Source organism: Phocoena phocoena, chromosome 2 (genome assembly GCF_963924675.1).
Source record: "Phocoena phocoena chromosome 2, mPhoPho1.1, whole genome shotgun sequence".
Classification (NCBI taxonomy): Eukaryota; Metazoa; Chordata; class Mammalia; order Artiodactyla; family Phocoenidae; genus Phocoena; species Phocoena phocoena.
In genome coordinates, this window is record NC_089220.1 from 140,604,016 (window position 1) to 140,748,194 (window position 144,179).

General features: G+C 44.0%; 1 protein-coding gene across 2 annotated transcripts; it reads left to right on the forward strand.

Moving 5' to 3' along the window:
- Positions 1 to 19,698: 19,698 nt before the first annotated feature.
- On the forward strand, positions 19,699 to 120,567 carry PDE8A (phosphodiesterase 8A). Of its 2 annotated transcripts, XM_065872234.1 has the most exons (22): positions 19,699 to 19,908; positions 45,632 to 45,688; positions 47,278 to 47,468; positions 55,980 to 56,036; positions 56,730 to 56,784; positions 64,910 to 64,998; positions 68,983 to 69,061; positions 70,703 to 70,840; positions 76,193 to 76,281; positions 77,907 to 77,958; positions 78,059 to 78,101; positions 83,153 to 83,230; positions 87,864 to 87,934; positions 88,209 to 88,373; positions 89,802 to 89,850; positions 90,095 to 90,230; positions 91,811 to 92,009; positions 95,217 to 95,434; positions 96,957 to 97,089; positions 99,707 to 99,874; positions 119,249 to 119,378; positions 120,461 to 120,567. In XM_065872234.1, exons 1-22 carry the CDS (start codon positions 19,699 to 19,701, stop codon positions 120,565 to 120,567), a joined length of 2,514 nt encoding a protein of 837 aa, XP_065728306.1. The 2 variants fall into 2 exon arrangements, with proteins under 2 accessions (XP_065728306.1, XP_065728307.1); XM_065872235.1 differs by lacking the exon at positions 70,703 to 70,840.
- Positions 120,568 to 144,179: the final 23,612 nt, after the last annotated feature.

Below are 144,179 nucleotides of genomic sequence, written 5' to 3' on the forward strand. Positions count from 1 at the left end.
ATGTCTAAGTTCTGCTTGGCTCGTTGCTGCCACGTCTGTGATGTTTCTCCAAATACTTGAAAACCCAAGCAGGGTCCGAATGGATGTTATCCTAGTTTGACTTCTGAGTTCCCTGGAATTACAGCTGAGATAACTATTTTTTAACATTCTTCTTTTTTCTACCTTTAAACAATAATTTCTCTCTGGATTGAATGACAGCTTCATTGAAGGGTAAATTTGGACATTTTATTTGTCTTCTACCAAAGTGAACAGAGCATAGTTCATATGCTTTCTTTTCCCATGTTTTATTTCAGCAACTTCTCTAAAGTTTGCCTTTTCATCAAGAAAATATATGGAATAAATGTACACATTGCAGAAGACATTTGGTTTATATAGCTGGATATTATCTCTATATTATATAGGCCTTCTTTATTTCTTGAGTTGAAATGTTCCAAGCCCTTTTGAAATTTGAACAGTTTATCAAATTTGTTGATTTTATAGCACCTCCATCTTGAAAAAGAATGCCACATGGTGTTCCTGAAAGAACATTTTGAGAAAATTATATGATATTCAATAAGGCAGTTGAAAATAACCTGTTAAGTATTTAGGAATTGTTCAAGAAACTAACTTGCACAGCCAGAAGCCGTTAGCTCAGTGCACAGACACCTCATACTGCTGTGGTGACAAACGTGAACCTGAAGGTCCAACCCGGCTCATTCAGAGTATGGAGAACAGCAGAGGGCTGACGACCTCTTCATTAGAACTGCCCTCCTTTGCTTATTCAAAAAAGATTTGAGGTAAAGAATACTTACTGTAGGATTAAAAAGGAAGCAGATAAAGAGAATTGGGGCCAGGGGCACACAGGGGTAGACTTATCAGTTGAGTCAGGTGTCAGGTCGTATGTGGCAATGCATGCCACAGAGACTTGCATGGTTGCCAGGGGCTTGGGTCACACATTTGGCTCTGAGCTTCTACAGCCTCAACAGATAGGAAAGCAGTCCCAGAGTTCCTGAGATTTAACAGAAGCCAGTGACTCAGGAGAAGTGTAGTTTCTGAGCCTAGGCCTGAAGAAATCACTCTCCCTTTTTAAGGGTCAAGGCTGTCAACAATGTTCCCATAATAAATATGGTGGTGAGTGTCCCTCGTTGCAAGCTGAGGGCGTGATACTTGTGGGCTCCAGGTCAGGCCAGAGCAAGTGGACCCAGCACCCTGCTAATTGGATTCAAGAATTAAAATTTAGTCTGTCTGGGAGAATGTGACATTATCAATTTTTAATCTTGGCCAATTTTATTTACATTTATTTGATTAGAAGTGAAGATCAGTCTTTTTCCAAATGTTTATCAGCGATTTGTAATTTCTCTTTTGTGTATTGTCTGTTACTTTGGCGATTTCCTATTGGAGAACTAGAGGGGTTTTTTTCAATTTGTATGTAATTTTTTTTAAAGTTACGAATATTATTAGTCCATTCGCCACTTATGGTTAATAACTTTTTTTTTTCCTAGTTTGCCTTTTAAATTTGCTTATGGAAGATGTTCCTAGGATTGCTTACTGAAATGGGATAAGCAGTTGTGCTGGGAGTGGGAGGATGGGGTTAGGGAAGCTGGCCTGAGAAGGGGGAACATTTGGAATAGCCTCTCTAAGGAGGGGAGAAGGTGTGGTCGGGGGCGTGGAGAAAGCGCCCTGGGCAGCGCGTGGCACCCAGCTGCCTTTGGGCATCACGCATTGACATTCCATTCTGCAAGGTCGTGTTACTCTCCAGCAGGGCTCTGCCACTCGTGTACGTGGGCATGAGCAGGACAGTTGGGCTGACCTGGAATTGGAGTTTTGCATTTCTCAGAATGTCCACTAGCTATTGACAAGGCACACAAGAGAGCAAGAGTACGGGCTGTGAGTTTGGGTTTGACAGAAGTAGCTGACCCAAGAAGAAGTCTGGGAGTTTAGGATAACGGGTGAGCTAAGGCCTGGTAGTCTCAGTGAAAGGCACACAAGCCTCGTGCTCAGCACAGCGCCTGCTGTGTAGAACCGCTCAGTACCACTAAGTCTCCCAGCAGCGTGCGCTGGCGGTGAGCAGTGAGGACGACAGAAGAGGCCAGCCACAGGGGCCCAAAGACGGGTAAAGAAATCCTGCTGTCGGAGGGCACAGGGTGGCACTGGAAGGGGGGCCCGAGGAGCTTCCAGTATGCTGGTAGTGTTGCTTCTCCATCTGGGTGCTGGTTATACAGGGGTGTTCAGTTTGTGAAAATTCATCTGTTTGTACACTTGTGATATATGTACTTTTCTCTGTGTTCAATAAAAGGTAAAGAAATGAAAGAGAGAGCGAGTGCACACTTCGGTGCCAGACCACCTGTTTTCAAATCCCAGCTCTTTATAGCCACTTTATAGCTGTGGGACCTTGGGAAAAGTATTGAACCTCTCTGTGCCTCAGACTTCAAATCATGTAAAATGAGGATAATAATAGCACTTAGACCCTAGGCGTGCTGTGAGGATTAAATGACTCAATACATGTCAAGCGCTCTGAATAGTGCCTAGCAAATAGTAAACACTGCCTATTCTTAGTTATTTTGGTTAATAATGGTTATTGCTATTATAAAGCGAAGAGGTATGAGAGAGAACTGATGAACTGGGAAGTTGTGGTCAGAGAAAGCTAGTGGACATTCTGTCAGATGATGTCCTGAGTGTGGCCATTGCAGTGGTGCCTGAGTGGGGTTGGGTGGACCGGACCGGGGGTCAGTCAGAACTAAACGGAAGGAACTGTCGTGGGGTGGCGTCGCCACGTGAACCTTGACCTTGCCTAGGACATGAGGTGGAGAAGACTGATGTCGAGTCCCAAGGCCCCTAGTGAGTGTGAGTAGCCTGTGGCCTCGCAGGGTAATTTGAGTCTCAGAGGGTCAGAGCTGGGGTGGCTGTCTGGGAGTGACAGTGGGGGCATCAGGAGCAGCGTACCTCTGACAGAGTGGTCTGGAGGAGGGCAGCTGTGGGCTTTGCGGAGTTTTATTCCAGGGCTTTCCCAGCAGTCTCTCTGTTGCATAGTTAGTGGCACAGAGAGGTGTCAGAAGCCAGGTGACATTTGCTGTGTTGTGACAGTGAAATATAGGTTAATTACATCTGCTCCAGTGTATTTTCCGAATTCCGTTCTCAGTCGACTGGTACTTGTGATGGTCTGCCTGGCTCTCTGTCACTGCCTTTCTCCTTGGACCTTGGCTAGATTTGTTTTGCCCCACCAGACAGACCCTTCCTCCTCACCGTGTAACTCCCCCCACCCCCCACCACCAATTTAGTTGCAGGAAATTAAAGTCATCCTAGTTCCACGCTCTGGGACAGTCTCATTTCTAGTAACTGGCCCTTGTTGCTGCGGACACACTGCCATCTTTAATTCCACTGCCGGGTATGGGTCTTGCTCTTACATTCTATCCCAGTTGCCTGCCAGTGCCTGGGCTTCCCCACAGCTGAGGCCTCCTTTGCATTTGGCCATCCCCCTTTTTTGACTGTAGGCCCCAAGGATGAGGTCCTACCACCTGACCGTGACTCTCTGTCCTCACTTGACTGTCTGCCCGAATCCGTGGTTGGGGAACTAGATGCCGCATGCATGCCGCAGCTAAAAAAAAAGATCCCGCATGTTGCAACTAAGACCCGGCGCAGCCTAAATAAATAAATAACATAAAATATTAAATTAAACAAATAAGATAAAAATGTTTTCAGTTAGCATTTTTGACTTAGTGGGTGACACAAAGTAGAGTCAATAATGATCCAGCTACCTTAATCTTTATCCTCTGACAGATTAGGTATACTTCCACATTTAAATAGATGTTTGTTTTTTATAATTCAAGTTGCAAAGTTACATTTACATACGTTTTGTGATTGCAGTCCATTAAGAGTCATTTAATTTCATAACAGAGTTGATTTTTATCACATCGAAAATGAAAAAAACTGCATTATTTCATTGCAAGGTTGGAAGCATAGTATGCTAAACATTATATGGTTGTAAACCACTAAGACTCTGAGTTTGCCTGTCACTGCAGCATCACGTAACGAAAGCTGACTAATACAGCAGCAGCCTAAGGGGGTCCGAGTACCCCAGGACGATGTTGGGTAAGGGAAGCTCCAACCAGGGAACGTCACCAGGTAAGACTGGCAGATGACAGAGCCAGGAGGTGTGTGAGATTGACAACAGCAGTACCTGTGACAGTAAGAGACGTGCCCTTCCTCACGCAGAAGAGGCCAGATGATTTGTTGAGATATTAACGTTGTATCCCTCCCTCCCCTGGCTCTTTCAAGCAGGGAGCCAGTCTCTTGGTATTTGCTTGCTTTGGGTATTTTGGGTGGTCAGAGCACAGAAGCTTCCGGAAGTCGATGGCTCTCTTTGGTAATAACCTTGGGTCTGTGGAGATTCTGTGACACATCCTAGAAGAGGAAGAAAGGGTGGGCTTTTAAGAGCTAAAAGGAGGGAGAGAGAGAGATTTCTCCCCAAGTCGGGAAAGGGGCAGTGTGTGATTAGGGCAGGGGAGGGTAGGGAGAGTCCCCACGCCCTGACTCCAGGCAGTGTGAGGAGGTGGCAAGGCCTTGGAGGGAAAGAAAGGCTGCCAGGTACACTCAGGGAGGGTCCGCTAGACGCAGAGTGCACACCTCTTGCCTGCAATTCCCACACCCCGCGGGGCACCCCAGATCAGCTGAGTCCCCACGCCTGAGGGGATACAAGGGCTGAGATAGGGGACAGTCCTGCAGCCACTGGTATGACCAGAGGGGTCACCCCAAGGCTTTGGTACTGTCTTAAGGTGCCGGCACCTTGACAAACATTGGAGTTGGGGGAGGGAAGCTCAATGATATGCCTGAGATTGAATTTCTTAGCAGCTCAGTGGGATAGTGACTTAGAGTCAGCTTTAAATTGAATTAGAAGAAATAAAGAAGCATGCCAGACCGCTGCAGCTTTGCAGTCCCTCAGGCAGTCCCGAACCCCACCGCTCGCTCCCATGCCCACCAGCAAGCAAGTGGCTACCGGACGGGAAGCTCCTTACAACCCTCCCCCCAGGAGTGGAGGCTGACCAATTGCATGTCCCTGGGCGAGGGGCCCCCAAATTCTCCATCCTGAGGTCCTGCTAGAATGGGCTGTCAGAACATTTCCTGACCAGAGGGAGGTGGGGAAGCAGGGCCCAGGTCTGGGAGCATGGGAGAGGCTAAACCACCCAATGGCGGGCATGGGGCACAGGGTGGGACATCTGTCACCCCACAGTGTGGCAGTGGGCAGGGCTGGCTCATCTTCAGCTCTGGCCCGACCAGGCAGGATACCTTCCTAGGGGTCCAGCTACACTCTTGTCTTCTACTATCAGCCACTGCCCACCAGGCCAGTTCATGATGGGATTGACCCAGGACAAGCCCTGGATGACAGCTGAGAGTACAAGGGCAACTGGGTGGTTAAGAGGCAGGTGGCCCAGGTGGTCCTTTCAGGCAAAGTGCCAACTTCTCATCATGGCTCATGAGGACGGTTGTGATGCAGCCCCTGATGACCGCCCTCATTTCATCTCTAGCCACTTCCCAGCACAGCCCCTCCCTTCTCCTAGTTCCAACCTCCCTGAGCTGCTTCCTTGAAGGGACCACATTCTCTCCTGCCTTGTGGCTTTTCTACAGGCTGCTTCATGTACTGGAACACTCCCTTCTCCCACTTAGCTCATTCTACTCATCCGTCAGGACTCAGCCCCTACTTGTCCCTCAGGACCAAATTTGGTCTTCTGTTCTAGGAAACCCTCCGAACCCCCAAATCTGGATTGGGGATCTGTTCTAGGCACCGCACAGCACTGGTTTTCTATCTTGGTCCTTGTCATACCTGTTATACAGGATTGTTTCACTGTCTGTTCCATAGGCTATTGTGTAATCTCTTGGATGCAGGAACTGTGTCTGTTTCATTTGTCGTGGTACCTTTAGTACCTGATGTCTGATAAGGGGGATGGAAAGGGAAAGGGAAGGAAGAGAAAGAGAAGGGAGGGGAGGGGAGGAAAGGGAAGGCTGTTTTTGCCCTTCTTGCCTTGCCCACGAACCTTGAGACTTCCTTGCCTTTGAAGCTCTTCAATAAGGAAGCCTAGCATCCGGCCTGGATGGCAGTTTAGTTGAGGTGGCTCAGGAGGCTGTGACTCCAGCAGTCCAGTCTCCGGCCTGGATTAAGCACAGGCTGGGGTGACGATACCCAGGGCAGCTGGGAGCCACGTTGCCGGAGGGAAATTTTAACTGCAGCCAAGCAGAAAAAGAGAAGTCAGAGGCAAGGGGAAAGCCTGCATCTGTGTGAGGTGCAGCAGCGGGACGTGCTCAGAGGGCGGGTTGGGATGAAGGAGGGACACCAGCAGGGACTGCTTGTTGATCCCAATATCTGTTTCCCCCTCTTTTCTTATAGTAAGTGTTTAACGGAATATATGGCCACCAGAATAAAATCGCCATCTCCCGGCCTCCCGTGCAGCTAAACGGGGCCACGTGATTAAGTTTTGGCCGGTGAGATAGAAGAAACATGTTGTATGACTTCCACAAAGTGTCCTGAAGGGAGGGTCCATGCCCTTCGTCTAGGGTGACCCACTCGTCCTGGTTTGCCTGAGACTCTCCTGGTTTTAGCACGGAAAGTGCCACGTCCTGAGCCCTCCCTCTGTCCTGGGCAAACCGGGGGAGTCAGTCAGCTCCTTCTGGCCAGCCTGTGAACGTGAGAGAAAGCGGCCTGGAGCCATGAGGCGCAGCCACGTGCTGGGGATCGAGAAGGCTGGGCTGCTAGACCGGTGCCTGCACAGTGAGTTCCGGCCGCTCAGATGGTCCTGAGTCTGGATCACCTGAGCCTGCATCTCTGATTACTCCCTTTGGGCTTTGTTGACCAGTGAGAAAAATCAACGTCTGTGCTGTATAGGCTGCTGTTACTTAGGCTTCTCTGGCACATGAAGCTGCACCTAATCCAGTTGTGCAGGGGGTGGGGGCTTGGTGGGCAGTCCTGAAAGTGCTCACTGTTCTCCGCAGAGCTGCCTTGGGGGCTGCCCCTGGGAGTGAGGGACTGATGAGGGGTCAGGTTTCTACTCCCATCTCGCCAAAGGCTTCAGTGCTTCCTGCGCTTATAGCCTTTGACAAAATTGTTCCCTTCCTAAGAAGCAACTTGAAAGCCACTGGTTCTCCAGTGCATAAGCCTAACCCCCAGGAGAGACCTGGCACCAGACGATGCCGCTGGCAGCAGCCCTGTACGGGACTCGCTGTTGCAGGGACCTCCCCGAGGGCCACTTTGGGATGGAATCTACTCCTGGGGGTGCTGCGTCATGCCTCAGGTGGCCTTGTTTCTAACGAAGCATCGCTGTTCCTGGACATACTGCCTTCAGGAGCACCTGTGCAACCCGGGAACTGTCTGCGTTTGTGGATAAGGCTGAGGGTGAGTTGTCAGCTCGGGGATGCACAAGGCAGGGGTAAGTGCAGACATAGATTCAGCAAACCTGGGAGTAAAGATTTCCCACTGGCCCCACCAGAAAACTAGGCAGTTTGGGAGGTACTGGCAGAGCCCTATCCTGGAGGAATAACTGGGGTCCAAGACACCCAAGGCACGTGGCCTAGAACAGGGGGTCCCTGAAGTGCTACAGTTAAGCAGGAGATGGGGCAGCTCTCCCAGCCTGACCCCTAAAGGGAGGGCTTTGTCTTACGCTATCTCAGCCACCTCCTGGTTGTGCCGTTTCCTGCTCTGCAGCATGAGGGACATAATAATGCCTACTGCATGCACGTGGTGAGGGTGATGTGCAGAAACCCAGTCCAAGGCCTAGCTTGCTGTGGCTAAGCCGGTGGCTCCGGTCCGGTTCTCTCACAAGGTTGTGGTCAAACTGTTGGTCGGGGCTGCAGACCGTTGAAGGCCTGATCGGGCCGGAGGATCCACTTCTAAGATGGCTCACCCACGAGGCTGTTGGTAAGAGGCCTCAGTTCCTCTGTACATGGGCCTCTCCTACAGCTGCCTGAGTGTCTTCACCCCACGGCAGCTGGCTTCCTCCAGAGCAAGTGATCCAAGGGACAGAATGAGGTGGAAACCACAGTGACTTTTACCATGTAGCCAGCCTTGAAGTCACATGCCGTCATTTCTGCAGTGTCCTGCAGGCCACAGCGCCGTGCGCTATTTTTTAGTTTTTTGTTTTTTTTTTCTTTGCCGCACCGTGCAGCATGCAGGATCTTAGTTCCCCAACCAGAGACAGACCCCGTGCCCCCTGTAGTGGAAGCCCAGAGTCTTAACCTCCAGACCACCAGGGAAGTCCTCACAGCGCTATTTAACAGGGCAGGGGCTACACAAGGGTGCGAGTACCAGGAGGTGGGGCTCGTCAGGCTCTGTTGGGGGTTGGGACCACGTGACCGCACAACCGCTGAACCAGTCCTGGAGCACCTGTTGCCTGACTTCTTGTCATGTGACGTAAGAAGTCCCGTTGTTACTGTGCTGCTTACAGCCCAAAGCATCCTGATAGCCCTTCCCCAAAAGTCCTTTGTTTCTTTGCTTAAAACAGCCAGTGTTGGATCCTGTGACTTACAAACTAAAGTCCTTGACTGATACCAGAGAGTAAGTTTAGACCATCAGCCTTGAAGAGGGAAAGGTGGGCTCCTGGGCTGCAGGCCTCCTCTGTGACTGTCACTCCAAACCTCACAAATCTGACCTGGTTGTCCAGGGTCTAAGAATAAGCACTGTGAGGGGAGAGAAAACCTGGCTTTTCCCTGCCTAAATAGTCACAGTCAGGTAAAAATACTAAAGAAAAATCCTTGCTGCAATGACATGACTTTGGTTCTGCCTGATTCTCCAGCTAGCTCTGTGGCTGAGTCTCTGTGGAGGGATGGAATCCTTCTCCTTCTTTCTCTCCTGGCTGAGATTCCCTGCTTCCCTTTGGGATGGGGCTGATTCCAGCAGAGATGCCCAGGTTCTATCCCTTGGGTGGCCAGCAACCAGGAGGATCTCACAAGTTGCCACCGTGGGCCAGCAGAACACTAAATTTACACAAGTCTGGTCTCCTACCAAAGGGAGGCCAGAAATCAGGATTCTCCGAGCTCTCTGTAGCCTTCATGTGGGACTGGCAAGTTTTCACATTTCAGAAGGAAGAGGAGCCTCTTTGAGCTCACCCTCTGTGATCTTCTGGATCAGCTGCAGCTGGGAGCACGGTAGTTGGGTGGCCCATGGACGCTGGCAGCACCATCACTGCCAAGCTTACTAATTATGTACTGGGAAAGACTCAGACCCCACCCATGCAGAGGGACAGGCTGCAGGGTGGGAAATTATATAGGGTCATCTTTTCTCATTTTAATAAATTTATGTATTATGTATTTATTTTTGGCTGCGCTGGGTGTTCGTTGCTGCGCGCGGGCTTTCTCTAGTTGCAGCGAGTGGGGGCAACTCTTTGTTGCGGTACGCGGGCTTCTTATTGCGGTGGCTTCTCTTGTTGCGGAGCACGGGCTCTAGGCATGCAGGTTTCGGTAGTTGTGGCACAGGGGCTTAGTTGCTCCGCGGCATGTGGGATCTTCCCGGACCAGGGCTTGAACCCGTGTCCCCTACGTTGGCAGTCGGATTCTTAACCACTGCGCTACCAGGGAAGTCCTCTAGGGTCATCTTTATCCAACCCCATACTCCCCTTCAACTCAGAAGTTGTGTGTGACAAATGAAGCATTTCTTAGAAAGAAGAAGTGATGTCCATCACTGCGTAAAGGGCTCGCGCAAAGGGGTAAAGGGGTATATGGTGGGAGAGAATGCAGCAGCTTGGGGTCCTGGCTCCACCACACGCATGGTGTGGCCTTGGACAAGTCCCCTCTTGCCCCTTTGAAAAGAGGAGCTGGATCACAAAATGTTAGATCTAAAAAGGACAGGGAAGTTCATCTGGTGGCCTCATATGTCAGGTAGAAGGCTTTGGGCTGCAGATAACAGAAGGCCCAACTAAAAATAGCTTACACAACGAAACTGTTTTACGCCACCTAACAAGGAGTTCAGACGTTGGGCGGTTATGGAGTTACACTCAGGATAGCGAGGACGCAGGTTCTGTCCATCTTTCCACTCTGCCGCCCTCAGGTGTTGGCAGCTCTCCCTCACGGTGGTCAGGTTGCTGAAAGAGCGCCAGGCATCCCTTTCTTGCCCACCCATTCTGTAGGCAGAAAGCAGTCAGATGTCTGTCTCGTGTCCCTATTTTCAGAGTGAGGAAAACCTTCCCAGAAACCCCTCTCTGCACCATCCCCCAGAGACCCCCTACATCCCATTGACCAGGGGGTGTCGCGTGCTCATGACTAAACCAATCCCTGACACGGGGAAAGGAGTGACTGCGATTGGCTGGAACCAATCAAGCATCACCCCGTGGGCTGGGAAGGGCCCGGGAAGCAGGTGAGAGGAGAACGGCTCCCCAGGCCCTTCACGGTGTGTTGGGGAGGAAACACACCGTGTCTGCCATGGCTCAGCTCCTCCTTTCATAGGTGGGGACTGGAGGGGGAGGGGGACTTTCTCAAGTCAAGTCACACAGGAGCTGGTGGCAGTCAGGGGTGAATGCAGTTCTGACTCTTGGGCAGGCTGTTTCATCACAACCTGTTGGTCCTGGCCTAGGTGATCTCGAGTCTGGAACTAAAAATCTGATTCTCTCTGAAAACTTTTCTCTCTAGAGTCACCTTAAGTCCATGGGCAGCCTGGGACATAATTCTCCAGAGTTAACTCAAGCCCTTGAAGTCTGGCTCAGTAGGAGGCAGACAGGCTTCCCTGCCTTAATGAGAAGTTGCTATGGCTCGGTAGTTAAAAGCTCTGAAGGCAGGCAGAGCAAGATCAGACCCCATCCCTGCCTTATCCGCTGTTTGTTGAGCCCAGCGGACTACCCCGGCAGCAGCTGGCAGTAACACCTTCTGCCAGTGAGACTGTTCGTAACAGTCACCCCATCAATGATTACATCAATCCATGGCCAGCCAGCAAAATACAAACCACTCGAGATATCTCAGGCAAAGCAGTGCTGATGAGAAGAATTGGCTAAAAGATGCTGGAAGAGCTGGAGACACAGAAGCATGACAAGGGTGTTTCCAAAGGGATCAGGAAGCTGCCAGGCCCCAGAAGGACACACACCTTGCGGCTGAGCTGCTAGAGGTGCCGCCCCTATGCACACCACCAGCTACTGTTGCCACCAACCCAGCTGCAGCCACTGCCGTGAAGCTGCCAGAGCCAGTCTGGCTTTTCCCTTCCTCCTGCATTCTAACCTCCTCTGTGCCTCCATGGGCTGAACCCAACTAGAAACCAGCTGGTCAGAGGAGTGGGATGGAAAAGAAGGGACAGTTGTCCTGTTAGATCATATGTGGGACAGAAACACGTGAGATGAAGGTCAACAGCATGGATCTCAGAGTCAGAGAGGCCTGGGTTGGTGTCCTTATTCTGTGACCTGGAGCAGGTCACCTCCCCTGTGTGAGTTTTAGTTTCCTCATCTATAAAATAGGAATGCTAATACTCATCTCAGAGTTCTTGTGAAGGTTCAAAAGGAAATGATCGTAAGGGGCTTCAGACCAGTGGCCAACAGCTTAGAAGGGGCTGGTTCCTGAACCTACCCTGCTCCTGCCTCTCACTTCAGGGCCTTTGTACTCTGTGCTTTCTCTTACCTCTGCCTGGAATGTTCCTTCCTATATACTTTTTAATGTTATTACTTTGTAGCCCAGACAGGACATTTTTAGTTGCAAGAGACCAAAATTTAGACCCAAAGGGCTTAATCAAAAGCAGAAGTTGTTAAAGCCGAAAAGTCCCAGCATAATTCTGACTTCAGGTATGGCTTGATCAGGGATTCAGGTAATAACATCAGCACACATTAACTCTGGATTGGATCACGTGCCTATCTCGATATCAATTTCTGTGGCTGGGGATGTGGTACATACGAAACATTCCACCCAAATAATTTGCGCTGATACTAGGCGTGACTGTGGTTTCCCAGAGGAAAATTAGGTAGCTATAAGGATGAATGGGTGCTGGGCAGGAAAAACAGCTATCCATTCATATTTCAGCTCAGGGAAAACATCCTGGTGCTCACTCTCCTCTGTTCAAGGTTAAGTCATTTCCCACTGTGCTACACAGTCAGAGCTCCTTGGACGTCACGGCATTCATCAGCTTATAATTGTACTCTGATGGAGCTGAATGAAGGAGTCTGCCTTCCACCCCAGATTGTGAGCTCCATTGATAGGCAGGGGCTATTTGGCCATCACTGTATCGTCAGTATCCAGCCCAGTGCCTACACTTGCTAGACGCTCAACAGAGTCTGTACGTGAAGGGATGAATCTGGGACCCCGGTTATTATGAGGCCCAGCCTGCTACTGTGACTTTTTCCAGCTGCACTGCTTCTTAGGCTGGAGTCTTTCCCCTCCAAAGTCTTCTCTCCCCTGCAAGCAGGCTTGGGCACACTTATACAGGACACCCCTCCCGAGAGAAGAGAATGACAGTTTTCCCATGGGACGTGGGAGGCCTGAGACCCAGAACTCAGGGCGGGTGATTCAGGCCATCAGAAGCAACTTGATGAATCAGGAGAGAGGCCAGAGGAAGAAGGAGGGTTACTTTGGATTAAGAGCTTTAAGAGGAGTGATTCATGATCGTTGCGGCTGACATTTAAAAAGCCCCAAATACTTCTGGTAAACAGTGTGCTGCTTTGCACTTTGCCTCCCGTTTATCCTGGGAATGAAGCAGCCCACAGTGGCTCTGGGGTGTATCATATTTCACTTTCTGCTTCTCAAGCATCAGTGATGTTTGGCTCCTCAGTTTCCCATGTGTAACTTACTATCGCCAAAACTTATTTTCATGGAAGTGCTTGCACAGTAGACAGTTTGGGCTTTGGCGTCAGTTAGGGCACAGTGTGCACCCAGGTTCTGCCGTCTGCTCTCTGTGTGACCTAGGACAAGTTACTTAACCTCCCCGAGCCTCCATGTTCTCTCCAATAGCGAAAAGATGACAACATCAACCTCACAGGGCTTTGGGGATATTTAGACTGGGATGCTTCTTTGTAGTGCAAATTCCAGGTTTAACCAAAGCTGTGGCAGGTGGATGGAAGGGGTGGGAAGGAGCATGTGCGTCAGGTGAGGGAGGAGAACGGGGAAGCCGCAGGGCTCTGGGGTCTCCCTGCTCTACTCAGGGGTGGGCGTGAGTCTGAGTCCCCAGTAGAAAATCTGTGAACTGACGCTGGAAGGGCTCTTTGCCCAGATATAAACTCTGCCAGACACAGGGCGCAAACAGCATGCCTTCAGGGCCTAGGAGACAAAGTGAGACACTGTGTGTGTGCGTGAGTGTGTGTGCGCACACGCGTGTGTATGAAGGTGTAGGGTGACCAGTCGGCCTGGTTTGCCTGGGACTGAGGGTTTCCCAGAGTGCAGGACTTTCAGTGTTAAAACCTGGAGAGGAGAGTCTTGGGCAACCTGAGACACGGCTGGTGACCCTGTAAGTGTGTCTTTTTCCCGACTTGTGCCTGGAGCCCAGAGGAGCTTCAGCACCCTGAGGACTCCAGGGCCTGAGCTTTCACAGCCTCAGGAGTCAGTGCCAGGACCCAGCTGTTAACATGGTGTGGGGTGCCAGCAAAAGAGAGAGTGGGGGGTGATCTCACTGCCTCACCTCAGAACCCCCCTCAGACACTCCCAGAAGTAACTGGCTGAAATGTTGCAGGAGGCTGGAGGCCTGCCTTAGCAGAGGGGGAAAGAGCCAGCAAAATGTGGGTCATTACCACCATGGTGACCAAGGTGAGGTCTGGGGAAACATGGGTTCCATATAAGGGCCGAGCCAGAACCCGGCACTTAGTGTGATTTTTGTCATTATATTTTCTATTGGGCCATTGATAGTCTAGAGTACTACTTTTTACTTTTCATCTGGTCACTGTAGGGAAACCTTTCATGTTGGTAACTCTTGAATTGATTTCTGAGTATCCTGAATATAAAGCTACATTACTTGCCATTAATGATCAATTTTATCTCCAGTTCCAGGATCTGTGCTCTAATTTCTAAGCCACGTCTCATTGCACTTCTCAGACCATCTAGATAACACTGGCTAATAGCAGCACTGGTTGTCGCCTTTCGTTTTATTTCTGAATCCATTAATTATGCTCTAGTCAAGGGCTTCTTGGCCTTGGGGCACTCTTTAGAGTAGACCCGCTGAGTCCCAGCCCTGAGGAGTGTTCTAGTGCTTCACTCTTAAATATCCTGAAAGCTCTTAGCTGGAAATAAATATGCTTCATTGTATTAAAGAAGCATCTTCTGTTTTTAAGAGCCTTTGTAAAGGGTGGGTATTGGGTTATTAAAGACCTGCGTCAGCTCTCGTTCTAAAAAACCTCAGTGTCTTCGTCTGTAAAATGGGGGCAGGGGTAGGGGAGCAGGAGGAGCAATAGTAACCACTTCATGGGGCCGTTTTGAGGAATACGTGAGCTCACACACGTGAAGTGCTTGTCACACAGGCTGGCCGGTGCCATCGCTGTCACAGGTCCCATCTCAGGGCTGTCTGGACACACTGCTCTCCTCCTCCAGGCCAGGAGACCCTGTGTTGCTCCCCTGCTCCTGCCCTGAAGGAGGGGCAGTCAACAGCGATCCTGGCCCCCCAGAAACCAAGTGCTCTTTTCAGGTGGAATTTGGCTGAGAGCCACAGGCTGGGCGGTTGGGAGGCTGGGTGGGTTGGGATGAGCCCCCCAGGGAAAGAACAAGAGATGGAGGACTTCATGGGTCCTGGCTGTGCCCCATCCAGCTGTGTGACCTTGGCTTGTCACTTGACCCCCTGTGACCTGCTTCTTGAGAAGGCCATTCCTGAGGAAGCCTGAGGCCAGTCCCACCTACCCGGGAGGTAGAGAGAGGCCAGGGACGGAGCCAGGGCTGGGGCACTGGGTCCAGGGTAGAGGGAGGCATGGACTGTTGTTATTAAATAACAACATGACCTGCAGGGCAGACCCTGTGATTTTCCCCCAAGGTACCAAATTCCTCCCCCACACTGCTCCATGCTTGTCTCCCCCTGCACACACCTGGACAGTGCACTTTTCAGAGGAGGAAGGCAGAACCGGCCACAGAATCTGTGGGATCCAGTGCGACATGAAGAGAGCTGAGGTGTCAGGACTGCGAGGCAGTCCTAGTGGCATCTGGTCCCTGTATTCTTCCCTTCCGGTATTCTTGGGAAATGAAGCAGTAAGTACCTACCCTGGCTGAACTAGTGGAGTTGGTCTCTGACCTTTACAACCAAATACAGCAATGTTAGGAATTTGGGACTTTCTCCAGTAGGTGGGAGAGGATATGACCCCCTGGTGTGGTGGGAAAATGTGGATGGAGCCAGGGAGCTGGCACTGGGGGCAGAGCTCCTTGTTGGGAGTGGAGGAGTCTGAGACGGCCGGAGCTAATAAGGTCGTTTTGAGGAAGGGGGTCCACATTAGGTTGTCAATCCTGAGCTCCAGGAGAACCACGAGTACCAAGGTCTGGAGCCAAATAGACGAGAGAAATGCAGGTGTACGTCTGAATTCTGGTGTGAGAGGACAGCATCTGGGGGCTTCTCTCTCCTGTTCTCACCTATAGGAAGTGCTGCTCCCTCCTTACAGTTCTGGCCTAGGGGTGGATCATCCAGTCCCTCCCTTATCTGAGAAAGGCTGGAACATTCAAACACTTTATTAAAGGCTTAGGAGTACAGACAGAAATAAAGATCAGGAGGCCAGGGGCCTGGAGAGAATGATCAGCAGAGGCCTTGCATCTGGAGGTGGCTGGATCCCCCTTATCCAGGAGCAGAGGGCATGTCCAAAGAGTTCCCCCTTCTCAGTCCCTCAGCTCAGCCAGGCTCTATGTTTTCATTTCCCCTCATCCCTTCTGGAGCTGGGGTGGGCTGAGGGGTACATAACTTTTTCACCAAGCAATTCAACTTTTAGGAGTCCACCTTACAGAAAAAGATACATTTAAGGATGTTCACGGCAGCCCTATTTGTGATATCCTAATAGCTGTGTGTGTGTGTGTGTGTGTAATATTTAACATAGAAACAGGTCTGGAAGCATATGGTCCAAACTGTTAACAGTAGTTACCTCTACGGAAGGAAGGGAGTGGGGAAGGAAGAGAGACTCTCCTTTGCCTCTGCACACTTTATATACTTCTGCTAAGTTTGATTTTTTATTTTTTTACTATTTTTCTAGCACGTATTAATGTGTAAATTATAAAATGTGTAATTTTAAAACAATTTAAAAATTACATTGTAGAAACCTAGGGCAGGACAGGAATAAAGACGCAGACGTAGAGAATGGACTTGAGGACACGGGGAGGGGAAAGGGTAAGCTGGGACGAAGTGAGAGAATAGAATTGACATATATACAGTACCGAATGTAAAATAGATAGCTAGTGGGAAGCAGCTGCATCGAATGGGGAGATCAGCTCGGTGCTTTGTGATCACTTAGAGGGGTGGGATAGGGAGGGTGGGAGGGAGACGCAAGAGGGAGGGGATGTGGGGATATATGTATACATATAGCTGATTCACTTTGTTATACAGCAAAAACTAACCAACATTGTAAAGCAATTTTACTCCAAAAAAGACATTAAAAAAATTACATTGTACAAAATTTTGAAAGCTAGAGAAAGGAACCTGGTGAAGTCTGATGCCACAGATTTGTAGGGGTATTGAACCTCGGGGTCATTTCATTTCCTCAAGCAGTTGCTGGCAGTCTGTGGGGAGGCCTGGAGGAAGGTGGTGTGGAAAGGACCCAGGAGAAGGTGGCGAGCTTGGGGGAATGGATTGGGGGTGGTGGAGCAGTATGTTCTCCTGCGTGCCATGGAACTTCCGGGTACCCACATGGCTGGGGGTGCCTTTCCAGCAGGAGTGGGATTGTTCGTGAGCCCCCTACATACCCCACGGGCTGGGATTCTTCATAGGGGTTCAGGAGTCCTGGGTGAGCCAGTGGGTGGCCCATGCCAGTGAGGTTTGGGTTAGTTCTGTCATTGTGACCCCTTTTGTGTCCCCTGTCACTGAGGTCTGGGGAAACTGGGTAGAGAAGTGTTCAGGGACCTCGAGGTGCAGATTATGGCCAGGGAAGGAGGGGTGGGGTGGAACTGATGTTAGGCAGTTGAAGCTGATGGGGGGTGGCAGGGAGAGACTGTGACTTCCTGGAGTGTCCCAGGCTGAGTTCCAGAGTATGGATGAAAGTGAGTGGGTGGTTGTTCCTTGTGACCCCAGAAGTGGGCAGAGGACTCCTACCGTTGCTGTCTGCTCCTGCTTTGTTCTTAGCCTTCGCTTTCTAAGTCTAGAGTCTCCCGATTGCAGAGCTGGAAATCAGTTAACGCTGCTATCCAACAGGTCTCTGGCAACAGAGAGGGCAAGAGTCCAGCTCAGGACAGCAAAGGGCAGCGCAGGAGGCCAGCAAGGCGGTGCTGGGGATAAGGGTCCCCACCCCGAATTAGAGCAGGGCTCAAGGATTTCCAAGGTGAAGCCAGTACACCGAGGTCCTGCCTGCGAAGGGGAGCCCAAAGGGCAGCCTGAAGCCCCTGGAGGAGGCAAGGTCAGTGCAGGGAGTCATCAAGGCCTGGCTTTTCAGTGAGGCGGGGAGGGGAGGACAGAGGGCGTGAGATAGACTTTGAAGCACTCTCACGGTTCAAAGTGTTTTCTTCACCAATTAGTCTTTATTTAGAAGATTGCAAATTCTGCCTGGAAAAATTACGTTCAAAACCCAGCAAAACAGAGGCAGAAAACACTACAATTGATGGTAAAATTCTTTTTCTGTGTCTTTCAAGACAGCTTCTTTGAGCCGCTGGTACTTTTATAAGGCAGGGAGGCACACATAAGATTATTGCTAAATGTGCCTAAACTTGATAGTGTAAGTCAGGTGCCAGTGGTTTGGGCCCGCTCGGCTAGTAAAGAGTGCCAATAGCACAAAACTGCCCTCGGGTTACCCGGCCTTTGAGCTCTGCCGCCCTCGGGAAACTGCCCGGTGCACACCTCCGGCCCGGAATATCCCGGCTCGAGGGGCGCCAGGGCTGTGGATCTCAGGCTTGTCTTGAAGCCCGAGCCGCCGCAGGGAACCCGCCTCCTGAGCCCGTCTGGCAGTCTCAGCGCTGCAGCAGGGACTCCAGCCCGGAGCACGCGTCCGGGTCTTTACAGTATCCGGGCTGGAGGCGGGAGCCCTGGCACCTCAGGGTCGTGCCAGGGCCGTGCTAGGAAAGGTGTGGACGGCGGGAGAGGAAAGGGACCCGTCGCGCCGGGGTCTCGGTTGACCGGGAGCCTCAGGGAGGGCGGGAGAAAGGGTGGGTCCGAGGTGGGCTGCTCCGGGGTCCTTGATGGACGCCCAGGAGTGCCACCCTCTAGCTGATCGTGGGAGGAGACCCAGGCACAGAGAGGCTATGTGATTCGCTCAAAGTCACACAGCGAGCCGCTGGCGATATGTGTGGGGTGTAGTTCTGCCAACGCGTCTCGCGTCATCACATGCCTCGCCCGGCACGGCGGACGCCTGGTTCTGTTCCCGCAAGCAAGGAGCCTTTGGGGCCTTGGGCGCCCCGTCCTTTGGTTAAGAGGAGAGTAGGACGGCGTCCCCAGCTTGCCCCTAAACGTAGCTTCTTAGCATCCCAGCATCCCAGCCTCCCGGTCGCCTGTGTAGGCGGGCATGGTGCTCAAGGTCTTAGCGCCAGAGAGAACGCACAAGGACTGCGGCCCCCGACAATGACGCCCGGACCCCACCTGCCTGGGACCACCCGAAACAGAGGTCCTTCCACCGGCCTCTTTTAATGGCTCCGAGATAGTGACCGTTATCTCTACTTATCTATTAGTCATGCAGCTGCTAAGTTATGGAGCCGGCGCCGGTTTTCGAACCCATTGGTCTGGATTTTGGTGGCCGCAGGGCCGAGATCAGAGCCCACCGGCCCGGGGTGGCTGTGTGTGGCCTTGGGCAAGTCTTTCTCCCCGCAGCCGAGTAGCGCGCCCCTTCCGTCGTGGCCGCGCCTGCTCAGTGGCGGGAGGGGCCCAGGAGGAGGCGGCGGGCACCCCAGCTGCTTTGCATTGACGCCAGCACCCGCTGGAGGTCACAGCTGGGGGCTGGGCGCGGCGTGCTGCCGGGATGACCCGGCCTGGCAAACGGAGCCGGAGCCGCTCCGCCCGCAGCTCCCGGGTGAGCGCCGCCGCTTCAGCGCTTCTCGACGGCACGGCTTCAGATCCGACTGGAGCCGAGGTCTCTCCTTCCCTACCCGGGCGGACGCTGCCTCGCCGCCCCGACCGGCTTCCTCCGGCCCCTACTCCTCAACGGCGAGAGATCTAGGCTAGCTTTCTCCGCCACCAGCCCTGGGATCAGGAGCATTTATTCGCGGGGCGGCAGGCGGAGTGGCGTAGGTGCCGGAGCCTCGAGAGTTGGCTGCTAAAGCGCCGCGGAGCGGGACCGGGCCGTGAGCGGGCGCAGCAGGGAGCTCACCTCCTTCGGGGGACTCTCCAGCTCTCGGGTCGGGAGAGCTCAGATCTCCTCCCCTTAAATTCCCCGGAAGCGCGGCGCGGCAGAGGCGAGCACGGCGATGTGAGGGAGGAGGCCAGCGGCTCCCGCTTCAGGAAGGGCATGTTCGGAGGGGCGGCCGCGGTGTGCTGCCCGCCCCACCGCCCCCTCCCCACCGCCGCAGCTGCTGCTCCCGCACCGCGATAAAAGGGGCGGCCGCACTTCCTGGCGCGAGACCCGTGCTCGCCGCCGCCTGCCCAGGCGGCGATGACACGGCGCTCGCGGCAGCCGCGAGGCGCCGGGCCGGCCGTTTACTGACCGTTTCGCGGCTACTCGCCAGCGTGTCGGCGACGCCACCGCCAGCATGGGCTGTGCCCAGAGCATCCACGCTTCCGAGAGCCGGGCGGTGTACCACGGCGGCAACGAGGCCGAGGACGCGCCGGTCCCCGCGGCGCCGCCGTTGCAGCCTGGCGGGCCGCGCCTCCCACCCGGCCAGACGACGGCCGCCTCGGCCCGGTCCTGCGGCTCCAGCCTCGTGGAGTCCGAGCCAAGTGGCGGCAGCGGCAGCAGCATCGTCAACACGGTAAGGGGTGCCGGGGGGGGGGGGGGGGGGTTGGGAGCTCCGAGGCTGCGGTGTGCGGTGAAATTCGGGCCCTGAGTTGCGGCAGCTTTCCCACAGGGACTGTGGGGCTCCCTCCCGGGCCGCGGTGCCCTGTCGCCCGGCTTTGGATGACTTTGACGGACGCCAGCGGACCGTCTTGCCAGAGCAGCGACTGGAGGCGGACCAACCCTAGTCCTGGGCACCGTGCCTAGTAGGGTTGTGCTTAGGACGCTTTCCGAGCCTCGGCTTCGGTTCGTGGGACACATCCGACCCGACGTGTCGAGCAGGAGGGACCTCTGTGAACTTGACCCAGGCGGTTGCATCCATTACCTCCCAAACAGCGGGTACAGAGGAACCCCCCCCCACGCCCCGCCCTGCACCAGGATATTCTGGCGCGACCCTGAACGTTAAGTCAGTGTGAACTTTGTTCCTTTGGTTCTCGTGGTGGAAAGTGAAGGTCGGCTAGCACTGTGAAGCCGGGGTACTGGACCCTACCACCGTGTTGCGTTTTCCCTCTGTCAGCTTTGCACAAGCATGCAGTTGCAGTTTTCCATTTCTTTGGGACTATTAAAATGTAATCTGGAACATCAGCTTTGCTTCATTGCACATGTATTTGAGGTCCACTTTTATTAGCATGCATGTGGTACTTGAAGTATATGTAGTTAGAAAATAGTATCAGAAACGCGATTTTTGAAGCATTCAGCAGAACAAAGTTAATTTTTTATTAAGCATTCTTACTGGGACAGTTTGTGAAGTAAGCCTTTCTTCTTCCTCCCCTGGAAAATTACCCCAAGCAACTAGGAGGGGGAAGAAAAATCCAGAAATGAAAACTCTGTCTGTGAAGAAATTAGGAGATGTCTGAAATTCCAAACCAGAAAATAAGTGGAAAGGGTTTTTGAAAGATTGGGCCAGGAGTATGAGAGGAAGTAGACAGAAGACACTTGCAGCTGCAGAACTTAGGAAAAGAAAACTCAAGTAGCAAATAGTACTTTCTAAGGTGAGGGGTGCACCCTGGGGTTCAAAGCCAAAATGTTTGGTTTGAAATGGTGGAAATGGGTGCACAGGCTGGTGGCAGAAGCTTCACCGGATCCAGTTTGATACCAAGATGCAGAAGAGCATGGACTGAAGGAGGACTTATCTCAAGTAACGTTTGTGGGGGGCAGGCTGAGCTGTGGCAACAGGAAGGAGAGGACTCTGTGCTGTGAACAGCCCTCACAGCTGCTTGTCTCTTTGGAGAGAGAGGGAAGCTCAGGAATACCTTCCCCCACTCTGTGTGTCCACGTATACCATCCCGCCAGAAAAAGAAAGAACACTCCCGTTCCCCTGAACATGGCTCTGGCTCTTCTCCCAAGTGAGTCTTCTTCAAATAACTGGTCTAGAATAAACCTTCAAAAATGAGTAATCAAAAATGGACCGGTTCAGGATCTAGTCAAACATAATTACTTAAAAGAAGATGAAGAAACATGAAAAAACAGAAAGATGATGATGACCAGCACTCACTAGAGAAACACTGGCACAGAACAAGTGAAAATTATGATGAAATATTTCACAAATTAAAAATGTCAATTTACTGCTGTAAAGAGCTGGAGCACAAATCGGAAGTACAGGAGCTCAGGGAAGAAATGGCAAGTCAGTAGGCAAAAAAACCCAAGTTCAAGAAAGAAAGTGAAGGGAAAAATAAAACCCATCAAAGAAATGAAGGCAAGTTAAAAGTTAACCAAGACAGGGCTTCCCTGGTGGCGCAGTGGTTGAGAGTCTGCCTGCCGATGCAGGGGACACGGGCTCGTGCCCCGGTCTGGGAAGATCCCACATGCCGCGGAGTGGCTGGGCCTGTGAGCCATGGCTGCTGAGCCTGTGCTCCGCAACGGGAGAGGCCACAATAGTAAGAGGCCCGCGTACCGCAAAAAAAAAAAAAATGTTAACCAAGATAGTGTATAGAAAACGGAAAAGGAGTGAGCAAAGTGAAAACAGAAATAGTTTAGACATATGAATGAAAAGTACAAAAATTCCCTGACGAAGGAAACAAATAATAGACAAAATGAAAATTTAAAGGTTTCCAGAAAGGAGAACTTGAATCTACAGTTTGAAAGGATGCACTGTATACCCAGGAAAAATTAACATAGAGCCGTCGGCATTGCAGTGTATCCCAGTAAAGTTATTAGACTTAAAATGTAAAGAATTATTTGGACGGCCAGGCCAAAAGATCAACTAACTTATAAAAGGGGAAAATTTGGCTGTTCCTTATCATCAATCAACATGGGAGAAGACTGACAAAATCCTTAAGAAGAGTACGATTGACCCAAGGATTTTATATTCATTGAAATTGTATTTTTTTAAAAAACAAGTTTTGGGCTTCCCTGATGGCGCAGTGGTTGAGAGTCCGTCTGCCGATGCAGGGGACACGGGTTCATGCCCTGGTCTGGGAGGATCCCACATGCCAGGGAGCAGCTGGGCCCGTGAGCCATGGCCGCTGATCCTGTGCATCCGGAGCCTGTGCTCCGCAATGGGAGAGGCCACAACAGTGAGAGACCCGCGTACCGCAAAAAAAAAAAAAAAAAAAAAAACCAACAACAAAAAAACCCAAGTTTTTAAATATAAGAACTTGAGAAAGAATATCCCCATGAACTCTTCTTGAGGAATCTAGTGAAAGACAAACTTCAGTCCACCAAGCAGTAACTGGAAAAACTCCAGCAAAAGAACCGTTAAAAGCATTGATCAAGTCTGTTTACCTGTAGATTAAAACAAATTTGGAGATTAGTGCAATAGAACAGAATGTGACGGTTATATGACCTGACAATATGAAATTATCTAACCGAATTTGAGAGGAGAAGAGGAAAGAAGATGGTAGTAAATTTAGAATATTCTTTCCTCATCTTTAATAGGTAGGGTTCAAAGGGTATCGTTTAAAGCTAACAGACAAACTACTGGAGGTTTAGGTATATTTAAGAGTACAAAGTTAAACAGGATGTAGTATGATGGACTAAAATAGGACAGTGGAGGGATGGCGCAAGAGAAGAAAATATCTTAATTTTATCATTTCTCATGGGGGATTAAATAGATACTGTCTAAAGAAATAAAGGCTTTCAGATATTAATAAAAGTAACCAATAGATTAGAAAATAAACCATCTGAAATATCAAAATATACACACAAAGGAAAATGAACAGTCTCTACAAAGGATAACAAAAATAATTGATAGAACTAAGGCCACTCTCTGTCATATCAGTAAATATAAATGGAAATTGGAGGTCATCAGCTTGGTCATCAGGAAGTCGAATCACATACTCCACTAATATGGTTCCCTAACAGAAGAGGCACTGCAGTGGGAGCGACACAACAGGACACTCCAGAGAAACGACAAAAATGCTCCCTCCATAAGAGGAAAAGCTTTAAAAATCCATCAGGCTCCTAGAGTGAGAAATTGTCTAATAGAACCAGTCGCATGAGACCTTCTCCCTGGTCCTTTCTTATGCTCGCTGCCTCAGAAACAGCAGCTGGCAGGTAGGGGAGGAAGTGAGGGGGAGAGAAGCAGCACCTGCTCCCCCAAAGGCGTGCTGCCCCGCAACTGGCCCTGCTGGTGGAGAGAGAATCTTCTTCAGATGAAAACTGAAGTGCCATTAAGCTACTGGACTGATCGTTTTCTTTTTAAAGTACCTAAACTCTTTTTGAAAGTTAATGCAGTTAATGCATAACTCATCAGTGTACAACTTGATGAATTCTTGTACATGTAACCAGCATCCAGACCAAGAAGTAGAATATTCCAGGAACCTATAAGGCTTCCTGATGCTCTCTTTCAGTCACCTACTAGTGCTAGGAATCTGTATGTTTCCTCAAGTCCTCAGCTACCTGTTTACTGAAAACCATTTAGGAAAAAGTAACATATAATAGGTGAAACTAGCTACTTACAAAAGTCATCTGCCCTAATTTCATTTCTGAGGGTAATTCATGAATATAGCTTCATGTTTTAGATTTATTCCTTATCACTGCCATGTATGTTTGTTACGTTATCTAATACTTTTTCTAGTAACTCTTTTAAAAATAATTATTTTGGCTGCTTTGGGTCTTCGTTGCTGCACGTGGCTTTCCTCTAGTTGCAGTGAGCTGGGGCTACTCTTCCTTGCGGTGCACAGGCTTCTCATTGTGGTGGCCTCTCTTGTTGCAGAGCATAGGCTCTAGGTGTGTGGGCTTCAATAGTTGTGGCACGTGGGCTCAGTAGTTGTGGCTCATGGGCTCTAGAATGCAGGCTCAGTAGTTGTGGCGCATGGGCTTAGTTGCTCCGCAGCATGTGGTTTCTTCCTGGACCAGGGCTCGAACCTGTGACTCCTGCATTGGCAGGCAGATTCTTAACCACTGTACCACCAGAGAAGCCCTCTAATAACTCTTTTTACTGGAAAAATTTTAAGTCAGCATGATAAAATTAAATTTTCATTTAGCTTGATACATAAAGATATTTTGAGTATATATAGATATACATTCAAAATTTATTATTAATCTCCAAAATAGTTTTGCTGTTATTTGTTATTGGTCTTAGAAATTTTTCTACAAAATCACATGGTCACATCCTAACATTTTTTTTTTTTTTTTTTTGCCGTACGCTGGCCTCTCACTGTTGTGGCGTCTCCCGTTGCGGAGCACAGGCTCCGGACGCGCAGGCTCAGCGGCCATGGCTCACGGGCCCAGCCGCTCCACGGCATGTGGGATCCTCCCGGGCCGGGGCACGAACCCGTGTCCCCTGCATCGGCAGGCAGACTCTTAACCACTGCGCCACCAGGGAAGCCCACATCCTAACATTTTTATATGAGAATTGTGCCTTTGAATGAACTAGAGAAGGCTTACTTCCAGTTTTTTGTATATCATGCTTTCTTTTGAGATTCAATTACGTGTGCTCAAAACCAGTGCTGTTTTTCACTTATTATATGTTATAATTTAATGGCAAACAATTTTTCAAAAGGAGGTCAGGCACTTTCTATGATATCTAAACAAAATGTTGACAATAGCAGTTGACCTGGGGAGCCAAAATACCCAGAGTAGCAACAAGACAAGAATCTAATCAAGCAGAACTTTTCTTGAGTATTTGGCTAATTGAGAAGACACTCAACTGTAACAAAATTAAAGATTGGATCATTTCTTTGGAGATCTTTGAGAGAGAGGTAGAATAGCCATTCAGCTGGAAAGATCTCACAGTGAAATTGGAAAGAGAACAGAATGATATAATATAAGCCTATCAGGAAACCTAGTCAATCTTGATTTTACTCTAACAGCTGGGAGTTATTCTTTTCTTTTTTTCCTTAGGTATTTCCTTTAGGAACATTTATTATGAAAACATGGGGAAATGTTGGGGATTATAGTTATTTAGTAATTGAATTCAGAATTCAGTAATTCATTCAGCAGTTACTGAGCACTGTACTTTCCTAGGTTCCAGTTTTATGAAAGTGAATAGAACTCAGAAGTCAGTCTGGTAGGTGGGGAGACAAGTGCATATAATCCCACTGTGATGAAGATAAACCCAGGATGCCTTGGAAACACATAGGTGTGGCAGCTCATCCATATAAGGGTTGGGGCCGGAGGCATAGGTAGGGTTTCCCCATGATTGGGTTTAGAAAGATGAGGAGGAATTAGAGGAGAAGAGGAAGAAAGCAGGAGTGTGCCACACTGAATGAGTGACATGGCCACAGCAAGCGACATGGGCTTTCAAGGAGTTCTAAGTGGTTGGGGCAGCTGAAGCTTAGGCTTCAAGCACTACAGGAGCCTTGAATGCTATATCAGAGCGTCCAGGCTTTATGTAGGGCAATGTGGAGCCCCTGAAGGATTTTACATGTACTCTATTTACGGGTCATATATTTCCCTCCTTTTGAAACGTAACATTCTGATGTTTTTCTGCTTTGTATTAAATGCATTCCTCACCCCCTCCCAACACCGACAGTATACAGTTTATCTATTAAATTCAGGTAGTGATGACAGAAGGAAGATAGAGCTGACTTTTTTGTCTTGCTGTTCACACCATTAGTACAAGAGACTGTTTAAGTGTAATAGATATGAAATGAGCAGAAAGATATTTTGAAATGTTTTGTGTTCTTTATGTATTTTTGTACATCCTGTAAAAATGTCATTCCCTATACGTTTTCAGGCACTTGTGAAACTTTAGGGGTATGAATTCCTTTTTAGGACTTGTGTGGATGTATTCTCATTATTAATTATTACTGAAGTGAAGAGGAAATGATATCAGCAGATGTGTGGAGCTTTTATTCGCCCTGAATACACTATTCATTTAGACAAAAGGATCATTTCTCAATTCAAATCAGAATATTCTAATTTAAGGCCTAAATCAGTTGTGTCATAATCTCTATGGAAACAAAGCTTTCTACTGTGTAGTAATTGCATAAATAACTCATTTCCCCTGGTAGATACACAAATTGTAGATGCATATGCTTTTTTTTCCATTCTGTCAAGAACTATCTTAAAATAGAAGAGACTTTAGCCAATGACATTTGTTTATATGTTTTATATATAACTTTAAACTTTATATAAAGTTTAAAATAGCTGTTCAAATTTCCTGCTTACGTGCATTTTTGTAAAATTGTTAAGACTTAAAAATTGTTGATGAGCTCACTTTCTTTTCCTGATTGAAATTCTGACACAGAAGATTGAATTATCCTTCTTAGTTCTTAGCATATTAACATCATCTGCCTGTGCAAGGCTCTCTCCAGTTGGGTTGTCTAGTTTTGTCTCACTGATCTTCAGGCATTCATTATATATTATGGGTATGAGTCCTCTGTCGGTTATATGTTTTGCAAATACGTTCTCCCATTCTGTGACTTACCTTTTTAGTCCCTGACTGGGGTCTTTCGATGAACAAAATTCTTAATTTAAAAAATCTAGCTTATCAATCTTTTCCTTTATGGTTATTGCTTTTTGTGTTTAAAAATCCTTGCCTACTTCCCAAGGTTCCTCTCTTTTTTCGTTGTTTGGTTTATTTATATCTGGTTCTCCACTCCCTCTGTGCCCACCATTCTAATGTGTTTAATGTATGTCATTTTGTTTTTATGTGTTCTTATAAAGTATGTACTGTTAATGTGCTTATGTATTTTAATTTATGTAAGTGGTATTGTATTACAGATCCCATTCTGTTTTCTTACTTTTTTCACTTAGCATATGCTTTTAAGATCTACCATATTGGAATTCCCTGGTGGTCCAGTGGTTAGGACACTGAGCTTCCACCGTAGGGGGCACGGGTTCAATCCCTGGCCGGAGAGTTAAGATCCTGCATGCTACACGGTGTGGCCAAAAAAAAAAAAAGAAAGAAAAGATCTACTATATTACTGTCCCCCAGTTAGACATACCCATATTGCTTGCAATTCCCTGCCACTACACATAACCCTGGACAGGCATCTTTGCTCATGTCCCCTTAAAGATCTATGTGAATAGACCCAAAATTCTCACTTCTGGGACATAGGGTATGCATAGGCAGTTTTGGCTTAACCATAGTAATTGGTTCCTGAGCATCACATACTCTAAGTGAAAATTTCAACTAGGAGTCATTTCTTAACTGTTTTGAATGGGAAAAATTACAATTCATTATAAGTCAACTCAAAATCCTGAACTTATTTCCTAAAGCATAACTGTAACTTACTAAACCACTGTACATGAATAACAGTCTAGCATATTAGAATGTAAAATGCTTAAAATAACACTTTTTAATCACCAATAGTTACTAACAAGTGGTTGCTCTGAATGTGCTAATAAGGTCAATTTGCCTGCCCCCCTTCCCCTCCCCCCCATAACCTGTCAAAGGAAGCAGAGAGCGGTCTCAGGGAGGATGGTGCTGGGATGCCCTCTCTGCACCAGTTTCAGAGATGACATTCCCTTTGACACTCCCTGCTTTCCAGCACTCTTATACAGTTATGACTACTATGATCTAACAAGTATATTCGGATTGTAAATTGAGACTTCCTGCACATAATTTTGGTCAAAATGTATTAGACTTCTGGTTTCCAGTTCTGTACGTAAGGAGCTTGGAAGTCAACACTCTGTCCTAACAACAATTAAAGCTGAACAGACTGAAAAGTTAACAACTGTTCTTAAATCCATAATAGAGGGGAAGACACAGGGTAAACTGTTGCCCCCGAGATTGGATAGCTAGGCAAATACAGGGAGTCACTGCTTACCAGAGACTCATGCAGAGAAACCTCCACACCAAACAGTGCCAGGTAGGAAAACCTGAACTGTGACTAGTGAATTGCTGGCAGCTCAGTGCAGGTAACTCAGAGTTAAAATCTCCAGGCGAACCATGGCATGGCGGCCCCCACAACATTGTGAAATTTACCTGCAGGAGCTTGACCAGATTCCCACAGTAAATAGCAGAAAAACATGTTATCTACAAGAAATCCACTTTATAAAAGCGCATATACATTAAAAGTAAAGTGGATAGAGAAAGATGTACCACGCTAACACTAATCAAAAGCAAGCAGACTAGCTACATTAATTTCAGACAGGGCGGACATCAAGGTAAGGAAAGTTATCAGGGATAAAGAAGGGTACTACATATGACAAAGAGGTCAACTCCCTAAGAAGTCACAACAATTCTTGATGTATATGCACCCAACAACAGAGCATCAAACTGCATCAGGCAAAAATCAATAGAACTGCAAGGAGAGATAGTGGATTCTTCTATCACAGTAGGAAACTTCAGCACCCCATTTCAGAAATGGACAAATCCAGCAGGCAAAACTATGGAACGACATAGTTGAACTCAACAGTACCATCAGTTAACTGGATGAAATTGACATCTATTGACTACTTTATCCAGCAACAGCAGAATGTACATTTTTCTTAAGCTCATATGGAACGCTCTCTAAGATAGACCACATTCTGGGCCACAACACCTTAACAAATTGAAAAGCATAGAAGTCATACAGTGTCCTCAGACCACAATGGAATTAAACTGGAAATCAATAACATAAAGGTAACTGGAAAATCCCAAAATATGTAGAGATTAAACAGTACACTTCTAAATAACACATGGGTCAAACAAGAAATCTCAAGAGAAATTTTAAAATATTTTGAACTAAATGAAAATGATACAATTTATCAAGATTTGTGGGATGCAGCAAAAGCAGTGCTTAGAGAAAAATTTGTGGCATTGAATACATATATTGGAAAAGAGGAAAGATCTAAAATCAGTAATCTAAGTTTTCACTTTAGAAAACTTAGGGAAAAGGAAGAGCAAATTAAATCCAAAGTAAGCAGAAGAAAAGAAATAATAAGAATTAGAGCAGAAATCAATGAAATTGAAAACAGGAAATCAGTAGAGAAAATCCTTGAAACCAAAAGCTGGTTCTTTGAAAAGATCAATAAAATCTATAAGCCTCTATAGAAGGCTAACTAAAAAAGAGAGAAGACACAAATGATTAATATCAGAAATGAAGGAGTAGACTTCACTGCAGAGCCCACGGAAACTGAAAGGTTAGTAAAAGAATACTGTGAACCAGCTCTATGCCCACACATTTGATTACATAGATGAAATGGACAAATTCCTTCAAAGACACTATCTGCCAAAACTCACGTGAGAAGGAATAGATCTGAATAGACCTATATCTATTGAAGAAATTGAGTCAGTAGTTAATAACCTTCCACAGCAGAGAGCACCAGTCCTGTATGGTTTCATTGGTGAATTCTACCAAACATTTTTTTTAATTTGTATTTTCTATTGGAGAATAGTTGATTAATAATGTTGTGTTAGTTTCAGGTATACAGCAAAGTGATTCAGTTATACATATACATGTATCTATTCTTTTTCAACTTCTTTTCCAATTTAGGTTATTTCAGTATATTGAGCACAGTTCCCTGTGCTATACCATAGGTCCTTGTTGGTTATCTATATTAAATATAGCAGGGTGTACATGTCAGTCCCAAACTCCCAGTCTATCCCTTCTCTCCACCCTTCCCTCCTGGTAACCATAAGTTTGTTCTCTAAGTCTGTGAGTCTGTGTTTTGTAAATAAGCTCATTTGTTTCGTTTTTTAAATAGATCCTGCACATAAGCAATATCATATGACATTTGTCTTTGTCTGACTTACTTCACTTAGTATGATAATTTCCAGGTCCGTCCATGTTGCTGCAAATGGCGTTATTTCATTCTTTTATTTATTTGGCTGCACTGGGTCTTAGTTGCGGCTGCTGGGCTCCTTAGTTGCGGCTCGTGGGCTCTTTAGTCGCAGCTCACCAGCTACTTAGTTGCAGCATGTAGCTCCTCAGTTGTGGCAGGTGGGCTCCTTAGTTGCGGCTCACCACCTCCTTAGTTGCAGCATGCGGGCTCCTTAGTTGTGACATGCGAACTCTTAGATGTGTCATGCACATGGGATCTAGTTCCCTCACCAGGGAGGATCGAACCTGGGCCCCCTGCATTGGGAGCATGGAGTCTTATACACTGCGCCACCAGGGGAGTCCCATTATTTCATTCTTTCCAATGGCCGAGTAATAGTCCATTGTATATATGTACCACATCTTCTTTTTTTTTTTTAAATTAATTTATTTTTGGCTGCACTGGGTCTTTTTTTTTTTTTTTTTTTTTGCGGTACGCGGGCCTCTCACTGTTGTGGCCTCTCCCGTTGCGGAGCACAGGCTCCGGACGTGCAGGCTCAGCAGCCATGGCTCACGGGCCCAGCCGCTCCACGGCATGTGGGATCTTCCGGGACCGGGGCACAAACCCGTGTCCCCTGCATTGGCAGGTGGACTCTCAATCACTGCGCCACCAGGGAAGCCCTGCATTGGGTCTTTGTTGCTGCGTGCGGGCTTTCTCTAGTTACAGCAAGAGGGGGCTACTCTTCGTTGTGGTGCGCGGGCTTCTCCTTGCAGTGGCTTCTCTTGTTTTGGAGCAGGGGCTCTAGGCGCTTGGGCTTCAGTAGTTGTGGCACACAGGCTCAGTAGTTGTGGCTTACGGGCTCTAGAGCGCAGGCTCCGTAGTTGTGGCGCACAGGCTTAGTTGCTCCACGGCATGTGGGATCTTCCTGGACCAGTGCTCAAACCTGTGTCCCCTGCATTGGCAGGTGGATTCTTAACCACTGCGCCACCAGAGAAGTCCATGTACCACATCTTCTTATCCATTCATCTGTCAATGGACATTTAGGTTGCTTCCATGTCTTGGCTGTTGTAGACAGCACTGCAGTGAACATTGGGGTGCATGTATCCTTTCAAACCGTGGTTTCCTCCGCATATATGCCTAGGATTGGGATTGTGGGATCATATGGTAGCTCTGTTTTTAGTTTTTTAAGGTACCTCGATAACTGTTCTCCATAGTGGGTATACCAGTTTACATTCCCACCAACAGTGTAGGAGAGTTCCCTTTTCTCCACACCCTCGCCAGCATTTATTGTTTGTAGATTTTTTTTTCCTTTTGCAGTATGCGGGCCTCTCAACTGTTGTGGCCTCTCCCGTTGTGGAGCACAGGCTCCGGACACGCAGGCTCAGCGGCCGTGGCTCACGGGCCTAGCTGCTCCGCGGCATGTGGGATCTTCCCAGACCGGGGCACGAACCCATGTCCCCTGCATCGGCAGGCGGACTCTCAACCACTGCGTCACCAGGGAAGCCCTGTTTGTAGATTTTTTGATGATGGCCATTCTGACTGGTGTGAGGTGCTCTCTCATTGTAGTTTTGATTTGCATTTCTCTAATAATTAGCGATGTTGAGCATCTTTTCTTGTGCCTCTTGGCCATCTGTATGTGTTCTTTAGAGAAATGTCTATTCAGGTCTTCTGCCCATCTTTTGATTGGGTTGTTTTTTTTGATATTAAATGGCATGAGCTGTTTGTAAATTTTGGAGACTAATCCCTTCTAGGTTACATTGTTTGCAAATATTTTCTCCCATTCTGTGGATTGTCTTTTCATTTTGTTTATGGTTTCCTTAGCTGTGCAAAAACCTTTGAGTTTAATTAGGTTCCATTTGTTTATTTTGTTTTTATTTCCATTACTCTAGGAGACGGATTGAAAAAGATATTGCTGCGATTTTTGTCAAAGAGTGTTCTGCCTATGTTTTCCTCTAAGAGTTTTATAGTATCCGGTCTTAAATTTAGGTCTTTAATCCATTTTGAGTTTACTTTTGTGTATGGTGTTAAAGAATGTTCTAATTTCATTTATTTTTAAGTGTAGCTGTCCAGTGTTCCCAGCACCATTTATTGAAGAGACTGTCTTTTTTTCATTGTATAGTCTTGCCTCCCTTGTTGTAGATTAATTGACCGTAGGTGTGGGGGGGTTTATTTCTGGGCTTTCTATCCTGTTCCACTGATCTGTATTTCTGTTTTTGTGCCAGTACCATACCATTTTGATGACTGTAGCTTTGTAGTATAGTCTGAAGTCCGGGTGCCTGATTCCTCCAACTCTGTTTTTCTTTCTGAAGATTGCTTTGGCTATTCAGGATCATTTGTGTTTCCATACAGATTTTAAGATTTTTTTGTTCTAGTCCTGTGAAAAATGCCATTGGTAATTTGATAGGGATTGCACTGAATCTGTAGATTGCCTTTGGTGGTATAGTCATTTTGACAATATTGATTCTTCCAAAGAAGGACACTACATAATGATCAAGGGATCAATTCAAGAAGAAGATACAACAATTATAAATATATATGCACCCAGCATAGGAGCACCTCACTATATAAGGCAAATATTAACAGTCATAAAAGGAGAAATCAACAGTAACACAATAATAGTGGGGTACTTTAACACCCTACTTTCATCAATGGACAGATCATCCAGACAGAAAATAAATAAGTAAACACAGGCCTTAAATTACACATTAGACCAGATGGACTTAATTGATATTTATAGAGCATTGCATCCAAAAGCAGCAGAATGCACATTTTTCTCCAGTGCACATGGAACCTTCTCCAGGATTGATCGCGTGTTGGGCCACAAAGCGAGCCTCAGGAAACTTAAGAAAATTGAAATCATATCAACCATCTTTTCTGACCACAGCACTTTGAGATTAGAAATCAACTATAAGAAAAAAGCTGTAAAAACCACAAATACATGGAGGCTAAACAGTATGCTACTAAACAACCAGTGGATCACTGAAGAAATCAAAGAGGAAATCAAAAAATACCTAGAGACAAATGAAAACATAAGCACGATGATCCAAAAACCGATGGGTTGCAGCAAAAGCAGTACTAGCAGGGAAGTTTATAGCAATACTGTACAATCTTATCTCAGGAAACAAGAAAAATCACACATAAACAAACTAACCTTACACCTAAAGCAGCTAGAGAGAGAAGAAGAAACAAAACCCAAAGCTAGTAGAAGGAAAGATATAAAGATCAGAGCAGAAATAAATGAAACAGAAACGAAGAAAACAATAGAAAAGATTAATGAACTAAAAGCTGGTTCTTTGAAAAGATAAAAAAAATTGATAAACCTTTAGCCAGACTCATCAAGAAAAAAAAGGAGAGGGCTCAAAGCAATAAGATAAGAAATGAAAAAGGAGAAGTTACAATGGACACCACAGAAATACAAAGGATCGTTAGAGACTACTACAAGCAACTATATGCCAATAAAATGGACAACCTGGAAGAAATGGGCAAATTCTTAGAAAGGTACAACCTTCCAAGACTGAACCAGGAAGAAATAGAAAATATGAACTGACCAATCACAAGTACTGACATTGAAACTGTGATTAAAATACTCCCAACAAGGGAATTCCCTGGTGGTCCAATGGTTAAGACTGCGGTTTCACTGTCGAGGGCCCGGATTCAGTCCCTGGTCGGGGAACTAATATCCCGCAAGCTGTGTAGCAGCACAGCCAAAGAAAAACAAAAACCAAAACCTCTCAACAAACAAAAGTCCAGGACCAAATGGCTTCACAGGCGAATTCTATCAACATTTAGAGAAGAGTTAACACCTCTCCTTCTGAAACTATTCCAAGAAATTGCAGAGGAAGGAATACTCCCAAACACATCTGTGAGGCCACCATCACCCTGATACCAAAAACAAAGATACCACAAAAAAGAAAATTATAGGCCAATATCACTGATGAACATAGACGCAGAAATCCTCAACAAAATACTAGCAGTCTGAATCCAACAATACTTTAAAAGGATCATACACCATGATCAAGTGGGATTTATCCCAGGGATGCAAAGATTCTTCAGTATTCGCAAATCAATCAGTGTTACACCACATCAACAAACTGAGGAATAAAAACCATATGATCATTTCTACCAAACATTTAAGGAAGAAATTATACCAGTTCTCTCCAATCTCTTTCAGAAGATAGAAGGAGAGGGAGTACTTTCTAACTCATTCTGTGAAGCCAGCATTTCCCTCATGCCAAAACCAGACAAAGACGTTACAAGAAAAGAAAAACTGTAGACCAACATCTCTCCTGAACATAGATGCAAAATTTTTCAACAAAGTATTAGCAAATCAAATAAAAAAGATATAAACAGACCCAGGTAAACAAGACTGCTCCTACATCAGAAAATTAATCCACAACATCAACTGACTAAAAAAGAAAAATCACATGATCATATCAGTAGATAGAGAAAACGTTTGACAGAATCCAAAACCCATTCATGATAAAAGTCGCTCAGCGAACTGGGAGTAGAGGGGAACTCCCTCAACCTGATAAAGAATACCTGCAAAAAACCTACAGCTCATATCATACTTAAATGGTGAGAAACTTGAAGCTTTCCTGTTAAGATCAGGTACAGGGTAGTGATTTCCCCTTTCACCACTTCTTTTTAACATCATACTGAAAGTCCTTGCTAATGCAAAAAGTCAAGAAAAGGATATAAAAGGTATACAGCTTGGGAAGGAAGACATAAAACTGTCATTGTTCACAGATGACATGATTGTATAGAAAATCCAAAACAACAGACAGAAGAACTCCGGAAACTAGTAAGTGATTATAGCAAGGTTGCAGGATACACGACTAATATACAGAAGTCAATTGCTTTCCTATATACTAACAATGAGCAAGCAGAATTTGAAAATAAAAACACAATACCATTTACATTAGCACCCAAAAAACAAAAAAAAAAAACTTAGGTATAAATCTAACAAAATATGTACAAGATCTATATGAGGAAAACTAAAAAATTCTGAAGAAAATCAAAGATGAACCAAGTAAATGGAGAGATATTCCATGTTTGTGGGTAGGGAGGCTCAATACTGTCAAGATGTCAGTTCTTCCCAACTTGATCTATAGATTCAATGCAATCCCAGTCAAAATCTCAGCAAGTTACTTTATGGATATTGACAAACTGATTAAAGCATTTACATGGAGAGGCAAAAGACCCGGAATAGCTATATAATATTAAAGAACAAAGTTGGAAGCCCAGAAATAGACACACATAAATATAGCCAACTGATCTTTGACAAAGAGCAAAGGCAATACAATGGAACAAAGATAGTCACTTCAACAAATGGTGCTGGAACAACTGGACAGCCATATCCAAAATAATGAATTTACATACAGATGTCACACCCTTTACAAAAATTAGCTCAAGGTGGATCATAGGCCTAAAAGTAAAATGTAAAACTGTAAAACTCCTAGAAGATAACATAGAAGAAGACCTAGATGACCTTGGTTATAGTGATGCTTTTTTAGATACAACACCAAAGATGTAATCCATGAAAGAAATAATTGATACACTGGACTTCATTAAAATTAAAAACTTCTGCTCTGTGAAAGACAATATCAAAAGAATTAGAAGACAAGCCACAGACTGGGAAAAATATATGCAAAAGATATGTCTGATAAAGGACTGGTGTCCAAAATGTATAAAGAACTCTTAAAAATGCAACAATTAGAAAATGAACAATCTGGTTAAAAAATGGGCCAAAGACCTTAACAGCCACCTCCGAAGAAGATATGCAGATGGCAAATAAGCATATGAAAAATGCCCAACATCATGTGTCCTCAGGGAAATGCAGATTAAAACAACAGTAAGATACTACTCTACACCTATTTAAATGGCCAAAATCTGGAACACTGACAACACCAAATACTGACCAGGATGTGGAGCAATGGGGTTGGAGGGTGCAAACAGTGCTAGGGGGAATGCAAAATGGCATAGCCACTTTGGAAGACAGATTGGCAGTTTCTTACAATACTAAGCATACTCTTATCATACGATCTAGCAATTGCTCTCCTTGGTATTTACCCAAAGGAGTTGAAAACATATCTATACAAACACCTGCATAAGGATGTTTATAGCAGCTTTATTCATAAGTGTCAAAACTTAGAAGCAACCAAGATGTCCTCCAGTAGGTGAATGGATAAATTTTGGTACATCCAGACAGTGGAATATTATTCAGTACTAAAAAGAAATGAGCTATCAAGCCACAAAAAAGACATGGAGGAACCTTAAATCCGTATTACTAAGTGAAAGAAGCCAATATGAAAAGGCTACATACTTGTATGATTCCAACTATATGGTAGTCTAGAAAAGGCAAAAAACTATGGAGACAATAAGAAGATAAATGGTTGCCAGTGGTAGGGGGTGGGGAGAGATGAACAGGTAGAGTACAGAGGATTTTTAGGGCAGTGGAAATACTCTATAGGATATTATAATGGATACACATCACTGTATATTTGTCCAAACCCATAGAATGTACAACACCAAGAGTGAACCCTAAGGTAGAGTATGGATTTGGGGTGATTATGATGCGTCAGTGTAGGTTCATCCTTGGTTAAAAAATGTATTGTTCTGGTGAGTGATGTTAATGATGGCAGAGGCTGTGCCTGTGTGGGGGCAGGGGGTATAATGGAAATCTTTGTACCTCCCTCTTAATTTTGTTGTAAACCTAAAACTACTCTGAAAAACGTCTCAAAAATATATTTAGTTTGGAGGACGTAGATATACATTTTAGAAATATAAATACCAGACAACTTCTGGTCAAGATTTTACCTTAGGACTTCCCTGGTGGCACAGTGGTTAAGAATCCTCCTGCCAATGCAGGGGACACGGGTTCGAGCCCTGGTCCGGGAAGATCCCACATGCCGCGGAGCAACTAAGCCCGTGCGCCACAGCTACTGAGCCTGCACCCTAGAGCCTGCAAGCCACAACTGCTGAGCCCGTGCACTGCAACTACTGAAGTCTGCGCACTCTAGGGCCTGCGTGCCACAGCTGAGTTTGGAAACCCACTTTCTGTCAAAACCTACGTTTTTAGCTTCCATACCTAGTAAGGATTTCTTCATTGCTCTAGAACCAAACTAGGGGCATCGTGAATGCTCATGTATCCCCTTTCACTAGTGATAATGGCTACTTGCTATGGAGCACTAAACTGTATGCCAGGCACCATGCAGAGAGCTGCATATCTGTTACTCATTTCATCTTCACAGTCACTAATTACCAGGTGAGATTTAGCAAAGTGAAGAAACTTGCCTAAAGTTACAGTTTTTCAGGGGAGAGGGGTCAGAGTTCAAACCTCTATGTGTCCCACCTCAGGAATACTGGTGAAGGGAAGTTTGGATGATTCTGGATAATTCACTGTGTTGCGTGGGTTGTCATTCTCAGTGTAATCACCTTCAGACAGCACTGAGGTCCATTAAGCAAACCCAGTAAAATCTAGGCTGGGGCTTGCAGTCAGGTTTGTGGGAGTGGTCAGGTAGGCGGGCAAGCAGCTGTGGAGCCTTCTGAATAAGGCTCACTGCTGTCTGAGTGTGCAGGGTGTGAGATAAACATGACTGATAAATGTAAATATGCCTGAAATAGACTTGTCCCGGAGAGAGGCAGGATGCTAATTTATTAATTTATAAGTTAGGAGTATTCCTTTTGATACCTAGATCATCCACGCCTGCTAGATTCAGTTTTTCTCCGGGAGGGAGCTGAATCAATAAGCACTGACTTCTCAACCTCTGGCTTCCCTCTGCTGGGCTGCCTGTACACCCTCCTCATTCTGACGGGAAGATCCAAGTGGTCAGTCTTCTCTTTTTGGAGGGGGTGGGGAAGAAGTAGATTCTGGTCTTGCCTCCATGATGTTATAGCTAGATTTCTGCAGTTGGATTTGAGGATTCTTAAATTTCACTGACACAGTGAAAGAGAGGCTCATGGGTTGGCTTAATCCTTCAGTTGGCTATCCTCAATTTTTCTGGGTTGATTCTGTTTTCACCTTCAGAGGCAGTCTCCTTGCAGGGTTTCTAGAAAACCTTTATTTGTCCCCTGTATCAACTACATTAACGTAATATTTAAGAAGTGGGTCCTATTTTGTACAGTATTTCAAGGTACTGTGATGTTAATGGTTCTTATTAGAGATTACCTAAGTGCTCTGAAAGAAACAGCTCTTTGGAAAAATATAGTTTTAAAAATGCCTCTGTGTGTGTAAAATTATAGTTTCATAGCAAAAACTTCTTGGAAAACCTTTTCTGTAGATATTTAGAATTTATTGGGCATTTGCTCACTGTCAGGAATTGTGATAAGCTCTTTATTTTAGTTAGTTAGTTAGTTAGTTAGTTATTTACGTTACGCGGGCCTCTCACTGTTGTGGCCTCTCCCGTTGCGGAGCACAGGCTCCGGACGTGCAGGCTCAGCGGCCATGGCTCACGGGCCCATGCGCTCCGCAGCACGTGGGATCTTCCCGGACCGGGGCACGAACCCGTGTCCCCTGCATTTGGCAGGCAGACTCTCAACCACTGCACCACCAGGGAAGCCCCGTGATAAGCTCTTTAAATGGTTCATTTAATCCAGACACCATTTTTTGCCCAGCACTATGGGTTTGGAAAAAAAGGACCTGAACGGTTTCACCCTAGCATGTGACTTGATTTTGGCATCCAATTGAGATAACATATAAAAGCCTTCTTGTAAATATGTGCTGTTTAAATTGACTGAAGGGCATATTAAGACCAGGTAAGGGAGAAAAAAGAGACTGGGACATTGAGGATGGATAATGGAGTATTTTGCTTGCTCTGGGAGGAGGACCAGGGGAAGCAGCTAGGAAGGAGCTTTACCTCAGGGTAGATCTTGGTGCCATCTTGTGGGTGGATCTGGAAAGGACCAAGCAGATCCACACCAGCTTCTACTAGGATGCCCTGCAGAACCCCAAATTTCCACACAACACTGACGTAAAACTTCAAGTCAGATATCAGAATTCTGGTCTTGGAATCGGTGGATTTGGTTGTGTTCTGTCCATTAGCAAGTCCTGATCACTCCACCTGCAAAACACACCCCAGATTTCATCTACTCATCTCTGTGGCAACTGCTAGGCCAGGCTACCATCGTCTCTCACTTGGACTACTACAGAAGCTTCCTTACTGTCTCTTTGCCTCTACTCTCACTCTCTTACTGACTGTTTTCCACAGGTAGCCAAAGGGATCATTCATTCATTTATTTTATTATTATTATTATTATTGGCTGTACTGCACAGTATGCAGGAGTTTAGTTCCCCGACCAGGGGTCAAACCCGGGCCCCCTGCATTGGGAGCGTGGAGTCTTAACCACTGTACTGCCAGGGAAGTCCCCAAAGGGATCTTAAAAAAATAAAAATCAGATCATATCATTCCCTTGTATAAAACTTTCTAGTGGCTCTTCATGAAATTTAGAATAAAACCCAGTTTTCTTGTTCTGGCTTAGAAAACTCCGCATCTTACAGCTCCTGCCTAGCCGTGAGCTCATCTCGGCACTCTTCCCTCTCCTTTCCTCAAATGTCCACCCTGTTCCCACCTTCAGTCCTGTGCTCTGCCTGGTGCTCCCTCCACTCGTAGTGTGGCTGACTCCTCGTCATTCAGATCTCGCCTTCCACAGTTCCCCCTCAGAGAGGCCTTCCTTGACTCTGATTCAAAACAGCAACCCAGTTACTCTCCGTCAAACCCCTCCCTGCTGTGTAGCAATATTATCTGTCTTGTTCTCTGTTGAATGCCCAGTGCGTAGGAAACCATCTGATACATAGTGAGTGTTCAACAAAGATTTGTCAAATGGATGGATGCTGCTTTCCAGGTTCTTGGTCTTATTTCAGCTAGATACAGGTTAGGGTCAGGTAACTTTAGGCCTTTCCCAGTGAAGCATGAAAAGACCACAGGGGGCTTCCCTCGTGGTGCAGTCGTTGAGAATCCGCCTGCCAATGCAGGGAACACGGGTTCGTGCCCCGGTCCGGGAAGATCCCACATGCCGCGGAGCGGCTGGGCCTGTGAGCCATGGCCGCTGAGCCTGCGGGTCCGGAGCCTGTGCTCCACAACGGGAGAGGCCACAACAGTGAGAGGCCCGCGTACCGCAAAAAAAAAAAAAGAATCCACCTGCCAATGCAGGGGACACAGGTTCACGCCCTGGTTCGGGAAGATCCCACATGCCATGGAGCGACTAAGTCCGTGTCCCACAACTACTGAGCCTACACTCTGGAGCCCGTGAGCCACAACTACTGAAGCACACGTGCCTAGAGCCCGTGCTCCGCAACAAGAGAAGCCACCGCAATAAGAAGCCCACGCACTGCAAGGAAGAGCAGCCCCCACTCTCTGCAACTAGAGAAAGCCTGCGCGCAGCAACGAAGACCCAACGCAGCCAAAAATAAATAAATAAATTTATTATTAAAAAAAAAAAAGACCACAGGAAAGTTTCTGTGAATTGGGCCCAGTTCCCACCATTGCCACTTACCAGCGCTTTAATAATACGGCTCTGAGCTTCAGTTTGGTCATCAATAAAATGGAGTTAATGAGCTTCCCTTACTCATAGGGTAAGGACTAAATTGGATTTAAATATGATTGGAAGCAAAGTCTTTAGCACATACTAGACACCTTCTTTCTATATTAAATCTGCACCATGTTGTCATAATTTACGTTTTCCCCTTCTCCTACTCAGGACAGGGTAGGCATTTGGTCTTTGCACTCTCAGTACCTACCCCTGTGCTTGGCTTATAACATAGTAAGTAGGTGGTCCACAAATGTCTGGGTTAATTTTGACACTCCCCACCTAAAAACTGGTGTCTCCTGACTCTTGTCCAGGCTGTGCCCCTTTGATCAATTTACCACTCTTTGCCCAGAGAGAGACAAGATGGCCACTGGCTGTACAGGGAAAGCCTGGAGGGACAGTATGGCTCAAGACAAAATCTGATTTATGTCTTTGCTATAGTTCCTAGGTTTGTAAACAATTAATATATAAATTGATCCCAGCATAACTTTCTGTTTCTAATAAAGGGATGTAGGAAAAAGATCACATGATTCATTTGTGGTTCCTAGTGCTTAGGCTTTTCCTAAGATTGCTTCCTTCCTTTCTGTTCCTTTACAATATAAAGTATATATGAAAATACTCTGAAAACTGGAAGTGCTGTATTATATACATGTGTATATGTATAAGCTGGTATGAGTATGATTTTTAGATAAATGGTTCAAAAAGATTAGCTCATTGTAAAGCAATTATACTCCAATAAAGATGTTAAAAAATAAATATATTACATTTTCAAAAGACTTAGTAAAATAAAAATTTAAATACAGAGATAAAAAAAGATTAGCTGTTGAGCATTCATTCATTCAGAAGTATTTTTTGAATGTCTGCCATATGCTAGGCACTGTTTTGGGTATTGGAAATATAGCAATAAGTAAAGCAGATAATCCCTGTCTTTGTAGAACTTGCATTCTCATGGGAGAGACACTCCTTTAATAAGAAGATAATAAAATATGTAGTGGGGCAAATGGTAACTAAAGCTGCAGAAAAAAAAAAAGCAGGCAAGGGGTAAGGGGAGGGTCAGGGGAGTAGAATATTTAGACAGGTTGGAATTATATATCTCTTTCCTCTCCTACCCCCACTGGTGATCAAGATTGGTAACATAGTAACTTTGCCCTGCAGTTAGGTCAGTTAGGCAAACAAAAGAAAACTGATAGGTGGTTCATCAAGGTGTCTAATAATAACGTATTTCAGATTTCCATCAGCCATGTTAACAAAAAATTACTTTAAAATAATAAAATACAGACATCATTCTTATCTGATATCCCAATTTAACAGTCTTTTTTAACAATAAATCTTAATAAATATATAAATATTTAAAAACCCAAAAGACTAAATTCAACAAATTGTATAATTACTGATATCAGTTCATGAATATATTATTGTTCCTGTATTACCTAAAAATATCAGTTGCTTTTGAAGCTGAAAGCTATTATTAAACTGATTTGAAAATGACTATTCCCTTCTAAATATTAATGTGAAAAATAATTATTAAGAGGGCTATGGCCTGAAGCATTAGGTCAGTTTGATTCTGATTTTCATACACAAAGAAAGGATGAGTGCACGAATTCTAGTAGTTCCGATCCCCTTATCCAGAGCAGTTGGGAAGTTGTTTACTCTTTGAGGGCCCACTGCTGACGTCTGCTCACTGAGTAATGTCATCAGATTTCCTGGTGGTGGTTATTTTGGGGGGGGGCAGTGGTAAGTAATTGTCCGGCTCTGCTGGGACACCGCTTGACAGAGGTCCTGAGAGCCGGATATACCCCGTAGACAGGATGTAAGGTTAAAATGCAATCTAGTTAAGTAAATAAAGAAAGTATTCAACGGTAAAATAGAATTGCTGAAACATTCATGTTTTAAAATGATACTGCTAAAATTATACTGAAGTAGAATCCATGCTCTTTAAAAAAATTAATCTATAGCTTCTTTTATTTCTTAGAATTAATGCGGCGGTGAGTTATTTTTACAAGTTGAGATCATAAAGTTACTCTGTAAAAGTTATTTCACCCACTTTGGGTGTAGACCATGTACTCAGAATTGTTTTCCCAGGAAGAATGAGACTTTTGCCCTTAGCTGTCCATTCTTTTTATTTATTATTTATTTATTTATTTAACATCGTCATCGGAGTATAATTGCTTTATGTTGTTGTGTTAGTTGCTGCTGTATAACAAGGTGAATCAGCTATACGTATACACATATCCCTATATCCCCTACCTCTTGTGTCTCCCTCCCACTCTCCCTATCCCACCCATCTAGGTGGTCACAAAGCATGAGCTGATCTCCCTGTGCTATGCAGCTGCTTCCCACTAGCTATCTGTTTTACATTTGGTAGGGTATATATGTCAGTGCCACTCTCTCACTTCGTCCCAGCTTACCCTTCCCCCTCCCTGTTTCCTCAAGTCCATTCTCTACATCTATGACTTTATTCCCGTCCTGCCCCTAGGTTCTTCAGAACCACTTTTTTTTTTTAGATTGCATATATATGTGTTAGCATATAGCTGTCCATTCTTTTATCTCGTCCCTCAGCTTGTGACCGACACTATATAGTATGTGTTTTTTAAAATCAAGCTAGTCGTTAACATTTTAAAGTTTTATTAATTATTATAGCCTTTAGCTTATTTTTCTCCTCCTGGTTTCCTTAAGTTTGTAGTGTTGACTTTCTCAAATTTAGTGATTTGAAAGCTTAGTATATTAATTCTTGTTTCATGACAGAAAGATCTAAGACTGTGAATGTTGCCTCTGAGTAAAATTTACTAGTATCCTGTAGGTTTTATTACATGACATTCTCATTTTTATTATTTTCCAAGCAATCTGTAGGCATAGTTTGCATTTCCCTCTCTGATCCGGCAGTTATATGAGTTTAAAAATTTCCAAGGAGGGGGTATTTTTTCTGTTTTTAATTTTGGTTTGATTGCCTTATGGTTGGAAATAAAGGCTGTACAAGGAATATGTTTTAAAGTTTTCTTTGTGACCTAGTATGTTTTTACAATATTTATAAATATTTTCTTTCTGTCCGTTCAGACTTTATCTTTTGTCTCCTTGATCCTTCATAGCAAATTTCATGAGTATCCTCTGTGAGAGGCTGCAGCTGCCGTTTCACACAGAGGACCCAAGTGCTGTCCAGCAACCGCTTCATCCTAGGCAGTGGCACAGCCCTCCTGTTGATGGGTTTTCTGGTTTCTTTTGTGCAATTCCACCCTGCCCCAACACTGTAGAAAATCAGCAAAATGATTTCCCTTCTTTTTCCTGTCATTTTGTTCCTTCTCTTTCTTTTTCCTGAGTAGTTTCACTGTCTTCTCCAAGCAGTAGGCCTGTATCATTTCTTGTTCTTTCATTCATTCATTTCTTTAAACTTTATTCATAAAAACCAACAAAAAAGTCATTGTTCTTTAAACTTTGTTCATAAAAACCGACAAAAAAGTCATTGCAAGTATGATTACGTAGAGCACATCTCTCTCTTTTAAGACTCTCTTGGACCTCCTGGATCATATTCCGTCAGAAATTCTGGCTTTGGCATCCAGCTGTGCCTCTTGATGAGGCCGGTGACTGCCCAGCTCTGGAGGATAGACGGTGCTGTGGGATGTCTGTGCTCACCCTTCCACCCTACTGCAAAGCCCTCCTCCTCAGTCTCAGGTCTAGAGTAGTAGCGACCCTCATTCTACACCTTCTGAGAGGTGAAGTTACTACAAAGCAAATCAGAAACTGAGCCAGTGTCCCATAATTAGTAGACATCAGCTTCTAGCAGTTAAAAATATACATGGACTTCCTCCATCACTAAGCAGGTTTTGTTGCACGTGTTTACTGTAGGAGAGATCACTGCTTGAGGGGAGAGATGGGAGGTGGCAGGCAGTTAGGAAGTATCTTGTGGGAAGGTTTATAGTTCTGCTGCTGCTGTGTTTTAGGTATGAAATCACACCCGTCACCCAGAGGCCTGGAGTAGGGTAGGGATCCCCTCAACACATATATACAGTGTTTCTGGAAAAATTGCAAAATGTGTCTCTTCCTCCAGGTAGCAACCCAAGGCCAGGGTTTATGGCTTGGGACTGGATTTTAGCTCTCCATTCTCCCTCCCTTGTGCTCCTTTGTGCAGTGCACAGACTTCCCAAACCTTCCAGTGGCCCTGGGTTTGCAGCACAGTTTATAAAACTAAACAGACTGGTCAGTGGAATCCCAGATGCCACTTGCTGCTTTGTGGCCTTAAACAAAGTACTTGGAACCTCAGCTTTCCAATATAAACTCTCAACATGTTGCAGAGGTTCAGCGAGATAACGTATGTTCAGCCCTTAGCACAGTGCCCAGTATATGCTGAGCCCTCCGTTGGCGCTATGATTCTATTACTTGTTGGGGTTTGGTTATGACACTGTATTTATCTTTGTGTGTTAAGTTCTCAAATAGATAAGCTTTTTTTTTTTTTTTGGCCGCACCACAAGGCTTGTGGGATCTTAGTTCCCCGAACAGGGATCAAACCCGGGCCCCCCAGCAGTGAGAGTACAGAGTCCTAACCACTGGACCACCAGGGAATTTCCCAATAAGCATTTATTGATAAGCACCGTGCTTGTCTGTAAAATGAAAGTGTTAACCGTTTCTCAACAAGGAGTCTTTGAGGTCCCATGGTTCTGATAGCTGGATTTCTTTTTTTGTGTGTGTGCCATTTTAGATGTAAGATTTCATTGTCCATCAGGGGAAAGATGGGAGTAGATGTGGAAGAAACCAATGTTCGTTCGGTGTCTAATCTTTGGGGGCTCTTTATATTGTAATCTCACGTGATCTCTGTAACACATGAGGAATTGAGGCCGAAGGTTGGGTAATTCACTTAGAGTCACACACAGCTAGGAAAAGAAAAGCCGGGATCAGACTCATTTTATGTGTCCTTCTCTGCTCTCCACCTTTCCTGGGGTTTATAAGGAGATAACTGAGATCCCTGTGTCTAATAAGTATTTACGTAATTTTTCTCTAGAGTAGAAATTTCATTTTCATCTGTGGCACTGATGAGAGAAAAATTTAAGCAAGCTTATCTTTTTTTTTTTCTTTTCATTTTTAAGCAGATCTTTTTCTTGCAGGTAGCAGTAGCTGATATACAATTTGGCCCCATGAGATTTCATCCAGATCAGCTCCAGGTAATAATATACCATGCTGTAATTTTCACCTTGATTTTCTTTAAAGACGGGGAGGGAGAGGGTCTAAAGTTATACATTGAAAATAATCTTCGGTTTTAGATAAAATATTGGATCAATATTGAATTCCCTGAACTTGATAGCAGTACTACAGTTATATCAGGGAATGTACTTTTCTTAGAAATACACATTGAGGTATTTAGAGATGAAATGTCTGCAGCCTACTTTAAAAGGTTCAGCAATAAGATAATATGTATAATTGTGTGTGTGTGTACGTGTGTAGTACGTATGTGGAGAGAGAGAAAGCAAAGGTGGCAAAATGTTAACAATTGATGAAACTAGAAGAAGGGTGTTCTGGCATTTATTGTCATTCATGACTTTTTGTAGGTTTGAAATTTTCCAATATAGAGAGTAAAAGCATGGTCTGCTCTGTTACTGAATCAGCTTTAGCAGAGAGAAAATATCTATAAATTTTCTAATCCAAAATATTAAAATAACCAATTGAAATTTAGCTCCAGCGTTACTTGGTGCTTCCTGTACACAAACGCATGCTCACTGTTACATTTTTTAAAATGTGAAAAGGACTGGCAGAAATGTGCTCTTGGGACTTCCCTGGTGGTCCAGTGGTTAAGACTCCACGCTCCCAATGCAGGGGGCCTGGGTTTGATCCCTGGTCAGGGAACTAAGATCCCACATGCTGCCCAGCACAGAAGAAATGTGCTCTCTTAACTCTTTGCACTTGTGGTATTTGTGCACCTGGGTAAGCTTAGAGGGACTGAGTCTTGGGGAATGGGGTTTCTGTCAGCTTTGCAGTCTCTTTCCCTTAGGCTGTCCCACCTTGACTGTACCACGTACCACAGTTGCCCCGTTAGTGTGAGTGTGAAGGGATGGAGCAGTGTGCTCCTGCCCCAGGTTTGGCGTGGCGGCTTGACTGCGCAGGGGAAAGGGCAGCAGACGCAGGCCTCACCCATCCAGGCCAGGTGCGAGGACAGCCAGCTGTTTCTTGCACCTGGCGCTATTCTTGTATCACCACACGGGCAGTTTTTGAACTGTAACGTTTTGGTCTACTTTAAGTCTCCTCTCTTATAATCAAAGCAATTTTTTTTTTTAACTTGGAGGAGTTACATAAAGTCTTGAGTCAGAATACTTAAATGTATTATTTAAAGTATTAAGTATTCTGGGAGTTTGACTGAAATATTGGTGTTTGCCATCTAAGGACTTACCTAGTTAAGTTACTGTTAACTAAAATAAATATTTGTGTTTTTTAATTGACTCAGTTTTAAGATAAAGTACTTAATCAAGTCTTTGTTGAGTTCTTCCAGTGGGCTTATTAGCAAAAGAAATAAGCATATGATCCATGCACTGACTTCCAGACTAAGAACAGATAGAATAGCACTCATTTCAGGGAGCTGAGTGATAACGTCCCAGAGTTACGTGTAGGAAAAGGATTTATTCAACAGATCGTTATGCTCACATCTGTGTACTTGCCTTGAAAACACTTGGGAGTTTTCTGTGGCTTGTTAAGAAATGACAATTCTAACGACACCTTTCTTTTTTTTTTTTTTAAAAGTGTTCATGCTTTTTTGATTCAGGTACTTTTAGTGTTTCCCAAAGAAGATAAACAGTGTAATGGATTCTGTAGGGCATGTGAAAAAGCAGGGTTTAAGTGTACAGTTATCAAGGAGGCTCAGACGGCCCTTGCCTGTTTCCTGGACAAACATCATGACATCATCATCATTGACCACAGAAATCCCCAACAGCTGGACGGGGAGGTGCTGTGCAGGTAAGCCTGAGACTCAGGCCTCATTTGTGACAGTAAACGCAGCCCCAAATACATTAGGTTAAATTCAGTGTCTTTTAAGTTGCCTTCCATGCAAGTAAAATAAGCAAGACGTTAGAATATTATTATTTCCAGGAGGGATCTCTATCTTTTTTGTTTTGTTTTGCTTTGCTTAAAACAGTAAGAAAATCTGAATGTGAACCATTAAGGGTTAAGATGAAATCCTGTATGTAATTAACCACAACTGTCACCTGCATAGTACTGCAACAAGAGTTATTATAGTTTTCTAGATGTTTTTGAAGTTATAAATATTTTGAAAATTGTCTTCTAATGTTAGGTGTATGTGCCTTGTTTCTCATACTTGCAGAATATCAATATCATGAGAGAATTTGGGCAGCAGACATAAATCTAAGAAAAGTACTTTCTAAAGAAAGTCATTTGCTGCTGATGGAAGCAAGGCGAAAGTGAAATACCCATTTTATTTGAAAGAAAACTTTTATGTTGGGGAAGACAAATCATAATTTCAATATAATGTAAAATTTTATAATGTATTAATTTTAAGGACATTTAAATGTTGACTTTTAGGAGATAGAAAAGGTTGAAAACCAAATATAACAGGAGTTAAAAACTGAGCTGACAGGAAAATGACATCCTATCAGAAGGTTGTTTACAGGTACATGGTGATTTCCATGTACTTGAGAGTTCACCTTTCAAGTAGTCAGATGAGGTGGCTTTTACCCAGGTGTGATCCACCTCCAGTAAAGCTTCCCTCGGGCCTTGCTCTGTGTTGCCTGCCATGCTGCCTGTGTTCCTTTCCTGTTTCTGTCTGGTTGATGGCAGTTAGCCATTGTCACTGTAGCCCAGACTTGTTTGACGTGTTATCTGACAGCACACCCATGAGGGATGTGGAGATGTGGAGAGAGCTCTGACCCTGGGTCCTATGCTCGGCTCTTCCCTTGCCCAGCTGCCTTTGGGTAACTCTCTGCCTTCTCTGAGGATGTGTTTTCTCAGCTGTAAATTTGGAACACTTGGTTTCCAAGATCCTTTCTCTCTCTAGCATTTGATGGATAGCACTCAGAGGAAGGGAAGAAAATATCTTAGTTACGTGGTGCTTTTAGTCTTGGTAGACTGCTGCTAGGCCGGAGAAATATCTAAGGAGAGCCAAAGAGCCCAAACAGAAAAGGTGAAGGGGGGTGAGGTGCTGAGGACAACTTGTCTTCCTTCACAGTCTTGTCCAGGTCCAAACCTGGCCACAGGTATGTGCTGGACCATGACATTCATACTCATAAAGATGGCTCTGCTAGACCGTCCTGTGTTATAAAAGAAAAACTAAGTTGTGGTAGTTATGGTCTACTTTTTTTTTATTGTGGTAAGGTACACATAACACAATTATGCTCCACTTTTTGAAGGAGGAGAAAGTACTGTTACACATTTTGGGAATATTCTAAACAAATAGGGTAACTCATTCAGGAAATTTATAAATTTACAACTTATACAGTTTTAAAACAGAGAAAGTGACCTGGGTTGCTTAACGTGCGGTTTTAGAGAAGCTTAGACTGTCATGAGTGCATGTCTTCTACCAAGTCCCCACCACCCTCCATCCAGCCTCTGATGGGGGTTAGGGTTTCCCAAGGGAGAGTTCTGAGTTTCATAAGTTCTCCTCCATGTTGAGTCCAGCTCTGTCCATATTTGGCCCCAGATTTCCAACATTTGAGGACAGGAGTGGTCTTTTCTGGTTGGAGCACATCCTCACTGCTGTCAGCGGCTTCTCACAGAGTGTGGTTTCATATTCCAGCCCCATCAAGGAGGACTCCTCTGAGTACCTTCTTCCAATCAAGATCTCTCGTAGGCATGGCTCCCGAACCGAAAAGCTCACGGGTTTGGGTAGATGAGCGTAGAGTAAGCAGAGCCGTCACCCCCCTGTGTTAGCCAGAGAGCAGACCTCTACAAAGGCACCCCTGGTCACGCTCCTTTCCTGACAGCTGTGTCACAGCCCTGGCCAAGAATCGGAAGTCTTTCTTGCTAGCTGTGTTCTACCACGTCACTTTTGTCTTGTTGGCTGAGGATTTGGAGGACAAGGGGTGGGGGGAGTCCTTGTGCCATTTGTAGTGAGTTTTCTAGAGGCAAGAGTGGGCCCTGATTTACTTTCCTAGTCAGTTTCATCTCAGTTCTGGCCCTTACCTGGTTTATCTCCCTTAAGATCATCCCTTTTAAGGGTGCCTGCCCACTGTGGACTGTTCCTTCAAGGAATCTTTCCAGGCCGTCCCTCCTGAACCTGCTCGCCCTCTCTCTCCACTTATACTGCTCACTAAGAGACCTCAGCCCTGGCAGAGCCCCGCCTGTCCCTTATTCTTCCTTTTGGGATACCTGATCAACACCCGCTGTGAAGGTTTTTCATCAGTTGCTGATGTGTCTAAATGATTAGCATTCAGCTGTATCTCTCTACTGGGGACATGTGGGGACTCCTTACACTCCTTATCAGATGCCTTCCTAGAGGTTAGATATTCTGTGTCTGCGATACTTTCAAACTCACTAGTTGAGGGAACCCTACTTGGCAGGTCTTCTTGGTTCAGGACACTGTGCTTGTTACCAGAGCTACACAGGTGAATAAGACATGGTTCTTGCCTCTGAGGAACAAATGCTTTTGTTGGCGGGGGCAAGCGAGCGATTTCAGCACAGCTCATAGATGCCCACAGAGGAGGTATGCTGCGGGTGCCTGTGTCTAGGAGGGCTTCACAAGGGGGTGTTTGAGTTGAGTCCCAAAGGATAAGCGGGAGTTCTGAAAGGAAGGACGGTGGAGAAAACATTCTGGGTGGAGGAAGCAGCACGTGTAGGACCGGGCAGGGTGTCCAGGGCTCCTCTGCCTGGTGTCAGGTGGCTGCTGGATCCAGCAGGTACGGGCCCTGGCTCAGGGTGAGGGTGGAGCAGCAGACGAGCCTGATCTGGAGGGCCTTGTGTGCTGAGCCAAAGGCTTTGGAGTCTGCCCTGTAGGCAGTTGAGACCCTGGCGTAGTCTGCGTATTCTACGCAGGGGAGTGTCCGGAGTGCACTGCCAAAGCACTGTGGCTGCCGCCTGGAGAGTGGAGAAGGAGATGGAAGGAGCGGAGGCCTGTCAGCCAGCTGTGAGGCTGAGGTCAGGGCCTCCTCCCAACTTCCTGTAGAGACAAAAACTGACCACAGCAATGAACGAACCAAAGATAAGATGACAGATAAGTCAGAAGTTGGGAGACAGAAAAGGACAGGGATTCTCACTGTACCTCTTGTGCTATGGGGACCAATAAAGAAGCCTGTTCCTGGAATGTCCTCTGCATACTTCAGCCTCTGAAGCTGAAATTCCAATGGCCCTGCAGGAAGGAAGTGGGAAGAGGCTTTGCTTTACTTCCACTGTGTCCTGCTGAGCCTGGGAAGCTGGAGTTGCACCGACCAGAGCCGAGCACCATCACTTCTGTGATTTACTTTCTACATCCACTAGAAAACCCAAGACAGGGAGCAGAGGGAGATGGACAAAGACGTGGTTTTTCCTACCATGTTGTAAGACGGGGCAGAGGCATAAGGAGCCTGGGAACATTCCTTCACATATTGCAGTTTCAAAACAGCAAACTGCATCAGTTGTCAGGTTTAGCCAGAGAATGGCAGAGAGCAGGCCAGGAGTCCCCTCTGAGCAGCAGAGCCATGCACGCCTGCTGGCAGCGCTCTCTGAGCACGAACTTGCACCTGTTGACCTGATCTGCAGGTCCAGACCTCAGAGGAGGACGGCTGCTAACCCCAAGGGCCCAGCAAAGGGGGGTGCAAGGGAGACTTCTCTGCTGCAGACAGTCTGCCTGGGTTGATGTTGCTCCCATTCAAGGATAAAGAAGGGGACCAAAAAGCTGCCAAATTATGGAGGGGGAAAGAACAGCCTGAAGACAAAGAAAATTGTTTTCTATAAGAAACTGAAGAACCTTTTAGAAGGCATATGCTTAGTGTACTCAGAAGAAATGAAGAGCTAGTCCTCTGTGCAACAGGAGCAGGGCTCTGTAATGAAAGGGAAGATTTTTATAAAGGGAGATGGAGGAAGTAAAGCACTGTGTAGAAACCCAACATACGTTAACAGAATTAAGTCTGTGTTGACGTGAAAGGATGCTCAGCATCACTAACCATTAGAGAAATGCAAGTCAAAATTACAATGAGGTATCACCTCACACCAGTCAGAATGGCCATCATCAAAAAATCTACAAACGATAAATGCTGGAGGGGGTGTGGAGAAAAGGGAACCCTCTTGCACTGTTGGTGGGAATGTAAATTGATACAGCCACTATGGAGAACAGTATGGTGGTTCCTTAAAATACTATAAATAGAACTACCATACGACCCAGCCATCCCACTACTGGGCATATACCGTGAGAAAACCATAATTCAAAAAGTCATGTACCACAATGTTCACTGCAGCTCTATTTACAGTCGCCAGGACATGGAAGCAACCTAAGTGTCCATCAACAGATGAATGGATAAAGAAGATGTGGCACATATATACAATGGAATATTACTCAGCCATAAAAAGAAACGAAATTGAATTATCTGTAGTGAGGTGGATGGACCTAGAGTCTGTCATACAGAGTGAAGTAAGTCAGAAAGAGAAAAACAAATACCGTATGCTAACACATATTTATGGAATCTAAAAAAAAAAGAAAAGGTTCCAATGAACCTAGGGGCAGGACAGGAATAAAGACGCAGGTGTAGAGAATGGACTTGAGGACACGAGGAGGGGGAAGGGTAAGCTGGGACGAAGTGAGAGAGTGGCATGGACATATATACACTACCAAGTGTAAAATAGATAGCTAGTGGGAAGCAGCCACATAGCACAGGGAGATCAGCTCGGTGGTTTGTGGCCACCTAGAAGGGTGGGATAGGGAGGGTGGGAGGGAGACGCAAGAGGGAGGAGATATGGGGATATATGTATATGTATAGCTGATTCACTTTTTTATAAAGCAGAAACACAACATTGTAAAGCAATTATACTCCAATAAAGATGTTTAAAAAAAAAAATGTCTGTTGAATGCAGAAGCAGGATTGAACTCAGAGTGCTGAGTGCTTTCATAACTATCTCTGGATTTACCTTGGTCTGAACATCCTTTTTACTATTGTAAATTCCATTCTTTTCAATGTGAAACTCATTCCACGTGGCAGAGGGAACAGTGGCATAGTACAAGTAACGGAGTTGTGGTATTGTAAAATTTAAGTCATTGAAGAGCTTTGCTATGTTCATACAGTAAGCCTCCAGCATGTGGCCTTTTTTCCAGTTTTGTATCAAGACCATCATCAGAATTACTTGTAGTTTCCTAGTGTATCTGGAGACTGGTAATTGCCCCCCAATATCCATTTCTACTCTTTTCTTAATAGCAGAATATCTAGTGTTTAGGTGGGAATACGACCACCTAGAAAATATACTGCATTCCCTAGCTTTTCTTGCAGCTGGCCAATGGAAGTGTCATGTGCAACTTCTGAAAAGTGTCCTTGAAGGGAATATGCATGCCTTTCTTCCTGCTGTCTGGAATGTGGATGTTATGGCTAGAGCTCAGCATCTGTCTTGGACCATGAGGAAGAAACCACGTACAGACAGTAATAGAGAAACGTAACACAGAAGGAGCCCAGTTCCTGATGCTGCAGAGTGCCATTGCAGCTTGGACTGCTCACCTCTGCACACCTTGCATGTGGGAGACAAGTCTTGTTTAAGCCACTTTCTCTGGAGTTTTCTGTTGTGCATAACCAAATCAAATGCAAATGTTTCACCAGGTAGCATGGTTCTGAGAGCTTCCCAGTGTGCTTGTGCAGCCTTTCAGAATCTCATGCTGTAGACTCACACCGCATCTTTCTTTTTTTTTCTCTTTTTTTAAGATTTTTTTTTTGATGTGGACCGTTCTTTTTTTTTTAAGTCTTTATTGAATTTGTTACAATATTGCTTCTGTTTTATGTTTTGATTTTTTGCCCAGGAGGCATGTGGGATCTTAGCTCCCTGGCCAGGGATCAAACCCATACCCTCTGCATTGGAAGGCAAAGTCTTAGCCACCAGACCGCCAGGGAAGTCCCTCACGCCCCATCTTTTTTTCTGACTTCTTGAAATCTTCCTTCCGAATGTCCGGGTGTATATTTTGATGACTCCATGTCATTCCTTTCTTAGTTTTCATGAATTCTAAAGTAAAGGGTGTTATTTTGTAACCCGGGTTCCTGACATTTCTATTTCCTAGCCAGTTCTTCCTTCTTATGGACCAGAGAAAGTTAAGAATACGCCTCTGCCTTTTCATACCGTGTTAGACCTCCTTTGCAGGGACCTGCTTGTCTCCAGGAAACATGGTCTTTCCTTCTACTTTGTCCTTAGCCCAGTGCCCCTCATCTCTGTATCCAAATCTACTTAACTGAGACCATCTACGTGGTTGCGTACTTGCTATTATACCACTCAGATCTCTGTTTTTCTTGTAAAAAGATGAGAGCTAGTTTGAAATGGCTGGCTGCATACTTAAATTGCCTTTTCTCCCTCTAAATCTTCATGATATGATAGAAGTATAAATGTAAGAACAACTACAGTGTCCTAAGAAGTCATGGAAATACCATTCGTGAGTCCATGTCTTTCATTCCCTGTTTACGATTAGTGCTAGGGTGAGTATTAGCCAACAGGTTTGAAAAGTGACCTGGCCTTGTCTGTTGTGTGAGGGTCTGCCATGCCAGTCACCCTCCGGAGCCAAAACAGCCCTTCCCATGGCTCCTTCTCCAGGAAGGTGAGCTTGGCTATTTTCTAGGCAGGGAGACCATGTTTGGACCAGGGCCTGGCACCTGGTCAGCAAGCCCTTCAGCGACCTGTCAGGAGGGCTCCTCCGGTATAGCCAGGTAGCCAGTGCCCTTTAGGTTGGCTCCCTCTGGAGATGGTAGGCAAATAGAAGCTGGAGGAGCACAGTGGACCCTAGGAGAAGCAGAAGTGTTGACACAGAGAGAGAGAGAGAGCGAGAGAGAGAGAGAGAGAGAGTGTTACGAGCTACGTGGTCCATGAGAGAGACTGGCTGGTCCCTAGGGCTGCTTTTCCATCCCTGAGCAACTTCCCAGCCCCAGAGCTAGTCTGCATCTGTCATTGGACTTCAGCCTTTCTCACCCTGAGCTCCATGAGAAAATTAAGCCTCAGTGCCCTGAGGCAGGGATAGGCAAAGGGGAACACAGTCAGGCCCATTCGTTTATGCATTGTCTGTGGCTGCTCTCGTGCCACAATGGCAGAATTGAGTAGTCGTGACAGAGTCTGTATGGCCCAAAAAGTCTAAAATATTTACTATCTGGCCCTTTACAGAGAAATTTTGCCAAAACCGAGGCATCCATTGTATATGATGAATTGACTTTTCTCTTATGCATCTGGAATGGTTATGTTATGAACCATCCTTGGGAGAATTGAGAAAATAGTCACTCAAATCAGTTTCCGTGTTTAGTGATTCAGAAGTGACACAAGTGATTCTTGAACCAGCAGAACTGAAGTAAGGCAGTAAGTCTGGGCTACTCTCTGTCTCATCCCGGACACATTGTCCAGGGGCCAGCGTGCTTCTGACTTGGCTGGGGCAGTCTGGATCCAGTCCTCTCCATCTCCTACGTCTGAAGTCACCCTCCGGTGTGAGTCCTCTTCCTTCCAGGCCAGGGGCCGAGTTCCTCCCTCTTCCTGTGGCCTGGCTCTTCTTCTCCGGATAGGCCTGCTTTCTTCCCCAGGGTAGGATGGGTCAAAGCCATTGCATATCTTCAGTGGAGCAACTTTTCCTCCTGCTCCTGTCACATTTATCTCTGCCCTCTCTCACCTTTTGGCTGGATTTTCATTCCCTGTGACTTTCTGGGAAGCTGCTTCTCTGGAAGGTTAAATTCAGTCCCTGCGGGCAGACTCATACTCCTTGGGTCATTTAAGTGGAGCAGTGTCTTCTACTTTTCTCAGCCAGTCTTCCATTCTTAATTTTTCCTGTCACGTGTTGATTCTCCTCTTTCTGACTGATAAGAATATCTTGAATTTCCAGGTTTTGAGTATTTATTGTTACTGTTTTTGCCTGCATTCTACTTGGGAACCCTTCTTTGCACTGCTTAGAATACAGTGGAGAGCTGACCCTTGGGCTTCTTCACCCCCACTGGAATGGTCGCCATCAGCTAGTGGTAATATACATAAACTTGCATTTTCCTTTGGTAGGAAGAAAGGAGTAACCCCTTTCATGTAAGCCCCAGGTAGGGAAAATTTTCCGCCCGAAACAGCTTAGGTTAACAAAGAGCAGAACAAGTAGAAGGCACATCATTTGCACTATCTTCACCCTCCATAATTGTTAGGGTTACCATAGGCCACTGGTTAGGAGTTTGTCCTCCAAAGAGAGAAAGATCAAGTAGCTAAGAAGGTGACTCCAGCGTATGAAGGGATCTTTTGCTCTCCCTTCTCCCTCTCCCCCAACTTTAATTGGTCTACCAAAATCGTTTAGGTATATTTAGTTTTTAAAGAATTGCTTTAAATTTATTTTAAAACATTTTTTTAAAGGTCTATCAGATCATCAGAACTCTCAGAAAACACAGTTATTGTTGGTGTAGTACGCAGGTAAGATACTTCCTTCTTTCCTTCTTTTTTGATGTTGAAATTCAGGTGTCAGTGTAATGTTTGCTTTTAACAGAGGCCCAAATAACAGCTTGTGGGCCGTGACAGGCCTCACCTTTTTTAGTTGGGCCTTTTTTTTCTTTACTCTTTCTTATTTTCTTTCACTTTGGCAGTTAAATTCATGGCTGGAGTTTGTACTATCATACTAGGTTTTGTGATTTTGGACTGCCTTTCACTTTAGAAATAGGCAAACCACAAGAGAATTCCATTCCTAAAGTATGAATGTTTTCCAGGCGTATTTCCTAGGGACTTCACACTCCAAATATCTATGAAGATTTGAATTATACATAATTGGGGGAAATCTTATATTTCATTTTAAAATTGGAGGTAAGGAAAGAACAGAAGTAATTTAAGTTAAAATTTTTACGTATCAAATAGATATACAGTCACTCCTGTGTCCTGGCTGTTAGTGTAATCTCTGTATTTCAGGCATTAATACACACTGCCAAAAAGCCTAGTGTGAAACTAAAACAAAACTGTTTTCAACTGTATACGTTTGATTTGTATGTTAATCTAATTCATCTAAAAGGGCTCATTATGTGACAATTATAATATTATGTAAATTAACGAATAGTTAAAGATGTGAGATGTAATTGATAAAAACTGTCTCTAACCATTTACTATATTCTTTTGAAGGGCGGTTAGAGAAGAGTCATCTGTAATGTCCCTCATTGAGGCTGGCTTTACAAGGGTATGTACCCACTTTTTTGTTATACAAGTATAATTCAGCATGAGAAGGTATTTTATCTCAGTTTAGAGCCCAGCAATAGTTTTGAATTAATTTGAAGAAAAAAAATTGTCCTTATGCTGTGTTACAGTTTGGTTTAACTTTATAATCTGGTAATCTCATAATCCACAACACTTTGCTTTCTTAGTCTCTCAAAACTATGCCTGCTAAAGTCATCTAAACATATTAAAATCTCCTTTAATGGCTTACTCGTTAAAATTTATACCATAGGATGTGTTGTTATAATGCTTACATGTATACATGCAACTTTAAAGCCAGTTCAAGGATTCTGGAAGTAAGACCTCCCCAACATGGCTCCCTTTCTTTCCACCACTGGCTCCAGTCTGTTGGTTTCTCTTAAGCCAAAAAGCTTCTGAAGGCTTTGGTCAGCTGGTTGGCAGTGAGCCTTGGGAATCGTGATGGAGAGAGCTTATGTAAGGCTGATTGTTGGGCAGATTTGTAGCCCAAATTAATATTATCAATGAGGTAGTCCAGAAACCTCAAGCCTTGAACTTAGTTTAAAGTGATTCTGGGGCTTCCCTGATGGCACAGTGGTTAAGAATCCACCTGCCAATGCGGGGGACACGGGTTCGAGCCCTGGTCCGGGAAGATCCCACACGCCGCAGAGCAACTAAGCCCGTGCACCACAACTACTGAGCCTGCGCTCTAGAGCCCGTGAGCCACAACTACTGAGCCCGCGCTCCACAACTACTGAAGCCTGCATGCCTAGAGCCCGTGCTCTGCAGCAAGAGAAGCCACCGCAGTGAGAAGCCTGTGCACCGCAATGAAGAGTAGCCCCGCTCGCTGCAATTAGAGAAAAACCGACGTGCAGCAATGAAGACCCAACGCAGCCAAAAATAAAATAAAATAAATAAATGTATTAAAAAAATAATAAGGTGATTCTGGATGGTAGCACTCCCAGGTATTCGGAAGAAGCAAATTACAAATCCTTCCAGAGAAAGACACCTTCTTCTTTGGCCTCAGAGAATCTCTGCAAATAATCAGTCAGGGGCAGCAGGCAGCACTCAGCATTAACCAGTCCACCAGGAGACAAGGCATTGCAAGTGAGAAGTAGCGGGGGGAGAAAGACAGCAGGAACAGACCCTCACAGTCCTCAGAAATTAGAATGATCAGATATGAATTGTAAAACAATTATGCCTATTATATGTAAAGAAATAAAGACAAGACAAGCTTGGAAATATCTGCAAGGAATAAGAAAGTATAAAAAGTGACAGCACATTTTAGGTAGAACGTAATTGAATTTTGAGAAGTGTACATATAATAACTGAAAATTTGAAAACTTAATAGGTCAGAAGAAGTTATCCAGCATGTAGCACAAAGATAAAAAAAAATAGAAAATAAGTTAGGTTTAGAAATGTGGAGGGTAGACTGTACGGTTTAGCATATATATAACTGGAGTTCCAGAAGGACGGGAGAGAGAATGGGGCAGTGTATTTGAAGAGAATTCTCCAGAAATGATGGAAGACTTTAGTCCACAGATTCCAAAATTCCAAAGTAGAGTAAATAAAAAGGGAGGACACATCATAGTGAAAAAACAAAGAGAAGATCTTAAAATCAGGCAGAGAAAAAAGATTAACCTTCAGGGCTTCCCTGGTGGCGCAGTGGTTGAGAGTCCGCCTGCCGATGCAGGGGACACCGGTTCGTGCCCCTGTCCGGGAGGATCCCGCGTGCTGCGGAGCGGCTGGGCCCGTGAGCCATGGCTGCTGGGCCTGTGCGTCCGGTGCCTGTGCTCCGTGACGGGAGAGGCCACAACAGTGAGAGGCCCGCATACAGCAAAAAAAAAAAAAAAAAAAAAAAAGATTAACCTTCAAAAGAATAACAGACTAACAGCTAGCTTCTCAGCAGCAATAAACAGAAGATAGAAAACATTGGAATAATATTTTCAGTGTGATAAAAGAAAATAACTGCCAACCTAGATTGTTATACCAAGCCTAAATACTTTCAAAAATGAAGGTGTAATAAAGACTTTCAGAAATATGAAAATTGAGGCAGTTTGTAAGTAGCAGATTCTCACAAGGAAATTCGTAAGGAGGTACTTCAAACAGAAGCAAGGTAAATCCCAAGTGGGAGGCCTGAAAGGCAAGAAGGAATGAGGAACAAGAAAATGTGAATGTGGGGTCATTATAAACACATATTTACTGTATAAAACAGTAATAATGTCTCATCTGATTAGAGATTACGGTGAGAAAAGGACTGTAACCTGAGAGTCACACACCCAGCTAAGTTATTGTTTGTGCCCTTTAGGGCAAAAGAGATATTCCTTTTGGGGGATATACATAAAATTCAGAGATGTATTTCCCCAGTAGCCCTGTCTGAGGAAAATAATTGAGCAAGGACTTCAACCATAGAACAAATGAACTGGAACAGAAACTCTAAGATGAGGGAGAGAGCAGTAGAGAGAAGTGATGGGAGGTGAGCCTGCCCTGCGCACATGCTCCCCTGCTCCTCCCTCCTTCTTGAGCCCTCCTCCTTTCTGTGTCTGCCTGTGTACATACACAGGTACGGGTATGTGTGTGCAATATATATGTTTATATGTAATTATCATTACATAACATCCAATAATAGCTCAGTATTTAAATTCTAGGCTATCTGAACAAACCCTAGGTGTCTTCAAGGTTTGGGGGGAGGAAGTAGAGGTAAAAGGATTCTCGTGACCTCACCTAGCAGACAGGGAATGGGGGTGGGCAGTGAAAGTATTCTGAAGTTTGCTTCTTTATGGGAAATGTGCTGGTGGGAGATACTTTGTTCTGGAGGTAATTGGTATCTTGTTTTCAAATAATAGTAAAGAAATCTATGTCTGCTTTTGAGATCGGTGAAAAGGAAAGTAACCATTAATAGAGAAGTTTAAGTAAACTTCCAAATTAACAAAATATGGAATTTGCGGGAATTCCCTGGCGGTCCAGTGGTTAGGACTCCACGCTTTCAGTGCCGAGGGCCTGAGTTCAATCCCTGGTCAGGGAACCAAGATCCCGCAAGCTGCTCAGCGCGGCCAAAAAACAAACAAAAAAAAACATATGGAATTTATAGCAACTTGATCAAATTGGCAGATCCAAGGAAGGGGAAACAACAGTGTGAAAGCAATCATAAACACAAAGTAAGATAAGAGTAAAATCAAGTGCATGGGAATGGGCTGAATTCTCCCATTAAAGGATAAGCCATTAGATTGGGTTACAAAAGTACAATTATATGATGTTTATAAGACAGTTATAAAAGGAGCTTAATAGTAAAGAAACAAAGAGGTAGCAAATAAATGCAGACAAAAGGAATACAGGAATTCCAATATTAACATCAGATAAGGTGGAACTTAAGACCTTGTTTTATACACACATAATTTTATATAAAAATTTTAGATTATTATTATTACATAGTTTTTTGGTTCTCCCTTTTTGACACTCCCACAACATTCACACATATCAGTGCCTGTCCCCATTCCCTGACCTCCAGTAATCCATGTGAGCTAGTACGAGAAAAACCACATCAGCCAGTGTGAAGGTGAGCATTCCTTTAAGAATCCCAGGTTAGAAGTTGTGGATCACCTATAAGAATCGTTAGGTCATCCCTCCTTAAACTGCTTAGGGAAGCATTCACAAGACGCAAAAAACTTTCCCAGATAACTTTGAAGATCTTTATATTATTACTCTTAAGCTGCAGAACTGGCTATTTTTTTTTTTTTTTTTTTTTTTATGTGGTACGCGGGCCTCTCACTGTTGTGGCCTCTCCTGTTGCGGAGCACAGGCTCCAGACGCGCAGGCTCAGCGGCCATGGCTCACGGGCCCAGCCGCTCCGCGGCATGTGGGATCTTCCTGGACCGGGACACGAACCCGTGTCCCCTGCATCGGCAGGCGGACCCTCAACCACTGCGCCACCAGGGAAGCCCAGAACTGGCTATTCTTAACAAAGACCTTCGATGCTTCCACTTTGCAGTGAAACTTGTGGGATAGATTATTCATCTTGCCTTGGGTTGTTTGCTTACCTACAGCCACCAGCAGTCATTAAGCTTTTTATTTGTACGAGGTCATAGATGCAGTGTTGGAAATTGTGTGTTTGAAATTCTGCACAAGGAAGTCCATCAGCACAGCTTCGTGGACTGGGAAGCGTGTCCTGGTAGAAAGTCTAGTTAACCATGGACTTTGTATTTTCCTAGTATAATTGAGTTATCATGAAACTAATTTGAAAATTCAAAAGTAACCGACATACACACTTTGCCTGCCCTCTCACCCGTACAACTTAATCAAGGTGTCCCCCTGAAGCGTTTGCTGGGAACCACGGTTAAGTGCATGTCTCTGCGAAAACACTCCCATGCAAAAAACACAAAGGGTTTAATTTAAAGTAGTCATTTTAGAGGTCTGTGGCTTAGGAAGTATGGAGATAGCAGCAGCCTCACCACTTTATAAGTGACGAATCCAAGTCAGTGACCAGTCCTCAGAGACTACGCGTGCTAACTCTTCTCATGCTGAGTCCTGTGCCCTCAGGTAACAAAAGGATAGTGAGGTGACAGAGGGCACGGAGACAGAGCAGAGCATCCAGACCTGGAGGGAAGGTGATTCTCCAGAGTCTCATGGCTGGGAGGTAGTGGGGCCCATGCTTGAACCCGGCCCTGGACCTGAAAGTCATCACCACAGTGAGAACTCTGGGATTCAGGGCGCAGTCAGCTATTCTGTGGATTGGCTATAGTTCAGGAGTTCAGGATGGATGGATGGAGACCTACTTGCCTCCTCAGTTGGACTTGGCAACTGAGCTTTTGCTGACTAAAATCTCGAAGGTTAGGGTTTGGTATCTCTCAACACTGGTTGTGCGTTAGAACCCCCTGAAGGGCTTCCCTGGAGACCCTGTTTCAGTTGGTGTGGGGAGGAGCCTGCACGTTCGTATTATTTTTTAAGATTGCAGGGAATTCTAATATGCAGCCAAGGGCTGAGAACCACTGGGTGGGGCCCAGCAAGGTGGGTGTGGTATGCTCTGGAGAAAGCTCCAGTTGTCTCAGGAGTCTGCAGGACTTGTGGCCCCGGCCCCTCTTGTGGGATGGGTTGAGGAGGGGAGACCAGCTGCTGTTCAAGCAGAGGGAATAGCAGCCTGATGCCTGAAGATCCCTGGACCTGCTGCCCTTCTCCACCCTCCATGCCCTGTGGAATCCTTGGGACATGAATGAAAGGTGGAGAAGGGCAGGAAAGACAGGATATTTAGATACACAGAACAAAGCAGAGGTAGTGAGGGGGAGGGGCAGATAGCAGGAGCAAGATGCTGTACTTTTAGTCACATGTGCTTGTTTTTTAGCCATGATGTCCACCTTTGGGGTAAAAAAGTTAGGATATGTACATTCACACCCAGTGAAAACTCTGGTTGCATGCATGGGAGGCCATGACACATAATACACATGGCTCCGTGTCCCAAGATGTCGCCTGCAGAGCAGGTGAAGCCAGGCAAGTGCGTGGACAGCTGGAGACACCTGTCCATCTCAAGTCCCCCACCCCTTGTCTACTGGAGTGGCACAAGCACTATACCCAGAAATCTCTCCTCCCTATTCCTGCCTGGTCCGCAGTGGGCGCCTCTGCAGGTGGGCAGTGTTCCTGGATGTGCCTGAGGGGTCATGGCTGACTGAGGAGGGAGCGGCAGGGCCAGCACTCTCCTCCCCTCTCAGCAGCGGGGAGCTGGTAGGCATGTCACCTCTCTCAGACTTCTGTGGGTAAGAAGGGCTGTGTTTGGCCTGCAGGCCCGGGAACCATCATGCCCATGGCCAGCAGGCCTTGCCTTCCCTCCCAGGGGACGGCAGTCACTGTGCTTTATGTTTGTGCAACAGTTTACAGATGGTGGTCTGTGGTGGAGCAGGGTGTCTTGTTTTGCAGGTGAGGAAGCAGGCTCAGGAAGGTTAAGGGCCTCATGGAGAATCATACAGCTTTTAAGGCATGAACTTAGGGCTGGATTTTTAGGTTTCTTGACACAAAGACAAGACCCTGAGCACTGTTCAAACAGGGATCTCTGCCCTCACTGGCAGTAGAAGGAGCTCCACAAGGGGCCCTGTGCCCTAGATTGGTCCGGCTTTGGCTTGTTGATAGTGGCCTGCAGATGCCCTGCCTCTTAGCCTCAGCTTCCTCCTCGGTCAGAGAGAGTTTTATCCGTGTATTGAGCAGGTGAAAGCAAGAGCTGTTCACAGAAATAGGGGTGAGTAAATGTTCACAAATATTTTTTTACATCTGAATGTAACTACGTGACAGAACGTAGCAACCTGTAAGATGTCTTCATGAAATACATAATTTGGTGGTGCTCAGGCTTCCCATTCCCATGTAAATTTGCTTTGTTGAGATGTTTCCATTATGTAAAGGTTATTATACAAAACAGTTACTGTCCACAGCAATAAGAGAGACTGGGCAAAGCCATGGCTCTGCCAGTACCTCTGCCGTGGAGGGTAATCCTTTGTCAGCTTAGTTGAGCTGCTGTTTGAAGTGACTGTAGGAGAATGTTGCCTCAGTGCGAGTTACCTCTGTGAAACTCAGCTGCAAAGAGATGTGCAAGCATATTTTTGCTTACTATGAGCTTGTACAACTCGAAAGAGGACAACATATTGCTCTTGAATAAGCGAATAGACTCTGAAAGTTAATGTAGATAGGACTTTAGTTAATAAATTTCCTCCTCCTGTATATTCTAGGCTCTGCTAGTAACATGTAGACATCAAAAATCCTCTTACTTCAAGGCAGTGAAAGAAAAGCATTCTTAAGCGCTCTTTTTTTTCCTTGAACTTTTTTTTAGTGGAATTAAATATTGTGTTAGTTTCAGGTGTACAGCAAAGTGATTCAGTCATATATATATACAAATATACATATGTGTATGTATATACATATTTATACTTTTTCAGATTCTTTTCCAATTAAGGTTATTACAAGATATTGAATATAGTTTCCTGTGGTATACAGTAGGACCTTGTTGTTTACCTGTTTTACATACAGTAGTGTATATCTGTTAATCCCAAACTCCTAATTTATCCCTCTCCCCATCCTTTCCCCTTTGGTAACCATAAGTGTGTTTTCTATGTCTGTCAGTCTATTTCTGTTTTGTAAATAAGTTCATTTGTATTTTTTTTTAGATTCCCACATATAGGTGATATCATATGATATTTGCCTTTCTCTGTCTGACTTACTTCACTTGGTATGATAATCTCTAGATCCATTCATGTTGCTGCAAATGGCATTATTTCATTCTTTTTTATGGCTGAGTAATATTCCATTGTACATACTGTACATATATAAACACACACATACACACACACACACCACATCTTTATGCATTCCTCTGTCGATGGACTATTAGGAGGTTGCTTCCATGTCTTGGCTATTGTAAATAGTACTGCTATGAACGTTGGGGTGCATGTATCTTTTTGAATTATAGTTTTCCCTGGATATATGCCCAGGAATGGAGGCCTATCTTTTTCTAATTCCATTTATTTACTACTTTATTGAGATACTATTCATATACCATGTAATTCAGCTATTTATTTTAAACTTGATGTAATATTTTTATAAAAATGTAAAATAATTATAATGCAATTTTCCATTTCCTCATTTTACTTGACAGTGTGTCTTGTACATCATTCCATATAAGTGCATGTAATAGCTGCATGCTGTTCCATTAAATGGTTATACTATCGTATACTATAGTTTTTTTAATTAATTTATTTTAAAAATTATTTTATTTTTTTCTCTTTCCAGCAAATACCTTGCCCTTTCTGCCCTTCTTTCCCTTCCTTCCTTCCTCCCTCTCTCCCTCCCCCCTTCCTTCCTTCTTTCTGCCTTTTTTTCTCTTTATTGAGGTATAGTTGATCGATTCAGCCACTTAAAGTGTACAACTCAGTGGTTTCTTAATATATTCTCAGATATGTGCAAGCACTATTTTTTAAAAGCTAATTTGGTACCCATAAGTTTTTATCTCTCATTTCCTGTTCATCATGAAAGATAAATTATTTTTTAGATTTCAGGTACCAAGTTGAGAAGCCTGTTGGAAAGAATTATTTTTTATATATGTATTTAATCATTTAAAGGTGCACATTCGTTTATCCACAAAATCCCCTTTCTGTTTGTAGAGGTATGTAGAAAACCCCAGCGCCATGGCCTGTTACAATGAACTGCTCCAGATGGAGTTTGGATTGGTGCACCCACAGCTGAAACTCAGGTAATTCTGCTGCTTCTGGTAAGCTGACCATACCACACAGAGCATTGTTGCAAGTGAGGACTTTGGTTGTGGGCGGCTATATTTTGGCTGTAACTGACCTCCTGCTAAAATGGGATGGGGTGGTGGGAAGGCATCTCTCCTCACAAAATGCTTTCGGAGTCTGCCTGGATGTCTAATAGGTGGTCATGTTAGTGATTGGAGACTCAGCATTTAGAGATGGGGCTCCAGTGGGGACTTCCCTGGCAGTCCAGTGGTTAAAACTTGACGCTGTCACTGCCGGGGCCCTGGGTTTGATCCCTCGTCGGGGAGGATAACACAAGCCACATGGCGTGGCCAGAAAAAGAAAGAAAAAGATGGGGCACCAAAATAATAGCAAATGAAAAAGCAGGATGCGAAAGTATATATACTGAATTATCTGTTTTGTTTTTTAATTAAAAAATTACTTTTAATATATACATACACCCAACCCATTAACATTATTATCTCTGGTAGGTGACATGTTTTCTTCTCTACAATAAGCATTTTGTAATTTGCTCTTGCTCAGCATTTTTTTGTTTTTTTTTTTTTAAACTGATGAGTGGAAACCTAGTTCTTTGTAGAGTGAGAAAAGCAGAAAAATTAGTAAAGTTATATGAAGTTGACAGAAGTGAAAAAAATGTCAGTATCTCTGTATCATCCTAGGTCTCTTCCTTGGGTGGTCTACTATTCTTTAACATTTCCTTTACCAGGATCAAAGAGAGAATGAAATCATTCTGTTTGTATGTGCCCAAGGCAGAGATAAGGGGATTAGAATTTGGGGTATTAACGTTGGTAGGGACCAGCCCAGGGTATCACATGCAGAGAAGAAAATACTTCATAGACAAAATGAAATGAAGTGCGAGGTAGCAAAGAAGTGCTGCTGAGCAGAGATGTTTCAGGGCTAGTGAGGTCTACAAAAGAGCTCCTTTTTATTGCCAGAGTTTTTAGGGAAACTTGAGATGGATGGTTGGCCTTGGGCCTGCCTCCTCCTCATTCCTGGGTCTTCCGCAGCCTGGCTGCAGCACTCCCACAGTGAGCTGGGCTGCTGCCCTCTCTGAGAGGAGAGCGGAACTGTGGAGCAGGAGGTGGTTACAGCTTATTTCATCAAATCACGAATCACGATGCAAAAACCGAGACCCAGGGAGGTTAACTGACTTACATCCAAGATCTCGCACACAGCACGTGGCAAAGGTAGTCCTTTAGGTTGTAACCCCCATTTTCAAAACTGCACTCATGGTCTCTCCTCATGCTCTACTTTGTTCTCTGTGTGCCAGCTGACAGCCAGAGGGAGATGTCCACTATGAAGGGAGATATGAAAATATTGATAATGAAGGGAAGGGGTAAATGTGGGGCTAGAGAATTGGGAGCAATAGAGAAAGACTTGTTCTGAGAGATATTAAAATGCACTAAAAAGCTATAACAAGCATCTTTGTGTTACTGCTAGATCAGTAGACTAGAATGTAAAGTCTAGAAATAGACGTGCATGTATTTAAGAGTTTAAGAATTAGGAACATAAGTATATGTGTTCAACATGGCAATTTAAATCCACACAGGAAAGGGTGGATTTTTCAGTGAATAGAATTGTGACAACTTATTAACTGGAAAGAAAATTAAGTTATATCCCGATCTCACACCCAGTCCCAAAATAAATTCCAGTGTGCATAATGTTAAAAAGTATGGCCACATAAGTACTAAAAATGTAAGTGAGCATATGTATTTGGATAATGAAGTCTTTTTAAACTCAGCATGGTGTGAAAGCCAGATTTTATAAAGGAAGAGAATCAGATTAGACAACATAAAAATGTTAAGCTCATCTCAGTAAGTATGCCTTAAATAATGTTAAAAATTTAGACAAATAACAAACTGGGAAAAATACATTCTTAACATACAGGACAGATAGGTTAATATCCTGAATACGTAAAGAGCTTTGATGAATCAGGTTAAAAATGGAAACACCCAGTAGAAAAAATTTAAAAGGACATGTTGTGAACAAGCAGTTTGTAGGAGACATTAATGGCCAATAAACATGAAAAAAATGTTCAGCTTCACTAGTAACCAAAGAAATGAAAATGATATACCATTTTATATTTACCAGATCTGCAAAAATTAAAAAAGTGATAAAACCCAGTAGGGCTTCTCACAGATATATCTCCTCCAAGCTTGTTATATCAGAGGTGGGAACTTACTTCTCGTTGTTTTTTGGTTCTTGTTTTTTTAAATAACAGGTTTATTGAGGTAATTCACTTGATTTTTATATGCCAAGAAAGAAAAGCTAATTTTTATTGGCTAAAGCTGCTTTGTCTTATTTAGCTAGACAGTTTAGTAATACCAGGAATAAAGTAAAAGCATTGTAATTATTGGTTTTATAAATGTAATCTCTGCACTTTATGAACAAGTAGACAGTTGCTTTCTCTTTTTCATCTTCTGAGGCATATACAAGAAAAAAACTGAAAGCATTCCCCAGTCATGGGGAATTTGTTTGACTAAATTATGGTATAATTTTACAATAGAATATTATATAGTTATTAAGAGTGATGATGAGGAACTAATTATTGATATGGAAAGATATTAATGTATATGGTTCAGTGGTACAAGCAGATGATGAAACTGTAGAGTATGATCCTATTTTTATAAGTATATGTATTACATGTATATTTACACAAGAAATTGCCTAGAATACCAGTTGATATGCGTAGGTGTTGGGATTTCAGATGATTTAATCTCACTTATTTTTAAACAGATTTATCGAGATAAAATTGACATTCTATACAATTCACCTATTTAAAGTACACAGTTCAATGGCTTTTAATGTATTGTGCAACCATTGCCACAATTTTAGAACATTTTCATTACCCCCAGCCCTAGATAACCACTAATCTAACTTCTCTCTATACATAGATTTGCCTCTTCTGGACATTTCATATAAATAGAATCATACAATATGTGGTCCTTTTAACTCAGCATAATGTTTTTCAAGGTTCATCCATATTTTGGCATGCATCAGGGCTTTATTTCTTTTTATATCTGCATAGTATTCCATTGTATGGATATACCACATTTTATTCATCCATTCATCAGTTGATGGACTTTAGGGTTGTTTCCACCTGTGGGCTATAAGTTTTTGTGTGGATGTATGTTTTCATTTCTGTAGGGTATCTACCTAGGAGTAAAATTGCTAGGCCATATGGTAACTCTATGTTTAACAGCCTGAGGAACTGCCAGACTGTTTTCCAAAGCAGCTAGCTGCACCATTTTACACTCCCACCAGCAGTGTATGAGGGTTCCTCACCAACACTTGTTTTTATCTCTATTTTTGATTGTAGATAGCCTAGTGGGTATGATGTAGTATCTCATTTATTATTATTTTCTAATTTTTTAAAAATAAACCTTTAGTTACCTGTGCAATTTAAAAATGTTTTCAAACACTGAGGACAAGGGAGAATGCTGGCAATGTAAGGCTAAGTGGAAGCAGAAAACAAAGCTCATGATCCCGATGATCCCAGTTTTGTGAAAAGGATTTGTTGGAAGTGACAATAGCTACAGGTGATGGGCCGCCTCCTTTCCACCCGGCTTCGTGTGGGCTTCTTGACTCCATTTTCTCATTGAGTCCTCACGAGGACCCTTCAGATGGTGAGAAGGCAGAGACCCAGGGAGGTTCAGTCATGTCCCACAGCCAGCGAAGGGCTGTGACCTGACCCTGGGGTGTGTTCCACCGGGTCCACTTGTCCTTAGAATGAAGGAAAGGCACCAAATTGTGCATAGTCATGATCCCAAGTACTGAGGTGGCAGGAAGCGCTTATTTCTTCCTTATGCTTTTTAGTATTTCCCCCTACTTTTTCTTGAGTTAGCGTTAGTTACCTTTATAATCAAAGAACACATTTAAGTAAATTAATGTAATATTCCAAGATTGTATTACATTTTATAATATTTACATTAAGCAGTCCTTTTTCTTTTCCACCCATAAAGGGCTTGTAACTCAATGTTCACTGCATTAGAGAAAAGTCAAGAAGCAATTGAAATTACAAGTGAAGACCACATTGTACAGGTTTGTTGTTTTGGAAGCTTGTCCTGCTGAATTTCTGGTTTGTTTGCATTTTTAAGATTGAACCCCTTCAGTATGTTTTTTTTTTTTTTCCCTCTCTTTGAAGTTCAAGGGACCAGTTTTTCCTTAGAGGATTATGAGAACAAAATCTATAAAATATATAATTTAAAATAAGTTCCCTATAGGTAAGAAAAGGTTCCAATAATTGCTTAATGTGCTAGAAAATATTCTGTAAATGCAATTAGCATTTATTATTTCTCACTTTTTTGCATATTTATTTACTTAGCAAGGAGGGACTTTTATCCAGAGGATTGTTTCTGGAGCGGAGTCGGGTAGAGAGAGACTGTTGCAGCAAGGAGAGGCTCTGCCCATAAGGGCTGCACGCTCTGACCTTTCTTACTGTTTTTGAAGATAGTTTACACCTATAGAAATTTACTAGAAGCTACTCAAATTTTCAAAAATAAACTAGCAATTACTTCACAAATTATCCATTATTAGAAAAGTGGCTTCATTTAAGTGACTGAAGATAACATGGCTTTCAGATAACAGCAGACAGGTAACATGTATTTTCATATAACAGCGAAAGAGGGAGTTGTGCCAGAGGAGTGCCTTTTGTCTGAGAATGAGCCCCACTTTGATTTTAGTTCTGAGCACTCCAGTGCCTCACTTTCATCGAACTAGTGACTTTCTTGGTAAAGAGTTGATGATGTTAGCATTCAGGATGGTGCCCTGACAGGCGACATGGGCCGGTGGTTGAGGGCACAGGCTTGGTATCAGTCAGGCCTGGCTTCCAATCAGCCTCGGCCCCTTCCTAGCTGGGCATCTTCGGGCAGGTGACTTAATCTGTCTGAATTTGCTGTCTCATTTGTACAAATGGGAATAATGTTAACGCTAACAACGACTTACCTTTTGTAAGGATGTTCTGAGGATTAAATGAGTTACTGTGTGTGAAGTGCTTTTACTACAGTGCCTAGCAAGGAAAACAAACCTTAAACAGTATGATTATTGTTTTATCATCGTCATTATTTGTTATTCCTATCAGCACATGCACAGCTTTCCCATACATTTTCTTCTAGTCTTACAGCCCTATTTGAAATTTAACCTTAAAGCCTTGCATTTGTAAACACTTTCTAGTTCACAGCCTGCTTTCCAAACTCATTATTCATTTGCATCATATGAGAGAGGCGAAATAAGTGTTTCATTCCCATTAAACAGATGTGCAGACTGAGCCTTGGAGGGGTTAAGTGACTTGTGGGAGTAGACCCTGGGTTTTCAGACTCCCAGTCTGGTGCTTTCTTCCACTGTATCATAATCTCAACAGCCCTTTTGTAGCAGCCCTGGGTCTGTCTCCATGCAGCTTCTTTCCTCTGCTGGTGTTTAAGTGGAGTGGGCCTGCTGCCCTCCCTGCAGCCTCAGGAGAACAAGGCAGCAAGCCCAGCCCGGTGTCATCGGAGCAGAGGCTTCTCCAGACTCCAAGGATTTTCTGGGGCTGTGCTCTTGTGGCTTTAGAACCGTCGTAGTGAGCGCCAGGCTCCTGGGCTTTCTGAGGGAAAAATATGATGGTTTAGGTTGAACATCTTTGATTGTCCTCTTTTCAAAATTTCCTTTAATTCACACGATGTTTTTTCCTTTGTCTCCCCCCAGTATGCAAATCCAGCATTTGAAACAACAATGGGCTATGAGTCAGGTGAATTAATAGGGAAGGATTTAGCAGAAGTGCCTGTAAATGAAAAAAAGGCTGATTTGCTCGAGACTATAAATTCATGCATCAGGATAGGCAAGGTAAGTAAGAGGTCACTACCCTTGTTACTCTCACATGACAAAGAGGGAAGGAGGGAGACCTAGCGCTCACTGAGCACTGCTAGAGCCAGGTGATCTCAGTCTCACTCTTCCCAGAAGCCTGGGGAAGTGTAGGTAGTGTTAGCTCTGTTATGCCTATTTTGCAGATGAGGAAATTGAGGCCAAGAAAGTATATAAAACCTGATCAGCCAATAAGAGTAACTTTGACACTTAACATCATTGTTTTCATTTTTGTAATATGTGAGTTAAGTTGATCTTTCTAATAATTGATCTTCTAAGTGGTAGCTGTTGGCAGATGGTCTGGGTAAAGGATTGCCAGTGAGTTAACACATTCTCAGAACACATTGGAGCCCATCAGTTCTCTGAGCCTCGTTCATTCATTTGGCATTTTTTTGAATGCCAGGTGTGCTAGGTTCTGGTATAGAAAGAAGGGCAAAACAAAAATCCCTTAGGGAACTCATTCCAGGGTGCAAAACAGACAGATAAAAGTAGTCATTGCATTGTGATGTGAGAAGTTACAGCACCCTGGTGCTGAAGGGGTAGACAAAGCAAGGCGGGTTCAGTCTGAAAGGTTATTTCTCTCTCTGAACTGTGGCTTCTGACAGCACCTCACTGTTATATTAGGTTTTAAAATACGATGAGAAGGAAAAGGCTACTGCTTTCCATAGTCATTCTTAGGCTTTTCTGCTGGGCTCTTTTTAACTTTTAGAAGTTGGGACTGTGAATCTGATTATTCAGAACGTTTGAAAAATTGGTGACCTGCTTTCTTGCTGGCTATCTGGAGGCCCTGTGGAAGTGATGCCCTTTCTCTGTGGCATTTGGCCCGTGCCTATCCCTTAGCACACAAGGGCAGTCTGCCAGAGGGGGCAGAAGGGCTATGCAAAGCTTATACCCCCACTTGGCTTGGGCCCCTCGAAGACACCGTGAGTGGGCTGGTGTCCTTTGCTTTCCCCCGGCTCTGAGCACACGAGATGGCTTTGCAGTGAGAACAGGGAAAGAACAGGCCAGCGGCAGGGCCCGGTAATGCACTCTCAGGGGAATCACACAAATGGGCGCTGCTTGAATCCTATTTTGCCTTCAGCTTTTCTGTCAGGATGATGATTTTCTTGCTAGAGAGAGTGGCAGGTCCTCTGGATAGAGAAATGAAGGCTGAGATGAATGAAGAGACAGACCCTTAGGTGTTCAGGCCCACCAGTGTTCCCTGCCTGGGCTGAGAGGGGCGTCCTCGGAAGGCAGCTCCAGAACGGCAGCCATTCCAGACCCCCACAGCATTTGAGGGGCTTTATCATGGCCTCCCCAGTCCTGGCGGTTTGGTCCAGTGCTGCCACTGGGTCAGCCAGCAGTTCTGCTGTGAGGTTCAGCAGGGTGTGAAACAGATGGTGGCTCTCATGCTCCTTGAGCTGGCAGCTGCCCTTGCAGTGAGGAGAGCAAGTTGAGATGGGGGTGGGGGCACCCAGTGGATTAGCTGTAGGCCCTGGGATTCACCCAGATCCCTGTGAGCAGCGTGTTGCCTCCTGAGGTATGCTGTTGGGCACCAGGTGCAAAGGGCCTCGACAGCCGGACACCTGTTCTCTAAAGTCTGTATTTGCTATGAGCAGAGAATAGGAAAGGTTATCGCGTTGTCAACCTCTGTACTGCTTTATTTCAAAAAGAAACCAGGTGGGGATATATGTATATGTATAGCTGATTCACTTTGTTATACAGCAGAAACTAACACACCCTTGTAAAGCATTTATACTCCAATAAAGATGTTTAAAAAAAAAAAAGAAAAGAAAAGGAACCCAGGGCATTTGTTTTGCATGATTGCAAGTTCTTGGGGAGAGTGCAAAAGCTGCTGTTTGTCCTTTGTTGGTACCCTGCTGGTTCACGGGCAACACCGCAGCAGGACAGACCACTTAGCTGGGCAATTTTTTGAGTAGAAAGATATATGGCCTTTCTAATCAAGTCTCCCTCGGGAGAAGAAGGGCTTGTTGAGAATCAGCCAGCCCTTGGCAAACAATGGTACCATGGTCAGTGGAGAGAGTTCAGACATGTGCTGGGAACCAGGATGGAGCCTTTGGAAGTGGTCAGATGACCGGGAGGGGCTTTGGAATGTCAGATTCTAGGTGTCCAACCAGTTGGATATTCTTGGGGGCAGAGGAGAAATTCTGATGATGTTCAAACAGAGAACACTGCGAACACCACTCTATAAACCTCCTCTGCCTGCTGTTCTCAGCCACTGGCTCCCCTTTCAGGTAAAACTGATACTATGAGGCACCTTGATTTTCAGTCCCGCACGCCTGCTTCCTTCCTCCCTTTATGTATCCTTCTTGGCTCTCCTCCTGTTTCTTTGTCCCCAGATCTTCTCTGTTGGGGCCCTAGAACCCCTGGCCTCCTATCTTCTCAGATACCTGAGCCTTATATTGCCTCTTCTCTTTTAGAAATTTTGCATTTTTTTCCCCTCAGAAACTGTCTTGCAGCTGCTGGAGGAATGTTGGCTGCTCGGCTGGCTGCCTCTGATAATGATGTGTAGTCGCAGAGCCCTTTAGCTCTTCACACCTTTTACCTTCCCCAGCTCCTGGGAAGCCAGGAGCGAGCCTTCCTCCCTCGCCGCCTCCCCTCTTCTCCCACTTTTCCCCCATCTCTTTCCTCCCAGGTTTACCAGGGCTCTTTGTCCCCTGCTGGTTCCTCAGAAAGCTCCCTTTGTTGTTGAGCATCTTTCCTGCTCTGCGTAGATATCTCCCACCTTCCCAGTTTTAGCCCCAGCGTCTTTTCCAAGATCTGTTTCAACATCCTGCTGTCATTTTGGTATCACCTTGTAAAACGGTGATTTCCTCTCATCCCCCATTAACAAAAAGCCCGATCCCCCTCCACCTCATCTGTCTACTGCTCGTTGACCGTCCACACAGTTGCCTGGACTTTGATTCCTGGAATGGTTTTGGTTTCTCCCTACCCTTTAGCCCCCTCCATCAAATCCATCACCAGGGCTTGATGTCTGTTAAACCCCTGCCTTTGAGGGTCCACTGCCTGGGCCTGACCGTGTTCAGGGCCCTCTTCCCACACCCTGAGACTGCGGTGGCTGAATGCGGTTAGGCCTCCCTGTCCCAGGACCCTCCACTTCTGGCCAGTCCACCCTACGCTACTGGAGATTAGTCTCACCAGATCACCACTTTGATCATGTCACTCCCTCTGTGTAGAGCTCAAGTCCCTTATCCTGGGTGCCAGGATTCTGTGATCTGACTTTGGCCTCACTTTTCCATTCAGTAAACAAAAGCCCCAAGTGTTCTTTGACTGTTTACCACCTGCCAGCACAATGCTAGCCCCTGGGATAGGACAGCTGGAAGATGATGATTTAATTCTTAAGCCAGTGGGCACACACCAAGAAGGAACTGTCTCAGTAGTCAGCGAAGTCCAGCTCAGTGCTGAGCTTGCCCCGGAGTAGAAGGGAGGTGCACGCCTCAGTGTAGTTCTGAGAGGAGCTCAGCCTGAGAGAGACAGACAGACACCTGTGTGAAACCAGACAGGCCACGTACTGGTCATTTGCCGTGTGTCAGGACTTGGCTAAGAGTTTATGTCTGTTACCAGATTTAATCTTCATAACAGCATTCTAGGTAGGACTTTACTATTTTTAGGAACTGAAACTTCGATTTTTGAGGTATTTTTGATAAGAAGTATGATCTGTGTTAAGTGAATATTTTTTGTTTCCATTGTTGACTGGAAGACTTACAGGCAACTCTGTTATCTAAGCAAAGTCATTGGCTAAGTTGTCCTCCATTAGCTGGACCATCCAGCGCTGGCTGACGTGGCTTCTTACACCTTGACTTGGGGTCCGGCAGCCACCCACTCTGTTCAGAAAGGATTGGAGGAGAAAATCCTGAGTATGTGTTTTGAAGTGCTGATTGATTGACTGAATCGGTCTCCCGTATTTTCCCTCTCTTTTTATGTAACAGCTCTGGTGAGAGATAATTCACATGCCATACACTCCATCCATTTAAAGTATACAGTTCAGTGGTGGTTGGTATGTTCACAGAGTTTTGCAAATATCACCTCAGTCAGCTTCCCGTATTTCTCTTGAGAGTGAGCTTCAGAAATAACTCTTAGACCTGTCTGCTGAAGCCTTCTCTGGTGGCTGCGTGGGGCTGTGGGCGTGGAGGACGGGCTCCAGATTCCTGCCCAGGGATCCCTGTCTAGTCCTTGCCCGATTTGGGCACAGGCCACTCTCCCCTCAGAACTGTAGTGAGGAAGGCCCACACCTCCCTTCTGCTCCAGGGCAAGTAAGCACCTACCTGGGCTCTTGGGCTGTTTTTTAATTTAGTCCTTTCTTGGCGCCCATTGTTTTCAGAAGGACGTCAGGAAGCCCCACTAACCATCCTTTGCTTCTGTCAGTATCCTGGTTTCTCTTGGATCCACTTTCCTAGAGGAGTCTGAAGATGAGATTTTACCATTAGCATTTGCATGCAGGTCACCACGCCCCAAGCATAGATTTCAGAATTGACTGTGTAAGAGTATGGACAGGAGACTTGAGCCAGGCTGCCATGGTGTTCCCCTTCCCACCTGGGTCAGCTTTAGCTCCTGTGGGACTCTGGAAGGTCTCGAAGGGTATGAAACACCCTGGGAGTTCAAGGTCCTACAGTGGGTTTTAGGGATTTTTCTAGCTTAAGGACCTTGGTGACTCTTGGAGAAATTCAGAACGTTTTAGGTGGTCGCAAAACCCAGCTCCGTCCCACACTTCTCTCCACCACCCTCAGAGTAGGGGAGCCATCTGTAGCCCCTGTTTGCTCACTGTGGTCATAGCCTGGGCATACCTGCTCTCCCATTGCAGTTCCATTCTGAAATGGCAGCTCTGGCTTTTAAGGTCTCACTTGGTTATTCTGCCTGAGCCCGGTCCTGGCTGTTACCTCATTATCCCCACCTTACCTGCAGAGGGTACACGACACAGAGGGTGGCCCCTTCTCTGCCCCAGTCTGAGACTCTCCCCCTCCCAAATGCAGGGGCAGAGGCCACACTTCCCCCCTCCACTGCGGCAGGTAGGAGTTGTGAGAGGAGGAACCTGGATGAGAAGAGTGTTCCTCATTCATGGGCCCAGGGCCTCTCTTGCCAGCAGAAAGCCACTGAAAACATATGGCCATTTAGACTGTGGTGATCTGGCTTTTGTTGTCAGTCTAGGGAGGAGATGGACTTGGGAGGTTGAGAAAGAATTGTCGGATTACCCAAAATTGCCTTTGGGGTTGGGATGATTTTATTATCCTAATAGCTTTAGTGGCCATGGTAAAGGAGTGGAAACCTGAGGTGGAAAATGCTCTTGGGTTTATGTTTTGAACACAATGTATAATGATGCCTACATTCCATTTATAGGAATGGCAAGGAATTTGCTCTGCCAAAGAGAAAAACGGAGATAATGTACAACAAAATGTGAAGATACTACCTGTCATCGGACAGGGAGGGTAAGTGGAAAAAAACGAGAACTTCAATCAACATATCATGTTCGGCTTATTGCAAAATGTGCTTTGAATACTTAAGTAAGTTGAGAACTGCATGCAGAAATTTATAAGAAAGACTTGTAACAAGGTCAGGTACCATCAAAGGATGGCCTTCCAGGGTGGCTTCCTCATGGTCACAGCCTGACCCTCCAGCTGGTGACCCGGAGCCGCCATACTCCGACAGTCTTAAGCTGTGTGAGCACATAAGAGACTAAAGTATTTAAATCTGAATGCCACTTTACTGAGCTGTGTGCTAAGAACACTCACTGGTGGACTCCCTGTGTTTAAAAGATTTTTATCTAATTTGATAGCCTATGTGTTATTTCTGCACAGAGCTATCAAATTAGATAAAAGTATTTTAAATACTGTCATTTAAGGAAACGCATATGAAGCAGATGTGACCACAGATTGGAAGGCAGTGTATATCAGGAGCCTGAAAATGTCATATGGTTTGTCTCAGAATCTATCTTAAATAATACGAACAGTGGAAAATTATGAACGTGAACTGTAGAATACCCAATGATAAAATACGCAACCATTAGAAATGATGATCATAGGAAATTAAATTATAGGGGAAAATGTTTTTGATAAATGCAAAAGTCAAGATGTAAAATCATACCTAGTGTACGCTCTCAGTCGTGAACATGAAAGAAGGACAAAAAGACCAGGAGGAGGTGTAGCGATGATGGTTGTAACAACTGCCGCTGTCCATGAGCCCTTCCCTCCCTGGGCAGGCTCTCAGTGCCTGGTAGGTGTCACTTCATTTCGTCCTGGCCACAGCCCCGTGATGTCGGCACTGTGACCGTCTCTGTTTGACAGACGAGGAGCCTGAGGCTTAGAGAGCTGAGGCTGGCCGAGAGTCCGGCCGCCGGCGCTCCGCGGAGCCGGGCCGCAGGCCTCTGCGTTGATCGCGTGGCTCACGTGCTTGGTCACCAGGCTCTGCTGCTGGCTGGCGATCGCCTCAGGGAGACGGCTCTGTGTGGGCTCTCTGTTCTGATTCTCTGCCTTTTTATGGCCTTTCCAAATTGTGGGGGGCGGGGGGGGGATAACTGTAGGGATTGGATTATCAAGGGGAAAAGCTGAAAAATTGAAAATAAGTGAGGAGAGTCAGCATCTTCTGAGATAAGCCCCGGTTGCTTTGTTCTAGACTCGCACATTCGGCCCCAGTGTGGCCTGTGGCTGTTTCCATGAATGACTGTGAGCAGATTGTTTGCTGAAACTTGAAGAAGAGCATCAATAGAAAGGGCTGTGAAACTGTGAAGACATGTTAAGGAATTAGAGGCTTTGGGCTGGTTAACATGTAGTACATTTTTAAAACCTAGGTATTTTTTATTGTGTGTTGTGATGACTCAGAAGGATTTTGTTGTTTTTACTGAAGAGTCAGCTTCTCTTCTACAGAGACACCAGAGGATGCTTGTAGACTCTTGTTTGTTTATTGGTGGCCTTGGCCACGCACAAATAGAGCTGCTGTCCTCCAAGCATTGTATGTATTGTGAAAGAGAGATGCTCCTTTCATAATGAAAAATGAGCTAGATATCCACCAGAATAGAGAGCCAGGAGAGAAATAATACATTGTTTTCTACTTGCAGAAAAATTAGACACTATGTGTCCATTGTCAGAGCATGCAATGGCAACAATAAGGTATGTAAGGAGAGCCCTTGGGACCCCAGGGACCCAGCAAGATTTCCCTTACTGTATAACTAGGCACTCAAAACTAATGGCTTCTAAAATTCATTTTTAGGCTACGAAAATAGCTGAATGTGTTCAGTCTGACACTCATACAGGTATGGTGCCCCATATTCATTCTTAGGGTTCACTGAGCTTTTGAAAAAATAAAAAAAACAGGCCCTGCCTCTGACGAGCTTGTCTGTTGCGTAGGTGGGACTGTATTTTCCTAGCACCGTGGCAGCATTTCTCTCCCTGACTCCCGGGCTGGTTTATGAGTCAGAGGACCCGAGCACAGGTGGGCGATCTGACAGGTGTCCTGGGGCGGGTCTCAGGCTGTGGGGAGAGAACTGGTCACCTCCATTGCATGAACTTATGTGAAGATGTGTTGAATGGAGTGTGGTCTGTTGGCATGATCTGTGCTCGAAGAGGCAACTGTGTTGGTTTCAGACTACAGTGCTTTAGCAGGGATGCTTTCACCACCAGCCTACGGGGAGGTAGGTGGACCCCATCAGACCTGCCTCACGTCGTATCCGTCTCGTGAGGACTTGATGTGCTTTGGACACCATCCGCTCACCCCATGTCTACGTGACTGCAGATGTTTTTCCCTGGCCCGGAATCACCTGTTTCCTTCCAGCGTATATCATGGCTCCAGCAAGCCACTTTCCTACTCTGGCCCTTACCTGTGATGGTGCAGGTCCTCTCCGGCTCCATGCCAGAGGCTCTCCATCCAGCCTGTGTGGACGCTTTACAGCACCCTGCCATGCCCAGGCAGTGCTCTGGTTGCCCAGCTGGTCTGTAAGAGCCTCCAAGGAGAAGACTTTGTCTTCCATACCTTCAGCTGTTGATGGTGTGCTTTCAGCAGTACCGGCACTGTTCACTCATTCATTCTAGGAATGTTTCCCACAAGTTTTTCTGAGTGTTTGTTGTGTACAAGGCACTGTGCTGAGTGCTTAACTTACGGTGTATTTAGTTGAAGCCTTGCAGTAACCCAGAGGGGTAGACGCTTAATAGATGAAGTTCCCTTTTAACAGATAAGGAAACTGAAAGGCTACCTAATTCGCCCAGGGATATCCATCTAGGAGGTGGGAGAGTTGGCACTCAAATCCAGATGGCCAACTCCAGAAGCTCTGAAGCACATGCTGAAACAGTTCTTGTGGGCGCCCCAAGAGTACTCAGGCTTTAATCTGAAAAGAGGAGAGACGTATTGACACGAAGGGACACATAGCAAGTGATGAGAAGTGATCATTAGTGGGTGAGAAAGGCAGAGGAAGAGGGAGGGGGACGTTCCAGACAGGGCGAGGTGGATTTGAGTAAGAAGATGGGTGTGAGAGGAAAAGCATTCCAGAAATACATACCGTTACTGAACAGGGAAAGTACAGAGTGTGTTCTAGAAAGAGCAAGAGCAGGGTTAAAATTCTGACTGGTGTAAAAAAGGTCAGTGTGGAAGGAAGTTGGGATCGTGAAGGATCCTTAGATGCTAGGTGGGAAATCAGGATTTTCATCGGTAGGCAGTGGGAGTTGGAGGATTTTTGAGCAAGGGAATAGTATAATGACGCCTGAGCTCTAAGCTTTTAGAGCCTGTATGTAACAGATTACATGGAAGGAGGGACCAGGGACGAGAATACCAGCATTGCCATCGTGTAGAGGAGAGAAAACAGGCCAGGGCATAATTCATCCAAAACTGTCTCTGCTTGGCGAAGCCTGCTTTCTGTGCTTCTTAGCAGGGGGATGGGTAGCACAGGGGAGGAGGAGGGGGTCCGGAAGGGCCCTGCCAGCAACGTGCCAGGTTCCGGGTTGGGTGGTGCGGAGCAGGGCTTCAGCGTATTTCACAGGTGTCCTCGTGCGCTGCCAGGGCGGGGGCTGGGCAGACCTGAAAGGAGTGTTACTCTGGACCTGGAGAAAGTGAGCTTTCTCGGGCGCAGGAGGAGGGAGCTCCCCGTGTGCGAGGCCGCAGGGAGCCCGCGGTTGGGCAGCGGCTGGAGGCTTGGCAGTGTGGGGTCGGTGAGACCCCGAGGCGGGGGGAGGGGGTGTCCCGGTGCAGGGCAGGCCCTCCTCAAAGGCTTGGACGGTTGAGAGTGTCTGAGAAAGTTCTCTGAAAGTCTGTTCCCAGCAGAGTGACTTTGGGGCAAGTCATGCAAGAAACCTGGTTCTCAGCTTCCTCCCCCCGGGGGGACCACGGTGTTGGTGTTGGGATGGAGGCTGCCCGTTCCTGGGGCTGCGGGATGGTTCCTGCTCCTCACGGCTTCTCCAGGGTCTCCTGGATTTGCCCAGCAGGCCAAGGAAACCCTGCTAACCTTCCTCTCCTAAAAAGATGGGCAGTGCGAAGGATCGCAATTTTCTGGAACAGGAAGCTGAGCGCAGACACGTGAAGTCGCGGGCGGTGCTGAGCCCGAGCTGGCTCGGCGGCCGAGGTCTGTTGAGCGTTCCCTCCTGCGGTGCGCGTTCCCTCCTGCGGTGCGCGGCTGCCTCAGGTCTCGGGTCAGTCGTGGGCGTGGAGCCCTCTCGAGGCAGGAGGGCCTGTGCGCGGGCTCCTGCAGGCTGTGGGCTGGTTGAGAGGTCAAGGTCACCCTGCCGTGAGCCCCTCGGCCCTCCCTGCAGGAGCAGCAGCAGCCCAGCAGGTGGAGGTACCTTAAGAACCAGCTGCAGAGCTCTGCAGGGACTCAGAGGAAGAGAAGCGGGCTGAACACGGCGGTCACAGGAAGGTCTGGTCTTGCCTTAGGGGAGTCACATAATCGCTGAGTAGAAGTTCAAGCCTGCTTCGCCTCCCTCCACACCTGCCATAGCCCTGGCCTTGGGACACGTTGCTCCTTGCTTCCCTCCAGCCAGCTCTGCCCCGTCTGCGCAGGCAGCGTCCTCCTCCAGGAAGTGCCTTCCTCCTCTGCCGGCCTCCAGCTGCAAAACATGGCTCATCTCCTCTCTGCCCCCCTCCCAGAGGAGACCTGCCCCTTCCTCCCGGGGCTCCTTTTGCTCCCCAGCATCACGACTGTCACTCTTAGTTCACCCGTGTTTGTTCCCCTCCGACTACCCCCTTTGAGGGCATGGACCCTACCATATTCATCTTCACACCCCTAGTGCCTGGCTTAGAGCCTGACACGTGTTAGGTGCCCAGTAAATGTTTGTTGAGTGCCCTCGTGTCATTCACAGCTGGTGAGGAAGTCAGTCAAGTCAGTAAAGCAGGCGGTTACCAGCAATGTTGGGGGTGAGGCATTAGGGCAGGATTTCCCAGAGGTGATGATACCTGAGCCGCATCTTACCTGCATCTTCAAAGAAAGAGGATCGAGAGTTAACCAGGTGAAGGAGGCGTCAAGGGAGGGGTGCGTTCCTAGGTGGGGGTAAGCAGTTTGCACCAAGGCAGAGAGGTTTTGGAGGTGAACTAGCACATCATAAATAGTCCGTGATGGCTGGAGAGAGGAGGTCCAGATATCACAGGACTCTGGGTGCCACACTGGGGAATTTAAATCTGTTCCTAAAAACAGTGATGAACCATTAAAATGTTTTAATTGGGAGAGTGATCTGATCAGATTTTTGTTTCAGAAGGATCACTTGGCTGCCTATGGAGAATGGGTCGAAGGGGGCAAAGTTGGGGCCGGTAGGACCAGTGAGGGGAGGCTGTCATTATAATCCAGAGGTGGATGACAGGTGTCTGAGCCAGGACAGGGACAGAACAGGGGTAGATTGAAGAGGTATTTAGGAGGTCGAATCCACAGATTTATCTGACCACTTGAGGGCAAGGAGCAAGGAGGAGTCATGGATGACTTGTCTCCAACTTAAGCGAAAGGGTAGATGCCGTTCAGCAGCCTGGGATAAGCAGTGATTTAGGAGAAGATACTGAGTTCATGTGGGTAGTGAGCTCGTGTGAAATTCCTGAGGGTGTCCAGATGGAGGTGACGAGTGGCCAGTTAAGATGTAAGTCTGGAGCTCAGGAGAAAGGCCTGGGATTAAGACAGCAACACAGGAATTAGGAAAAGCTGTAGAAAAGGATGAGGTCTCCTGAGGAGATTGCGTTGTCTGAGAGGGAGGGCTGAGAGGACTGAACCTTTGGGAACACCAGGGGTGCTGAGGAAGAGAGAATGAATCATGATGGAAACTAGGAAGGAACAATAAGAGATGCAAGGAAAGCCAGCGTTGGACTTGTGCAAACCAGGAGTCTCCAGGAAGCATGATCAGTTGTGTCTAGTACCACAAGTCAGGTAAGAACTGAATGGTGTCCTTCAGATATAGCAACAGGGAGGTCATCAGTGACCTTGACAAGGTCACTGCCAGTGCCCACATGGAAGAGAAGGTAGCAGATAGCAAGTGGAGAAGGTTCCAGAGGGTGGGGAGGAGTACCAAGGGCCTGCCTTTGGATCCTGTTTGTGAGCAGGAATCCAGATGAGGAAGCCGGGAGAAGGCAGAGAAGACAGAAGAAGCTGCAGGTGCGGAGAGCTGAGCTCGAGCGCCAGCTGTGTGCTCACTCGTCTGCACAGCGGCTCCCAGTTTCCTCGTCTGTGAAATGGGGACAGGTTGGAGAGGCTTGCCGCCACGTGTGACACGCGGCAAGTGCACAGAGGAGGGCACGAGAAGGAAGGTCAGCTTTGCCTTGTCATTGATTGGCGTGGAGTGAGGGAGAGAGGAGTCAAAGACAAGCCCTGTTTGGGCCTCGAAATGCAGTGGTGCCATCCACGGGAAGAGGGGGCAGAGAAGTACACCCCGGACTAGTGCTCCTGTACTACCCTCCCAAAGAGAGGCACATTCTTCCCGGGGATGTTTTAGAGCTTGTCTTGTAGAAAAAAATACAAAAAAAGATTTTTTTTTTTTTCCTTTGGGGCAAGGGTGGATGGAGATCAAAATTTTCCCACCACTTTATTCAATTACATAGAAATAGGTGAAATTCTCTTGAGTTCATTTCTGCTAGTTTTTGCATCGTGAGACTCTGTGATTCTATAATCTGGAAACTGAAAAGCACTACTTTAGGACTGTACCAGGTGGGACATTTGGAGAAAGTCAGCCTCCCTTAAAACGTAATTGTTCACAGTCTTCATCTCTGTGCACTCCATTGATTTTTGTGGCTTCCTAAATGGTATTCTAATGCTTAAATTTTGTTTTTTAAAACTTTTATATTGGTAAGTTTCCTAATGTTGTTAAAATCCCTTTGCAGAGGTAATTTATAATTTAATTGTTTCCACAGATCATCAGTCAGGCAAACACAACGACAGGAGGAAAAGCTCACTAGATGTCAGAACTGCTGCCTCTCGAACAAGCAAAGGTAGGTGACAAAGACGAGGAGAAAGCATGGTCCTGTGAGTGTTGAACCCATGGAGACGTGTGACACTCCCTCCCCAGTCTGATGTCTGGGTCACTGCCCACCTCCAGCTCAGGAGAGGGAAGGGGACCCTCTAGCAGTCTGTGTCCATTTCTCCCTCACCCCCAACTCCTTTGCCAGTGGGTTCCATTCTGACCCTTTTGATGGAGTCAGGGAATAAAGAAAAAGATACATTTTACCGTCTGTTCTCTAGTTGATTTTCTTTTTTTAAAAAATTTATTTATTTATTTATTTGTTTTTGGCTGAGTTGGGTCTTCGTTGCTCTGCATGGGCTTTTCTCTGGTTGCAGCGAGTGGGGGCTACTCTTCGTTGTGGTGTACGGGCTTCTCATTGCAGTGGCTTCTTTTGTTGTGGATCACGGGCTCTAGGCACACCGGGCCTTCAGTAGTTGTGGCACACGGGCTTAGTTGCTCTGCGGCATGTGGGATCTTCCCAGACCAGGGATCGAACCCATGACCCCTGCATTGGCAGGCGGATTCTTAACCACTGCACCACCAGGGAAGTCCTCTAGTTGATTTTGTAAACTGTAACAGCAGATGTCAGTTTATCTGTTGTAGTTGTATGAGTAATGCATTTGGAAGTTCTCAGTGATATATTCCATTGTGGGTTGCAATTTGCCATGGAAGCTTACCTTTTGGTGGGGACGTAAGTGAGCTGCATTTGGGGATGTGAAAGACTTTTCATAAGCAAATATTATTTAAGTTCTAAGTGGAATATATAATTTTTTAACGGTTATGTAGATATGTGGCCTGAGTGATCTAGAAGTTTTAAAAATGCAATGAAAATTATCTATAGATAGTGTGGAGGCAAATATTACTGCTAGCTATGTGCTTTCTTTGACTCAGAGATGAATTGGGAAGCAATAGGGAGCTGATTGTTACTAGATAAACAGCGAAAACTTTGCAGATGTTACAGTGGAGATCCAGTGCCTCACTTCTCTCATGGGTTGGTCGTGAGGACCGGAAAATATGCCGTGTGTCCCTTGCACTGAAAAGGCGAAACGGATCCCACCCCTGCTGCAAGGGCAGGGAGCAAAGTGGTGTTACAGGGAAGAGTATGGACTTCGGCCTCAGCATTGCTTTGATTCAGGTCCCAGCTTCATCTGCTTTCTGTGCAACCTGGGGGGTAGACCTTTGTGCTTCCATTTCCTCATCATCACATGGGGATCATTATGCTGTCCACAGAGGACCACGTAAGGATGAAATGAGTGAGCGTGGTGCCTGGCCAGGGTCGTGGCAGCAGCTGTCACCGTCCTCACTGTGGCCCTCATGGTCACGGCCCTCGGGCACAGCAGAGCAGAGGCGAGGTCACTCGTGCCCCAAACTCTCTTTACCGCCACACTCTGACTTCTGTTCATCCTTTGGATTACTTTGTCCTTTTCTGTATTTTTGAGAGTTAAAACACTTTTCTTTTAATGTTTGTGGGTTTTAACCACTGTTCTTTTTAATTGACTTATAATTTACAGATAATACAATTCATATTAAGTGTTGAGTTCAATAGGTTTTGACAGTTCTGTACTAGAACTGTATAGACTGTAACCACCCAGCCCAAAATAGATACAGAAAATACACACGTGCAGGCCTGCCCTTGCGCACATATTTCACCACACAGAGGCATCCACTGATTTCTTGCACCATAAGTTAATTTGGCCTCTTCTTGCGCTTCATAGAAATGGAGTTGTATAGGATGCACTGTCTGTGTGTCTGGCATCTTTCACTCATTTTAGTGTTCTTGAGATTCATCCTTGTTGCTAGGTGCTACCGTTCTTCTTTATAGCTTGGTAGTACTCCACTGTATGACTGTGCCACAATTTGTTTATCCATTCTGTTATTAATGGCCCTTTGTGTTCACCTTTCCACTTTGGGGCTGTTCAGAGTAAGGCTGCTGTGAATATTTTTAGGCAAGTATTTTTTGTGTTTGTGGACATGTGTGTTCATCTCCTACCTAGGAGTGGAATTGCTGGGCCTTTGTGCAGCTGCCAACAGTTCTCCAGTGTGGGTTGTACCATGTACCATCACTAACCTATGAGAGTTCCAGTTGCTCTGCATCCTCCCACACTTGGTTATACCAGTGTTCTAAACTCTAGCTATTCTACTGGATGTGGTTTTAACTTTAATTTTCCTGATGACTAATGAGGTTGAGCAGCCCTTTCATATGCTTACTGGCCATTGGATATCCTCTTTTGTGACGTGAATGTTCAAATATTTTGCCCTTTTTTTTTTTTTTTTTTTTTTTTTTGCGGTATGTGGGCCTCTCACTGTTGTGGCCTCTCCCGTTATGGAGCACAGGCTCCGGACGTGCAGGCTCAGCGGCCATGGCTCACGGGCCCGGCCGCTCCGCGGCATGTGGGATCTTCCTGGACTGGGCCACGAACCCGTGTCCCCTGCATCAGCAGGCGGACTCTCAACCACTGAGCCACCAGGGAAGCCCCTTTTGCCCATTTTTATCACTGGGTTGTTTATCTTTTTCTTGTTGGTTTGTAGGAATTCTTTTTATATTCTAGATATGGATATAAGTATTCCAAATATACTGTTCTTAGTCTGTGAATGGCTTTTTCACTCTCTTAATGGTCTTTTAATGAACAGAGGTTCTTAATGAATCTTAAAGTTCATTTTATCAGTGTTTTCTGTTATAGCTAGTGCCTTTTTGTGTCCTGTTTAAGAAATCTTTCTCTATCCCAAGGTTATGAAGAATATTCCCCCATGTTTTCTTCTAGAAGCTTTATTGTTTTATCTTTCACTTGGGGTCTGTGATCCATTTCAAATTAATTTTTACATCTAGTGAAGGTAGAGATCAAAGATTAATATCCCCCCCCCTTACTGGGAAACCCAGCTGGCCCATCACCATGTTGAAAAACCATCTTTTGCAGTAGTATCATTATTGTAAACCAGTTGACTATAAATATATGGCCTGTTTCTGGACTCCATTTCATTGTTCTGTTAGTCCTTGCTTGCACTGATAACACGATCGATTACTACAGTCATATGGTAAGTATTGATATCTGGTAGTATAAAGTTCTTCAAGATTGTCTTGGCTATTCTAGGTCCTTTGCATTTCCATATAACATTTAGAATCAGCTTGTTAGTTTACACACACACAGCTTCTTGGGAGTTTATTTGGGAGTGTCTTAAATCTATAGAACAATTTGGGGAAAATTGAAGTCTCGGTAACACTGAGTCTTTCAAAACGTAAACATGCTCTTTGTCTTTATTTAGGTTGCCTTTTATTTTTTCTCAGCAATGTTTTGCATTTTCAGTGTATAAATCTTACATATCTTTCCATTAGATTTATTCCTAAATATTGATTTTTATGATGCTGTCATAAGGGTGTTTATTTACTTCAGTTTCCAGTTGTTTGTTGCTAGTATATAGAAATATAATTGAATTTTTTATGTATTGACCTTGTACCCAGTAACCCTGATAACTAGCTTATTGATTATAAGAGTAGCGTTTGTAGATTCTTTCCCTTTCTGCATACACAGTCATGACAATCTTTATACCTTTTATTTCTTTTTCTTTATTGCATTCACACTATTGTTTGTTCTTTATAAGTATATGTCACTTTCATTATATTTTTAAATGAGAACAAGTCTTTTTATGACATAGTGATAGAATAGTGGTTTTTATTTTTGGTTTAATGACCTTGTTGGGTAAAATGGAAAGATGGCAGCCATGCGCTGATCACCAAAATTAGATTTAAGGAGTTTTGTTGGTCTCTGAAATTTAGAGCATTTGAGAGCCCCTGAGTTGGTTAATCTTGGTTGTTTCTCCTTGGGCCCCAGTTTGGTAAAATAAGGCTGACGCATCAGGCTGTAGAACAGTCTGTGGTCCTTTAAGACCTTTGGTAAACAGCATTTGGCCTGACAGTGGGGCTTTCAGGGAGAGGCACAGTGAATATGTGAATATGTTTACAGCATTAGGTGAATATGTTTTCCTGCCAGTTCACTGCCCAGGCTTCTCCCCACCCCAAAGGAACTGGATCTTGACAGGAGCAACAAAAAAATTTAACAAACTTTAGAGTCTAAGATTTGCTGCCGGCCTCACTTAAGATATTTACCTAACCCGTCTAGATTGAGCAGAACGGTGGAAAGCACCAAAGGATGTCTTGAAAAATTGAACCAGAAATTCATGTATTTCAGTTAATTGAGTTGTATTTATTGCTCCCGCCATATATGAAACAAGGAGCCTCTGTGGCATTGTCTTTCAGAACATTTTCACTCCTGGAGAGCAGCAAGCTGAATAATTATAAAGCCTTATTGTTAGAAACACAGAAAGAGGCTAACTGTTTGGCCCTGACTTGCTAGATTGTCTCCTCTGTTTTCTCTCTGGCCTGTGACCTCAGAACTTCAGCCTGTGGGCGCACGTGCATCCTAGCGCCTAGAGCTGAAGGAAGCAGAGTTGGTGATGCCAGAATCCCAGGCTTGTTAGGATGGGAAGGAAGCTCAGCGACCAGGTAGTTCTGGTCCTCCCCCTTCATCATGCAGCTGAGCACGCTGGGTGGGGCCTGGGGCGGGAAGGGAGACAGATACCCAAGGCTGTGAACACCCTGATTTCTGTACCACGTGATCTCTCCACAGTTTCCAGCCAGAGACGACGCTCCTCCACGGCCCGGATACATTCCATGAAGATCGAGGCGCCCATCACCAAGGTGAAACAGTTTGTGGTCCGTCTCCATTGAGCATGGAAGTCCCTTGTTCTCCTGGTTGATTGTTTTCAGCAAGAAGAACCACCAGGGGACCCACAACAATAACGATGCTCTCCTAGTTGTATGGAGCTGCCTCGTCTGAAGAGAGATGTGTGACACGAGCACTTTAACTAGCCTTAAGTCAGCGTTGAGCCCTACTGCCAGCCTGACTCTCTGGATTGCTTTCCCATTGTCTTTAAGATTATGAAACTCAGGTCTTTTTCTTTCCGTATTATAGGCAATCAATATCATCAGTGCTGCCCAGGAAAGCAGTCCCATGCCTGTGACAGAAGCCTTAGATCGTGTGCTGGAGATTCTGAGAACCACTGAATTATATTCCCCACAATTCGATGCTAAGGACGATGATCCTCATGCCATCGACCTTGTTGGGGGCTTAATGTCTGTAAGTGTATCTGACCAGGCTGCTGGCTAGAGCCTGCTGTTGTCATTTGTTTTCTCAGAGGTTATTTGTTTACGTGCTGGCCTACACAGCGCTCTTCGTGTGTGGGGCTCAGTCAAGGCCTAAACCCCCCATTGCTGCCCTCTGGCCGAGCCATCACCCACCTGCTGCCTACAGCCCAGGGGGACCTCAGCTTGAAGCAGAGAAGGGAGGAGCACATTCTAGACAGCTAGCTAGTTTTAAGATTTTGAAAACAGGCAGAAAAGAAAAATTTATGAAATATTTCATACCATATTACAAAACAGGATGACTGTATATGTCTAAAGAGGTACCGGGGGACTTCCCTGGTGGTCCAGTGGTTAGCACTCCGTGCTTCCGTTGCAGAGGGCATGGGTTCGATCCCTGGTCCAGGAACTAAGATTCCCACAAGCCGCACAGCATGGCGCCACCCCCCAACCCAAAAAAAAAAAAAAAAAAAAAAAGAGGCACCAGTGAATGGGGCGCGGTTTCCCTCTAGAGCATCCTATACAGATTTGGTGACTTCATGGGAAAGAAGGCCTTTGAACCATTTCATTAGAAGGAGGCTTTATACCATGGGCTCTTGAGGGGTCTAGATGCCTCCTCCACCCCTTCTAGTACAGAGGCCTTACAGGGGAAGAACAACTTGGTGGAAAACAGATCATTCCATTGCCATCGGTCACCTTTTTTGTCTTGGTGACAAAATTCAGAAGTAAAAATTCATCCCCCCTCCTAATTCCTGCTTTCTAAAGTCACTTGATTTCATAAAAATAAGGTTTTAAGCAAAAATCAGATGGGTAGAGGGTTCCCAGCGATGATGATGTCTAGTTGTGGTCTTGTCTGTTTGAGACAGAGCCTCCTCCAGCCTGTAGGTGAGGGGGTGGGGAGAAAGGATGAGGGGCGGGGTGGGATAGTGCCCGGGGGTGAGGGGTGAAGAGAGGCAGCATGGGGAGAAAGCACTGCAGGGCTGAGGAGAGGGGCCGCTCCGGGGCTTGGGGGCGGAGCAAGGGTGCTTAGAGAGCAGGGAAGAATCTAGTTTTCCTGAGGAAGGCTGGTGTCCACGAGCGTTGAGGAGGGTGGCAGGAAATGGGGTGAAAGGGTTGAGGGCAGAGGGGCGTCATCCGGTCCCGAGTGCCAGCAGGACGCTGGGCTCTGGGGAGTCTCCCGAGCTCGCCGTCCTGGTGATGCCCCTACCCCTGAGTTGAGCAGGTCGTCCTTGCAGCGTCAGGCTGTGTGCTCCTGGGTGAGTGACTGAGCTCAGGGTTGGCCGCAGAGGTGACCACAGGGAAGCCTCGGCACGCACTGATGGAGAGGGCCGCCCGCAGCGTCCTCTGGGGCCCGCTGTCCTGGGGTTTTCAAGGAGTACAGAATAGCTGTGACTTCCCTTTCTCTTGTTTCCTTGATTTTTATCAGGACGTTTTTCGAAGACCATCCAGGAATGAGTATGTTCTTTCAACAAAAAGTAAGTTTCTCCTTTTTAGTTTTTTGGACCACTATTACTATTATAGCCATGCTTAAGTGATGAAAATAATTTTTTCAGGTAAAAGTTTTAAGATAATTTTTTTTTATCAGTAAGAAGTTTTTTGGTGTATCATCAAAAATGAGAAACAAAGCAACCACCCCCTGAAGCAGAACTGTTCTCCCTATGGAACAGTTAATGCTGTAAAGCCTCTTAATTTTGTTCTCCGAATCACATCACTTTGCAGACCTTCAACAGGCTTCCAGCAGTGTGATCACCCCCACCTCCCTTCACGACATCCCGTCACAGATAACTCAGGCCATGGAAAATGAGGAATGCTGGGACTTTGATATTTTTGAACTGGAGGCTGCCACTCATAAAAGGTGAGTCCACGTGGAGCTCGGCAGACAGAGCGCTTGATTCCAAGGGCCGGTGTGGAGAAAGCCACCCAAGGAGTATGGTTTCTGCACAGAGCCAGTCCCCGGTCAGGGAGGAGGCTCAGGAAAGCGCAGCAGGGCAGCAGGTGCCCTGAGTCACCAGGGCCTAGGCCTCAACGAGGGGATCAGTGAGAAGCCAAGGGGAGTCTGCTGGGCGGTGACTTCCGCAGAGAGAGCAAGCGTGAAATTGAGCAAGTGATTTAACCTCTCCAAATAGCAGAGGTTTCTTTTTCTGTAAAATATGGTTATTAATTTCTCCCGTAGGTAGTGGTATGTTGAGATAGCAGCAAAGAGCCCCACTCAGAGCCTAGAACTAAAAATTAGAAATACACAAACGTACACATTGATAAGAGCTGTCCCCAGATCTTGGTTGCTGTGTTGGTGACAGGCATGGGGACACCCCAAACTCCAGCCATCCTGATCTGAATGTGGTCACCGAGAGTAGGGTGGGGTTGGGATTTTACCTTCAGTTTTGTACCTTGCTGGAGGAGAACAGTCAACCAAAGGCGTGTGGTTGGCTTGGCACACAGGAAAGGGTGTCCAGGCCTGCTGCCAGCCAGCGTTAACCTTCAGGAGGGTGAGGTCCGGACCCTGGCAGACAGAAGGCCACTGCAGGAGAGGGGTGCTCTGCTGGCCGTGGGATAACTCGTCAGGTCTCATCCCAGTCTGGGTGACGGTCCCCAAGCCAGCCCCTACCCTTGGCTCATATGCTCACAGTGAGTCGACCCTCTAAAACATTCTGTGTCCAGGTACTCCACACGGCCAAGGACTGTAGAAAAGAATATTCCCGTGGCAAACAGAGCTTTGGGTACCTGGTTTACATACTGGTACGTTGTATTCGTGTGAACCTGGGACAAGGCAGGTCTGTTCAAGTCCTGTGAGCCCGACCGCCTCTGGATACTGCTTCAGCAGAGCCAAGTTTCTTGATCTTCCAAGCAAAGGCCAGGTGCTGGATGAAGGTGACTTCTCAAGGAAGGGCCTGATTTGCTGGCCAGTTCATCACCTTCTGTCTGGGGAAACCTCCTCATACTGTAACACCCACTTCCAGATTGTCGAGACCATCACATGACATGTGACAGCCTCTGGCTCATAGGCTGTCATCACGAACTGTTGTTTTCTCCCACACAGGACATCTGGCCAATGACATAGGTCCAGCAGGTCCAAAGGAGAGGATAGGGTTTAAGGTGGAACAGGTTTAGCCTGGCAGCATGTTGATTTGAAGACTCTACTAGTGTCAGTAGGAGTCTGCATCAGGAAGGGCAGGGTGAACAAACCTCGCCCCAGCCAGTGGGGAGCACCAGGTGAATGCTCCCAGAATTGGAGCTGGGCTCCACCCAAAGGTTGGCATTGGCTACCAGGAGAGAGGGCAACAGAGCACCACCCGCGTGCCACCTGCACAGGCTCCACTTTGCTGCCCTGCACACTCTCTGAAGTCTGGCTCGGGTTTGCTTGTTGCATCTGAATAGATCCAACACTTTGCCTGTTTCTTTGCTTTGTTTTAACACTGTGGATGTTTTTCTCCGTAGGCCTTTGATTTATCTTGGTCTCAAAATATTTGCTCGCTTTGGAGTCTGTGAAGTCTTAAAATGCTCTGAGACAACGCTGAGATCGTGGTTGCAAATTATCGAAGCCAATTATCATGCTTCTAACCCCTACCACAATTCTACACATTCTGCCGACGTGCTTCACGCCACTGCCTATTTTCTCTGCAAGGAGAGGATAAAGGTGAGCTGTGTTTGTGCTCCACGCTTAACAGGCAGGAGCAGTGGGGCGGGCTGCTGTGCAGTGTGACTGCTCAGGAGGGCCCGGCACGGGTGCAGCCTGGCCCGGGAAAGGGGCGGCCACAGGAGAAGTCAGGCAGGAGCCCACGCTGTGGCTCTGGGGAGTTGATAATGAATTCATGACATGACCCCAGCCGTTCCTGGAAGAATAAGGAGCAGGGTTCATTCTCCGGGGAGGAGGCCAGCAAGAACAGGAGAAGGCTGTTTTTCTGAGGGGTCTGACTCTGACCCGAAGGCAAGGTTGGATATGGCCCCTTTAGGGCCCCCCGCATCCCTCAGAGTCAGCGGGGTTTGAGACCAAGTTCATCATCTTTGCCCAGCACTGCTCCCACCCAGGGTCACCTGCCTGGCCCAGAGTCCCATCATCCAGGCAGATACCCATGTCAGAAGCCTGGGGTCATCTTCAGTTCTCTCCTCTCCTCCAGCCCCCGGCACCTGGTAGGTCATCTGACCTTGCCGACTACAACCCCTAAGTGTTCTCAGAATCGTCTTCTCCTCGCAACGCCCCTGCCACCGTCCCGGTGAGGGGCCCCGTCATTTGTCGTCTAGATGGTGCCAAACAAGAACTCCTGGCTACCCGGCCTCCTAGGGAACTCGCTCTGACCATATGGGTCCCAGGAGCAGCCTCCCATCTCCCACAGGATTTAAGCTTTAAACCCCACAGATGGTGTGCACCGCTCGCAACACACAGGCCATGTTTGGGCTGTGCTGAACCACTTTAGATTCTAATGCTCCTGCCCTTGACATGCCGTTCCCTTTGCTGGTGCCGGCTTCCCTCACATCTCCCCCTGCCCTTCAGGAATCAACACCAGCCTTCATTCCTCTAGGAAGCCCTCTCTGGGGCACCCTCCTCTGTGTCCCCACACCCTCCTGGGCACCCTCCCGATTGTACTGTCCACTCCATTTGGACGGCAGGCTCCTTTCGTAGCCCAGTGCCTGTCCTGCTCCATCTCGTCGGTGCAGGGGAGGAAGGGCGAGGCTCCTAGCATCAGGGGCAGTGGCCACTGGCACCTACTGGTGGCCATTCACAACTGGCCCAGGGTCTGCCTGGGGGCCATGTAGCAGCTTTAGCTCCAGCTTTGAGGCCATAGGGGGATGGGAGTAGGTCCCAGTAAGGAGGGCGTCACGGGAGAAAGGTTCCATTCAGGGAATGTTACTCACTGCCCACTCCCAAACCAAGCTTCCTTAGAGAGCCTTTTCACGTTGTCAGTTATTTCATTGGGGAAATTTTCGAAGCAGCGACTAGACCTTCACTGATTGGCCAAAGTATTTGTGTTATTTCCTTCAGCATCCATCATAAAATGGCACAGAGGGTCCAGGGAGCTCTAGTGCGTGGCCATTTCACTTTCAGAAGTATTGTATACTTGAGAGCAGATGAATCAAACTGTTGGTTTTGTACCTATGGAAACAGGGCCTCGTGAGGAACGAGGCAGCAAGACAGCGAGGCATCACGGCCTGATGTCCTGGCAACTGAGGAAGGCCACATGGTGGCCAGGACCAGCCCTGGCAGTCAGCAGAGTGAGGGCCGGTGCATCCCGGTCCCACCACCTCATCTGTACCTGAGACTAGTTAGTTGTAGGGAGGAGAGCAGCGTGCGGGGATGATTCCAGCACGTGGACATGTTGAGTCACTCCCCACCCTGAAATCCTATCTTCTCAGAGCTGGGTCTCTCATTTGCTCTTTCTCTTTCCCTCCAGTTTGGTTTTTCGGGTTTTGTTGTTGTTGTTGTTGTTTTAATAACAACAGACTGTAGGCATAATAAGAGTCCAGAGAGAGGGCTGTTTTTGTAAAGCATGAAGACAAATGGCAGAGGAGAGATGTCTGTGTCAATATGGTTCAGCATATAAAGACAACCTAACTTTTGCTATAATTTATTGATTTTGAACTCCTCTATAGATAACATACAAATATATATTCAGAAAGCTAACTTATTAATTTTTAATAGCATTTATTGATATAATTCACATCATAAAATTCACCCATTTAAAGATAAAACTGTTGAATTTCAATTTAAATAAATATTACAAGACTGATTTATTAGATATACACCTTGTTTTCAAGTGTTTGTAGAATATTTCCAAAAATAATCTTATACTAGGACACAATTACTGTCTTGATAAACTTCAAAATTTCATAGTCTGTATTTTCTAACCACAACAAAAACTAGAATTTAATAACTAAAAGTTAAATAAAAAATGTCAGTCACTACAAATGAGAAAATATTTCAAACAATTTAGGGATAAGCAAGGAAATAAAGCCAAAAATAACAGTTTAGAAAACAACAAAATGAGAAGCCTATGTATCAAAACCTGTAAAATGGGAAGAGCAAAGTGGTAATCCAGAATGATTCTTTGAAACACCAAGAGAATTAAGTTCTAGCCAAACTAATCAAAAACACAGAAATACACTCATTTGAAATGGAGATTAATAGAAGAAAGTACCATACACTTGTGTACCTAAAAGTTTTAAATCAAATTAATGCTGGAAGTAGAAAACCAAGAGAGGTCAGTACCATGGGAGTTGTTTTTAAACTATCAACTAATTTCTTCAAAACCTGGCTCCTGACCCAGATGGACAGGTGAGTTCTTTAGCCCTTTAAGGAATTTTTCCATGTTACATAAACCGTTTCAAAGTCTTGAAAAAGATGGAAAACGTCCAGATCATTTTACAGAGTCACAAAACCCCGAAATCAACCTGACAAAGGTAGCAGCAGAAGGGGGGAGAAAACTATAGACCAATCCCCAGTTAATGTAAGAGATGCATAACTTAAAAAATTATTTCTCTCTTTTATTCAGTAATACTAGTTTATGTTGGTCTAAGTCAATATCTCAGACTAAAGGCCTTTTTTTGTGATGGGTCTAGAGACAGACTTTCTGAGGAGGTGACTCCTGTCTGTGGAGGACACCCTGTGTCTCGGTAAGTCCTTAACTTGTGTGAGACTGAGAATCAGATAGTGTTTCCTAATAAACACACAAAGAGGAAGCTGGGTCTGAGTGGAGACGGGAAACTGAGTCTGCTCAGCATCATGCTTTTCTCAGAAATCCGAAATATCCTCACCTTAAAGTAACAGGGCAGAAAGAAGACTACTACCCAGAAGGCTACCTTGCTGTCAATGCCTTGCTCCAATTTTTAAATGATCTCTTGTTTTCAGCAAACTTTAGATCCACTTGATGAGGTCACTGCCCTCATTGCAGCCACTGTCCATGACCTGGACCACCCCGGGAGAACCAACTCCTTCCTGTGCAATGCTGGGAGTGAGCTGGCCATTCTGTACAACGACACTGCTGTGCTCGAGAGACACCACGCGGCCTTGGCCTTCCAGCTGACCACTGGTGATGATAAGTGCAACATCTTTAAAAACATGGAGAGGTAAGAACAACGAGTTGGAAAGTATGTTTCCTCTCTCTTTTTTTAAAAAACAATTTTATTAAGATATGATTCACGTACTCTACAGTTCACCCATTTACAGTGTACAGTGGTTTTTCTTCTATTCAGAGTTGTGTGACCACCACTGCAGTCGAAATTTAGAACATTTCCATCACCCCGCAAAAGAACCTCGAGCTCATTGGCAGTCTCTCCCCATTCCCCCCTCAACTCCCACAGCTCTAGGTCTGCTTTCCCTCTCCATAGATTTGCCAGTTCTGCACATTTCATATAAATGGAAGCATCCCCAATATGTCTTTTGTGTCTGGCTTCTTTCACTTAGCACGATGTTTTCAAGGTTCAGTCCCTTTGTGTCTTGACGTTCCAAGACGACCAAGTATAAGGCAGACACCTCGAGAGACCCAGAGAAGCTGTCACCTTACATCTCTGCCTGGAGGACTCCACTCTGCCCAGCAGACGTCTCGTCGTTGTCTCTGTGCACACGTCACTTCTTTGCGGAAGCCTTCCCTGACCCCTCACGTTAATTATTCAGTCCCAGGTTCCTTCGTTTGCCTGATTCTGGTTTGACTGTTAAGCGCTGTTAAGATCACAGTGTCATATGTCTTCTCTTCCTCACTGTGCCCTCAGTGTCTAGTGTGGGGCCTGATAACTGTTAGGTGGAAGAAGTGATCTGTCACGAGGAACACTTACCAATTTGGATTTTTAAGGAAGGCTTTTAAACTTTTAAGGGATTTAAAAAATAACTCCCTTTTGCCATGTTTTAGAATTTCATATGTGGACTTAAAGTTGGTTTTATTCATAGTTGCCTGTATATATTATCAGTTACCTGTGGAAAAATTCACAAGACCCTGATAACTTTGGTTGTCTCCAGGGAAAAGAGCAGGGTAGCTGGGGCTGAATGGAGATTGCAGTTTATGTACCTTTTGAATTTTTAATTATATCATTTCCATCCTCAAAAAATAAAAATTTTAAAGCAATTAAATAAAAACAAGGGCTGGAGGAAGAGGTAATCAAGTATGCCCTGTGATTCTCTCAGCTTTCAGAAGGTCTGCCCTCTACGTTTCTGGGCACTAGATTTATTGGGTCTCAAGGTTCCTCTGTGCAGGGTACATTCTTCATAACCCAGACCTCCGTCTTCATTCAGAGAGCTGTCTTCATTCAGGGAGCTGGCTTTGGTCACCCCTGCTGCATTCCATCTTTTTTTTAAATCTTAAGAACTATGTGCTTTTTACTTCAGAACGACAACACCATGAACATTGTGTCTATAGTCTTACCCATAAGCTTCTGATTTGAACTTCTGTTCAGGTTCCCCTTGCTAACAGCAATCTAGGCAGTAAAACCTTTAACTTCCACATTCTTTTAAAGTATGCCCTGCCACTGACTTCCAGTGCGTTAGAATTTTAGCCACAGTGAGCATGTGTCCTAGATAATAGCTTGTTTTCAGGAACATCTGTCTGGTCTGGATCAGTAATCGGCAGCAGCCTCTCTCGTTTGTTGTCTGAAACAGGAGTGACTACCGGTCGCTGCGCCAGAGTATTATCGACATGGTCTTAGCCACAGAGATGACAAAGCACTTTGAGCACGTCAACAAATTTGTCAACAGCATCAACAAGCCCTTGGCAGCATTAGAGGAAGATGGGGTAAGCGAGCTGGTTGCAAAGGGAGCCTGTTTGGGGCCCTTATCCCTATGTGTTGTGGGGAAGCATGGGCCTGGGATATCACGAGTGTTATCATTACCACCATTGGGCTCACTGAATTTAATTTCCATTGGTTAAAAAGTTAAAAGTACAAAAACTTGGAAGGAAAAAAAAATAGGATATACAAAAATAGATATGAAAACTCTGAAGGGAGGGTCAGGTTTTAGATAAACTACCTTTAGATGGGTGGGCCATTCCTGAGCCCTTTCTCAACAGTTGCCCCCTTCCCCTCTTCTTGCGCATTTTGGGGTCCGTTGGAGCCCATGAGGTCTCTCACCAGCCACGCCCTGCCGTGCATATTCTGTGGTAGCAGCAGCTGTCCTCTGTTGGTCTGTGTTAGAGGAGGGTGGGGTTGGGAAGGATTCTGTATTTGGACCACAAGGGTGACATTATCGTTGCTCCTCATTTTTGGATTTGAGGCATGGAGCCCAGAACAACTTCCTGGCAAGGAGAACATTAACCCTTTCCCCAGGCAGGAGACCACGGCTGAGGAAGCAGCCCAGTCTGAGTTCTCCTCCTAGTTCTCTCTCACCACTTCCTTGTCTGTAGAATGGGTATAGCATAGGACTGATGGGCATGGCACAAGGTGGGCACTGAATAGATGGTATCTGTTATACTAGATTCGTGGTGAGAGCAGCACCTAGAGAACATGCTCTTCTCATGAACCCTCTTCCTTTGAGGCCCACGTGCCTGCCCTACCACCCCATGTGCACTGAACATCTCGGCATCAGCTCACAGCCTTTTCCACATTCCTCCTCCCCAGCGCCTGTCACCACGCACAGGGATGACTTATCCTCAGGCTAGGATGACAGCTCCTTGAATTCTAACTCTACTTCTGCAACTCATGTGTTAGGCCATGGCTTTTGACTATCCCTGGCTTTCTAGCTTATTACCCTTCACCCTTGTTCCTGTTTCACCTGACTGGAAACCTGTTGAGAACTCTGCTCCCTTCACCCTTCCCTGTTCTCCAGTTTGTCAGTCTGCCTTTGACGTCACTCCCTTCCCAAGGACTTGCAGAGCAGAGGCACCCACACCAGCCTCTCACTGACTCATGCCCTGCCATCCTGGAGAGGGCTGGTTATTGCCTGGGCTACTGCTCCTGGCTGACCCCATTCCCACAGAAAGAAACCACATACCTCGTAGACTTGGGTTTCCTGCATCTATTCTGGGAAGTTCCTAGACTTCGCTGAGTCTTCCATTCCACTTGACAGTCAACGTTTCTCATCTCTTTTGTCGGTACTTGGAGTTACTTCTGAGAGACTGGAAATCAGTATCCAGTGGGTCAGAGCAGGGACAAAGTACCATGAAAGAAAACAGTTTCCAGCTGGCAGTACTGTAGTCAGTGTAGTCACACACCTGAAGAGAGAAGGGTCAGCACAAACCTGGTTGGCAGTGGGAAACAAGGAGAACTACTGAGGACACTCCCAGCGTCCACTCTGGCACTCTCCAGGAGACGAGGCAGCCTAGGCTCGGGATGCCCCCTCCCCATCTTGATGGTAGATCTGTCCCCACTGAGATCGGATCATCAGGCCTTCTTAGACAACTCACAGAAATCACATGACTGACTCCTCTGGAAAGCTGCCCGATGGGCACAGGATCAGAATGAGGAGATGCTTGCTCACGCCTTTTACCATGTTCTTTGCCCCAGTACTCCCTCTTCCAATCTGAATTTGCTTCAGGGGGCCAATAAGCAGAGAGTCCCTCACACCCTGGATTGAGATTCCATATCCAGAGGGGCTCCTTGTGAATCAGATAGCATGTGGTACTGTGAATACACAGAATCCAGGACTAAAGGTAGAACTTAGGTTCTTATCCTGGCTCAGCTGGGTAGCTTTGGATAAGTTTCTTCACCTCTCAGAGTCCCAGGGTTCTCATCTGTAAAATGTAATAGTAAATAATACTGATTTTCATGCCTACCACAGGACCTTTTTGTGAGTGCAGACCAAAAGAGAATGACTAAGTCCTCTGTACACCATAAAATGTTAGGGCAGTGTTGAGGACGTATCACTGCGTCTGACACAGCCTTGGTACACGGACAGCTAGTTCCCAAGATCACACCTCTCACAGAGCTAGGTGACTGGAGAGTGGCGTGTGAGAAGCAGAGCCCCTGGTGGACTATAAGATGCTTTGTTATGGGGGCAGAGAAATCTTTTATTTTTCAGTTCACTCTGTTTTTTAGTGAATATAATAAAAGATAAAAGCCAGTCTTTTGAGTGCTTACCAAGGGAGCATGATAGACATAATAGAACAGAAAGAAAAGGTAACTGTGAGAAATAGAGTGAGAGGAAGAGCCAAAAAGAAGAGGAAAGGCAGACATGCCAACCTCCAGCGCTACCCTCTACTTCTGGGTCCTGCTGGAATCTCACTAGGGCTTGGTTTTCCCGGGTGTAGAGTAAGGGGCCAAGCTCAATCCGCAGAGTGTCCTCAGCACTGTTTTGTGAGATCCTAACTTGTAGATCCTGGGCAGTGCCTTCGTGTGGTTACAGTGGGACCACAGGAGTAAACCAGCTTGGTACCTGGGGCCCCATTTTGATTGCTTTGAATTCTACTCACGTTTTAGGAAGCTGATAAAAATCAAGAAGCCATAATCACTATGCTCAGAACTCCAGACAACCGCAGTTTGATCAAACGAATGCTGATTAAGTGTGCTGATGTGTCCAATCCCTGCCGACCCCTGGAGCAGTGCATTGAGTGGGCCGCACGTATCTCAGAAGAATATTTTTCTCAGGTAAGATGCAGCTTCTTAATTCCTTAAGTAAAAGAGAGAGAAACACCATAAAGACCGTAAGAAGTAATGGACTTAAAACTAGGAAGTAGAGTTCTAAATGCAATTATGTCCTTGAAGAACATTGCCTGTATTACAGGCTTACTGGTTATAATTCTATTAGTTTTCCCTTGTCTGAAAATGTATTTTATTTTGCCTTCATTCTTGCCAGATATTTTCACTGGATATTTGACATTTTCTCCTAATAGTACTTTAAAGATGTTAATTACACTGTTGTCTGCCCTTCATAGTCTCTCTGGGTAGGAAAAATTTCTTGTGAGGCAGAAAAAAAAATTATAAAATATAGTGGCTAAAATTTTTCCAAATTTAGTGAAAGATACATACATACAGATTTAAGAAACCCAACAACTCCTAACCCATGCCCAGGCACGTCACAGTCAAGCAGCTACAAGCCAAAGATACAGAAGAAATTTTGAAACCACCCAGAGAAAGATGATAGATTACTTATAAAGAGAACAGTGATTCTCATCTTTTATAAATTCATGTCAGAAACTATGAAGGCCAGAAGACACTGTGGAACAACATCTTTAAAATGCTGTTAGGAGAAAACTGTCACCCTGGAATTCTGTATCCAATGAAAATATCCTTCAAGAATGAAGGCAAAAGAAACACATTGTGAGACAAGGAAAAGCTAAGAGAATTCATCACCAGTAAACGTGCAATGTAAGAAATGCTAAAGGAAGTTCTCAAGGCTGAAAGGAAATGATACTAGATATAAACTTGGATCTTTAGGAAGGAATGAAAAGCACCAAAAACGGTAACTAGCAAAACCACAATGAAATATCACCTCATATCTGTCAGAATGGCTATTATCAAAAAGATAAGAAATAACAAGTGTTGTCAAGGATGTGGAGAAAAGAGAGTCCTTCTGCATTGTCGGTGGGAATGTAAATTGGTACAGCCAGTATAGAGGTTCCTCAAAAAATTAAAAATAGAACTACCCTATAATCCAGCGATTCTACTTCTGGGTATTTATCCAAAGAAAACAAAAACACGAACCCCAAAAGCTGTACACACCCCCATGTTCATTGCAGCATTATTTACAATAGCCAAGTTGGAAACAACCTAAACATCTACTGATGGGTCAGTGGGTAAGAAGATGTGTGTGTGTATACACACACACACACACACACACACACACACGTGCAGTATTTAGCCGTTAAAAGAGAATGAACTCTTGCCATTTTTGACAACATGGATGGACCTTAAGGGTTTTATGCTAAGCGAAAAAGAGAGATACCATATGATCTTACTTATATGTGGAATCTTACAGAGAACAAATTGGTGGTTGCCAGATGAGTGAGTTGGGGTGCAAAATTGGTGAAGGGAGTCAAAAGGGTACAAACTCCTAGTTATGAAGTAAATAAGTCATGGGGTTATAATGGCAACTGTAGTTAATATATATAGTACTGCATATTTGAAGGTTGCTGAGAGAGTAGATGTTAAAAGTTGTTATTACCAGAAGAAAATTCTGTAACTATATATGGTGACAGATGTTAACTAGGTTTATTATGGTGATCATTTTGCAATATATGCAAATACTGAATCATTATGTTGTACACCTGAAACTAATATAGTGTTGTATGTCAATTATAACTAAATAAAGATACAAAACACTTTAAAAAATGGTAAACAGCTGGGTAACTAAAAGATTTTTTCCTCCTTTTAATTTCTCTAAATACATAGAACTATTTTAAGCACAAATTATAACACTGCATTGTAGAGGATAAAATAATTGAAATCATACAGAATATGTTCTCCAGCCGCAGTGGAATTAAATCAGAAATCAGTAACAGTAAGGTATCCAGGTAAACACCGAATATTCAGAAATTGACAACACGTTCCTATATAATCCATAGGTCAGATAAAGGAAATTAGAAAATATATAGAATTAAGTGTTAATAAAAGTATATATTAAAATTGTGGGATGCAAATAAAAGTGATTAGAAGGGACATTTATAATTAGAGAAAAAGCCCTAAAGTTAATGACTTAGATTTCTCTTTAAGAAACTAGAAAAAAAAAAAACTAGAAAAAGAAGACAAAGTAAACCCAAAGTAAGTAAGAAAGAAATAATAAATATAAGAGCAAAACATGAGGAAATAGAAAACAGACAGTAGAAAAAAATTACAGGAGACAAGATGGTGGAGTAGAAAGGACTTGAGTGCATCTTCTCTTATGAAAACACAAAAATCACAACTGACTGCTTAACAGCCATCAACAAAAAAAGACTGGAACCTACCAAAAAAGATGTTCAACATCCAAAGACAAAAAGCCACAATGAGATGGTAGGAGGGGCACTTTCACAATATAATCAAATCCCATACCCACCAGGTGGGCGACGCACAAACTGGAAAATATATATCACAGAGGCTCTCCAACAGGAGTGAGAGTTCTAAACCCCACGTCAGGCCTCCCCAGCCTGGGGGTCTGGCATCAGGAGGATGAGCCCCCAGAACATTTGACTTTGAAGGCCAGTGGGGCTTGAGTGCAGGAGCTCCACAGGACTGGGGGAAACAGACTCCACTCTCGGAGGGCACACACAAGGTTTCACATCCACTGGAACCCAGGGCAAAGCAGTGACTCCATATGAGCTTGGGCCAGACCTACCTGTGGGTCTTGGAGGGTCTCCTGAGGAGATGGGGGTCATCTGTGGCCCACTGCCAGGGCAAGGACACTGGCGGCAGAGGGAGGCCCCTATGGGATATTCTTTGGTGTGAGCTCTCCTGGAGGTTGCCATTTTGGCACTGAGGCCTGGCCTCACCCAACAGCCTGCAGGATCCAGTGCTGGGATGCCTCAGGCCAAACTACCAACAGGGTGGGAACACAGCCCCAGCCATCAACAGACAGGCTGCCTGAAGTCCTGAGCTCACAGCCACCTCTAGACACACCCCTTGACATGGCCCTGCCCATCAGAAGGACAAGATCCAGCTCCACGAACAAGTGGGCAGACACCAGTCCCTCCCGTGAAGAAACCTGCACAAGCCCCTGGACCAACCTCACCCACCAGGGGCACACACCAGAAGCAAGAAGAACTACAGTCCTGCAGCCCAAGGAACGGAGCCCACAAACACAGGAAGTTAGACAAAATGAGATGGCAGAGAAATATGTTCCAGACAATGGAACAAGATAAAACCCTGGAACAACAACTAAGTGAAGTGGAGATAGGCAGTCTGCCTGAAAAAGAATTCAGAATAACAATAGTAAAGATGATCCAAGATCATGGAAAAAGAATGGAGGCACAGACTGAGAAGATACAAGAAACGTTTAACAAAGAGCTAGAAGATTTAAAGAACAAACAGATGAACAATATACAATAACTGAAATGAAAAATACAGTAGAAGGAATCAACAGCAGAATAAATGAAGTAGTAGAACAAATAAGGGAGCTGGAAAACAGGTTGGTGGAAATCACTGCTGCAGAACAGAAAAGAGAAGAAACAATGAAAAGAAATGAAGACAATCTCAGAGACCTCTGGGACAACATTAAATGCACCAAAATTCACATCATAGGGGTCCCAGAAGGAGAAGAGAGAGAGAAGGGGCCTGAGAAAATATTTGAAGAGATAATAACCGAAAACTTCCCTAAGACAGGAAAGGAAACACTCAAGTCCAGGAAACGCAGAGAGTCCCATACAGGTTAAACCCAAGGAGGAACGTACTGAGACACATATTAATAAAATTGACAAAAATTAAAGACAGAAAAGCAACAAATAGCATACAAGGGAGTCCCCAATTTTTCAGCAGAAATTCTGCAGGCCAGAAGAGAGGGGCAAGATATATTTAAAGTGATGAAAGGGAAAAACCTACAACCAAGAATACTCTACCCAGCAATGCTCTCATTCAGATTTGATGGAGAAATCAGAAGCTTTACAGACAAGCAAAAGCTAAGAGAATTCAGTACCACCAAACCAGCTTTACAGCAAATGCTAAAGGAACTTTACAACTACAAACAATTACAAATGGGAGAGCTCACCAGTAAAGGCAAACATACAGTAAAGGTAGGGAATCATCCACACACAAATATGATATCAAAACCAGCAAAGAGGTTTTGAGGAGAGTGCAAACACAGGATATTGGAAATCCATTTGAAACTAAGAGACCAGCAACTTAAAACAATCTTTTATATATATAGACGGCTATATCAAAACATCATGGGAACCGCAAACCAAAAAACTACAATCGAAAAACAAAAAAGAAAAAGCAATCCAAACACAATACTGAAGATGGCCATCAAATCACAAGAGAACAAAAGAGGTACGGAAGAAAAAAGACCTACGAAAACAAATCTAAAACAGTTAACATACATATCGATAATTACCTTAAATGTAAATGGATTAAATGCTCCAACCAAAAGACACAGACTGGCTGAATGGTTACAAAAACAAGACCCCCTATGTATGCTGTCTACAAGAGACCCACTTCAGATCTAGGGACACATACAGACTGAAAGTGAGGAGATGGAAAAAGGTATTCTATGCAAATGGAAATCAAAAGAAAGCTGGAGTAGCAATACTCATATCAGACAAAACAGACTTTAAAGACTGTTATAAGAGACAAAGAAGGACACTACAAAATGATCAAGGGATCAGTCCAAGAAGAAGATACAATACTTGTAAATATATATGCACCCAACATAGGAGCACTTCATGATATAAGGCAAATTGCTAACAGCCATAACAGGAGAAATCAACAGTAACACAATTAATAGTGAGGGACTTTAACACCCCACTTACATCACTGGACAGATTATCCAGACAGAAAATCAGTAAGGAAACACAGGCCTTAAATGACACATTAGAGCAGATGGACTTAATCGATATTTACAGAGCATTCCATCCAAAAGCAGCAGAATACCCATTCTTCTCAAGTGCACATGGAAATTCTCCAGGATAGATCACATGCTGGGCTATAGAGCAAGCCTCAGTAAATTTAAGAAAACTGAAATCATATCAAGCATCTTTTCCAACCACAAGGCTATAAGATTAGAAATCAACTACAAGAAATAAAAACTAAAAAACACAAACACGTGGAGGCCAAACAATATGTTAGTAAACAACCAGTGGCTCACTGATGAGATCAAAGAGGAAATCAAAAAATACCTAGAGACCAATGAAAACGAAGGCATGACAATCCAGAACCTATGGGACATAGCTAAAGAAGTTCTAAGAGGGAATTTTATAGGTATACAATCTTACCTCAGGAAACAAGAAAAAAATCTCAAGTAAACAACCTAACCTTACACCTAAAGCAACTAGAGAAAGAAGAACAAACAAAACCCAAAGTTAGTAGAGGGAAAGAAATCACAAAGATCAGAGCAGAAATAAATGAAATAGAAATGAAGAAAACAGAAAAAAAATCAATGACACTAAAAGCTGGTTCTGTGAAAAGATAAACAAAATTGATAAACCTTTTTCTTGATAAAACTCATGAAGAAAAAAAGGGAGAGGGCTCAAATTGATAAAATTAGAAATGAAAAAGAAGTTACAACTGACAACACAGAAATACAAAGGATCAAAAGAGACTACTCTAGGCAATCATATGCCAAGAAACTGGACAACCTAGAAGAAATGGACAAATTCTTAGAAAGGTACAACCTTCCCAGACTGAACCAGGAAGAAATAGAAAATATGAACAGAGCAATCACAAGTACTGAAATTGAAACTGTGATTAAAAAACTCCCAACAAACGAAAGTCCAGGACCAGATGGCTTCACAGGTGAATTCTATCAAACATTTAGATGAGAGTTAATACCTGTCCTTCTGAAACTATTCCAAAACATTGCAGAGGAAGGAACACTCCCAAACTCATTCTATGAGGCCACCTTTACCCTGATAACCGACACCAGACGAAGATACCACAAAAAAAGGAAATTACCAATATCACTGATGAACATAAATCCTCAACAAAATACTAGCAAATCGAATCCAACAATGCATTAAAAGGATGATACACTATGATCAAGTGGGTATGATCAAGTGGGTTTTATCCTGGGGATGCAAGGAGTCTTCAATATCTGCAAATCAATCAGTGTGATACACCACATGAACAAGTTGAGGAATAAAAACCATGTGATCATCTCAATAGATGGCAGTAAAAGCTGCTGAGAGGGCTTCCCTGGTGGCGCAGCGGTTGGGAGTCCGCCTGCCGATGCAGGGGACACGGGTTCGTGCCCCGGTCTGGGAGGATCCCATGTGCCGCGGAGTGGCTGGGCCCGTGAGCCATGGCTGCTGAACCTGTGCATCCGGAGCCTGTGCTCTGCAACGGGGGAGGCCACAACAGTGAGAGGCCCACGTACCGCCAAAAAAAAAAAAAAAAAACGGAAACAAAAAACGCTGCTGAGAAAATTCAACACCCATTTATGATACATAAGTCTCCAGAAAGTGGGCATAGAGGGAACCTACTGCAACATAATAAAGGCCATGTATGACAAACCCACAGCTAACACCATACTGAATGGTGAAAAGCTGAAAGCATTTCCTCTCAGACCAGGAACAAGACAACGATGGGCACTCTTGCCACTTTTATTCAAGTTAGTTTTGGAAGTCCTAGCCACAGCAATCAGAGAAGAAAAAGAAATGAAAAGAATCCAAATTGGAAAAGAAGTAAAACTGTCACTGTTTGCAAATGACATGTTACTATACGTAGAAAATCCTGAAGATGCTACCAGTAAACTGCTAGAGCTCATCAATGAATTCGGTAAAATGGCAGGATACAAAATTAATGCACAGAAATCTCTTGCATTCCTTTACACTAACAACAAAAGATCAGAAAGAGAAATTAAGGAAACAATCCCATTCACCATTGCAACAGAAAGAATAAAATACCTAGGAATAAACCTACCTAAGGGGGGAGGGTAAAAGACCTGTACTCTGAAAACTATAAGACACTGGTGGAAGAAATCAAAGATGACACAGACAGATGGAGAGATATACCATGTTCCTGGATTGGAAGAATCAATATTGTCAAAATGACTATACTGCCCAAGACAATCTATTATAGATTCACTGTAATCTGTATCAAATTACCAGTGGCATTTTTCACAGAACTAGAACAAAAAATATTGAAATCTGTATGGAAACACAAAAGACCCTGAATAGACAAAGCAGTCCTGAGAAGGAAAAATGGAGCTGGAGGGATCAGGCTCCCTGACATCAGACTGTACTACAAACCTACAGTCATCGAAGCAGTAGGGTACTGGCACAGATATAGAAATATAGATCAATGGAACAGGATAGAAAGCCCAGAAATAAACCCATGCACCTATGGTCCTTAATCTACAACAAAGGAGGCAAGAATATACAATGAAGAAAAGACAGTCTCTTCAATAAGTGGTGCTGTGAAAACTGGACAGCTACATGTAGAAGAATGAAATTAAAACATTCTTTAACCCCATACACAAAAATAAACTCAAAATGGATTAAAGACCTAAATGTAAGACCAGATACTATAAAACTCTCAGAGGAAAACATAAGCAGAACGCTCTTTGACATAAATTGCAGCAATATCTTTTTTGACCCGCCTCCTAGAGTAATGAAAATAAAAACAAAAATAAGCAAATGGGATCTAATTAAACTTAAAAGCTTTTTTGCACAGCAAAGGAATCCGTAAACAAAACGAAAAGACGACCCACAGAATCAGAGAAAATATTTGCAAATGAAGCAACTGACAAGGGATTAATCTCCAAAATATACAAACAGCTCATGCAGCTCTATATCAAAAAAACAACCCAATCAAAGCGTAGGCAGATCTAAATAGACATTTCTCCAAAGAAGACATACAGATGGCCAAAGAGGACATGGAAAGATGCTCATCATCACTAGTTGTTAGAGAAATGAAAATCAGAAGTACCATGCGGTACTACCTCGCACCAGTCAGAATGGCCATCGCCAAAAAGTCTACAAACACGGGCTTCCCTGGTGGCGCAGTGGTTAGGAATCCGCCTGCCAATGCAGGGGACACGGGTTCGAGCCCTGGTCCAGGAAGATCCCACATACCGCGGAGCAACTTAGCCCGTGCACACAGCTACTGAGCCTGTGCTCTAGAACCTGTGAGCCACAACTACTGAAGCCCGTGCACCTAGAGCCCATGCTCTGCAACGAGAAGCCACTGCAATAAGAAGCCCACACGCAGCAATGAAGACCCAACTCAGCCAAAAATAAATAAATAAAATAAATTTATATTTTAAAAAGAAGTCTACAAACAATAAATGCTGGAGAGGGTGTGGAGAAAAGGGAACCCTCCTGCACTGTTGGTGGGAATGTACACATTGTTACAGCCACCATGGAGAACAGTATGGAGGTTCCTTAAAAAGCTAAAGCTAGAACTACCATATGATCCCGAAATCCCACTCCTGGGCATATATCTGAAGAAAACCATAATCCGAAAGGATACGTGCACCCCGGTGTTCCTTGCAGCACTATTTACAATAGCCAAGACATGGAAACAATCTAAACGTCCACCGACAGAGGAATGGGTAAATAAATGGATAAAGAAAATGTGGCACATGTATACAATGGAATATTACTCAGCGATAAAAGAAGAATGAAATAATGCCATTTGCAGCAACGTGGATGGACCTAGAGGTTATCATACTAAGTGAAGTAACTCAGACAGAGAAAGACAAATATCATTATGATATCATTTCTATGTGGAATCTAAAAAAATGATAAAAATGAACTTATTTACAAAACAGAAACAGACTCACAGACTTCAAAAACAAACCCTATGGTTACCAAAGGGGAAACATGATGGGGAGGGATAAATTAGGAGTTTCAGATTAACAGATACACACTACTATATATAAAATAGATAATCAACAAGGACCTGTATATACAGGGAACTCTACTCAATATTTTGTAATAACCTATATGGGAAAAGAATCTGAAAAAGAATGGATATGTGTATATGTATAACTGAATCACTTTGCTATATACCTGAAACTAACATAACATTGTAAATCAACTATATTCCAATATAAAATAAAAATTAAATTAATAGTTTAAAAAATAAAAAATTACAAAGCCAAAAGTTGATTCTTTGACAGAATTAACAAAATTGGTGAATACCTAGCTGGAATAATCAAGAGGAAAGAGGGAATGCAAATTACCAGTATCAGGAATGAAAGTATCGTCATTTGACAGTGACAAGAAATAACAGATTCTTGTCAAACTGACAAGAATAAATGTGACAAATGAAATGGATGAATTCCTTGAAAATTATAATTTACCAAAACACACAGGATTAAGCAATAACCTTAGAAGCCCCACAGTAAAGAAATTCTTTGTCAAAATGTTTTATTTAAATATTTTTTTCACAAAGAAAACTCTAAATGGTTTCATTGAAGAAGTCTATCAAACATTTAAGGAAGAAATAATGTGCTAGTCTTACAAATTATATGAGAAAATAGAGGTGAGAACACTTTTCAACTCATTTTATGAAGCCATTGTTATCCTGATATGTAAACTGACAAAGACAGTACCAGGAGAAAATTACAGTTCATAGTCCTCACGAACACAGATGCAGAGGTACTTAATTGAACAGTATATAAAGAGGGTTAATATATCACTAAATAGTTATCCAAGATGCAAGGTTGGTTTAATATCATAAAAATCAATTATTATAATTCACCATACTAATTAAAGGAGAAAAACCGTATGATTATTTCAGTAGATGGAGAAAAAGCATTTGACAAAATTCAGCATCCATTCATCGTAAAAAATTTTAGCAAATAAGGAATAGAACTTATTTTTAAAAGGGTATCTTCAAAAACTTAATAGCTATCATTATATTTAATGGTGAAATATTAAATACATTTTTCTTAAGATTGGAAACAAGGGAAGGGTACCCATTCTATTCTGTTCCATCAGTGTATTTGTTATCTTTATGCCAATACCACACTGACTTGATTATTGTTAACTTCTGAAGGCAAATAGTATAAACTGTTCAATTTTTTCAAATTTGCTTTGTTTATACAGGTCCTTCACCATTCCATATAAACTTTAGAAGGAAATATTAAATACATTTTCTTTAAGATTGGAAACAAGGCAAGGGTACCCATTCGGACTCCTTTTATCCAACATTTTATTGGCAGTCCAGCCATTGCAACAAGGCAAGGGAAATATGTACAAAGAACAGAAAGTAAGACATAAATTTGTTTCTATTTGCAGATGACATGATTCTTTTTAATGTTGAAAACTCTAAGGAGTGTACAAAACAATTACTAGCATTAATAAGTGAAAATTATTTAGCAAGGTTATAGGATAGGATACAAGCTCATTATACAAAGTCAGTTGTATTATTTGGTGTACTAGATGCAAACAATGGGAAAATGAAACTAAAAACCCAATCCCATTTACAACAGCAATAAAAAACAAAAATTACTTAGGATAAATTTAACAAAAGAAGGCCAGTTCTTTACACTGAAAACCACAAAACATTGCTGAGAAAGAACACTTCAATAAAGGGAGAGGTGTACCATGCCCACAGATTGGAAGGCTCGATGTTCTTAAGATACAGTTCTTTCCAAATCAATGTATAGATTCAATGCAGTCCCAATCAGAATCCCAGCAGACTTTTTGGTAAAAGTTGACAAACTGATTCTAAAATTTATATGGAAAGTTGAAGGACCATGAATAAAGAACACAAACTTGAAAAAGTTGGACAATTTATACTATTTGACTTCAGAACTTACAATAACCAAGCTGGTGTGATACTGGCATAAAGATAACAAATACATTGATGGGACACAACAGAAATCCCAGAAACAGGCCACAATTATACCATCAGTGGGGAAAGGAAAATTTTTTTCAGCAAGTGGTGCTGGAATATTTTGGATATCTCTATCCAACAAAAAATGAACCACAACTCCTACCTCATTCCGTGGAGAAATATCAGTTCACAATGGATCACAGACCTAAATACAAAAGTTTTAGAGAAAACATAGGAGAATATGCTCAATTAATTGGAATGGGATAGATGTTTCTTAGGTACAGAAAACAGCAAACATAAAAAGAAAATTTGGTGAGAACCAAAATTCAGAAATTATTCTCATCTAAACACAGCTAAGAAAATGAACAGGGAAGGCACACTGGAAGAAAATATACACAGAGCATATCTGACAAAGGACTGTGTTCAGGATATATAAAGAACTCAATAATAAGCCAAACCACCTAATTAAAAATACCAGTTTTTTAAAAGATTATTTATTTATTTATGGCTGTGTTGGGTCTTCGCTGCTGCACATGGGCTTTCTCTAGTTGTGGCGAGCGGGGGCTACTCTTCACTGTGGTACGCGGGCTTCTCATTGCAAATCATGGGCTCTAGGCGCACAGGCTTCAGTTAGTTGTGGCACGTGGGCTCAGTAGTTGTGGTTCGTGGGCCCTAGAGCACAGGCTCAGTAGTTGTGGCGCACGGGCTTAGTTGCTCCACGGCATGTGGGATCTTCCCGGACCAGGGCTCGAACCCGTGTCTCCTGCATTGGCAGGTGGATTCTTAATCACTGTGCCACCAAGGAAGTCCAAAAATACCAAATATTTTAACAGACGCTTCACAAAAGATATATGAAGGGCTTCCCTGGTGGCGCAGTGGTTGAGGGTCCGCCTGCTGATGCAGGGGACACGGGTTCGTGCCCCAGTCCGGGAGGATCCCACATGCCGCGGAGCGGCTGGGCCCGTGAGCCATGGCCGCTGAGCCTGCGCGTCCGGAGCCTGTGCTCCGCAACGGGAGAGGCCACAACAGTGAGAGGCCCGCGTACCGCAAAAAAAAAAAAAGATATATGAAAATGTGCTGAACATCGTTAGTAATCAGGGAAATGCAAATTAAAACAACAATGAAACACCACTACACGTCCACTAGGATGACTAAAAATGAGAAAGACTGACAACAAAATGTTTGTGAAGATATGGAGCAACAGATTTATTCATCAGTGTAACATGCTCATCACACAGTGACGATTTGTAAAATCATCATCGCTTTGGGAAGCAGTTTATCAGAGGTTTTGTTTGTTTTACTGTGTGGTAAAACAGAATTGCCGTTTTAGATGATCATGGTTTTTTCTTTCACTCTTTTAATTAGTATATTACATCATTTGATTTCGGACGCTGAATCATCCTTACATTGCAGGACTAAAATCCCACTTGGTCATGGTGTATGATCCTTTAATATGCCACTGAATTCTGTTTGCTAGTATTTTGTTGAGGGCTTTTGCATCAGTATTCATAAGGGATATCAGTCTGTAGTTTTCTTGTGTCTTTGTCAGGCTTTGGTATCTGAGCAATGCTGGCCTCATTGATTTGAGTTAGGAAGTGTTCTCTTCAAATTTTTGGAAGTGTTTGAGAAAGATTGGTGTTAATTGTATTGAAGAGCTTGGTAGAATTCACAGGTGAAGCCATCTGGTCCTGAGCTTTTCTTTGTTGGGAGGTTTTTTATTACTGAATATCCTGACTATTACAGGTCTATTCAGATTCTCTGTTTCTTCATAATTCAGCCTTAGTAGGTTGTGTGGGTAGGAATTTGTACATCATCTAAGTTATCCAGTTTGTTGGCATACAGTTGCTCATGGCACTTCCTTATAATCCTTTTATTTTATTTTATTTTGCGGTACGCGGGCCTCTCACTGTGGTGGCCTCTCCTGTTGCGGAGCACAGGCTCCGGACGCGCAGGCTCAGCTGCCATGGCTCACGGGCCTAGCCGCTCCGCACCACGTGGGATCTTCCCGGATCGGGGCATGAACCCATGTCCCCTGCATCGGCAGGTGGACTCTCAACCACTGCACCACCAGGGAAGCCCTAATCCTTTTATTTTTGTAAAATCAATAGTAATGTCCCTACTTCCATTTCTAATTTCAGTAATTGGAGTCTTTCTTTTTTCTTAGTCAATCTAGCTAAAGTTTTTACAATTTTGTTGATCTTTTCAAGGAACCAACTTTTGGTTTTGTTGATTTTCTCTCTTTGTTTTTCTATTCTCCATTTTTCTTATCTCTGCTCTAGTCTATCAGTTCTTTCCTTTTGCTAGCTTTGGGTTTAATTTGTTCTTTTTCTAGTTCCTTCAGGTCTAAAGTTAGGTTGTTGATTTAAGAGCTTTCTTCTTTTTTAACACAGGCATTTACAGCTATAAATTTCCCTCTCAGCACTGCTTTTACTGCATTCCATACCTTTCCATATGTTGTGTTTTCATTTTTATTTGTCTCTGGGTATCTTAAAATTTCCCTTGTGATTTCTTCTTTGACCCTTTGGTTGAGAGTGTATTGTTTAATTTGCACTTTCAGTTTACTTTCTGTTGTTGATTTCCAGTTTCATTCCACTGTTATTAGAAAAGGTACTTTGTATGATTTTGATCTTTTAAAATCCATTGACTTGTTTTGTGGCCTAACATACATATATTCTATCCTGGAGAATGTTCCATCTGCACTTGAGAAAAATATGTTCTGTTTTTGGGTGAATGTTCTCTATGTCTGTTGGGTCCAGTTGGTTAACAATTGTTGTTCAAGTCCTTAATTCCTTATTGATCTGGCTGTTCTATCCATTATTCAAAGTGTGTTATTGAAGTCTCCAACTATTATTGTAGAAGTGTCTGTTTCTCCCTTCAATTGTCAGTGTTTTCTTCATATATTTTGGAACTCCAATTGTTTGGTCCATATGTGCTTATAATTGTTAAATCTTCTTGGTGAATTGACCCGTTTATTAATAATGTCCTTTGTCTCTTAGAACCATTTTTGATTTAAAGTCTTTTTTGTCTGATACTACCAAAGCCACCTCAGCTTCCTTTTGGTTATCTACATGGAATATCTTTTTCCATCCTTTCACTTTCAACCTATGTCCTGGTATATAATGTAAGTGAGTTTTTGTGGACAAAATATAGTTGGATCATGTGTTTTTATCCATTCTGCCAGCTGTGCCTTTAGATTGGGGAGTTTAATCCATTTACATTTAAAATAATTACTGACAGAGAAGGACATATTTTTGCTGCTTTGTTTTATGCATGTCTTATAGCTTTTTTGTCCCTCATTTTTTCCATTACCACCTTTGTGTTTGATTCTTTTTGTGGCACCATGTTTGATCCACTTCTCATTTCCTTTGCAGATATTCTATGGGTAACTTTTTTTTACAGTTACTGTAGAAATTACATTATAACATCCTCAAGTTCTAGCAGTTTAAGTTGATACCAGCCTATATTTTCAGTTGTATACACAAACTCCTCTACAGCTCTGTTTTTCCACCCCACCTTCTTCTTCTTTTTTTTTTTTTTTTTTTAATACATTTCTTTATTTTTTGGCTGCATTGGGTTTTCGTCGCTGGGCACAGGCTTTCTCTGGTTGCGGTGAGCGGGGGCTACTCTTCATTGCAATGCGTGGTCTTCTCATTGCGGTGGCTTCTCGTTGCAGAGCATGGGCTCTAGGTGCGTGGGCCTCAGTAGTTGTGGCACACGGGTTCAGTAGTTGTGGCTCAAGGGCTCTAGAGTGCAGGCTCAGTAGTTGTGGCGCACAGGCTTAGTTGCTCCACAGCATGTGGGATCTTCCCAGACCAGGGCTCAAACCCATGCCCCCTGCATTGGCAGGTGGATTCTTAACTACTGCGGCACCAAGGAAGTCCCCCACTTTGTTCTTGATGTCACAAATATGTTCTTGATGTCACAGTTTATATATTGTGTGCCTATTAACACAGATTTGTAATTTTTATGCACTTGCCTTTTAAATCCTGTAGAAAATAAAAAGTGGAATTTCAAGCCAAAATTGCAATAATACTCTTTTTCATATGTGCTTATGTATTTACCTTTACTGGAGATCTTTGTATCTTTATGACTTTAAGTTGCCATCTAGCTTCCTTTCACTTCAACCTGAAAAGACTCCCTTTATCATTTCTTGTAGGCTAGATCTAGTGGTAATAAATTTTCCCTGCTTTTGTTTATCTGGGAATGTCTTCATTTCTTCCTCATTTTTGAAGGACAGTTCTGCCAGATACAGAATTCTGGGTTGACAGCTTTTTTCCTTTTAGCCCCTTATGTAATTGTCCCAGTGCCTACTGGCCTCCAAGGTTTCTGCTGAGAAATCAGCTGATCTTATTGAGACTGTCTTCTTGTGATGAGTCACTTTCCTCTTGCTGCTTTCGAGATTCTCACTTTGTCTTGGCTTTTGACAGTTTGGTTATAATGTGTTTCAATATGGTTGTTTTGGGGTTTATCCTACTTGGAGTTGTTTACCTTCTTGGATTTGTAGATTTGCGTTTTTTCTTCAAGTTACGGCAGTTACTGGCTATTATTTCTTCCTCTTTTTTTTGAATTTCTTTTTTTTTATAAAGCAGGATCATTAGTTATCTATTTTATACATATTGGTGTATATATTGTCAATACCAATCTCTCAGTTCATCCCACCAACACTATCCATGCCCCCGCTTTCCCCCCTTGGTATCCATACGTTTGTTCTCTACATCTGTGTCTCTGTTTCTGCCTTGCAGACTGGTTCATCTACCATTTTTCTAGATTCCACATATATGCGTTAATATATAGTATTTCTCTTTCTGACTTACTTCACTCTGTATGGCAGTCTCTAGGTCCATCCACGTCTCTGCAAATGACCCAGTTTCGTTCCTTTTTATGGCTGAGTGATATTCCATTGTATATATGTACCACGTCCTCTTTATCCATTCGTCTATTGATGGGCATTTAGGTTGCTTCCATGACTTGGCTATTGTAAATAGTGCTGCAGTGAACATTGGGTGCATGTGTCTTTTTGAATTATGGTTTTCTCTGGGTATATGCCCAGTGGGCTATTAATCTCTGCTCCTTTTTTTTTTTTTTCTCTTTCCTACACTCTGATAATGCATGTACTTGTCTGAGGTTGTCCTATAAATTACTTAGGGTCTTGTCACTTTTATTTCTTTTTCTTTCTCCTCTTGACTTGATAATTTCAAATGTCCTATCTTCAAATTTTTATTGGTTCTTTCTTCTACCTGCTCAGATCTGCTGTTGAACCCCTCTAGTGAATTTTTCAATTCACTTTTTGTGTTTTTCAGCTCCCGAATTGTTATTCGGCTCTTCTTTATAATTTCTGTCTCTTTATTGATACTCTCATTTTGTTCATATATCATTTTCCTGATTTCCTTTAGCATTTAATCCATGTTTTCTTTTAGCACTAGTGCATATTTAAGATAGTTGTTTTGAAGTCTTTAATAAATCATTGCGGGTACCTCTTTAGGGATGGTTTCTGCCAATTTATTTTCTTCTTTTGAATGGGTTATGTTTTTCTGTTTCTTTGGGCTTGTGATTTCTTTTGTTGTTGAAAATTGGACATTTGAAAAGACGGCCACCTCTCCCAGTCTTTGCACTTTGGCTCTGTGCCAGGAAAGTCTTGCTAATTATCTGGGCATGCTCTGAGTCTTGGGGTTAGCCCAATGTGAAAGCTTACGGTCTCTTCAGGTCTTTTCTGAGCATGTCTTACCTGAGACATTTCCCCTCTATATACAGCTGCTTTTGAATATCTTAATTTCCCCAAGAGGCTTTTCCTTGGGGCCTTAAATGGTGCATTCTCTTACCCCAGGCATCTGTGTGTCTGTCATCTCCATGCAGCTTTCCCAGGCAGTAACCATTGCTTTTCCACCTGAGAGCTGGATTAGGTGAAATAGAGGCTAGTCCTTTAGACAAACTCCAGACAGGTTGGAATGTTGCAAATGAGGTCAGCTCTACACTCCTTCCAGTTCTATTTAAACAGTTGAGAGCTGGGCTGCTGTCTCATCCGGACCAAGACTGTGCTAGGGAGGAGTGGGGCAAGGGTGAGTAAAAATACCATGACACTTCCTACCATTTTGAATGACTTTTTCTTGATTGGAGATTCACTTGGTTACTGTAGAATCTCTGTCTCCCAGGCATGGAGATCTCATTGGTGGCCTAGAAGTGGGCATGGGCACGGAGGACTTCATTGGCAAACAGTGGTCTTCAAAAGCGAATAAGGGCCCGAGAAGCTCCATGTACCTGTCACATTGGGCCAAAAAGAAGAAATACAAGCATGAGCGTTTTCATTGCCTTTCAACAAGGCAGCTGCTTCCATGTGGAGGGGAGGGAAGGCCTAGAGTGCAGCACTGACAGAAAAGCCTCTGGAGCCATGAACTGCTGAGCTCAGTGAGCCTCTGCTATGGCTTTCCCAAGAGAGCTGGTTCATTATCCAGCACGACCAGGGGGGGAGCCAGGAGAGCACCCACCCTGTGGTACTGCTCTCTGAGCCAGACAGGCCAGTGGGCTGTGAACCTGAGGCTATTCCTGCACCCTCCACCCCTTCCCATACACACCAGGGCAGAGACTCACGTAGAGCTAACCCTGCAATTTTCTGCGACAGCACTGGGGGACGGGGCTGCCAGCCTGTGGCCTAACAGCAGAGGCCTCACCAGCCAGCAGAGGCCAAGACTTGTCAGTATTCCCTGCTTAGTCTCTTCCCAGAGCACCCTCACCCTACCTTCCACACCTCCTGGAGTGTGCTCCTGGCCAGACAACTGGTGTAGACAGTCTCTGCCCTGCCTCTCAGGGCTCCCTGGCCTGTACAATCCTGGTCAAGCATGTGCGACTTGGCTCCCTGGCCTGGAGCGGCAGGGGCTCTTACTGCTGGCTTCTGCCCTGACCCATAGTCTAGCACCATCCACCTGAACACAGGGAGCACAGGCCTCTTTCTTAGCCCTGTCCCCGGCACCTTCAACACCCACCTAGCATAAGTACATCTCTGCAGCACAGTGCTAGGTACAGTCCCTCCTAGGAAAACCCCAAAGGTTACCTGCTGCCCCCAAGTGGAGATTCCATGTTGAGAGCTGTAGTGAGTCATTGTCACTTCCAGGGAAAGTCACCTGCCGTTAGCTGTGAGGCCTAGTTCTTCCAGTCGCCCGGGCCTCAGATCCACCTTTGTGCAGGGCAAGGTGACTTCTAACCAGTCCCTGCGGCCCTGCTGGTGATTGCCAGGCCTCGGCCAAGACAGCAGAACAGAAGTGGAATGGAACAGGGGAGGCAGCTCCTGGCCAGTTGTCAAGATCAACAAGGGGGACTGGCCCAGTTTGCCCTGTGAGAACAGTTCCAGGGGTAAGAGTTGGACGGACAGGCTCCCAGCCCCAAGAGTAGGTTTTCTTTTGCTCCTGCTGAACACCTGAATTCTTGTCCCAGTGCTGGTTGCTCAAGAAATGTCCTCCACTCTCCCACAGCCCCAGATGGCCCACAGAGTTCAGCCACCGGAGTCAGGCTTCTGGCAGATGGCCAAGCACACCATGTACCTCCTGTCCTCAGCCCTTGCTCTCACTGACTGGCTCTCCACAGGCCACGACTGGTCAACAATTTATCTCGTCCCAGGATCGCCACCCCTCTGTCATCTTCTCACTATGCCTGGCCCAACAGGGCAGCCTGCCCGGACCATCAGGAACAATGATCCAGGTGCCCCTGAGGACAGCTGTGCCTTCCAGAGCCAGAGGATGGCTCCAGCCCTTCTAGCCAGGCCCGCCCCGGCCTTACTTGTCCTACACTCAGTCCCCCTCATCCTGCCCCTCGTGTGACTGTCTGCTTAACTCTCAGCCCTGGTTGCCTGCTCCAGCAGGGACCTCTCGGTGATTCTAATCGCACCTCATTCCCGCCTCATTCCAGGAAGACCTCCTGCTTCATCGTCACCCTCCAGGCATCCCCTCATCCTTTTCTCCAGGACCCTTTGATGAAAGCGACCTTATGAATAAAAAGAACAAGAAACTCCTTTATATCTTTCAAGATATACTTGCCTTTCCCCCCAGGATCTTAATTATATTTTCAGTTTTTTTACGAATCTTTCTGGAATCCTGAAGATGTTCTGGAAGCGTCTATCAAAGTACATAAAAAACTCATCCCAGAGCTCTTTTTTTTACCTCAAGCGTGTTCATAACTTTTTCAAATGAAATAATTTGGCCCAAGATGAGCAGCAGCCCCTTGTCCCTTCTCTGTGAAGGGGGCTGTCTCTCACTCACCATTGCCGCACTGGATCAGGCCCTTGAAACGCCGGCTGGGTGGGAGGATGGCTGAGCTGACGAGTGTGCTCACGCACCGCAGGTACCACTTGCAATCGTACCTCAGGAGCTTCAGCAAGAGGTTTCCAGGTGTTGAAAGTGTGGGTTGGGTTGGGGTGTCCTTGGTGCCCCGGCACAGAGCAGCCCCCATCGGGGACGACGTGGTGTATAGTGGCAGATCCGGGTTGTTGGCTGGTGCTGTGATCGGCTTCTCCCCACGAGCACTCTGGGCTGCCAGGAGAGGCTTTTGGCAGAGGGGTTGCTGCTGATGGGGAGTGGAGCCAGATACTGGAGTCTCATAATTCTGGCGTTTTCTGCTTTGCAGACTGATGAAGAGAAGCGACAGGACTTGCCTGTGGTGATGCCAGTTTTTGACAGAAATACCTGCAGCATCCCCAAATCCCAAATCTCTTTCATTGACTACTTCATCACAGACATGTTTGCTGCTTGGGACGGTAAGAACGCTTTGGGCATATTTCCCTCAGGAATGGGGAACTGCATATTAAGTAGTGTGCATAGTGTAGTTTTTGACTGTTGAATATGTTTGGAGGCTCAGACTTTGAAGAAGGGCTGAGGAGAAGCAGTGAGCTGACACTGAGGGCCGTGAGGGCGGGGTGCTCTCTGTACTCCTCAGCTGCCTGGCCCCAGGGGCTAGACGTTGTTGTGCCGGTTTCATAGATGAGAGGATTGAACTTGGGGCTGCACAGCCGGTGGTGGAGAGCCCAGGATTCAGAAAACACTTATGTTGACTCCAAACCCCACGTCGTTCTGTGGGAGTCCTTTTGCCATCTGCTCCCCCAGCTTCTCCCGCCTCACGTGGTAGCCGACCCGAGAGCAGGCTGGTCTCTGACGGGTACACGTCCCTCCTCTTTAACCTCAGGTGCCTGCAGGAGCCTGTCACGTAAAGGACTCTCAGGGAAGGGGCCCCACTAATACTCCCTGTCCAGGTCCATGGGCAGGAGACAAACCCCCATCTCAGGGTGCTGGGAGGTGGGGGGGAAGGACGACTCAGACGGTGGAAAGAGCTGCAGCTTTGGGGCCAGACTGCAGGCTCCGCAGCTCCTTGAGTCCAGATTCATGGCCTCTCCTGGCCCCTTTTTCTTCGTATGTAAAATGACTTGCTCCCCACTCATGCCCTAGGGCATGTGCTGCAGGTGGAAGATGGTGGTATAAATTAGGGTGGGGGGGGAGAGCAGGGAGACACACCCAGGAGTGCCAGTCAGGGCCTAGGGCCTGGCTCCTGGCACCCTGGGCCCCAAAGGTGCTGATAAAATGGTGAGTGTGCAGATGAGCTCCCCTTCTGCTTCACCTACCAGCTGTCAGCTCACCAGGTGGTTACAGAGGAGCTGCTTGCACTGAGCACGGGACTTGGCTTTAGTTCATTCCGGCCGCTGGGTTTGCTGTGTCTGCTGAGCGCTGTGCAGTTGTCTACTCCTGTCTGCCCCTCTTCCGTAAAATGCTCTCTCCTTAGAAAGCCTCAAAGTCTAAATTTACTGAGGCTGTGAAAGGGTATCACAGTGCCATCTTTTTTCTCTAGCCTTTGTAGACCTGCCTGAGCTAATGCAGCATCTTGACAACAATTTTAAATACTGGAAGGGACTGGACGAAATGAAGCTGCGGAGCCTCCGCCCACCTCCTGAATAGTGGGCAGCACTGCCTGGGGCCCTGAGGCTGTGTCCCTCCAGTCACTTGGGATTCCTGAGGGCTGTCAGAGTTCCTTGGTCCTTTCATCCCCCGGTCTGCAGAGCCTGTAAGAGCACACAGGGACGTCGGCAACCTTCTGGAGCCACCATCTGATGCCACTGCCATAAAGTGAGAGTCCACTCAAGGTACCTGGGCCTGCTGTGGGGGCACTTCAGAAAGTCACGTGAGAACCATGGTTTGCATTCACGTCCGTTAAAACATGAGCTCGGGACTGACCCCGCGAAGGACGGTGATGGATTTCCTGCCAGTGACAGAGAGTGTCTTGTTGCAGTTTCTCTGTTATGTTCAGCACTTAAGAACAGCTAATGGCAATCGGATCTTTTTTCACATCACAGAAGGTGCAATGACTTCTCTTTTAAAATTGAACAGAAAATGCAAAGAAATTTTGAAGTTGATTATTAATATCAATTATTAAAATGTTTTATTTATTATAAGTTCAATATTTTCTATGAATTTAAAAATACTTCAAAGCCAAAGCCAACTTTAAATGCCATAACCAAATTTACATGATTCATATTCATTAAATATGTATTACTTTGTGTACAGACTTGTTTTCATAATGCAAATTTAAAATATAAAATGACACATTTTTACTGCACTATAGAAATATTTGTGTATGTTAAACTTTCCTGATTGATGCTAATTGGGAAAAGCTGTTTTGTGGGTGGGTCTGATTCTAGAAGCACTCAACGAGAAGGGCTCCTCCTGTACAGCAACCAGAGCTCAGAAACTGCTCTAGTTGTCTGATGGGCTCTGCAGGTGACTCCCCCAAAGTGAAAGAAACTAGGACTTCACACTTTTTCCCTAAAATTTTATAATTGAATTTCCAAAAGTCTGCCTTATTTTATACAGTGTTTCTATGAAATATTCTCCATAAAAACAGAGAAAATGCAGTATTTAGTGAATTGACATTTTATAACCAATCTGTTTTCATCTGCATTTTGCTTCCTGAAATTTATAAAGGTTCTGTATCTTCACATTTTGAACAAAAGTAGTACCATAAAAAATGACACATGATGACATGTCAAAGCGCTTGCTGTTTCCTTTTAAACTTGTTTTGTTCCAGGTAAAAGTGAAATTAAACTATTTGTTTTTAAGACAACATGTGCCACCTTTTCTGTGAAGTTTTATACTACTTAAAATACTTTTTTTTTCTCCCTGTAAATAAAGAAGATACCTTTATTTTACAGAAAAGATAAATGGTTAAATGACTTTTTCAGGGTCACAAAGGGCCAGGTGAATATGTTGACAAATTCTCAGATACCTTAATTAATTCACCAGTTGGTACCCATTCAGAGAGATCATGCACCCTGGAGGGGCTCTCAGGGATGGGTCCCTTTGTCTAAAGAAACAAAGGCCCCTTTTTCCTGTGTGGAGACATGTGACCTAAGTTGATAACTGTGGACTGATGTGGGAAGAAAGCCCTCTCCGCTCCTCTAGGTGCCAGGAAAGAAAAGGAAATGATCCCACAAGGAACTCAACCATCATGAGGTAGAGACAGAAAAATCAGAAGGAGACTTCAAGTATCTTAACAACAACAACAAAAAAAAGTAGTTTTGAAAAAAAAAAAGATTTGAAAAAGAACCAAAGAGACATTCTAGGTATGAAGGATACAGTCATCAAAACAAATGGAGGGACTTCCCTGGTGGTCCAGTGGCTAAGACTCCACTCTCCCAATGCAGGGGGCCCAGGTTCCATCCCTGATCAGGGAGCTAGATCCCCCATGCGTATCGCAACTAAGAGCCACATGCCACAACTAAAGATCCCGCATGCCGCACCTAAGACCAGCACAGCCAAATGAATAAATAAATTTTTTTTAAAAAAAAAAAAAAAAGGAAAACTTCTGTACAGGTTTAACAGGAAACCAGACATAACTACAGAGAGAATTAGTAAATTGGAAGACTTAAGGAAATGACTCAGCATGCAGCACAGAGATTAAAAATGGAAAATGTGAAAGCAAAGTTAAAATATAGAGGGTAGAATGAAATGCTTCAAAATGTGTCGAAACTAGGTGATCCAGAGGGGAGAAGAAATAGGGAGGAGCACTATCCAGAGAAAGCCTGAGAGTCCCTCAGGACTTGACAGATGCAAGTCCGTGTATTTACAGGGCACATCAAATCCCAAGTAGGAGGAATAAACACCACAAACTGCAGAGCATTGAGCTCCAAGAGTAAAAGCTGTGAGAGAAGACAGATGGCTTACAAAGGAACTAGTGTTAGACTGCCATCAGACTTCTTCTCATGTGCAACAACCAAAAGACAAAGGAGTGATACACTGTGGAGAAAACTGCTGGAAGATATACTTCTTTAACATGAGTTCAGAAAGAAGAAGTAGGGTATAGAAAGCAGTGGTAAACAGACACTGGTAAACATCCAGACAAAACTAAGCAGGTATATACTGAGTGGGGGAAAAAATAACAGCAAGAACTGGGTCACATTCTGAGGTTCCAGGATGTCTGAATTTTGGGGGACACTATCCAGCCCATTACAGATGGTGATAGCCACTCCTGTTCTTAGCTGCTTGCTCTGATGAAGCAAGCTGCCGTGCTGCGAGCTGCCCCACGGAGAGGCCTAATACATGGCAAGGAAGCAAGGGCAGCCTCCAGCCCACAGCCACCACGGAACTGAGTCATACGCCAGCAACCACAGGAGTGTGTTAGAAGCAGATTCTGCCACAGCGAGGTCTTCAGATGAGGCCACAGCTCCAGCAGACACATTGACCACAACCTTATGAGAGACCCTGAGCCAGAGGACCCAACTCCACCACACCTGGGTTCCTACCCACGGAAACCGTGAGAGGGTAAACAGCTAATTTTATACCAGTAAACTACGGTAATTTGTTACAGGGTAACAACTAATACACATACGATACACAGCAGTTAAAAAGAATGAAGCAGAGCTACAGATGTCAACTGGGAAAGGCTTAATAATAATATGAATGAAAAGGCTAAGTTGCATTATGACAGCATTTGCATCCATTTTTTGAATACCCAAAACAATACACTATTGTTCATGGAAGAATTAATAGTAGTAGGAGCATTAAAATGTTCAAGGAGTTTACAAATACTGTGAACTGGCTTGTGCGACACTAAGCCCCTGGTGTACACACAAACTAGAAAACCACGAGATTTCCCTCCACACTCCCTTGCACCAGGTTTCTGTATCTAATTTAGGTTCCCCGGTCAGATGCAAGGCTCTGATTTAGAAATGCGTCAACAACGGACAGCACACGTAGAGGCGTCGGGTTTTGAACTTTCTGTCCACCAGCAGCTCTGACTGCAGTAAAAGCAGTGAGCCTCTGGGGCTGCAGCAGCTGCCTGGGCGTCCCAGCCCTCAAGTGTGGTTTAGGGAGAGTTTCCAGGAAACTCAGTCACGAGTCTGTTTCTTTAGCCCTTCCACTGATAAATCCCTTCCACTTCAACTAGCCAGAGGGGGTTCTCCGGTCTCAAAATAAAGGCCCTTGACCATGACCAGGAGGACACACACTCCAACTTCATGAAGGCAGTTACCTCAGGGGCAGGGGAGGCACTGGTATTGGGGAGACGTTCAAAGGGAACTATCTGTACCTTTTTGGTTTCAAAGGCAAAAAATCTAAAGCAGACACAGCAAAATATTAACAGTAATTCTGGTGATGGGTATATCAGTTTTTAAAAAATATATCACTATACTTTACTAAATGTTGAAATATTTCAGTCTTTTTTTTAATATGGAGATCATGCCTGGTGATAAGATGGCTAGGAGAATATTTTGTCTTTGACAAAGTCTAAGTAGTATACAAAACAGGGAAACCATATGAAAAAACAATAATGAACTCAATTATAAAATAAACATATTCTAGATACCAACCACAATAAAAGAAACAGGGATGTGGCCAAAGACTGAGTTCTCCACTGGGTATAATAGTAACTTGATAGTGCTCTGTTTTCCGGATGGAGATACAAGCCACTCATACCCATGATTAGTGATGTGGCAAAGTAAAAATAAATTTAAATATCTTCCAACTTTAAAAAAAAAAAAGAAAAAAGAAACAGGGAGGGGCTTCCCTGGTGGTGCAGTGGTTGAGAATCTGCCTGCTAATGCAGGGGACACGGGTTCGAGCCCTGATCTAGGAGGATCCCACATGCCGCAGAGCAGCTGAGCCCGTGAGCCACAATTACTGAGCCTGCGCATCCGCAGCCTGTGCTCCGCAACGGGAGAGGCCGCGATAGTGAGTGGCCCCCGCTTGCCACAACTAGAGAAAGCCCTCGCACAGAAACAAAGACCCAACACAGCCCAAAATAAATAAATAAATTTTTAAACAAATACTCCTGTTCTCTGTTTAAAAAAAAGGGAAATGTTCGTAATTCATTTTACAAAAAGCTTACTTCTACAATACTGATCTTTTTTTTTTTTTTTTTTTTTTTCTGTGGTACACGGGCCTCTCACTGTTGGGGCCTCTCCCGTTGTGGAGCACAGGCTCCGGACGCGCAGGCCCAGCGGCCATGGCTCACGGGCCCAGCCACTCTGCAGCACGTGGGATCTTCCCGGACTGGGGCATGAACCCGCCTCCCCTGCATTGGCAGGCGGACTCTCAACCACTGCGCCACCAGGGAAGCCCTACAATACTGATTTTTGGAAACTTTTAACATAAATAGTAGGAAGAAATAGGATATGATATGAACAGAAATGACATGAACAGAAAGTTCATAGAAAAAAGTATAAAAGATTCTTAACGTTTATGCTAAATCTAATAGTAATTGAAATGCAAATTAGAACCAATTTGAGATATTTCTCACTTTTAAGATTAGTAAGGAACAAAGAGCTTGATAACAGTGTGTTGAGAAAGGTGTGGACACAGGCACGCTCATACGTGGCAGGTGAGTGTAAATTAGTACAACCTCCATGGAGGGCAACGTTGCCAAATCCAGCCAAATCACAAATATATGTGTGTTGTGGCCCAGCAACTCTACTTCCAGAAATCCATTTCCAGAAATATCTTCCAAAGATATACTCACACATGGGAAATGATACGTATACAGACTTATTTATGACAGCCGTGCTTGTAATAGTAAAAGACTGGAAACATGTCTATCATTTAAGAAGAGTAATTACGTAAATAAACGATAGTATGTCCCTACAATAGAACCCTATGCTTTTTTAGGTATGAAAAACAATGAGAAGGGGACTTCCCTGGTGGTCCAGAATCTGCCTTCCAATGCAAGGGAGGTGGGTTCGATCCCTGGTCAGGAACTAAGATCCCACGTGCCGTGGGGTGACCAAGCCCGCACAACACAGCTACTGAGCTCGCGCGCTTCAACTAGAGAGCCCGCATGCCCCGAAGCCTGTGTGCCACAATTAGAGAAAAGCCACAAGCACAACTAGAGAGAAGCAGTTGTGCCACAACAAAAGATCCTGCATACCTCAACGAAGATCCTGCGTGCCGCAACTAGGACCCAACGCAGCCACAAATAAACAAATTAAAAAAAAAAGAATGAGAAGGTTCTTCGTGTGCTGATATTAGGAGACTGCCAACATATATTGATACGTGGAAAAAGAGCATAACACGGAATACACATATATGCTAGCATTTGTTTAAATGCTAAATAAGCTTAAAATCTCTGGATGTGCACACAAGAAACAAGTGACATGGATTGCCTTTGGTGACTAGCAGTCATAGCCTAGGGGAAGACTCTTCATTCTATGTCCATATGTGAATTCTGAACAGTGCTCCTGAGGAATACAAAAGGTTTGAATAAATGAAAAGGCGCAAACCCTATTTTCATGAGTTAATTTTGTAAAAATGTCAATTTCTCCCTAAATTGTTCTGTGAATTCAGAATGATTCCCAATTTTAAAACCATCTTTTTAATCTAGCTGTCATTCTAATGTTCATCTATTGTATGAAGGAAAGGAAAATTCTGAAAATGAAGAGTAAAGAGAGAGGACTAGCCTAAGACATGCAAACATATCATAAAGCTGCCATCATTAAACCACTGAGACACTGACCCCTGCAAATGAGTAAATGGAACTGAACAGAGCCAGAAATATAACCAAACACACCCAGGAGTTTAGTAGCATATTAAAGGTGCTGCTTCACATCACTGGAGGAAAGATGGATTTATTCAATAGATGGTGTTGGGATGACTATGTGGCTATCTGAGAAACTGATTCTTAATGCACCAATGCTTTAGAAGTGAAAATTAAACATAGAAGTATTAGAAAAAAACCATGAAGAAACTATCATCTCACAGTGGAAAAGGCATGATATAAAATCCAGAGTTTAATTCACTTCGTTATACAGCAGAAACTAACACAACATTGTAAAGCAATTATACTCCAATAAAGATGTTAAAAAAAAATCCAGAGTTTATTTCAAAACAAAACAACGAAACCCTGCTAATTTCACCCGAGTTTAAGAGAAAAGACAGTCTGCCCCTGGGCCAGGGCCCGCAGTGGGCAGAGAGAGATGGTGAAGTTGGCACACGGCACTAACTCAAGCGACCATGGGCACCATGCAGAAATCTCATGGGTGTGCATTACAGCTGTTCATAAGTTTGGAAACAACCAAAATGCCCAGCAATAGGTGACTATTAAGAAGAAAAGTTTGGTATGATTCCAAACTGGAGTTCTTTGCAGCCAGTAAAAAATAATGATTTAGAAAATTATTCAGTGAAATGGGGCAAACTCAAGGCGGTGTTACGAAGTGAAAACTCGTTGAAGAATATGGAATGACCCATTTTGGAGGAAGAGGGAAAGATACGTATGATTAGAAAAAAAAAAAAAAGACTAGAAAGAAATGCACCGGCATGTTTGCAAGGGTTGTTACCTCTGGAGACTGGCGTTACTGGGGCTTCATTGCCCGCCTTGTGCTTTTCCAGGTTTCCCCAAACTTAATACATGTGATTATTTCTACAGTTAGAAGGCCCTAAGGTTTGAAATCTGAATGACGGAGAAGGTGGTGTGAGTCACGTAACTAGGACTCGAGAGGGGAGACGGCCAGTCCAGACTTGGACGTAACCGCTCTGATGGCCTGTGGACACCCAAGGAGGGAGCCAGCTGGAAGTGAGGCCTGGACTCTGTAGTGAAGCCTGTGTCGTGTTTAGCTCTGTGGACATGACACAAGCCTTGAAGTAGTCAAGGGCAAGGTGGGGAAGGAACAGCTGAAGGGCACAGCTGTAAACCCTGCTGTTAGTCAGGGTCCACAGGGCAGCCACAGATGAGGCCTGAACCCCCAGGGCCTCCCAAGGCTGGAGAGGAGCAGAGCAATGACAGTGTTCCAGATTTTTCACCTCCTGTCTGAGCAACCTCACAGAGGACTGTGGCCTCCCAGCTGGAAAGGACAGTGGTGAGTGGGCTCAGCTAGCATGTCCTTGGGGGCAGAGAGGGGCCAAGCAGTGAAGCAAAAGTTACCAACCTGGGAGGAGAAGGTTTGTGTGCCCACCTTGTTTGAGCTGAACCTTTCCATAAAGGAGAGAAAAAGGCCAAAGAAAAAGTAAGAAGTAGTTTTGCTCCCCCATGTTCTTCAAAGAAATAATTTGATGTGGAAGAACTGGCTTCTGAGTCACAAGGAAACCTTTTCCCCAAGGATTGGGATCAGAAACAATGGGGAAAGGAATTATTAAAACCATCAGTTCACAACAAGCTCAGGAAGAAGCTGAATAAACTTTTGAACAATTTGTCTCATCCTGCTATAAAAAGAGGAAATTTCGGAAAGTTAAGAACCATCACGTGTGTACAGTTACACGCCCTTTCATTCCACTGACACGGTCTCGAATCACGAGAGAAACAAGAATGTCTTCACTCCTTCCCAAAGGCCTATGCGCAAGAAAACAAAGCCCTCAGCCCCTCACCTCTCATAGTGGGGGCAGTGCACCGGCAGTGTGGGCGCTGGCTGGACACGCAGCCCTCTGGGCCCACAGACCTGCTGCCCAGAACCTGCATTTCAGCAGTCTGTCTCCCTCGGGCCCGAGCACACTGATTTTGAAAAGCGTGGTTTAACAGATGCTCTCTGTGCAAAATGAAAAGCACCCTGCAACAAGGTGTTTTCAAAAGCCACCCTTCCCACTTCCTCTCACCCCCACTTCACCAGCGCCTCAAACCCCAGCTGAAAGGCCCCATTCTTGTCCCATGGAATAGATCCTATTTAATCTAGAAAAGGAGGAAACACGCTCGGCCATCAGGAAGCAATAGCGTTAACTTAGGGGCCAAAAACAACACTGCAGACGGAGAACAATGCAAGAGGCGGCGTGGGGAGGATCAAGGCAGCTTAGCTGGGCGGTTTTGGTCCCTAAGTCAGAAAGGAGGCCCGAGTGCAAATTACATGTGGAGGGTGGACTGGGCAGTGTTTCTATAAAAATAGAAATAATGGTTTAAGAACTTATCTGAGGATTTTCAGATATTAAAAATAAGTTTCCTTCCAGACAGAGAGACTGGCCTCACATGAGGCACTGGTTTCTCACTCTATTGTTCAGCTCAAATTATCCCAAAGTACCTAGCAATTTGGCCACAAACCTGGTTTAAGGCCATGGCCTGTAGGCGGGGTGGAACTCTCAAAAAGAAAATGATTTCAGAAGGAAAAAAGTGATTTATGTTCGAAATGATTTTATAAAAAGACTCAAGTTTCCCTTAAGATTAACTTTTAAAAATTGAAAATTAAAAATAATATTTTTTAGTATGCTCCATTCCAAAAATGTATAGTTTCCAGAATTTCACACAAGATTAAAAATGAAGATTAAAACAAGCTAAAGGGAGGATAAAACATGCTACAATGTTTCATAATTGCTACACGTAGCAGCAAATTTAGCTTGGAGTTTCTTAGCAGCCAAAGTAACAACAGAACAAGATCAGTTCAAAATTGATAACAACACAATAAGCAGGAAACTCTGGAAGTCTTTTCTTAGAGATTTGAGAAAATTTCTCCTGTGGGATACTCTGTAAGGTAGTTCTGGTACTTCTGACTAAATGCTGTACTTGTACTATGACATCAAGACCTTAGAACAGGGGACTTCCCTGGTGGTCCAGTGGGTAAGACTCCCTGCTCCCACTGCAAGGGGCCCAGGTTCAATCTCTGGTCGGGGAACTAGATCCTGCATGCATGCCTCAACTAAGAGTTCACATGCTGCAACTAAGAAGCCTGAATGCCACAACGAAGATCCTGCATGCTACAACTAAGACCTGGCACAGCCCAAAAATTAATTAATACACACACACACACACACACACACACACACACACACACACTTTTTAAAAAGACCTTAGAACAAAGCTCCAAGTTCAGGTTTAATGCTGACACTCACTGCCTGCAGGAAGTCCACCATCTCTGCTTCACCGACACTGGGGTTACCTCTCCCACCAGATGATTACCCTCTATCTACCACTGACTGCTCCAGCAATGGACAGGTGACCCTATTCTGCCCAATACGCCACAAAGAGAAGTCTACAAGGATGATTCTGAATCAAGTTCTCACTCCCACCAGAGAGCTACAGGAAAAGACCATCTCCTCTCTCTCTAGGTGGGTTGGGTCTGGATGTGGCACTTGGGACTGCTGCAGCCATACTGCAGTCCAAGGATGAAGTCACCTCCAACAGCGACAGTGCTGAAGGATGGAAGAAACCTGGGTCAGTGTTTATCAACCACTCCCAGAACCCTCAAAACTCTAGACTACCTGTTCAGTGAGATAATTGCCTGTCCTTATGAATGAATGAATCCTGTTCATTCCTGTTCATGAATCTTGTTTCCACTAGATTCATTCAGGGTTTTCATTTCTATGGAAACAAAATGTAAAAGCCCAATTTTTAGAGGGCAAATACAAAATTAGAAATGGGAATTTTTGACACACAAGAGAAATCTTGCATAAATAAGACTGTTCATCCCAGCATTATCTGAAAGAGCAGAAGACTGGATATAATCTTAAAATACATCGTTAAGTGAGTGGAGACAGATATCCATCATAAATCATTAGTCAAATGCATGCACAGTGGAATCTCAAAGAGCCATAAAAAAGGAATGGGATAATCTCCAAAATATACAAAGCAGCTCATGCAGCTCAATGTCAAAAGAACAACCCAATCAAAAACTGGGCCAAAGACCTAAATAGACATTTCTCCAAAGAAGATATACAGACTGCCAACAAACATGTGAGGATGCTCAACATCACTAATCATTAGAGAAATGCAGATCAAAACTACAGTGAGGTATCACCTCACACCCGTCAGAATGGCCATCATCAAAAAATCTACAAACAATAAATGCCATCATCAAAAAATCTACAAACAATAAATGCTAGAGACACTGTGGAGAAAAGGGAATCCTTTTGCACTGTTCGTGGGAATGTAGATTTGATATAGCCACTATGGAGAACAGTATGGAGGTTCCTTAAAAAACTAAAAACAGAACTACCATATGACCCAGCCACCCCACTACTGGGCATATACCCTGAGAAAACCATAATTCAAAAAGTCATGTACCACAGTGTTCACTGCAGCACTATTTACAATAGCCAGGACATGGAAGCAACCCAAGTGTCCATTGACAGATGAATGGATAAAGAAGATGTGGCACATGTATACAATGGGATATTAGTCATAAAAAACGAAATTGAGTTATTTGTAGTGAGGTGGATGGACCTAGAGTCTGTCATACAGAGGGAAGTAAGTCAGAAAGAGAAAAACAAATACCGTATGCTAACACATATATATGGAATCTAAAAAAAAAAAAAAAAAAAAACAGGTTCTGAAGAACCTAGGGGCAGGACAGGAATAAAGATGCAGACGTAGAGAATGGACTTGAGGACACAGGGAGGGGGAAGGGTAGGCTGGGACGAAGTGAGAGAGTGGCATGGACATATATACACTACCAAATGTAAAACAGATAGCTAGTGGGAAGCAGCCGCATAGCACAGGGAGATCAGCTTGGTGCTTTGTGACCACCTAGAGGGGTGGGATAGGGAGGGTGGGAGGGAGATGCAAGAGGGAGGGGATATGGTGATATATGTATACGTATAGCTGATTCACTTTGTTATACAGCAGAAACTAACAACAATGTAAAGCAATTATACTCCAATAAAGATGTTTAAAAAAAAAAAAAAGGAATGGGAAAGAAACCAGTATTCACTAAGTGAAAAAAGTGTAGGGCACTGTGTATAGTGTGCTCTAATATGTATTTAAGGGACTTCCCTAGTGGTCCAGTGGGTAAGACTCCATGCTTCCAATGCAGGCGGCCCAGGTTTGATCCCTGGTGGGGGAACTAGATCCTGCACACATGCCACAACTAAAGATCCCGCATGCTGCAACTAAGACTTGGTGCAGCAAAAATAAATAATTAATTTAAAAATAAATAAATATTTTTTTAATAAAAAAATAAAAAGAAATACGGGGACTTCCCTGGTGGCGCAGTGGTTAAGAATCCACCTGCCAATGCAGGGGACATGGGTTCGAGCCCTGGTCCAGGAAGATCCCACATGCCGCAGAGCAACTAAGCCTGTGCACCACAACTACTGAGCCTGCGTGCCACAACTACTGAAGCCCACGTGCCCAGAGCCCATACTCCGCAACAAGAGAAGCCACTGCAATGAGAAGCCCGCGCACCATAACAAAGAGTAGCCCCGGCTCACTGCAACTAGAGAAAGGCCGCGTGCAACAACAAAGACCCAAGGCAGCCAAAAATAAATAAATAAATTTATTTTAAAAAATGTATTTAAAAAGAGAAATATATGTATTTTTTTGCTAATGGTATTAATAATCCATTGCTACATAATAAATTACTCACACTTAGCAACTTAAAAGAACAAACATTCATTATCTCAGTTTCTGTGGGTCAGGAATTTGGGAGTGGCTTAATAGGTGTCTCTCATGGGATTATACTCAAGATGTTGGCTGGTGAGTGATACCAGTGAAAATGGAGTAATAAGGACCTTCAAAAATTATAACCTCCATAAAGGCAATAAGAAAACTGACAAAAATTGTCAGAACAAATTTTTCAGAACTCTGGAAGTTAACCAAAAGATTGCAGCAATCTGAGGAGTTTTAATCAAGGAAGGTATCTAAATCTCAATAACAACAGCGAGCTTTGTGGCAATTTAACTTGTCCTATTTTCATCCCCCTCTCTCCAGCTCCATGACAGCCTTGAAAATCAACAGTCACAAGTGAAAAATAGCAGCCTGGCAGACAACAGAAGAGGTGAATCAGGGTTGGAGCTACTTAAAAGCTTCATTCCCGTAGAACTGTCATTATATGACCTGTCTGGTGGCTCCCTGGAAGACTCTACTTGCAAGGCTGTCTTTATTGATTAGACTTGGAGCTTGCCCAATGTGAAAATCTTTTCCCTGGAGGTGTTGGTAAAAACATTTCAATGCAATTGTTTGATTTTATGGCTGCTGTAGGCAGTGGATAACAATTGGGGCAAACAACAGGCTACCCAAAAAGCTTAAAAGTTAGATCTAGGGAAGGAGATGCCCATAAGGGCTGTGAAAATCTGACATACTCCTCAGAACCTATAAGGTTAAGGTATATGTAGGATTCTGTGCATGCTCAGAAGAGAACTGAGAATGCTGTCACCTCTAGCCGACATTGAGGCTCCTTACAAGGAGGGAGTGAAGTCTAAGGCAGAGTTGTCAAGTGTCTGGCCGAGCGCTGAAGGCATGCCACAACAAGCATACAGAACCCCTTGGCAATGACTGGGTGATTTACTGGTTCCAGATATTAAAGGAAATCTCTGACCAATCATTAGCTGGCCACTAATCTAACTAGGCAGAGACTTCAGTGGCCACACACAAAAAAGAATACAGACCTTACAAAAATAGTTCAGAAAAATCATTAAACAAACACCCCAGCAACTACAAAAACCTCTGAGGATGAGGGAAGAACCCGATTCCCAGAGTTCCCACATTATATCAATTTAAATGTCCAGTTTTCAACAAAATGTTACAAGACATGCAAAGAAATAAAAAGTGTGATCCATATGGGGCAGGGGAAGCTATCAACAGAAACAGTTCCTGAGGAAAACCAAAGACTGACTTTATTTATTTATTTTTTGGCCACACCACATGGCTTGCAGGGATCTTAGTTCCCCGACCAGGGATTGAACCTGGGCCCTCGGCAGTGAAAGCCTGGAGTCCTAACCACTGGACTTCCCGGGAATTCCCCAGACCAAAGACTTTAAATCAGCTATTCAAAATATGTTCAAAGAACTAAAGGAAATACCATCTGAAAAACTAAAGGAAAGTATTAAAAAAATGTATTACCAAAGAGAATATCAATAGAGATAGAAATTATAAATAAAGAACCATATAGAAATTCTAGAGTTGAGAAGTATAATGACTGAAATGAGAAATTCACTAGAGGTGTTCAACAGCAGATTTCAGCAGGTGGAGGAAGGAATCAGTGATCTTGAAGATAGGTAAATTGGGCTTACCAGTCTTGAGGAGTAGAAAGGAGAAAATAAATAAAGAAATCTGAACAAAGCCTCAGAGACCTCTGGGACAGCATCAAGTGTACCAACATACACATAATGAGAATACTAGAAGGAGAAAAGAAAGACCAGAAAGAATACTTAAAGGAATAATGGCAGAAAATTTCCCAAATTTGATGAAAAACATTTGCCTACAGACCCAAGAAGCTCAATGAACTCCAAGCAGGATAAACTCAAAAGAGAGCCATACCAAGACACATTGTAATCAAACTATTGAAAGCTGGAGACAAGGAGAGAATCTTAAAGGCCACCAGAGAGAAATGGCACATATCATGTGCAAGACATCCTCAATAAGATTAGCAGCTGATTTCTCATCATAAACTGTGGAAGCCAGAAGGCAGTGACATGACATGGCAGTGAGATGTGGATGGGCATCCAATATATAAAGATTTAATGTGGATGATAATAACAACACAAAGGAAGGGAGAAATAGAACTATATAGGAGCAAAATTTTGTATATTACTGAAATAAAATTAATCTTAACTGTTGAATAGATTATTATAAATTAAGATATCCAGAACAACCACTAAGAAAATAACTCAAAAGATATTTTATAATAAAAGAAATGACAAGGTATTAAAATGGTGCACTAGAGAATATGTACTTAACACAAAGGCGGCAGTCATGGAGAAACAGAGGAATAAAAAAGACATAAGACATACAGGAAACAAATAGCCAAAAGGAAGGCATAAATTCCACCTTTACATTGAGTACACTCAATATAAATGGATTAAACACTCAATTAAGGTGCAGATTGTCATAAGGGATTTTTAAAAAACAATCAAACCTTACGCTATCTACAAGAGACACACTCTAGATTCAGACACAAATAGGTTGAAACTAAAAGGAGAGAAGACAATATACCATTCAGACAGTAACTGAAAGAGAACTGAAGTGGCTATACTAATATCAGACAAAATACACTTTAAAACAAAAATTGTTAGTAGGGACAAAGAAGGACATTTTATCATGATAAAAGGGACAATCTCTCAAGAAGATATAACAATCATAAACATATGTACCTAATAACAGAACACCAAAATACATGAAGCAAAAACTGACAGAACTGAAGGGAGAATTAGACAATTTAACAATAATTGCTGGAGTCTTCAATACTCCACTTTCAATTATGGATAAAATGAGTAGACAGAAGATCAACAAGGAAACAGACGATTTGAACAACACTATAAGGCAACCACTTAGAATGCATCTATAGAACACTGCATCCAACAACAGAAGTATACACATTCCTCTCTATTATACATGGAACATTCTTCAGGATATGCCATATGATAGGCCATGATGTAAGTCTGAATAAGTTTAAAAGAATTGAACTCATACAAAGTATTTTCTCTGACCAAAATGGAATGAAACTAGAAATCAATAACAGGAAAATTTGGAAATTCACAAATATGTGGAAATTAACACAATCTTAAATCACCAATAGATCAATGAATAAGTCACAAGAGAAATTAGAAAATACTTTGAGATGAATGAAAATGAAAACGTAAGAGGCTAAAATTTATGGAATGGAGTGAAAGTAGTGCTTACAGAAAAATTTACAGCTGTAAATCATACAATAAAAAAGAAGACAACTCATATCAATAGGTTCTTAATACGTTAGTGTTTGGGTTGGCCAAAAAGTTTATTCAGATGTTATGGGAAAACCCCGATGAACTTTTTGGCCAACCCAATAAAAGAAGTGCAAACTAACCAAAGCAAACATTAGGAAAGAAATAATAAAGATTATAGCAGAAGTAAATGCAATAAAAATAGGAAAACTATAGAGAAAAATCAACAAGACCAGAAGTTGATTCTTTGAAAGAAGAACAAGTTGAAAAACTTAAGGCTAGACTGACAAAAAAGAGAAAAGACGTAAACTGTTAAAATCATGAATGAAAGATGCGGGGGGGGGAGGGGTGGTCACACTGCTACCAACCTTACAGAAATAAGAAGTTTTATAAGAGAATACTATGAATAACTATATAACAACACATTAGATAACCAGGTGAAATGTACAAATTCCTAGAAAGACACAAATTAATGAAACTGACTCAGTAAAAAATAGAAAAGTTGAATAGACCTACAATAAGCAGAGATAGAATGAGTGATCAAAAAGTTTCCCACAAAGAAAAACTCAGGACCAGATGGCTTCACCCCTGAATTCTACCAAACACCTAAAAAAGAATTAACACCAATCCCTCTCAAATTCTTCCTAGAAACAGAAGAGGAAGGAACACTTCCAAACTCATTTTGTGAGATATTACCCTGATACCAAAACCAAAGATATCACAAGAGAACTATAAACCAGTATCATTTATGAATATAAATGTAAAAACCCTCTACTAAAAAACAGCAAACTGAATGCAGCAACATACAAAAAAGTGATATTTATCTCAGGAATGCAAGATTGGTCCAATGTAGGAAAATCATTGTAAAACATTTTATTGATAGAATAAAGAATAACTACATGATTGTCTCAATAAGCACAGAAAAAGCATCTGACAAAATTCAACACTCTCTTATGATAAAAACACTAATAAACTAGGAATAGAAGGGAACTTCCTCAACCTGATAAAGGGCATCACAAAAAACCCACAGCTGACATCATGCTTAATGGTGAAATACTGGAAACTCTCTCCCTAAGATCAAAGATATCTGCTCTCACTACTTCTATTCAACACTGTTCTGAGGCAATGTACTGGAGGTACTCACTAGGACAAATAGGCAAAAAAAGAAAGAAAGAAAAGGCCTACAGATTGGAAAGGAAAAATTATGTCTATTTGCAGATAATATAATCTTGTATATAGAAAATCCTAAGGAATACACACACACAAAAACCCATTAGAGCTAGGGTTGGGGCTCAGAGCAGGCCACCACAAGTTATGTCACACGGCATATTGATTTTTTGAATTAAAATTACTTAAGAAACAGCTAGCGGAAAAAATGATATAAAAAATACTCTGACCTATTTCCCCCTGAAAGGGGGGGAGGAAATCTCCCATGTGTTAAGTATCCTATCCTCCCTATACCAAGAAGATAGATAGCATCCTTATCATCAGAGCTAGAGAATTCAAGGCTAAGAAAGCTGTATAAACAAATTTTGCTACTTCTTTATTACTCTGCAACCCCAAGCACAAGACCCTTTTTTAAATTTTCACAAATAATTGTTTCTTTGTTTAAAAATGATATATAAACAGCCTGCTTTGGTCACTTTGAGGGTCCCATTTCTATGAGACCTCCACGTGTACAAATTATTTTTTTTTTCCTCCTGTTAATCTGTTTCGTGTCAACTTAATTATTATACCAGCCTGAAGAACTCAAGAGGGGTAGGGGGGAAATGTCCTTCTCTCCAACAGTAGCAAGGTTGCAAGATACAATTTCAATAATATAAAAATCAAGTGTAGGGACTTCCCTGGTGGTCCACTGCCTAAGACTCTGTGCTCCCAATGCAGGGGGCCCAGGTTCGAACCCTGGTCAGGGAACTATATCTCACATGCGGCAACTAAGAGTTCACATGTTGCAACTAAAAGATCCCGCATGCTGCAAATAAGACCTAGTGCAGCCAAAAAGAAAAAAAGAAAAAAGGTAAAGTCTATTGCTATAGAATCAAAAAATGAAGTTAAGGAACTATATTCAATATCTTGTAATAAACTATAACGGGAAAGAATCGAAAAAAAGAATATATATACACACACATATATATGTACAACCGAATCACTTTGCTGTACACCCGAAACTAACACAATATTGTAAATCAACTATACTTCAATTTTAAAAAATGAAATTAAGAAAATTCCATTTATAATAGCATCAAAAAGAATAAAATTACTTAGGAATAAAGAAGTACAAGGCTTGTATACTGAAAACTACAAAATATCACTGAAATAAATAAGTTGAAAAATATCCCATGTTCATGCATTGGAAGACTTAGGCACACAGTAGTCCCTGTTAAGGGTTGAACTGTGTCCTCCCCAAAACGATACGTTCACATCTTAGTGCCTCAGGATGTGACCTTATTTGTAATACGGTCATTTGTAAATGTAATTAGTTAAGATGAGGTCATACTGGAATAGGGTGTGCCCCTAAATCAATATGGTTGGTGTCCTTATAAAAAGATGCCAGGAAAAGACAAGAAAGGATTCACCTATAGGTTTCAGAGGAAGCATGGCGCTGAAGACACCTTGGTTTCAGACTTCTAACCTCCAGAACTGTAAGACAATAAATTTCTATTGTTTTAAGCCACCCAGTTTGTGGTTTTTACTATGGCAGCCCTAGGAAACTAATAAAGTCCACAAAGTGATTTATGGATTCAATGCAATCCCTTTTAAAGGCCCAACTGCTTTTTTTTTTTTTTGCAATAATTGACAAGCTGATCCTAAAAATTCATATGGAAATACTGAAGACCTGAATAACCAAAACAATCTTGAAAAATAACGAAGTTGGACTACACACAGTTCCTGATTTTAAAACTTTCTATAAAGCTACAGTAATCAAGACTGTGTAATACTGGCGTAAGGATAGGCAGAAGTTAATGGAATAGAATTCAGAGTCCAGAAATAAACCCTTACATTTATGATTAACTGATTTCCTACAAGGGTGCCAAGACCTTTCAATGGGGAAAAGAACAGTCTTCAACAAATGGGGCTGGGATAACTGTATATCTACACACAAAAGAATGAAGTTGGACCCACTACCTCACACAACATACAACAATTAACACAAAACAGGTCAAGAACCTAAACATGTGAACTAAAACTACAAAACTTTTAGATGAAAGCATAGGTGTAAATCATAGTGACCTTGGATTAGGCAATGTTTTCTTAGATATGATACTTAAAGCATAAGCAACCAAAGGAAAAAAGAACAGATAAATTGGATTTCATCAAAACTTAGAACTCTGTGCTTCAAAGGACACTATCAGAAATGTGAAAAATCAACTGATAGAATGAGAGAAAGTATTTGCAAATCATGTATCTGATAAGGTCGTAGAAATCAGAATATATAAAGAATTCTTACAACTCAACAATAAAAGATAAATAATCCAGTTTTTAGATGAGCAAAGGATTTGAATAGACATTTCTTCAAAGAATATATACAAATGGTCAATAAGAACATGAGCAGATGCTCAACATCCTTAACCACCAGAGAAATGCAAAACAAAACTACAATAAGATACCACTTCACACATATTAGGATGGCGTCATCAAAAAAGGCAGTTAATAACAAGTTTTGGTGAGAATGTGGAGGAACTGGAATCCCCATACATTGCTGGTTGGAATGTAAAATGGCACAGCTACTTTGGAAAACAGTTTTGCAATTTTTCAAAAAGTTAAACATCAAGTTACCATGTGACCCCAACAATTGCAATCCTAGGTAATATACCCAAGTGAAATGAAAACATATGTTCACACAAAAATTTTTATACATTTCATAGCAGTATTCACAATAACTAAAAAATGGAAACAACCCAAATGTTCATAAACTGATGAATATATAAACAAAATGTGGTACTATCCATACACTGGAATATTATCCAGCCATACAAAGGAATGAAGTACAACATGGATGAACCTTGAAAACATTATGCTAAGTGAAGGAAGCCAGACACAAAAGGCCATATATTATACAATTCCATTTATATGAAACTTCCAGGCAAATCCATAGAAATTAAGAGTAGATTAGTGGTTGCCATGGGCTGGGGGGTGGGGAAATGGGGAGTGAATTGGTATGAGGCTTCTTTTGTAGGTACTGAACATGTTCTGAAGTTATACAGCAGTGAGAGTTGCACAATTTTGTGAATATACTAAAAACCACTATATTTATACTTCAAAAGGGAAAATTACATGGTATATGAATTATATCTCAATTTTTAAAAATAAGATGTTGGGACTTCCCTGGCGGTCCAGTGGTTGGGATCCCATGCTTCCACTGCTGGGGGGGACACGGGTTTGATCCCTGGTTGGGAAACTAAGATCTTACAAGCTGCACGGCGTGGCCAAAAAAATAAAATAAAATAGAAACCTGGGAACTTTTTAAAAAGAAAAAAAAAAGGTGTTATCCAGGCTGCAGTCATCTGAAAGCTTCACTGGGGCTGGAGGGTCTGTCTACTTCCAAGATGAGTTTCTTACATTGCTGTTACCGGGAGGCCTCAGTTCCTCAGTGTCTTTGCAACATGGCAGCTGGCTTGCCGCAGAGCAATTGATCCAAGAAAGAGCAAGGAGGAGGTCACAAAGTAGATTGATGACTTAGTCTTGGATGTTACACACCATCACTTCTGTCATGTTCTATTAGCTATAAGGGAGTCACTAAGTCCAGCCCATAACCAAGAGGAGGGATGAAACCTACACCTCTTGAAGGGAGGGGGCTTTAATAATGTGTGGACACACTTTAAAACCCATCACATATACATGTAACATATCTAGGACACAAAAGAAACTGACAACAGGGCTCCATGTGCAGAGGGGGAACTAGAAAGCTGGAGGACATGAGTTGGATGGAGATTGCTCACTGTAAGCTCACTTTTATCTTTTGAATTGTGAACCATGTGACGTGCTGCCTGTTCAAATAATTAAAAACAATCTTAAAAATTAAAAAAAATTCATTTTCTTTTAAGAAGGAAAATAACTTGCTTTGCTAGCTGAATTTGTTAGGTTGAAGTCCTAAATCAAATTGCACTTTTATAAATAAAAATACATTTTTATGTATTTATATTCAACTATCCATGCATACATACACATTTTCTCACTCCCTAGCTCCTAATAGCCAAGGTTTAACAGAAGAAAAAACTGGAGGGCTTCCCTGGTGGCGCAGTGGTTAACAATCTGCCTGCCAATGCAGGGGACACGGGTTCGAGCCCTGGTCTGGGAAGATCCCACATGCCGCAGAGCAACTAAGCCTGTGAGACACAACTACTGAGCCTGCGCATCTGGAGAGGCCGCGACAGTGAGAGGCCCGTGCACCGTGATGAAGAATGGCCCCCACTCGCCGCAACTGGAGAAAGCCCTTGCACAGAAACGAAGACCCAACACAGCCAAAAATAAATATAACAACAACAAAAACTGGAATCCTTCTTTGGGTTCTAAAATTGGATAACCTAGATGAAATGGACAAATTCCTAGAAACACACAAATTACCTAAATTGACTGAAGAAACAGAAAATCTCACTAGACCTATAACAAGTAAAAACATTGAATCAGTAATCAAAAATTTCCCAGCAAAGAAAAGTCGAGGACCACATAGATTCACTGGTAAATTCTACCAAAAATTTAAAGAACAGTTAACACCAGTCCTTCTCAAACTCTTCAAAGAAATAAACTAGGAGAACACTTTCCATCTCGTTCTATGGGGTCAGCATTTCCCTAATACCAAAGCCATATTAAGACCATCACAAAAAAGAAAATTGGAAATCAATCCGTTATGAATATCAACGCAAAGATCCTCAACAAAATACTAGTAAACCAAACTAAACACATTAAAAGGATTATATACCATGACAAAGTGGAATTTATAATAGAAATGCAAGGGTTCAACATAAGGGAAAAATGAATGTAATATATCACAGTAGTAGAAGAAAAAAACAACATACTGTCATCTCAATTGATACAGAAAAGGCATTTACAAAAGCCAACACTCTTTCACTATAAAAACTCTCAGAAAAACCAGGAATAGAAGGAAGATTCCTCAACATGATAAAGGGCATTTATGGAAAAAACCACAGCTAACATTATGCTTCACGATGAGAGATTGAAAGCTTTTTACTTGTAATTTCATGAATGAGACAAGAATGCCTGCTTTCACCACTGCTATTTAACACTGTACTAGAAATTCTAGCAGAGCAATTAAACAAGAAAAGAAATAAAAGGCATCCAAATTGGGAATGAAGAAGTAAAACTATCTGCAGGTGACATGATCCTACACATGGAAAATCCCAAGGAATGTACAAGAAAGTTACTAGAGTGAATCAACAAATTCAGCAAAATTGCAAAAATCAGTTGTTTCTATATATCAATGATGAATAATTAGAAAACTGAGACATCAATTCAATTTACAATAATATCTATGTGTGGGTTTTCCACACCAAGCAATTCGCCAGTTCTCTGTAGACACCAACTGGGTGCCCTACAACTTAGTGACACTCACTACCAACTGGGTGCCCTACAACTTAGTGACACTCACTACCCAGAGTTAGCACAGACCCCACAGATTAAAATCTCAATCCCCCTACTTCAGAGGCTAGTCACAAGTTTTGAGTCCCCAGGTTACCCGTAATTCTGTCTGATTTGGCTACAAACTGGGGGTTCCCATGACCCCATCTCAGGTTCAGTAATTTGCTATAACAGCTCACAGAACTTGGAGGAAAACTTTACTATTACTGGTTTATTATAAAGGATACAAATGAACAGCCAGACCAAGAGGTACATAGGGTGAGGTCTGGAAGGAGCCTCAGCACAGGATTTTCTGTCCCCAAGGAGTTTGGGATGTGCCACCCTCCCAGCACACATTCACCAACCTGGAAGCTCTCCAAACCCCATCACTTAAGAGTTTTTATGGAGGTTCAAATATGTAGACGTGATGGATTAAATCATTGGCTATTGGTGATTAACTCAATTTCCAGCCCCCTCCCCTCCACAGAGGTCAGGGGGTGGGGCTAAAAAGTTCCAATCCTCTATTCACATGGTTGGTTCCTCTAGCAACTAGCCCCCATCCTGAAGCGATCTACAGCCCACCAAGAGTCACCCCATTAGCATAAACTCAGGTATGGTTGAAAGGGGCTTATTATGAATAACACTCAGGAAAGGGTTTTAGAAGATTTTATGCCAAGACCTGGGGAGAAAGACCAAATATATATTTCTTATTATACCACAATAGCACAACCTAAAAGAATAAAATGCCTGGGAATAAACTTAAGCAAGGAGTGAAAGGCTTGTTCCCTGAAAATTACAAAATATTCCTCTAAGAAATTAAAGAAGATCTAAATAAGTGGAAAGACATCCCATGCTCATAGACTGGAAGACTTAATACTGTCGGGATGTCAATACTACCCAAAGCCATCTACAAAATTCAGAGCAACTCCTATTAAAATTCCAGTGGGCTTTTTTTGCAGAAATGGAAAAGCTGATTCTCAAATTCAGTGCATGGAGTCCATGTAATAGGCTGAACTGTATTCCCCAAAATTCATATGCAGAAGCCTTAACCTCCAGTACCTCAGAATGTGACTATATTTGCAGACAGGGCCTTTAAAGAGGTAATTATGTTACAGTGAGTCTGTTAGGGTGGGCCCTAGTCTAATCTGACCGGTGTCCTTATTAGATGAGGAAATTTGGATACAGAGAGACCAGGGCTATGCATGCACAGAGAAGAGCATGTGAGGACATAGCAAGAAGACAGCCAGCTCCAAGGCAAGAAGAGAGGCCTCGGGAGAAATCAAACCTGCTTACATCTTGATCTTGGACTTCTAGCCTCCAGAACTGTAAGAAAATAAATCTCTGTTTAAGTCTGTGGTATTCTGTATGGCAGCACTAGCAAACTTACACAGCCCAGGTAGACAAAAAAAAAAAAAATCTTAAAAAAGAACAAAGTGGAAGGACCCACACTTCGTAGCTCACTACAAAGCTACAGTAATCAAAACGCTGTGGACTGACAGAAGGACAGACTTATAGACCAATGGAATAGAACTGAGAGTTCAGAAACAAACCCATACATTTATGGCTAACTGATTTTTGACAGGGGTCTCAAGTCCAATCAATGGGAAAGGAATAGTCTCTTTAACAGATGATGCTGGGACAACAGGACCTCCATATGCAAGAGAATGAAGTTGGACCCCTACCTCATACCATATATAAAAATTAACACAAAATGTATCAAAGGATTAAATATAAGGGCTAAAACCATAAAATTCTTGAAAGAAAACACAGGAGTAATTCTTCATGCCTATGGATTTGGCAAAGGATTCTTAGATATGACACCAAAAGCATAAGCAATAAAAGAAAAAATAACACACTGAACTCCGTCAAAAGTTAAAACTTTTGTGTATCAAAGGACATTATCAACAGAGAGAAAAGACAACCCACAGAATGAGGAAAAATATTTGCAAATCATATCT

Bases quoted from the DNA above. Each gene is read 5' to 3' on its own strand.
- PDE8A (XM_065872234.1), top strand. From the start codon at position 19,699: ATGGGCTGTGCCCAGAGCATCCACGCTTCCGAGAGCCGGGCGGTGTAC. The intron at 64,999-68,982 runs GTAATTCTGCTG...CCACCCATAAAG, and splicing joins CACCCACAGCTGAAACTCAG to GGCTTGTAACTCAATGTTCA. The intron at 70,841-76,192 runs GTAAGTAAGAGG...TTCCATTTATAG, and splicing joins CATGCATCAGGATAGGCAAG to GAATGGCAAGGAATTTGCTC.